The sequence below is a fragment of the Colius striatus genome, chromosome 7 (assembly GCF_028858725.1).
Source record: "Colius striatus isolate bColStr4 chromosome 7, bColStr4.1.hap1, whole genome shotgun sequence".
NCBI lineage: Eukaryota > Metazoa > Chordata > Aves > Coliiformes > Coliidae > Colius > Colius striatus.
Window position 1 is genome coordinate 28,557,577 of NC_084765.1, and position 142,524 is coordinate 28,700,100.

At 40.1% G+C, this 142,524-nt stretch overlaps 6 protein-coding genes across 8 annotated transcripts; 4 read left to right on the plus strand and 2 right to left on the minus strand.

The window, feature by feature from the left end:
- Positions 1-15,788: 15,788 nt before the first annotated feature.
- IREB2 (iron responsive element binding protein 2) lies at positions 15,789-39,000 on the plus strand. 2 transcript variants are annotated; one of them, XM_062000673.1, is made up of 22 exons: positions 15,789-15,987; positions 17,375-17,464; positions 20,652-20,817; positions 21,946-22,083; positions 24,049-24,270; positions 25,722-25,791; positions 26,904-27,087; positions 27,610-27,749; positions 28,504-28,675; positions 29,958-30,058; positions 30,522-30,638; positions 31,794-31,953; positions 32,855-32,990; positions 33,701-33,785; positions 34,364-34,520; positions 34,793-34,917; positions 35,193-35,297; positions 35,551-35,693; positions 36,802-36,949; positions 37,034-37,156; positions 37,781-37,966; positions 38,595-39,000. In XM_062000673.1, the coding sequence occupies exons 1-22, from the start codon at positions 15,969-15,971 to the stop codon at positions 38,706-38,708; spliced, it is 2,901 nt and encodes a 966-aa protein (XP_061856657.1). In that variant the 5' UTR covers positions 15,789-15,968; the 3' UTR covers positions 38,709-39,000. The 2 variants fall into 2 exon arrangements, with proteins under 2 accessions (XP_061856657.1, XP_010204570.1); XM_010206268.2 differs by lacking the exon at positions 15,789-15,987 and adding an exon at positions 16,363-16,560.
- A 4,459-nt stretch (positions 39,001-43,459) lies between these two features.
- Positions 43,460-49,147, plus strand: HYKK (hydroxylysine kinase). Its single transcript, XM_061999765.1, has 5 exons — positions 43,460-43,696; positions 44,207-44,559; positions 45,340-45,482; positions 47,763-47,946; positions 48,619-49,147. Exons 2-5 carry the CDS (start codon positions 44,214-44,216, stop codon positions 49,104-49,106), a joined length of 1,161 nt encoding a protein of 386 aa, XP_061855749.1. The 5' UTR covers positions 43,460-43,696; positions 44,207-44,213; the 3' UTR covers positions 49,107-49,147.
- Positions 49,148-49,230: 83 nt separating this feature from the next.
- Positions 49,231-54,674, plus strand: PSMA4 (proteasome 20S subunit alpha 4). 2 transcript variants are annotated; one of them, XM_061999766.1, is made up of 9 exons: positions 49,231-49,410; positions 49,614-49,654; positions 49,900-49,942; positions 50,600-50,762; positions 52,120-52,197; positions 52,420-52,508; positions 53,377-53,507; positions 53,718-53,841; positions 54,279-54,674. In XM_061999766.1, the coding sequence occupies exons 2-9, from the start codon at positions 49,652-49,654 to the stop codon at positions 54,431-54,433; spliced, it is 786 nt and encodes a 261-aa protein (XP_061855750.1). In that variant the 5' UTR covers positions 49,231-49,410; positions 49,614-49,651; the 3' UTR covers positions 54,434-54,674. The 2 variants fall into 2 exon arrangements, with proteins under 2 accessions (XP_061855750.1, XP_061855751.1); XM_061999767.1 differs by lacking the exon at positions 49,231-49,410 and adding an exon at positions 49,415-49,495.
- A 6,027-nt stretch (positions 54,675-60,701) lies between these two features.
- Positions 60,702-76,126, plus strand: CHRNA5 (cholinergic receptor nicotinic alpha 5 subunit). Its single transcript, XM_061999328.1, has 6 exons — positions 60,702-60,834; positions 69,535-69,686; positions 70,533-70,577; positions 71,808-71,917; positions 72,890-73,721; positions 75,691-76,126. Exons 1-6 carry the CDS (start codon positions 60,717-60,719, stop codon positions 75,850-75,852), a joined length of 1,419 nt encoding a protein of 472 aa, XP_061855312.1. The 5' UTR covers positions 60,702-60,716; the 3' UTR covers positions 75,853-76,126.
- A 2,142-nt stretch (positions 76,127-78,268) lies between these two features.
- Positions 78,269-87,074, minus strand: CHRNA3 (cholinergic receptor nicotinic alpha 3 subunit). The gene is made up of 6 exons (XM_062000416.1): positions 86,867-87,074; positions 84,773-84,912; positions 84,651-84,695; positions 83,334-83,443; positions 81,157-82,168; positions 78,269-79,398 (listed from the first exon to the last, which is right to left on the minus strand). Exons 1-6 carry the CDS (start codon positions 87,072-87,074, stop codon positions 79,270-79,272), a joined length of 1,644 nt encoding a protein of 547 aa, XP_061856400.1. The 3' UTR covers positions 78,269-79,269.
- A 5,398-nt stretch (positions 87,075-92,472) lies between these two features.
- CHRNB4 (cholinergic receptor nicotinic beta 4 subunit) lies at positions 92,473-104,092 on the minus strand. Its single transcript, XM_010199520.2, has 6 exons — positions 103,978-104,092; positions 99,226-99,371; positions 98,003-98,047; positions 97,788-97,897; positions 94,708-95,677; positions 92,473-92,613 (listed from the first exon to the last, which is right to left on the minus strand). Exons 1-6 carry the CDS (start codon positions 104,030-104,032, stop codon positions 92,473-92,475), a joined length of 1,467 nt encoding a protein of 488 aa, XP_010197822.1. The 5' UTR covers positions 104,033-104,092.
- Between the last annotated feature and the right edge of the window lie 38,432 nt (positions 104,093-142,524).

A 142,524-nucleotide genomic window follows, 5' to 3' on the forward strand; every position in this document is an offset into this window, starting at 1 on the left:
CCTTTAGCAGGCTGAAAGACAGACAGCTAGTCTGCCTTCAAACCATGCCTCTGAAACACTTCTATGTGCTTCTATGCCATTCATTCCAATTGTGTTCCACACACACGCAAAAATGCCAGGACCTTTCTACCCCAAACAAAAAGACCAAGGGATGTATCACTTTTTGAAATGCACAGAATTCTTAGCGTCTGGGGTTGGGCTGAGACAGGCAGTGTCACTGAATTATACAGCAGTTTTGATGACCAAGGACTTAGTCTGCCCTCCATAAGTAAAACAAAAAGTCTGCTCTTCTTTTGTGTTTGGCTTCTATTCTGCCCTGTGACACAAATCCACAAGATGGGAGCTTATCTTAGCAACTCTGGAGAAAGATTAGTAATTTAAAACAATCTTGATGGAAAGCAATGTTATCAATGTTACTCAGAGAGGCCTTTTGAGCATTAATCTATTGTCCATGACAATGCTGAGATTCTGGTGCTATTAAGAGGTTGCTGATTGCTGAAGCATTTTCTTTCCTTTTCTTTTGCTGCAGTAAGAAGATAAATGTTCCATATGTGAAAGTTTATGTAAAATTGACACTATGCCATAATGATGCATTGTGGGTCTGAAACATCTAAATAATGATATTAATTTGCATATGATCCTCCATAGGATGTGCCAGGACATCATCAATGACTGCAGTGAGAAGTCTGTCTCTGAAGTAAGCACCTAATAACTCTGCAGGAGTTTTTAACACTGAGCTTATGCAGTATGTGGCAATGCTGGAGACTGAGAACATATTGCAGTTATTACAGAGCTTGAAGTCCAAGTTCTTTTAAGACACATCACTACCAATGTGCTTTAATCAAAAGTATTTTACTGAAGTAAATTGGAATCATCTGGACCTGACTGGCATCATGTTCTCTCAAGTGTGATTTATTTCCTAGTTCCTTTAATGAACCTGGTATCAATACTTTGTGATGAACACAAAGAACAATCAGTAAGGATCTGTGATGCTTTCCATTAGCACAGGTTATACAGAAACATTGTGGTTGTTGCTTTGTTGCAGCAACAAAGAATCATCAAACCAGGCCACGGGACAGCTATGGGAATGGTCAGAATGTTGTAAAAGGACCATTTTCAGGGACTTCCTTGCTATTGTTTAAGTAGCAGGAGAATGAATTAATTAACGGATTTATCGCCAACATTTCATCCTGCAGGAAAAAATATGTAAGAAGATACTCCAGGACATGGAGTGGGGGACATCTTGCAATGTTTCTCCTAACCCCATAGCCAGGGTCTGATGCAGTATGGACACAAAATCACATTTTCAGGAAAGGGAAGGTAAAGGCAAGAAAGGTGCAGTGTGTGAAATAACCACCATGTCAGAGTGCCAGTTTTCACACAGCACTGGAAGTCATAGCTAAAGATGAACACAGTGCTCTCTTACCTTTCTTTCAGTTTATTAGAAATTGACCATTTTAGTTCAAAAGTTATTAATTTCCATCTGACTTAAAGATAGACAAATGGCATGACTGAAAGACTTCAATCATGGGAAACCAGGTTAAAATACAATGAGAGATATACAGCTGACACAGTTTAGTGACAGAAGGGAATACTGTAAGTTCCTGCAGGAAGAGTGAACGGTACTATGACATGGACTGTTGCATTATTTTCCCAAAGCTTTTTCATTTTACTGTGTTGGTTGACACCATGGCACACAAGATTTTCCATACAAAATTCAAACAGCTTTTTGCCCTCTCACCACGTATAGTATTGTGTGCGTTATGACTGCGTGTGTCAGTGGGGAACACTGCATTGTACAGAAAAGTTAAATAAATCTCAAGTATAATACTTGGAACCATTGAAAGGATTCACAATAAAGCTCTGAATCTGTTCCAAGGTAGGGAGGATGAGAGAGGAAATTTGTAACTTTTTCTGCCATTTTTTTTTTCTTCTTGAGTTTGGCTGAGAGACAGAATTTAATACTCTGCCATAATTAAAAGCCTGGGAAGAGCATCTTTGTATGCTTTTGAACTTACACTCATTTGAACAAATTGCTGTACAGCTCCCTAAACTGTTTGACACTCGCCCTTGTTGTGGCAAATTGTGGTTACATCTACTTTTGACTGTGATGTCTGGTGAAAGACTAAGTTGTTCTCTACTAAGTCTAAACAATTGTATGCGCTAAATGCTTGCAGTAAGTGCAGTGGCCTGTTAAATTAACCTTGAATTTATTCAGGATATGTTAATTTTATGAATACTTTTGAATAAGTAATTATCATTTTGCCTGAAGCCTGGCATTTGGATGCTGCAATAATTAGGGTGCCCATTAGCTAGATTTTATCATCTAATAACACAAAGGAAATGCAGAATGGAATTGATGGGTGAGGCCAAAAAGTTTGTATCTTGAAGAAGATACTGGGATAATAATTTAAAAGACACATCTCTATGAGCAAGACAGGGATTAAATAGTTTGTGGAGCTGATTGACCAGTGACAGGGTTACAGAGGTCCTCTACCAGACAGCAGCTGTCACGGCAGGGTGAGTGGAGGCAGAGGCAGGCGGTGGCCCATGGAGGTGGTTGGGGGCCGACACCGTGTTGAGTACAGCATAAGGATATGATGGCAGCCCACTAACATGCATCTAGTAAAGAGAACATAAGCTGGTCATAAATAGATGAGATCAGCCCCAAGGAAATGATTAGAAGCTACAAACATCCTGGTGTTCACTGTCTGGGAATGGCATGAATCTCCCTCTCAGTTACCCAGTCCCGGAAGGTGTACATTCGCTCTGTTATACTGCAATCTGAGCAGCAATTTTGAGCTCATTCCTATGAAGCTGCATTATTGCCTTGCAAGGATATTGCTACCATAGCTACATATGTAAAATAAACTCTTGTCTCTCTAGTTTGGGCTTATGTTACCAGTAGAGTCCATTGAGTCTCTGCACTGTCAGAGTTTAGTTTAGTATTGCTGCACAGAAGATGAAAGGAACTAGCTGGCTTTGGAGGGCTATCCATGGAAATAAAGTGTGAAAAGACCTATGCTTTACACAAATACGAGACATATGCAGCACCAGAGTAGAGAATGGTATACACAGAGCCAGTGCCAATCAGCTGACCAAACTAACTTGCTTTTGGTCAAGGAAGCAGCTCTTGTTCCTACTCTGCCCCTGCTTGGCCAGAGTTAGTGTACTGGTTTTGGCTGGGATAGAGTTAATGTTCTTCACAGTGGCCAGTGTGGGTCTGTGGTTTGGATTTGTGCTGGAAACAGTGTTGGTAACACAGGGATGTTTTAGTTAACATAGAGCAGTGCTTACACAGAATCAATGCCTTTCCTACTCCTCACTCCACCAGCAAGTGGGCTGGGGGTGCACAGAAGGCTGGAAGGGAACACAGGTAGGACAGCTGACCCAAATTGACCCAAGGGATATCCCAGACCATGGGACATCATGCTCAGCATATAAAGCTGGGGGAGAAGGAAGTGGAGCTGTTCATAGTTACGGCTTGTGTCTTCCCAAGTCACTGTTCTGGGTGATGGAGCTGCTGTCCTGGGACGGCTGAGCACCTGCCTGCTCAGGGGAAGTGGAGAATGAATCCCTTCGTTTGCTTTACCTGTGCACATGGCTTTTGCTTTCCCTGTTCAACTCTCCTTATCTCAACCCATGAGTTTTCTCACTTTTACTCTTCCAATTCACTCTCCCATCCCAGTGGGGGAGAGAGCACAAGCAGCTGTGTAGAGGGAGATTAGTTGCAAGGCAGGGCTAAACCACAACAGTCAGGATGTGCCTTTCTGGGTGAGTCTAGGAATAAGGCAGAGGAATGTAGGAAATGACAGGAAAGTGAATGGGCAGAGATTTCAGCTATGCTTTACTAAAGTGTAAGATGTTTGTGTGGGACACACAGATGCAAGACTGTCTCTATATTTAGCTGTCTTACATAGCTCCTTCTCTCCACCTAGTCAAGGCCTCGGTCCTACCATCATATTGAATACTGCTTATTTGAAAGCAATACAGTTACTTGCTCAAAGGCTGCTTAGCATGTGTTGTGCATACACACACACACTCTGCCCTGGAAGATCTTGATGCTAGGCTGTTGAGGGAAACTACTGGTGTGGGCATAAGGAATTTCTTTTAAGGTTCATTTATAAAGTGCCAACTGCACTTCTGACTACAAAAATAGCAACAGTGACTTTTATATATATGACTTTAAGGGCATAATTTGTCTTATGTTGGTATAACAATTACTGTCTTTTCATGCTTAGTGTTGCAAGAATAGCCAGAAGCTATTCAGTCTGCATGAAGCCTGCACCAGAGATGTTGTATTCTCTGTAATATGTGGTAAAATTCTCTATTGTTTCTGGAAATCTTTGTAGTTTGAATGCATTATTCTGCTGTCTCATCATCTAATGCATGATAAACTGGATATTTTTTACTATTGTTTTATAAAGCTATGAAAATGAAATAGCCTTTTATTTTATTTGGGCAACAAAGTGATTTATGAAAAGACAGATCCACTTCCCTGCTGGGAAGTTCATGTGTGCTTTAAGTCCCAGAGCTGACTGCAGGCTGAGACAGTGCTTTTCCTGTAGTTATTCACCATGTATATTATTGGAGTGCACAGGAAAACCAATCCCCTCTACTGTCCCAGACTCTACTGTGCTAGGTGCTGTATAAAGATAGTTTGAGGACCTCCCAAGCTTCAGTTTCAATAGTCCTGGGAACAGAAAGACACACTTTTCCTCCCCACAGGGTTCAGATGGTCCACATGCAGAGACTGGCATCTCTTGCATTTTAGTGGTGAGCTGGGAGGACAGAAGGAGGATTATAGCAGCACAGAAAATACATCATTCACATAGCCTTGCTTTAGTGCCCTCCCTCTTAGCTCTCTCCACACCAAGGCCTTCATCCAGATCCACACCGTTTTCACTTCACTGGGTTCTTGGCTCAATCTGTGCCGGGGAAACACTGGTCCATCTGTTGTGGGAATGTGTGTCTCAGGACAGCCCTCACTTGCATGAAACTAAGCTGTGCTCAGCTTTAATCTGGAGTTACAGCTGAGCGCATCCAGCTTGGTTTGGGCAGCCATGATTGCTGGCTGAGACCACTTGGCTTCATCTGGTGAAGGGTAAATGACTGAATGGATGAAAACAGGACTTTCTGATTGCCAAGGCACTTGAATCAATAGGGAACGCTGCATGGTACTACATGTGGTCTCCATGGACCCCATATAAAAGATGAAGGCAGCTGTGACCTTGCTTCACCACCCTTGCCTCAATCAATAGCTACCAGCTTTTAAAGTCCCAAAAGGTGTGATTAGGCCTCTGCTGCATGAAGTTAGCATTTCCTACCATACAGCCCATTGTCCTGACTGAAAAGACCTAAAAGCCCTTATTCTGTGAGGGTTAATGACCAGATGTCCCTGGAAGGAGACTCATCAGCCCTGGCCCTCTGTGCCAGGAATTACTGCAGCTGACTTCATTCCCCTTTGCATCTGTGTCTTCAGTGGGCAGCATGGAGCACTCTACTTGAGTAAATGAGTGTATACATGAAGGAATAATCCCAGTGATGTCCTGGGAGGGGACTTAAAAGAGAGTTGTGTTATTCATTACTGTTGTGTGGAGGATGCTCTTAGTCTACAAGAGGAAGAATCAGAAGGATGCAAACTCAAATCCTTCCATACTTGGGAGTCTGATAGTCTGTATTTCAAGTCTATATATCCAGCACTTTGGAGGCACCTCTCTTATGGAGTAAGTGCTTGCATAAATGTGATAGTGCCAGCAAAGTTTAAATCAGACTGTCTCCTTGTGATAGCAAGGCTTTAATAATGCAAAAACAGGACAGTTACATTGTCTGTGTGAAAAAAAGTAAGGACACATGTATGGTTTGCAAGAGCAGATGCTTCAGCAGCTTTAACAGGAAGTACAGTTTGAAGAAATAAATGAATAAATCAAAAGTTGCCTCATACAGAATATATGCAAGCTGCACATTTAGTTGTACTAACGTTGATACATCATTCTCAAAGGGCCATTTCAGTGTCACCATTTTAATGCAGAAATCCAACAGTACATACATCAACTTAAATGGGTTCTTTGAGCAGCTGGCGTGCTTTCTTGCATTTTTCTTGCACTCTGTCTCATTATTGATCCCAGTGCTCAAGAGGCTGTGAGGATATCTCACTCTAAGGAAAACCCTTTACTGGTATCTTGCTCTCCACATGGTTTATTATTGACTGTATGTTACTCCCCTCAGGCAGCACAATTGAATAGGGGATTTGGTTAGCACAGTATAACCAAGATATGTGGTAATTACTGGGCTGTCATTATCAGTCTTATGACATGTTTTTGCAGTTGTTAATGAAAGCCTTTCTCTTCCTTTGTATGTTAAAATTTGGGAAAAACTTTGATCAGCATTTATAAATCTCTGGCCCCTGTAGCCAGCAGCAGCTTTACATTTAGAGCAAGAAAAGCCCTGTAAGTCTTTGTTCCATAGGTTTTGCTCTGCAGGTGAGTCTATGTGTAAGGAGAGTCATTAAGGATTTGCTCATCAAGGACAAAGGCAGAAATAAACTTCCACATGCACAGAGTATGGAGCACAGGCTAATCCAGTCATGATTCAGTTTGACTGTGACTGGAAGATTAGTTTCCTCTGAAATGCCATCAGAAAGCATTTGCTCACAATCTAGGTCACAGCAACAAAGGCTATGGGAGGGACTGGCTGAAGGCAAAAGGAGTGAAGCTGAAATTACCTATGTTTGACAGCTGTCTATGTCTAAGCCAGATGTTTGCAGTGGTAAATACTCTGTGAGAACAGAGGTCTGTACTCATGTAGACCCTGTAGTGGGAAGAAACTGAATTGCACATTTATTTAAGGCTCACAATGACCTCGTAACTGTCTTATCTGTGCTGTTGCTAAAAGTCTTTGCTTCTCTTCAGGCTAAAAGTGTGCTGAGCACTCATTTTTACAGCTAGTTCATGCCATGCTTTTCTCTACTGCTTCACTTCCTCCCTCCTGAATAAAATAATTGTTCCTTGAGCTCAGCACCGTGAACCAAACATCGCTACAAATTAAGATGACCAAGAGATGATGAGTAACAGAAAATCCAGCTAGTCCCATTCAGCATAAACAACTATTTTGAGGTGTGCTGCTCAGGCAGTGATTAGTTTGCCAGCTGTAGGCAGAGCTACAGAGGAAATTAAAAAGATGGAGTATACTGAAAACTGCAGAGGGAAAGAAACATCATCAGGGTACACCAATTCATAACACGGCAGGGACAGAGTGGTGTTTAGACTAAAATCTGATGGATTTTAAGATTCTTGCCTCTTTGAGAGTTTGCTCATCTGTGAGATGTTTTCTGTACTGTCATGCCAGCAGCAGAGTGGAAGCTTTTTTTCCTTAACAGGCAGAAGGACAAAGGAAAGCCCTGCATAAAAACAAGGAAAATATTGCATTTTCAAGGTCCTTCAGGATGCATCTGTAGATAATGATGACAAATGATTCCTTCAAAATACCAATAAAGATAATAATGGAAACAAGCTACGCCTAGAATTCACCTCAGCTTTAGATTCTAATGGCAACAAAGATAATAGCATAATGGAGTCTATTAATGCAGTAAGAGACAGAAACAGACAAAAGGATGAAGAGTTACTTAAAATCTCAATGTGATTTGTACAAAAGAGACTGAGGCAGGAAATCATCACTGAGTCAGGAAAACAAGAAGAATACACACTGAAGAACAGAAGTACATTATGGCCTCACTACCTCTACTTGCAGGTAGTATGAGTAGCATCTCCAGTGCCCCCTCCAAAATGAGATATCTCAGCAAATGCCATTAGGTGGAAAATAGAATGTTTTTAGACATACAGTTCTTTTTGTCAAGAAACATCAAATACTCAGTCCTCAAACTGCTCCTGTCAGCAATGGAACATTAGCCAAGAATATTCAGTAGGTTTACAGTAGGAATTCTACTTGAAAAAGCAGCCACTTAGAGAAAACATCCCAATAATTTTGGCACTTAACAGTATTACAAGAGACATGGCAGAGCTAGTTCCAAGTTCTTCATCCTGTTTTAGATGATGCTGTGACCTACAGAAGATACCTGCTTACGGTAAGAGATTTTTGCGCCCTGGAGATTTTCTTACATCCCTGGAAATAATAAAAAGATCTGAGAGAAAGAAATCTACACTATATGCACTTCTAAACAGGATACTAGTCACCTTATCATTTCACACCTAATGCCATCTGCTAATGCAGCAAGGCTGGAGTGTCCTTTTGTGTCACTTCCTCTGATTTTAAAGAAAATTTCGGACATACTAAAGAAATAGAAAAAGCATATTTTGAGCTGAAAGTTCTGGAGAGGAAATTGAGAATATTCAAGGATGAGACGAAACAGATGAGGAAGTAGAAAGCCTGGTTCATTTCTGTCAAACTCATCACAGGATGGTAACACAGGTTCTGCCTGAAGCCCTCGTGAACCCTGAGCAACAAGGTAGGCCTGTTCTACGTGCACCAAAATATGAAGTTGTCGCTAAGCTCTGCTGAGAACAAGGAGATCATACTTGTATCATGGGAATCTGCGACCTCCCTAAGGGAGACTGACTACTAACTTCACTAGGATGGTTCAGAAATGATCTTGTAGCCTTTAAAGGCCTCTCCTCTACTGATTTATCTTCTCATATGCTTTTGAGAACCTATCTTGTGCTTGCCCATGAAACCTCAGCCTCCTCTTTTTTAAACTTGCCCTGGTAGCTCTCTTAGACTTTCACACATCTGTAAAAATCCTCAGAGCCACAATATTTTCCCTCCTTGGGAAACCTGCCAGTGTCAAGGAGTCTCTGACACGTGGGACAGTGGTGTGGTAGCAGAAGGGCTGTGTCACTGCTCCTGATGGTCACTCTCAGAAGCGAAAGCTATTGCAGCAGAAGCAGTCTCTGTTACACATGCATGGTCCATATTACAGTGGAGCCTTTGATTGGAGACAGCAGTATATTACTTCTAAATAGAAAAATACCGCTACTAAGAGAACAAAGACTTTCAACTGAGATTAACATTTTATTGCCTGGGCCGTGGGTATCAAAGGGCTTTATGGCTCTTCTGGAGGCACTTCAGTCCAGTTGGATTAAAATCAGCACAGCTGTTCCCCAACTGGTTTTAAAATGCTTCCAGCAAATGCCACTTCCTGCTGTTGCTGTCCTTTTGGAAGCTGCACCATCCATCTTGGCCTAGCTTAGAGACTTGCTCCTCCACTTCCTTCTCCTCTTCTGCTGTGTTTGTTTCAGACTGTGCAATCTCCATCCCTGTGTCCTCCCAAAAACAACCTTCAGCACAAAATTGATGCGTAGATGATGGGATGGTAGCCAGTACACAAATGAAATTGCACTCACCAACAAGTGAGGCTGTGAGTATGGCAGATGCCGGGTTCCCCTCTCTCTGCTCTCCCTTCTACACTAGGCTTGGGCACAAGGAATGTATAGCTTAAGCTCTTACGTGGTTCTTAAGTGTAGCTCTTAAGTGGTTCCTCCTGCAGTGATGAGACAAGATGAGCCCTGCTGGAGCCAGCCAACTCCTTAGCTGCCTTGGGGCTACTCAGCAGAGGCAGCAGGACAGGTATTTCCTTGCACAGGCCATATGGAGGTGAAACTTTCAGATGGTGAGGACTGCACAACCCACAACAACAAGTAATCGTTTCTGCTTCTGTGACTGATGTGGTGCGGAAAGCTTTGGTAGCAATGCAGGGCTGAAGAGGGGCTGGGAGACTCAGGCCTCTAACTGCCCTTAGAAGTAAGCAGTAGAGTGTGTACATTTGAAAGAGAATAGTTGAGAGTGGCTGTGCTGAAGAAGCCAAAACAGCAAGACTGGAGCAGCTCCTCTTCTGATAAAGAGGTGCAGAGGAGTGATCCTGGTGGGAAGCTGAACAACAGAGTGGCAGAAACAGGGTTCAGAGTTTGTCTAAGCTCCTTTGATTTCTCTCTAATGCACTGCATCAAATAAGACACTTGCTGTGCTCTAGCCTATATTTCACTCCATCCATAGGATGCAGACGCCATCTGCAGGAGCCATTAGAACCAGTCTCCTGAAAGCTACAACAGCTGTAAAGCGATTTGGTGCTGGCAGTCAAAGAGGCATCAGAAAGGAGACTGCCTGTGTCCCTGCCTGAAGCTCACCTCACCGCACTTCCCCCCCGAGAAGGCAGCACTACCTTTTTCTTTGTGGAGAGAGTTCCAATGGTGGGTGGTAGCAAAACTACTTCTCAGCCAGAGTCCAGGGGCAGAGGAGATTGGTTGACTCAGGCACCTCTCCTACCTTAGGCTGTAGATTGAAGGTCTCTCCCTAGGTAGGTGGGGGCTTCCTACCTCCAGGAAAAGTGTGCTTGACAGTATTTAGACAGAAAGACTGAGTTGTCTGCTCCCACAGGTGACTTCTCTAATATGCCTCCTGGGTTCTCTTAAATACACAGGTCTATGGAAACCTTGCTAGTTCTGACTTGATGACCTTTTTCTAGGGCAGCTGATATGGTGTTCTTATCTCAGACTTCTGATAAAGCTAAGAAGGATGCATATCATTTTGAATGGTCATTAGCATCATGAGTTGGGTTTTATCTTGATAAAAGCCTCATTTTGTGTAATATATTAAAAAGTCCTGAGCATTTCTCTCTGTCCTTTGTCACAGCATAGGTAAGGAAATACCAAGACTGAGCTGAAAACAGAACCTGCTGTGAGCCAGGTCTCAACTCACCAGAAAGCAAAACATAGAAAGTGGCTTGTCCTGCCATGGAGGTTTCTATGGATGACTGACTATTGTCAGGTGTGGATAAGCTGTCATCATATTGGAAGCACTTAATAGCAATGAGCAGTTCCAAAGAGCTTTACTGCCATCCGTATTTCCCTTGCACACTAGGGAACTGCAGTGTCCGATGCTGAAGGGTGTAACTTTATGACCATTCTTGCCAATTGTTTGACTAAATCTCCCATTTTTCTTTCTTGTGGGTGTATGGAATGTATTCCCTGCTGCCATCCCTCTCTGAAGGGACAGAGCTCTGGGCTCTCTGCAGCTGGGATGTGTCCAACAGTGCTGCCCAGCACTCAGCCCTCCTCGCTTTCTTCCCTCCAGATATGAGAAATGCACATGGTAGTACTTGCCAAATTTTCTCCTGCAGTGAGTAAGGAGAGCATGCAATTTGGCTCTCCAGAGCATGTATGAACAGACGGCAGGTAAGCTCTACCTTCCTGAGAGGAAAAACACTTGCTCCCAGAGATTTAGGGCTGAAAGCTCAGCCTTTTGGGGGGCTTGCAAAAAAATCCCAAGGTAAGAAAGCTGAACTGTGCCTCTCCCCTCAGTTTCCAGCAGTGTTTAGGAAAGAAGGCAACAGATGCCATCCATTTAAAGCAAGTATGTCAGTAACAACCACGGCCTGAACCAAAACAGATGTCATCTCTATGGCTGTTAAGCCTGACATTTCACAGACTGCCCTAAGTGCTGCACAGTGGAGCTTGAGGTTCCCCAGTCGCTTGCTGTACTTCCTGAAATGAAGACCTCATGCTCACAACTCAGCATCCAGTTAATCTGCCATCAGCACAAAATAGCCCTTCTTCTTCCTAACATCTCTGGGAAGAGACTTTGCATACACTTTGACTATGCTGAGTAAATAGAAAACACAATTTTTCAAGTTCCCTAATGATACAGGAGGACTAACAGCACTACACCATGAAAATAAGTGCCTGTTTTCAGAGTAGTAAAAGTTTGCCCTCTTATTCTTTTGTGATGTGATCTATTTGGAAGCATGTTTACTCGAATGAATTTCTCTTTTGGTATTGCCAAACCCTTCACAGCAAGGTTGTTCTCGCAGATGCTATTGGGGCAGGATCCTGTACACTAGCACTTCTCTGACAAGTAAAAATAATTTGCAACTTAAAAGTAAAATGTACTGAGCCCTAGAAATAAGTTTTGAAAAGCAGCTTATCTGATACTTGAGCCTGTCTTTATAAGAAACCTGAACTTTAGAATAGTTCATGTGCTATCTCTAGATATTTACAAGACAAGATTATCATCTGATTTACTGAGAGCCTGATGAATGCTTGGGATGAACTTTTGGAGGGGTTTTAGAGTTCTGTACCGTCTAAATGGCAGATCTCATAAGAGACTGAAAGAAATTTCTTGACCTCCCGAATGCCAGCATTTTAGAGGAAAAATTATCACAGCAATTCAAATCATTATCAGTGAATCAAGTAATAAACATCAGTTTGAGGTAATTAATATCCCAGAGGAAGAGAAATCTAGGGAGTGTTATTTCTCAGTGGAGCCCTAGCATAGGTAGGGAACTTGACTCTCAGTGTCTTTTGTGTCACTGGCTCACGCAGCACAAACTTGCTGCTGTACAGCTAGCGTTAGGAATAAGTGCTTTCTCCTCTGGCAGTTACTACTCTACTTATTTTGATATTAAGGATTTTACATAGTGATTGCAAGCAATATACAACCAAGACAGAAGCTTAAATTCAAATTCTTGAAGATTACATGGTGGTACTGGGGATACCTTATTAAAAAATAAATTATAAAAGCAAAGATTGTATCTCAAAACATGTGGAATCAAAACTAAATAGTCAGGTTCATCATGAACTATCCAACCTGCCATGCTATTAGGTTACAGCTCACCTATTTCCTGTGGCTTTGCTGCTGTGGCCCAAGACATAGGGGAATGCAACTACTTCATTTTGTTTTTACAAATTATCCAACATGAATTTTAGTTTGTTACTGAAAATATGCCAATGTCAAAATGTCTCTGTGATCTTTTCAATTAGCAGCTCCAACTAGCTCCAACTTTGGCACAGTCTATGCATAGATTACTATGTGTCTTACCCACCTTTGCAGATTTGCTTCTAGATCTTTGACTCTATTGATTGGATTGACCTAAATTTCTTAAGTAAATATTCTACAGAGCATTCCTAAGTTTTCATGCTTAATCTCCTAAATTCACTCATGAAGGGAAAAACAATCCCCTTCAGTTGCTGTGTTATTTTTTTCATCTGTAGCTTAGTATGAAGATTAAGTTTTATTCTTCTCCTCTAAAGATCTCTCACCACCTTAGGACAACTGTGTAACATGTACTGCATTCAGGTTCTAAATACAACAATCACATGCAAGTCTGTGTGTAGCCAGAATTAGAAGAGATTTTATTCAAAGGCCTGTATTTCAAACTGTTGGATCTTCTATCTTTACAAAAAAGAAGAAGGGAAGATAAAGGAAAGGCACAATTGAAAGTGTCTTGCATTACACTGGTTTATCTCATTCTGTCTTGGTATGATCTCGCTTTCATATTATACTGCTGTGGAACACAGACCCAAGGGCATTATTTAGCTCAGCTTTTTCCACAACAAAACTGCTTTCTCTCTTTGAAGGCTGAAATAGGGTGAGCAACAACATTGAAATTCTCTCTATGTACTGACTGCCTCTTGCAGAAGCAGCATGAAGTAATTCCTCTATTCACATTCTTATCTTCACTAGGACACTTCCATTTAGCCTGTTTCTGCCAGCTTTAATTACAAATCCACAATACTCATCTCCATTTTTCTTCTGGATAAGCCCTGCCTTGAATTGTACTTATTTCAGGATGTTGGATCTCAGCTAGGAAATGAAAAAACCATTCTGGAAACTACAAAAATATGTCTTCCTAGATGGCTACATGACACCTTAAAGGACTCCATGATTCTGAAAGAATCACACATAAAAATACTAGTATGCAGAGGGGTAGCTCTGCTGCAAAGGAAGTTTTGTGTATAGAGTAAAAAACAAATACAAAATGGCCAAACATGTTAAAACCAAATATATATGGGATTTGCTTTCCAGAAATCTGCCTGTTACAGAAGAAGGGTGCAAAATCCAAAACACTTGGTGCTAAAGGTTCAGCATGTGAACAAGAAATAGTCCACACTCATGTGCCCGACCCATCAAAGTCAGCCTTCACACAACAGTAGAAGATGCCCAGAAATCATTTTGTCACTAACACCCTGTGCACTCAGCCTTGTGCAACTAGAGGTTTCTTTCACAAAGGAAAACAGTTGTGTCAGGGATGGTGCAGAACGCCCCTGGAGATCTGAATTTGTTAAGAGACAACCTGCCATCATTTGTCTGCCAACAAATCATCTCCTTGTCCCTGCACCTCCCAGCACAGACCCCAGAAACTCCTGCCAAAGTCCTCTGGGAGCAAACGCCTGGCCAGCAGGTGCAAGGCTGCACACGTGCAGGGGAGCAGAGGGCAAAACTGCCCTTTGCACCAAGACACCAGGCTGCAGCCCTCTCTCAGCTTGCAATGAAAAATGACTGCACTGATCCAACAAAGGTAAAAGCTATAAACAAGATGCCATAAATAAATAATCTGTTCAAAGAAACAGAGCTTTTGACATCCTGAACATGCTTCACGTGACTGAAATTGGGAGCTCCTCTAGACATATCTTGGCCACATCCTCCACCACTTGCCTTCCTACCAATCTAGTTCCCTCCAGCTGCAGTCTCTCAAAGGTATGCCAGACATCACTGCCATCTATAACAAGTAAAAAGATGGCAAAATGAAGATTGCTCATGCAGTTTTGAATGTAACTTTTATAATCAGTGTGTCAAGTCATTTTGTCACAGTTCAGGAAGGCAATGGCAGGTCAAAACAGATGCAGGCAAGAGGGAACATGAGAGGCTGAATCACAGACATGATTTTGGTAATCTTGACTGCCTGAACCTGGTGATGACTTCTGGCTGTATTAGAATCTCAATGCTAGACCTTATCTATTTTTTATAACCTGGAGAAACTAGTATTGCTTGACCCAGTCACCACTATGACTGTGACCTCATGTACTGCCAGTGTTGCACTGAAGATCACAAAAATAAAAATTCATCACCCAGCTATGAAAAAACAGCATAATTTGAAAAGTATGGGGGGAAAAAAAGATCTGGATTCCAAAGAAATTTAGCACCAGAGAGTGAGACCAGAGCAATGTTACACCCAGCTGCATGGCAGAACACCAACAACATAGCTTCCCACACTTCCCAGTGTAGGCTGCGCTAACATTAATGCTCTGCTGATCAGGGGTTTTAGTGTCCTGTCCTAGCAGAGGTTTGCTTGCATTTATTCCCTTCAAATCCATCCTGCCATCTTATCAGTGGAAGGCAAGAGTGCTGTGTAATGGGAGCTTTCAAGCAATGGCCCCATGTACCTGCAGGGCGCTCCAGTAAACGCAACCAAAGGAAGCCCTTATCATTAATTTAACCTCAGCCTGGCGATGGCTTGCAAAAACAACCGGCCCCACGTTACGCTGCTGGACTTCAATCCACTGCAAGCCTCTGGAAGAACCCTTCTGCCTGGGCCGCGGCGTGCTCCGGCCAGGCGGCCGCTTGCTGTTGGCGGGAGGGAACGCCTTGAGCAGCGACGGAAAAGAGTAGGCCCACGGCAGGCCCGGCGTGGGGGAAACCCCTCGGCATCGTGGCCCAGGGCGATCCCAGGGGCTGCAGCCGGACGCGCCGCGCCGCAGGCACCAGCCTCTGCTCAGCCAGGCGGCCGTGGCCCGCAAGCACCGGAAGGCCCCGGCAGCAGCCGCCTCCTCAGGGCCCGTCAGACTGTAACGGGACGGAATGAGCCGAGCCGGGCCGAGCCCCGCCCCACATGGCGCCGCACGTCCCCGGGACAACAGCCAAGAGGCGGGGCCCGCGGTACCGCCTTCGCCTCGGCTCCGCCAGGAGCGGGCGGCTCGCCTCACTTCACTGCTTCCGCCCTCTTTGCAAAGCCTCGCGAGATTTCTCCTTTGCTCCGCTGCGCCACGGCTGTCTCGCGAGCGGCAAGAGGCCCGCGTGAAGTGCTCCCAGCTCTCGCGAGATCGCGTGTAATGCCTATGGATGCGGGGCGCAGTCTCGGATGCGGGGTGCAGCCTCGCGAGAGCTGGGCCCGCCCCGCCCGCCCAGGTCCCCCCGGGCCCTCGCTCCCCTCCCCGCAGAGCTAATTATGGTCACCAGCGATGGACCCTATCAGGCCAGGTCAGTGGGAGCGGGCTCGTCGCCTCCCGCGGGGCTGCCGCCGGGCTCGGGGGCGCCGCCGTCTGACTCGGGGAGACCCCAGCGGCCCGGGCTATATCATCGCTGTGTCCGCCCCGGCTGGCGGCGGAGCGGGCCCAGCCCGGCCCGAGGGCGGCTGCCGGCGGCGTGAGGCAGCGCGACACAACTCTCGTCTCCAGCTCCGCTCTTCCCATTCTCCTGGCGCCTTGCGCGACCGCCCCCGTCCCCGTGGGGAGCGCTGCCCCGGGCCCTCGGCAGGCGGGAGCGGGCAGCCCCCGGCGACTCCGGGGCACCCGCCGCCCCCCGCCTGGGCCCGTTACCGCCCCCGACTGCCCCCCGCCCGCGCGGGAGGTGCTTTGTTCTCGGTGGCGGTGGGAACGGCTTCGGTGACTGCCCGCTCGCCGGCGGCTACAAGCCTATCCCGCCGGGCCTCCCGTTATTCCTGACGACCATTTTTATTTCTCTGTCGCCGTCTTGTGCCGCGCATGTCGAGCCTACAAAGGTGTCTGGCTATAGGGCTGAGGCCTAAACGGTACCCGGCTGAATTTGGGAGAGGTCAGGTTGATTGTCTGAATGTTGAAGTGACGCAGATCTTGTTAGCTGTCGAAGATGTAGCGTTTGCTCTGCAATGGAAGTGTAACTGTAGTGTAATTAAGATCAAAGCAAACAGCAGACAAAGGTTAAGTGTTCTGCTGCAGATCCAACGGTGCTATTTGTAGTCACACGAGCAGTTCAGTGATGTCAGAACTAACACATTTTTACCCACTGTTTCTAATCTAGGTTATATTTCACTAAACTTTTAATATATGAAGTTCCCTAGGCCTGAGGGAGTATATCATTGGCACTGTCCCTTTTATTTGCTAACAATTAAAATGTTCTTTTTGTGACCCACTACATTTTCTTTAAAGAAGCTATTCTCTCTACCTGATAGCTGCTTACAAGGTTTATTTTTGTTTCTTGTTTGCTTATTGTTAGCCTGGCACTTAATGCTTTATGTTTTCTACTGTATTAAAGCCCATATTTGTTATATGAGTTGGCAAAGAGTATTTGTCCTGTATTGTAGATGATAAACTGAGACAATGGATGTCAAACATATTCAGGCTTGTGATTATGCTGATAACTTGCATGACCTGTGTATACCTAGTATTACAGATACTTAAAAAAATCATCTTAGTTACACAGGTACATCATTAAGTGTCTCAATCCATTTAGAAACTTTTCCATGTTATGATTTATTTACAGTAATAGGGGAACATTATTTTTGCTGAAATTAGAAATAAAAAGCTGTTCTTATGAGTCCTCTATCAGTGCTTAAGCTTGCCATTCTTTTATGGCTGTAACTTTTTGTGTTGGGTTTTTTCCCCCTTAGGAAGCCCGTACCAGCCCGTAATTGAAACATTAGGAAACTATCCACAGAAGAGGTTCTACAATGTCGCAAAGCTTGGAGGCACCAAGTATGGTAATGATATTTTTCACTTGTTTGTAATCAGGATGGTACCAACAGTAAACACACACTGCATACTGCTGTAAAAGGTTAGGAGATGCAGTCCTGAATACGTGAGTTCTTAGTAGATGTATTTGAAAGCTTACAGTTTTTCGCTCTTTTATTGTTTTATGAAGTAGTTAGGAGGGTAATACTTCATGTAGCTTTCTTCAGTAAGGGAGAAATTATAGATGTTCCTGGAATTTTCAGCAATGCTCCACATCAGAATCATTTAGTGGAAAAAAAGAAGTGAGAGAGAACTCCTTCGTAGTACTTAAAAAGAAAATATATTTTTTAATGTAGTTTTGTACTGCTTGATGGTCTATTTTCACCTTACCTTCAGGTAGTGGGTAACTGTTTACTGGAATATAGCTTCTACTGCAGTTGATGCAAAAAGAAGAGGTTTTGTGGTGTTCATACAATTGCTTAATCTCAGTGTGTCGTTATATGTAACATAACATTAAGTGCTGTGTACTAAAAAGGCTTACGTGGGGTCTCTGTGTCTAGATGCCTTTCAAGAAATAACTAGTGTGTTCACATGTGTTAGGGGAAGGAAAAACATGTAGATGGAGAGAGCTGTAAACCAAGGTCAGCAGGAATAGCCTTTATTAGATAATCAAAACATACTTTAGTTATTCTGTCCCTTTCATGTTAAAAGTCCTAAAATACTTACCTGAGGCACATATTAAAGATATTTGAAATTAGGGGTTTTTTTAGTTTTTTGAGGTCTGAATTACTCTCTCGTATTCACAGAATTTGCAATGTGTTAACTAAGAAAATATCAGTGGGTATTTCCCTTTAAACCCATATTTGACAGCAGTAATTCCTTCTGTCTTGTTTGAAGGGAAGTGGGGGGAGCTAGTGTACAATAGCTGCCAACAGCTCTGTGCAACAGCTCTGTGCTCTTGCAAACTTCTACTACTTGTAATAATGAAGTTAATCTTTCAGATAAGCACATAAGAAGGAGGAAGAATGCTTCTGTTTGTGGTTTTATCCAGGAAGAAGCAGGAGTTTGGTAGTTAACAAAACCAGTCAGTACTACGTTGTTTTTCTGAAAAGCCTTTCTAACAGGAGTGGAAATCTAAGATGTGCCATAAAGCTTGAAGCAGCAGCAGATACTCTTGAAGATATTCAGAGGAGGAGTCTAAATAGACTAGATTGAGTCTTGGCCTTCCAACAGCAACATTTGTGGAGAAGTTGGAACCCACAGGTTGCCTACATATTAGGAAGATACTAAAATGTAGGCACGGTGTGGGACAGCACTGGTAGTAAATTCAGCATCTGGAATTGGTCATTGCATTCGCTGCTAGAACATTAATTTGGGATTTTACCTATTTTTCCTCTGCCTTGGAACTTCTGATTGTAATCTGGCAATAAGCTCATTTAAATTAATCAAGTTACTAATGTAATTGTTAATTGATTTATTTGCCAGTTTTCTAGGGAGGATCTGATTTTTCTGGTGTTTTATGTAGTATTCCATTACAGAGTAGAAAGAGCTCAGAATTATTTAGGCAAAGGGGGCATCTGGAAATCTAGTCCAGCATTTTGCTGGGACTAGAGCTAACTTGGAGAGCCTTTCTCACCTGAGCCCTGCAGACCTGTGAGGATGGAGATTCTACCACCTCACTTGATCCTGTGCTTAGCTGCCCTCCCTATGAACTTACTTCTCCCTTGTATCCAGTCACAATCTCCCCTACACCTGTGACTTTTTGTCCTTGCACTGTATGCTTCTGAGAAGTCAGGCCTCACCTCCTTTATAGTTCCTATTAGGTTCTGGAAAACCACAGTTAGCTCACTTAGCATTCTCTCTTCGTGGTGAGCAAAGCCAGGTCTCCCACTGCTCCTGAGTGTCAAGTGCTGCAGTCCCATAAGCATCTTAGAAGGCCCTTTGCTGGATGTGACATTATTTCTTGACATCATGCTGTATTCTGGGAGGCCCAAAAGTAAACACCATATCGCAGATGTGTGACTGCTAGTGCCTAATGGAGAGAAATGGCTACTACTCCATGGCTGATGGCTGCTAAACAGCCCAGTGGACAGTTAGATGTGTCACTGCAAGGATATACTGCCTATTATTTGTAATCCAAGAAAAAGCAGAACAATTTCCTTCTGGTAATTTGTCTTTTAAATAAACTGAGTGGTGGCATTACAAATGATTAGATATGGTTTTGATAACGTTCTTAGATTGAATGACTCTTCTAGTTAGACAACAATGGATAATATCTGAGAATGACACAATGAGAACAGAGTCAGCACATCCTGTATTAATTTGTGGACAAACCTCTAGATCAGGTTGAGACCACCAAATCTAACTTCATTTTAACCACCTTCTCCAACTAATTTTTTCTATATTTCTCAGTGTTCTCATAAAGACATTGCCTGCTTGAATGGTGCTGAAAATAATGGGTTTTGGGGAAAAATGTGAAATAATCATGATTTTTTTTGTTTGTGTGTTTGCAGTGAATAGTGCCATCTGCTTCTTTTTTCTTCTTCCACTTTTTTCATTCTCACTTCCAGTTCGCTAAATGTCTTTTTTTGTCCCAGAAAGCTGCTTCTAGTCAATACCTTAATCCAGATCAGTAACAAATCAAATTGTTGTTTAGTGAAATGTCGGTTTTTTTATATTTTATGAAATGTGTCTAATTTATGGCACGTGGCAGTATAGTTTCTGGTCATCATATAATTGTTTATTTTTTAAAAAAGGAAAATATTCTGGCATTGTATGCTTTTGGCTTGATTTCTCAAGCAATGAAATGGTGAAATTTACAGATTAAAAAAAAATTCTAATTGCTGTTGCTTTTCCCCCCTTAGATCAGTAATCCCAGCTGCAGATTTTTTGCATCTCTCTCCTGGCAGCATAGCATACCTTGCTAAATGTCACTGTCTTAACACAGTGCAGCCAAGGCATTGGCATCTTCCATTTGAATCCCATATGACAACTCATCTTCTGCAATGTGTATGGCATGCAGCTCACTGTTCCCTATGGTGTCATGAAGATCAGACCCAAGGGCAGCTGGAAAAGCAGGTTCCTGTAGCTGTCATCATTCCAATCCCTAGCAAACTGGGGTTCTTTAGAAATGTAATTAAAAAAAAAAAGTAAATTGGAGGTGTTGCACTAATTAAGTCAGTTGCTAATTAAGTCAGATGCTTTGTTTTACCCTAGATATTCTGCCTTATTCCATACGAGTGTTTTTTGAGTCCAGCGTCCGTAACTGTGATGGCTTATTAGTGAAGGAAACAGATGCTATGAACATCTTAGACTGGAAAACCAAACAGAATAATGTTGAAGTGCCCTTCTGTCCTGCCAGAGTTGTTCTTCAAGACTTTACGTAAGTGTGTGTGTATGCCAAAAATGCTGAAATAGTCTGTGTAAGCTACCAAGCTGTATGTACAGTTCTTTGGCTTCAAAAGAAGTAACACTGAGCCTTTTGATACTTCATTATCTCTTTTTCTCAATAGAAACTTGTGCACTGATTCTGCTGCCCAATAGACTGTTCACAATAATTACATGTGAGGTGTGGATAGGGGTTATTCCATAGGGTACTCTGGTTTTAGTGCAAGGTTCAAGCTCTTGACCTCTAAGGAACACTCTACAGGAGATGAGCCAAAACACAAATGGAAGTTGTGATATTTTGACTGTAGCCAGATTGCTGACAGTTGATTGAAACATACAGAATTCTTGCTTGAAATAAGTGAAGATTACTTACTGCTTACTTACAGATGAATCCGTGAATAATACATGCCTTTAAAAAGAAGCCTCTTAGGTTATTAACTTTCTTAGTGATTTGAGTATGGCATCACTATAAGAGCAGCCCTTCAGCAATTTGTAAATGTTCAATTTTAGCTGGTTTTGCTGACTCATTCACTTTTTATTTATAAAGCCAAAAAAAAGACAATTGTGATATTAATAAAAAAGAGATAACTTTTGCTTAGCAAGCCAAGAAGACTTATATAGTACTGTGTTGTATAAAGATTGCCCTCTGTTTTGTACATCAGGTACACTTATCTATGTAACAGCCACAAGAATATCTTTGTGAAATGCTATGAGCTTCAGAAATGGCTGTCTCTGTCTGAAGAGATGCTAAGATGTCAAAATGTCTGCACGAGTGTTGTTTGCATAGCAAGGTTCTATCAAAAGGGTAGTAAGAATCTACAGGTTAGTGTTGTGGTTAAGTACCATTCAGAAGCATAGAATGAGAGAAGAGAAATGTAATTTTCTTTGATATGTTCTGATGTTCTTGCTTGGTATGTTATCTTCAAGCAGACTGTTGCTTCTTGTCAGTGAGTACCAGCTCTGTTAACTTTTAAAAATGCTTCAAGTTCTTTAAAATTTAGAGTGAAGTAGGGGTTTATTATCTGAACTGGAACTTAAGTAAATCTAGACTTAAAATAAAAAAGAAGCTTGTATGTTTCAGTGTCATCCCATGTGACTATGGTATCTTGTTTCTTTCTGTTAGTGGAATTCCAGCAATGGTGGATTTTGCTGCCATGAGGGAAGCTGTGAGAAATGCTGGAGGAGATCCTGCGAAAGTCAATCCTGCCTGTCCAACTGATCTCACTGTTGACCATTCTCTGCAGATTGATTTCAGCAAATGGTAACATACCTCTTTCTCTTTTTTATGAACTGTAGATTTGTGTCTGATTCTGAATGATGCATTTACTCTAGTCTTAGAATCATCCTTCGAATCGTTTATCATGAATGGATCCCTGAAACTACATCTGATAGTCTCTGAAGGAGAGCTGGATAAAATAACACTATTGAAGAAGAGAGAACAGTTGCGATGAGTGATGGATTTGGGTGACAACCCAAATTCTAGGCAAGAGTTTGCTGAAATAACTGGATCTGTTACAATTTCCAGAAAATGAGCATGAGGCAGACAGAGTTTATAATTTTGCTTTGCCCTGTTTGTATTGTTAAACAACGTTTTTTTAAAATGTGACTGCCTTGTCACAGCTCGAGAGAAATGGCTTGCAATCCTACTGGACACACTCAGATACTGCCTGTCATTTTGGCCCATATCTTATTACGAGTTTTTTTTGTTATGGGCTTGGATTTTACAGCAGATTAAAAAAGGCTGTATGTATTTGCAGGAGAGAAGTGTACTTGTAGGAGTCTGGAAAACTGAGAGTATGGTTTTCCTTTTCTGACAGGCAGTTATGTGATAAAAGCCTGGGGCTGCCTTTTGGTAGAAACCTATTAGTGCAGAAGAGGGAAAACTCAGGTTTTATTCAGTGTTTGCTGAAGTAAACAGTAAATAATGCAGATCCCCTTCACCTTCTCCACTGCCCCTCCATCATGGAGCCTTTCAAATTCATAGAGAATTGTATGAGTTGCTCAAGTTCTTTGGGAATTCTAAAAGTTACGGGGGAAAAAGCCTGCAGTCAAATGAGCATGGGTGTGTGAATCATCTCTGCAGACTGTGTCAATACACAGAGGATCTAAGTTTGGTTAGCATTAGAAGAATGAAGAGCAAGAAGCATCAAATTGTTTGTGGTGTTGCATATGTGTCTCAGTTCTGTGATCTGTCTGTTCTTGTGTCTGGAGGGACAGTTGATTGGACTGCAATTAGACTAGCCTAAAATTATCAGAAAGACCCGAGTGTTGGCAAGAGGTTTCAGCACGCTGCTTGGTAGTGATAAATCCAGCTTCTGGAGTTTCACTTTTGGAAGGCTTACAGGATCTTAGCAGCTGCTAAGCTATGATAAAAACCCTTTGCTACAGGGCAGTTTGTGCTGCTTTTGTATAGCTGCTGTCTCCTGCTGATCAGAGGCTCCTGGCCTAAGTTGAGTTTTAGACAAGGTATCCTCTGAGGTCATGCAATATATCACTGTTCAATAACTAGATATCTTTCTGTGTTACTAAAGCAGAAGAAAGTAGTAGCTTTAATTGAGAAGCTGTTATGTGGTACATAATGAGAGGTAACAAGTAGTTCATTTTGCTGTCATGCAAAGGCTAAATATTGGACAAATAGAGGCAGTGTGCTATACAGACTTTATTTTAAAAAAAAACTATTGAACTTTTCAGTCTTCTTACTGACTGGAACAGTGTGTAAAGTTTATCTGAGCCTTTGAGAATGTGTACAAAAAGCTTAGTTAAATGATCAAGTTGTATTTGTTTCCTTGAGAAAGTTTTGTTTGTAGTCATGCCTCTGTGGATTCAACATGTACAGCACCGTCTTAAAAACAGAAATGTGTTCATCAAGTCTCCACCACTTGTGTGAGGCTTTGCCTACACCTTTGAAGTTTAAAACCTTGAGTTTAACTTTTGCAACATGGTTTATAAAGATTTCTGGTCTGTTGTGAAAAAAAAGCCTTAAGTTTTTCATCTGCTTTTAATCTTTCCAACAATCCAGTTCTGTTTACTGTATTCCTACCCTAAATTGCTTAGCTAATGTTATCCCCTGGCAGCTTCCTATGCCAGAGGGATATTGTAAAAGAACTATATTTTTCAGATAACATTTTATAAACTGTTGAAGGGATTGCAAAAAAAACACCCAAACCAACAAACTCCAGGTGCAAACTTGTTAATGTGTGAATTATCCGTCTGCTTAACATTGCAGTGCAATACAGAACGCTCCCAACCCAGGCGGTGGCGACACACAGAAGGCAGCAGCGAAGCTTTCCCCGCTGAGGGCAGCGCCTCGGAAGCCGCCGTGCAGGGGGCAGATGGGCTGCAAGGGGCCCTGTGGTGCTGCGGATCCGGGACGCAACTCAGGACAATTTTCTGCGCAGATTGAGAACATGCCTATCCTCTGTCCTTTCCACCTGCAGCCTGTGCCTGAGTATGAAAGCTTCCTTTTTTAATGAGTTCTGCCTTACTATGTTATCAAGCACTGCCTGGGACAGTTCCTAGAGATGTGGAAATTTTTTTAAAAACATCTTTCTGGGTACTTCTTCACATGTGCTACAGACAGATTTGAGCATCTAGAAGGTCTAATGTAGCAGACACAACTGTGTGACTCATGGCTGTGACTTTTAAATTAAATTTTGAGTCTGCCCTTGTTTGTTTACAGGGACAAAAAAGCATAGAAGTGATCCTCTATTACAAAGGAAACCCCTGTAAATAAATCGGTGAAGCATCGATTTAGTTGTGAATGTATATTTTCTCATTTCAGTGAGAACTGTTCAGAAGCTTCTTGTATCTTAAAGAAGAACTAAGCTATACATCATCCCCCAGCTTGTACAGAATCTCACAATCCATCCATCAAGTTGACATTTGACAAATATCCTCTTTGTATGTTGGCCCAGGGCAACTTCATGCACTTGCCTTTTCTAGATTTTTCAATATTATTATTAACAGATTATTGTGTTCCATTCCATCTATGCCAATAACGAGTAATCATCCTCGTCTTTCAGCTGCCACTTCTTTTGTCTCGTTGACTGTTGAGAACCCAATCTTCCTGTGCCAGACAGGTGTAGAGTTTAACAGCTCACCAAATCTGTATCCCACAGGGATAAATGCTGATTGTGTTGGTAATTCTGTAGATATGCAAAGATTCCTGCTTAGTGCAGGTGTGGGAATGCAGAATTAGTGATTTTAGTGGTATTTATTAAGCTGCAGTGTGAATGATGACTATACCTCAGGGCTTTGCAAAGCAGTATAGCCACTGACCTTCTGCCACCAGAGAGAAGCGAAGGGTTGTGATGTAAAATACATTGCTAGAAAATTGAGGACTGACTTCATTCCTGGTACAAAATAAGTGTGTTCCCCTGTGTTAAGAAAAGGTGGTACAGTTTATAAGATTGTACTGATGAGTATTTGTGGAGAAAAATTGTGGCTTGGAGGCAAAAAATACAGAAATTAAGGGTAGTTAACGGTTGCCCAGATATTCTGCTCAGGTGCTAAAGGGCTAGTAGTGAACATGGAGAGTGTTTTTATGTGAACTACTGACCATCTTTGTTATTGTACTGAATTTTGGGGTGTACAACCTGTAAGACTACTGATTATTTTTTTTTAAAAGCTGCTGTATATTGTAGTACACGCATAGAATAGATCTCTTAAAGAACTTCATCTCAAAAATATTCATTTTTAGGCAAACTATGCCTATAATAAATGTTCGCAAGCACAGTACCGATGAAATCCATCATTTTTCACTCTTTACAGAAAGCTTGCTGCAAGCAAGGAATTATCTTTGTTCTAATATCTTCATATTGTGCTATAGGCTTAAATTAACTAGTTTTTCTGTAATTTAAAATAGTTTGTGACAGTGGTTGTAAACTTGATATATTCCAGGCCTGAGACAGTATTGAGAAATCAAGAGATGGAATTTGGCAGAAATAAAGAGAGACTTCAGTTTTTCAAGGTATGTCTGTGTACCTGTGGGCTTTGTGTTGTGTTTTGGTTGTTTTAAGAGTTTGCTCTGTTTATCACTGTTCAAGTTTAGTTGATAAATTGAATGTAATCATTTGAAAATGTCAGACTCAAATCTGAATTTAATACGGGAATGGAAAATTAGCTGATAACATGGTTTGTGACTTCCAGATCTAGGTGTCACTTAAAGAGGAGGTTATTTTTTTTGTAATTCTGACTAGAAGTTTATGCTGCATGACTGTCTTGTCAGATTGAAGGTAGTGGGCAAAGTAGGTATTGGCAAAGCAGTGCCTCAGGTCACAGTGAGTTTCTGAATAAAAGGTTGATTTGTCTGTACTTCTGTTAGAAATGTTCCTGAAGCTGCAAGTGTTCAACAGAGGCTGATGTTGAGACACACCTGTTCTCCAATGAGACAGCAGTGCTAGTAAACTTGGGTTTAAGTCTCGTGTGTTGAACATCAGTTTCCTTGTTGCTAGCCAGGGATCAGCAACTTTGGTGTTTGATCCTCATCCACTAACTTAATGTGGTTTAGGAATCCAATGCAATGATGTAAAGATCTTTTCATATAGGTAGGCTGGGAAGTTTCTTTCTGAAAGCTGCAAATTAGCTTTTACATTATTAAAGAGTGAAACTGCCAAGCTGAATCTTGTTACAGGTTTCCCTGTCACCCTTTTTCAGTCTAGCATCCTGAGTTTGCATGTAGGAAGATACTTTTCTAAATTGCACCTTCAGTCTCACCCAGGAGAGCAAAACCTAAACGAAACTCTGCTAGAAATAGAAGTGCTTAGATTCTGTTGTCTAAGTACTAGTCTTAGCTGTGCTTGAAATCAGTTGTGTGAACTGAAGGTGAGATATGTGCAGCCCTGTTTTAGAAAGGTAGGTATAAATTACTGATTCAGCCATCAACAGGAATTGAATTAATGCTTTAGTTGATGATTAAGAAGGTATAGAATCCAAGGGGATCACGTAGCTCTGTGACAAATGAGCACTTCTGTAAACAGCACGGACTGTTTTACTGCATATTAGTTTTGTCATTTGTGTTCTAAGTATTGGATATACCTTTGAAAAAATGCAACTGCTTTCTCCTTTTACAAAAAATTACAGTGGAGTTCAAAGGTTTTCAAGACTGTTTCCATAATTCCACCTGAGACTGGAATGGCACACCAGGTGAACTTGGAATATTTGTCAAGAGTCGTTTTTGAAGTTAAAGATTTCCTATATCCAGATAGCGTGGTTGGCACAGATTCTCATACAACCATGGTAAATGGCTTGGGGATCTTGGGCTGGGGTAAGTATGCGAAGAATTACTTGATAGCACTTTGAGAGGCACACTAGAGCATTACTGATAAATACTTCCTTCCCAGTAGATCTTTCTGTCTCAAGCATAGCTAACTCTGTCTTAAATTATTCTTCAGAAATGTTTTTTTCTCTAAAAGTAATCTCAGACTAACATTTCTTTATATTGAGAAACTGCTTTTGGTGATTTAAAGAGAAAACAGCCAAAACCCAATTGATGTTCAAATAAGTGATCTTTGTACGTGCAGTATAAAAATTTCATGAAGGTTTCTTTTCTCTTGGAAAGTTAATTTTAGAGGTAAAGTATTTCCTGGTGAATTGTGAAGTCTAACTTCAGTAATAGTCTTAGTTGATGATTTTTTATTTTCATGTACAATACTTAAAAAATAACTTCTGCATTTCTTGCTAAAGCCTTTAGACTTAATAGGGAAGGGTTAGTTAGATTTTAGTATGTCCACATATTTAGTGTTGGTTACTTAAACTGATGAAAAGCAACTTCATATTCTCCTTGCAGGTGTTGGGGGAATTGAGACGGAAGCTGTGATGCTGGGAATGCCGCTTACTCTCACTCTGCCTGAGGTGGTTGGGTGTGAACTGACAGGCACAGCCAGCCTACTTGCTACATCCATAGATATCGTTCTCGGCATTACTAAGGTACCAATGGTGTTTGAGAGCTCAGTAAAGTGCAGGGAGTGTTCTTTAGTAGTCCCTTAATCATGACAGTGCAGAGAGATACAAACGGTGTCTAAACACTTTTATTTAATAGTCCTCCAAAGCAGTGGCTTTTTTCTTTCCCCTCTACAGTGGTTTATTTCCAGGCCCTCTTTCACTGAAGAAAAATCTTTTTAAAAAAAAGTTTGGGCACAGAGGAAAGAAGCCCTGGCTTCCATTTTTCTCATACTGACACCATATAGGCTTCTTCTTGGCTTAGCAACTTTTTCTGGATAGTCGTTTTGTTCTAAAACACTCCTGCAAGACAGAAGGCCTATCTCTGGTAGTAAGCTGGTAGCACTCAAAATCTTTTCTGAAGATGGAGTTTTGCCAGAGTAGCACAAACTGTCACTGCTGTAGCAGGTGGAGAGCTATCATTGAAGCACTGAAGAGCTGTGGTGGCTTTGAAAATATGTTTTTCTTTCTGGCACGCTGCCTTAAGAAGCGTGTATCTGTTCTCAACTAGGAAATCTGAAGAACTTGGTTGCAGACAGAGGTCTGTATTGTTATGTCAACTTCCAGTGCAGATTTTTAGAACCCAGTATGTTAAATGAGGTTTGGGACATTTTTACAATTGTGGACCTTAAGGTTTCAGCTTTTTGTTTTAAATATTCACAAATTGGCTAATGGTCACAACAGACATTGTTTACATTGTGCTTCTCTGCATAACAAATGTTGTTGATGTTCTTTTAAACAGCAACTCAGGCAAGCTGATGTCACTGGAAAACTTGTTGAGTTTTTTGGGACCGGAGTTGCCCAGCTGTCTGTAGCAGACCGAACCACAATAGCAAATATGTGTCCTGAATATGGTGCTATTCTGAGCTTTTTCCCTGTTGATAATGTGACACTGAAGCACTTAAAGCATACAGGTAATGATGAAATTAAAATCATGGAGGTTTACATGTATGGAAATGTGGTGTTTGCTTAAAACTTAAAACAGTTCTTAAATAGTGTTTTTTCTGCGGAGTTCTGATGTGTATTTAGTGTATAAAATGCAGCTGTGCAGTGACATGGGGCATACTTAGCTCGAATTTCAGCCTTTATAGAATCTCATACACCTGAGTAATACCTACCACAGAAATCATACTGTACCTATTTACTGTTCACTAGCTTTGTGGGATGCTTACGAGGTGTCATTTGGGTCTGAGCTATTTAGCTGCTTTATTGGCACAGATGTCTTCCTGTGACCTTTTTTGTCTCCATGTGTCCTGGATATTTAAGTGAGGCTGTAGTTTCTGTATGTACCACACTGGCATGTGGATAGCTGACTTGCCCTTGAGATTCATATCCAGTCTGGTTCATATGTCTAGTACCAAATTTATTAACATATTGTTCTTCAACATCCAGAGTCCTTATTTTTGGAAGCAAATGTAAATTTAAGAGAAAAGTAATAAGAAATTTATCATTTAGATTTTGATAAGGGTGTAGAATGTGAGTTCTCGATATGAAACAAATCCCTTAACCACCTATGGATTCCCTAAAGCATCAAAATGTAAAATGTTTACTAGAAATAAGTGAAACTGTGAAGCAAATCACAACACACTTCTGATTTTTTTTCAGAATATTTTCTTTCCTTTCAAAAGCATTAGTGCACTGACATTTCAAGCTACGCTAGAAGCATGTCAGTGCCTTACCAAGCTTCTGAAAGCAGAGAAGTCCACAGGGTAACAGATATCAAAAAAAGATAATTCATATTAATAAGTCTTTCTGAAATGGAAGTCTGTCACTTTTAAATAGAAGTTAAGCATTTTTAATTTATAGCAAATTTGTTTTATCTAGTCAGTGCAGAGCAAATGAAACATTTTCTAACAGTAGCCAGTAATACTGGCATTTATCAACTAAGCACTTGATCTGTATGAAACAAGTAAAGCTTTATGAAGTTCAGGGACAAACTTCTAAATTTGAGATACAGCTACTAGAGTTGGAGCAGCTTATTTTGTTCTTTGATATAAGAAGAGAAGTGAAGCTTATTTTTTTTAAGTATTTTGTGTATCGTTCGTGAATGGCTCCTGGAGGTTGCGATACTGAAGTGATGCACTTTGAGGAAAAGTACTTTGCATTATGACATTCTTAAAACAGTCTGAATTTGAGATGTATGTTTGATTTATTTTTTTAACATGACTTTTCTCATCTTTGAAAAACTTTCCAAAGGTTTTGACAAGGCCAAGCTTGAGGTCATGGAAGCATATCTTAAAGCTGTGAAGTTATTTAGAAATGATGAGAGTTCTTCCACAGAACCTGAGTATTCGCAGGTACATTTGAAATAACTATGTTTGGTTCTCGTGACAGTTACTGCTGACTTAAAATTACAGTGGGAACTTAAATTGTTCATTGCTGTAATAGAAGTTGCATTTATTAACTTAAAATTGTGAGAAGCAAAGTGTATTTGCAAAATGTAAAGGGCATGGGAGAAATAAGGGAAGTACACTAATGTTCTTGTCAGCTACTAGATACTGAATTCTTGTCTCTCTTGAGGGATTAGGTAAATCTAATGGATGCTAGAAAAGTTAGGGATAATGTTAAAACAGTTTGAATAAGATGAAGCCCCATTTACGGTGAGAGGTCTGGAAGATGGAAGCCTGGAGTTTTAATGTCTCAGAACATAAAAATTTTAAAGAAGAAAGGTCCTGGGGGTCTCAGGAGTATATTGAATGTAATGTTGGTCTGGGATTGATCAATCTGTTAATTGATTTTCTCTCTCCTTTTCTTTTTTAGATAGTGCAAATTAATCTAAGTTCTATAGTTCCGTGTGTCAGTGGCCCCAAGAGGTCTCAAGATAGAGTGGCTGTTAATAACATGAAAAGTGACTTCCAAGCCTGCTTAAATGAAAAGGTTTGTACAATTGATATGCTCTTCAAAAGGTACTTACTATCATCTATGTGAATAAATTTTGTTACTTACTCTTTGCGTACCTGCTGAGCCCTCCTTATTACTATGTATAAACAGCTTATCCAATTATATTCCTTTCTTGCTTGACAAATGTCCTGAGGATGGTAGCTGGTAAATCCTGTTTGTCAGGAAAATGAACTTCCAAAGGTCTTTAATGTCACGATTTAGATGGGTAAGGAGTTCAAAAAAAAAAAAAGCACAAGCTTGGGAAACTTTTTCTCACTTTTAGTTTTTTAAACGGCTGAATCTTACTTAATTTCTAAACCAGAATTGGCATAAGAAAATTCATGATATCTGAACAGAGATACAAAAGACTTCCAAGATTTGGTTATTATCAGTGTTTTGGTTTCTTAACTTCACAAATGATTTTTGATTGCAGCTTAACTTGGCTACATAGAGGAAGTGTGTTTGTTTTTTTTCTCTGAAGGTGATGTGTTTGGTTAGGAATATGCCAAAGTATCTAAGAATGCAGATAATAAAGGAATGCATCTTTACTTTTAGTTACCATTATAGCTGCTGACTGGCAGCAGTATTGAAACGTGTGCTCTCTGTGAAATTCCTTTTGTAGGTTTTAGCATTTCTGGCTTGTGTTGAGTTGTATAATATGAGTGATCAATTGTCCTGGAGAAAGAAATCCACTGTTTGTGGACCACAGAGTGGTCGAGGTTGAACTGAACCTTTGCAGGATGACTGAGTGCTGAAGAGTTGGAGGGTGTGAAATGTGAACTATCGTAGTCTGATTTTAGTTATCACCCTCTTCCATTTAAAATCTTGGATATCCTTCTAATTCAGGAACAAGTCTTGTGTAAAATTAGACATGCACTGCTAATGGAAGGGACTGTGATTTCAGGTATGGCAGGAAGTGAGTGTGAGATTACCCATGCTTGGGCTGGCATTGGTTCGCAGTTGTTGCCAAGTTAAAGCAATTACGAAAAAGGAAGAGACCATTATAAACATGGAGAGAGGCATGAACTGATTAATTAATTGAGAGTTCCTAGTGGGGAGTGAATATTATTTTCATCTGAGAATGCACCTGGTCTTGCTGTAATGCTATTTTCTGTATCGTAATACCTGCTAATACATTGTTTTGTCATCTAGTCTGGCGTTAAAGGGTTTCAGATTGCAGTTGAGAAACAGAATGACATTGTACCTGTTCAGTATGAAGGAAATGAATACAAGCTCTCTCATGGCTGCATTGTCATTGCTGCAGTAATCAGCTGTACAAATAACTGTAATCCATCCGTCATGCTTGCTGCAGGTATGTTGTGACTAGTGACAACTAACTTGATCTTAGTGCTGCTCCCATGCCTTTATTTTTACTGTAATTTACTTTCACTACTGTAGGTTCTTTCATGATTTAATCTAAAGGTATGAAACTGTAAACTTTTAGGCTTAAACTGGTTGCATGTTTTGGAAGTTATATAATTAAAGTTGTTTTTCAAGAATACAATCTTAAAATTTGTGTCATGAAGCAATATTCATTATGGTAATTACAAAACATTGATGTTTGGTAGTATTTCAGCAGGTAACCACTTTTAGGGAGCTTTTCAGGTGGATGTCTTAGCAACACAATTGATACTGGAGGTGGGCTGTAGCTTAGACTATCCTGGAGGATGGTAGCTTGAACTATAGTTAGTTACAGAGAGAAGATCCATATTGCTGAACAGTTGTTCTGTGCTGTAGTCACTAGCTAAGTAGTGTATGCCCTACCTTCACAAGCTGCATACAGTTTTGCCAGAAAATCCTTAGTTTTGCCACTAATCTTCTGTCAGACCTTGCTTTCTTTTGAGGTCCTCTGGGGCCAAAGCGAGCTTTGCTTTGAGACTGTGATCTGTGTCAGAAGAATAAACAAATTTGCACTGTCAACTAGCACATGGAAAATAGATTTTTCTTACAGAGAAAATGAGCATCTATATTACAGAAATGGGAACAAAAACCTGAATGGTATTGTTATGAATTAGGAAACTATTCAGGCAAGTAGTTGTTTTAATAGTTTAGAATGGGAAGTCTACTCATCCTCTGGGATTTTTTTATGCTTAATGTAACTAAGGTAGCATCATATGGATGTTCTTTTAAAGGAAAAACAAAACATAAACTGTCCTTTTTTTCCTTTTTATTTTTGTCTGTTGGTTTTTGTTTTGTTTTGGGTTTTTTTTCAGGACTCTTGGCCAAAAAAGCTGTTGAAGCTGGCCTAGTAGTTAAGCCCTACATAAGAACAAGTTTATCACCAGGCAGTGGAATGGTTACACATTACCTCAGTTCAAGTGGAGTATTACCATACCTCAATAAGCTTGGGTAAGTTGTGGCTCCTACTTCATATATGTACTGTAAAACAGTACATTGGGGGTTTTATACAGGTTGATAAATATGGTGGTTGTTCATTTTGAGTTGGCTGATTCTTAACTCACTACATGGTAATTTTAAATAATTGCTGACTGAAAGTTGGTTTAGTTCATTTTATTCCCACCTTAGAATCTACTGTGTGTACATCTCTACCTCATTTGAGCTCTGCTTTTTCAGTAGCAAGCAATGTAGTTGTATTTACAAGACAGGATGCACTCATTTATATATTTTAAAAGTGGAAGCTGAATGTACATTTACAAGGGCAACTTGTATTAGTATTTCTTAACATTGCTGCTATCATGGGTTGTTCAGCGTGTTTTTGGTTGCTTTGTAGCAATAACCATTAGATTGTTTTCATAATTCTGTAGCAGTGCCCAGCTGTGCCCTGGAGGAATGTTACTGCCTTTGCTTTGCTGTTACTTAGGAAACTAACTACATCTTGAGAAATTTTGACTTACCTTGATCAGCTACAATACTGTTAGCTTGTATCGCCCTGCTTACATCAGCAAGATGCAGCATCTGCTGATCAGTTCCTAAAAACTCTTAATTGTCAAAGGGAAAAAAAAAAACTTTCTTGGTGATTGTTAATAAAAGAAAAAGCAGTTTTGCCAAACAAATTGCTTGTGATCATTTAAAATGTTGATTGGGTTTCTGCCATGTAGGTTTGAGGTTGTCGGTTACGGGTGTTCAACCTGTGTTGGGAACACTGCCCCGCTGCCAGAAGCCATCCGGAATGCTATAAAACAGGTAAAGCTCTAAGGCTTGTTTAATACAGAAATACAGTTCTCACCTAGTTACATGATCAAGAAATACAGTCATCTGTGTGAAATACACTTCACTGGTGGTTTGGGCTTTGCATGTTTTTGCATGTTGGGTCAGAGGGAGACCATGGTAAATCATTGCTTTGTTGTAGCATAAGATATAGGTTATGAGATAAATAGATAAATCTAATCTCATGGAGGGTGCAATGTGTAGATTTTGTATCATAGATGAAGAGGAGGGTTTTAAATAGCTGTATGTTTGAGAGGTTTTAACTCTGCACAGAGAGCTGCAGCATTTTTCTCCTGTGAAGCAGAAGAAAAAGAAATAAAAGGCAGGAGAGGAGTTCATTGGTATCTTCTCCAGTCACTTCAGAGGGTCAAGAGTAAAAAGGAGGAGAAGGATAAAGGGTAGTGGGAGAGCAAAATGCCTTTTAAGTTGAAATCTTAGGAAAAAAAAATTGAAATGGAGTGCTAAAAGCACATCTAACTTGGTGAACAAAAGTAGCGCATGTTGTTCAAGTATCACAAAGTCCTAGAGAAAATTCATATGGGTCTGCTTTTCAGGGTGATATAATTGCCTGTGGAATATTGTCTGGAACAAAGAACTTTGAAGGACGCCTCTGTGACTGTGTCAGAGCCAACTACCTTGCCTCTCCACCACTAGTAGTTGCTTATGCTATTGCAGGCACTGTTAGAATAGACTTTGAAACTGAGCCTTTGGGTAAGTATTTCCTTATGTCTTCTATTTCTGCATCTAATGCATCTGTAGGGTATGTTTCTTCTGTAGGTCTTCACTTGCATTTCATCCCACAAAACCAGTATATTTGAAGAAAAAAGCAGGGTTGTGTTTAGTGTTGCTCATAGCTAAAGCAAAGTATCCACTTAACTGATGAAATCTGCATATCTGGTACTATCTCTGAAGAGCTGCATATAAATACAAAGTCCCTGTTGTTTATTCTTCACAAATACTATTCTGTTGGAAATCTTACATAGGCACTGGCTTTAATGGCAAAAGTGTTTACTTACGAGATATTTGGCCCACCCGAAGAGAACTTCATGAAGTGGAGGAAGAGTGTGTGATATCATCCATGTTTAAGGAACTGAAAGAAAAAATGGAGGTAAGAATGGTCTCTTCTTTTACACAACTCAAAGATTACCTTTTGTTGTAGCTTTATGATAACTTCCAGTTGAAAATGATTGGTTTATCAGTTATTTCCATTACTGTAAAAGAGGACTTAACTGAGATCAATACTTGTATTAAAGAGTGATTTTTAAGTAATATCCAATGGGCAAGAAATAAAAAAAAAAGTCACCAGTAAGTCTTTGGTTTCAGAATGTAAAAAGATCTTAAACCAATTTCTCTGATTTTTTTGGTTAATTTTCTGTTTTGTAGAAAGGAAACAAACGATGGAATTCACTGGAAGCACCTCTGTCAACTTTATTTCCCTGGGATTTAAAGTCTACTTATATCAGATGTCCTTCCTTTTTCGATAAACTTGTGAGTACACTGCATCTATCCACCAGATTATATGCATTGCACTTAACTAAAGGAATAGCTATTTAAGTAAGGCTTCAGTGCTGAAGTAACAAACATGGTTATCCGTAGCATTTCTCTCCTTCAAATACTGTTTATATCTCAGGCATGAGTGGAGCCTGTACATCCATATGCCTTCATGTATTGCAGATAGGTTTTATGTGTCATAAGTGTTTCTTATTTATTGTTACTGTTCTCCCTGCCCCTTCTTTTCTAGGCCAAAGAACCAGCTCCCGTACAAGCAATTGAAAATGCCCATGTCTTGCTCTATCTGGGAGATTCTGTAACTACAGATCACATATCCCCTGCTGGAAGCATTGCGAGGAGTAGTGCTGCTGCTAAGTATCTGACCAACAGAGGGTAAGGACTTGGCATCTGAAACAGCTCTGGTTACATCAGAGGCTATTTCACGTGCCAAAAAATTGATCAGCACTGTTGCTTTCCCTCATAAATGCTTGTCTGCATAGAGTGGAGATTATACATGGATCAGTAGAATAATAGCTGTTCCCTTGTAAGTCATCACCTGCCCTACAATCCCAGTAGTCAGCTTTCTTGCAGTCTCTGTTTAAGGTCACAACAAACAGCTGAGACATACTCTTCAAGAACTCATAGCTGTTGAAACAGAAACATCTATGGCCAAATGCATGCCAGAGCAGAATTCATCTACTAATGTACAAATCAGGTGACTGACATCTGGCTGGGGTGAGGTTAGTTGCTGCCTCAGACAGAATCACAGAATGGATCAGAAGCTCTAGAAATAGATATAGTTAAAAAAAACCAAATCCCATTTTTATAAACAACATGGTGGTGTCGCTTACCTGTGTGCCAGTGAGCACCCTGAAGCAGCAGTGGATGCCTTCTGCCTCTGCTGAAGTGTCATGAGAAGACATGAAGCACAGTGGGGTGCTGAGCTAGTCAGTGTCACACTTCTGCTGAGTGTTTTAGAAATCCTATTGTGTTGCATTGCAAAGATGTAGTATCATTACTACAGTATGAGTGAAGCCTGTAGGTGTGAGCTTTTCTTTCCAACTGTTGCATTCAGTCTGAATGAGGAGTATTACAAGAAAGAATTAATGGGTTAATCCCAGGATAGCCATTTAATTTATGGGTGAAGCTCTCATTTACGTACAACGCTTGTTAGTAAAAATGCTGGTAGAGGTAAGAGGATTAGTAAACAGGCTTGTTTCCTAGAAAAATCTCCCCATAATTCTCCTGTAAGTACTGTCTGCTTGTAACGCTTCATTTTGAAGTCATAGGAAATGGATTTAAAATGGCAGCTTTCCTCCTGAATAATCTAGTAATGGTTTACACATTTTGTTCGTGATTTGTAATAATTGTTGGATTAGTAGTTCTTTACATGTTGCACTGAAAACTTAGAGATGCTGCAATTATTATAAAAATCATAGTATTTTCAACCAGATAATCTTTCAAATAAGTGATTCTCTTTTAAACTCTTGTTTTATTCTAGACTTACACCTCGTGAATTCAACTCTTACGGAGCTCGAAGAGGTAATGATGCCGTGATGACAAGAGGTACCTTTGCAAATATCAAGCTTCTGAATAAATTCATAGGAAAACCAGCTCCTAAAACAATTCACTTCCCATCAGGACAAACGGTAAAAATGGATGTGTTTGCATGGCTATTAAGATGGTGGTGTGGATTTAGAACTTGCTTCAACTATTTCACTGTTATTCCACAGCTGGATGTGTTTGAAGCAGCGGAGTTGTACCAAAAAGAAGGCATCCCTGTGATTATTCTAGCAGGAAAGAAGTATGGACTGGGTAGCTCGAGAGACTGGGCTGCAAAAGGGCCTTTTTTACTGGTACTGCTGATTTATTTGGGTTTTGGGGGTGGTTTTGGTGTTCTTCTGGAAATAGCTAAAACCACGTTGTTTCATTTGGGCATGAATGTGTTTAGAAACTGTCCACAGCCTTGCCCGATTTTGCTTTCAAAGACTTGTCAGTTATTTCTTTGCTAGAATCTTCAGAGAAGAGAATCACTAGTCAGGATAAATCTGAATTTCCTAATGGTGTAACTTACCATCTTGGACTCCAGACTGTGTGCTAAGTTAGACATTTATCTAGTGCTGCCCTCTCTTTAGTCTCTGTAGGCTATTAAGAATCTAGCTGTTGGAGACTAGTTTCCAATAAAATTCAGAACATATTCTGTGTTGGCCATTCATTCATGGGCAGTCATGGAGGCAACTACCTTCAGTCTGGGATTTTCTGCCTGCTAACTACAGCATGGTCGCTGTGTTACAAAACCCATTTTATACTTCTGTAAAGCTAAAAGCTGTTACTTGTCTACTTAAAGGACTCATGCAAAGCTATTCTTTACTCTTCAGTTTGAATTGCAAGATTCGGGACACAGTATGTATTTTGAAGCTTGCTTTGGCAGTTCACTCTGGCTACTGTACTGAAATGCAAAATCACTTGTATTTTTGCAGGGTGTTAAAGCTGTCCTGGCTGAAAGCTTTGAGAAAGCCCACAGAAGTCAGTTGATTGGAATTGGCATAGCTCCACTTCAGTTTCTACCTGGGGAAAATCCAAGTACTTTGAATCTCACTGGCAAAGAGCAGTTTTCTATATTGTTCCCTCAAGAGCTGTCACCCAGAATGACTTTGGATATTAAGGTATCTTTGCAATTTTTCAAAACTTCTGTTTGAACGTGCTGGTGCTTGAACACACAGAAAGAAAAGCTAGTCCCCAGTATCGAAAGCAGGGCAAACTGAAACTTGGTTCTTTTTGAAAGTAAGCTTACAGTCTTGCCTGAAGTTGATCATGGCTTTTGAAATTTCCCAAAATACATTTACCCACATTCTTTCTACACCTTTTTATGCAACCTGAATTTCTCAATTGCTCTTTTGGGCACTCCTTCCTCACAGGCACTCTGTTGGGGCAGAACTGAGTTATGTCTCAGATGTTCTCCTGGAGACAAGGATGTGGCTGTTTCAGAGAGGCTTCATTTCCATTCTGTGCGGAGGAACCATATGCCCATAATAATGTGTGTTGTGCCACCATAAGACAGCGGCTTTTGCTGTCAGTAGGGGTGTGGCAGGCTCCCAGCTGGGTCTCAGCAGTGCTGTAAAGCAAAACCTGCCAGCAGTTCCCATCAATGTCTTGGATCTGCAGTGGCAGATGGGTGGGTTGAATTTGCTTGTGCTCAACAAAACTTGGTGGTAGAATGTTAGCTGAGAATAAGCAAGGGGAAGTGAAAGCAAAACTCCTAATTGATTCCTCTTTTTTGCTTTTGTTTTGAAGACAAGCACTGGAAAAGTGTTCAGCACAATTGCCTTGTTTGAAAACGATGTGGAGATAGCTTTGTACAAATATGGTGGAAGTCTAAACTTTGTGGCTCGAAGATTCTTACAGTAGCTACTGACTCTGTGGGTACTGTGCATAACTGATAATTCTGAAAATGCCTTGTGAACCCAGGAATCTGTACTGTGGAACTGCAAACAGTCCTAGTGTGCTCAAAGTTACTTCGTCCATGGATGTAAAAGATTGTGATTCATTGTAACTGCAACGAGATCCTTCCTGATTTTAATAATATTCTAATGGTGCTATTAAACATTGCTAAAATCAACGTGTATGTGGCAGAGAGCTGTAAGTATGGACGGGGTGTTTTATCAGACCATTTTGTAAATAAAATATACAAAATCTGAAACTGATTGTGCTGAAGATTATTATGTAAGATTTTCTGCAGTTGTTTCCACCCAGTTTTGCACCTGTAAATCCCTGTGCTGCTGTTTGTTGGTTTAAGGGTAGCAGATGGTATGAAATGTTAAAGGCCAAATGGAACTTTTAAATTTTTTTGCCATCCAGAACTTAAAGCAGATAAACAGTTTTTATTTTCTTGCTCTTTAGATTATGGGCTAAGCAAAAGCAGTCCACGTGAGGCCCATGGTACTCTATCACAGGTCGTGACTTACCTTTATTATGGGACTGTATTCCATCTGGATCCAGATATAAAACTGCTCACACTGTTACATGTGTGTTTAGAAGTATGGGAAACATCTCTGGATTTTAAAAAATAGCTTGCTTTTATTTTGTACATGAAGGTTGTGTCACACCTGGGCTTTCTGGCAGGCTGCAGTGTTCTTCTGTTGCAGTTTGTCCTGTTTGCTTCAGAGGATGCTGTTTGTCCTTTAGAACATCAGTTTTTACTGTACTGTCTGTGGTATCATTAGACCAAGTACCTCCCCTTAGTATTGCAACCTTTAAAAATCTGTATTAGGACTGTTTAAATTCCTGGACCTACATCTAGTCAGCGATCCTCACTGACAAATGTTAACCAGCTGAGTCAGCCAGGCTGCCTTGTCATGCTTCCTAACGTGCTGTGGGGCGGCAGCTCTTCCCAACAAGTGTCCAGTGCCGCTGCTGAAGGGCCTCAACTGCCAAACAAATGTGGCTCTCACGCCATTGCAATGTCTCTCAATTTACTGCGTGGCACATACTGGGTAAAAACTGTTCTGTATTTCATGTTGACAGAAGATGCAGAGTCTCTACAGAAGTGCTTGCTTTACCACTTAACTAAGCATTAATGGTTTTCAGCTGTGCGAGTGAGACTTCAGCTTCCAGATGCTATATCTGTGCTTTATCTCAAAGCTTCAGAACACCCCTTATGGTTTATGTAGAGGTTAATCCCTTTTGAAGAGCAAAACTGGAATAACTTGCCTATAAATTGTCAGGATTTTGCTTTAAGGTTTTTTTGCTCTTGATAAACATTGTATTAACTATCAACATTTTCAAGAGGATTGTATTAGCTTTAGTACATGTGCTTTCAATTTATATCCAGGCACTAAGTTAATTGGCTTGCAAATGGAGAGGCACTGTTGAAATCTTTAAACAGCACGTTTCTAACGAGGGAAAAAAACCCTCAGATGAAAAATAATGCAAAACCTGACATATCATTACAACATACTCATCTTTTGACAGTTCAAACACCACATTTATTTTATTCCACTGGCATAACTTTGATACACCTTTGTCCAATAAAATTAAAAAGTTCCCTAAGTTTGAAATTCTGTATAATCTGGTTTTATGTTTCACTAGTTTTGCTGTGATCTTCTTTTACACTAGATTCTGGTGCCTCCGACCACTGATAGGGGTGATGAATCAGTGCGTTTCTGAATACTCTGTTCAACTGAATGCTAAATGAGTTTCTAATCTATTATACACTCTTGCTGCTTTTATTCAGTTACTGAGCAGGTCTTATTTATTGTACAACAGTGTCTAATACTATTTTTTTTCCCAGCTTAAAGGTGTATTCTTAATTTAGTTCAAGAAAATGCATGTTTCTTAGGGGCGAGTGCATAGGAACTTAGTGCTGGTGCATAATGATGCCTTGTGCAGATGATAATTATAACCCCAACTACACGCCCGTTTAAAACTCTTGTAACTGCTGCTGCTTGACTGGAAGGCAGTCTCTCTCCCTCTAGTGCATTTGCCTGCTAGTGGCTTCAGAACCAAGCCATGGAAGACAAACCAGTATTGTCAAGGGAAGTGACTTACCTGCAAGTTGTCACCAGTCAAGCTAGTCCCCTCTTTCAAGACAGATGGGGGAGTTTGTTACCATAGCAAGTGCTTTAATTCTGCTGCACTCTTATATCTAAAATCAATGTAAGACAAGGTGTGAGCATGCTTTGCTGCAGTTGCTGTTCACCTTCAGGGTCCTACTGTTGTTGCAGCGGGTCCAGCCCTAACTGCCACAGGCACCGGTGCCTGTGTGAGCCGCGTGGGCTGACTGCTGCCCGGCCGCTCTCGGGCAACAACCCCGCTCGCCCGGCAGTATGCTGCTCGTCAAGATGACATTTTCTTGATGACCCATGGTACTGTGCCTGTCGCCTTCCTGCAGCAGAGGCCACTGTAAAGTGTCCCGTTCAGCAGCGCAGAGGCAAAGGGAGGACGTTTAACTTCGGGCACCTTGCTAGGACGCTAGGAACTGTAGATGGGCGAGAGCGACCTCTGCTTTCTGGCAGGGGCAAAACGCAGTCTGCTCAGAGGATTGCTGTGGTCACACACAAAACCCGTCATTCCGTTAGATTTCTTCATAGTATCTTAAAAGCATAGGACGAAATGTACCTTTTTGAAGAGTGACTGAGTGTGTTAGATGTACTTAACTTAGACTCCTCTCCATTTTGGTTTGGGGGAAGGATCTGTTTCAATTTTTCTAAATGTTTTCTCTCCTTGAGCCCCTCTTCCCTCCCTCCCAAACAACAAAGCTTTGGGATAGTGTTGATGTTTATACATTTTACACCTAAGTATAAGGACAAGAAACTATATATATTAATCATATTTAAGCAACTGCAAATCTATGTCTGCTGTTTAAAGCCAACATAACAGTGTTAGTTTTAAGTTCAGTATTGTATAGATATATCTTAAGGTCAACTGATGACAGTTGTGCATAAAATGTTACCAATGCTGTAAATTATTTTTAATAAAGAAAATTGTATCACATTTCTTGTATGTTGCCATCTATTTTGACTATAATATGGAATACCCTTCAAATGGTACTGTAAGGTGTGTGAAAGGTTGGGATGAAGAAGGAAAAGGGTATCATTAGGAAAGCTTTTTTCCCTTAGGAGTGCCTCACATGGAGGCTTCCAAAGCACATGTGGGTGAGATAGAAAGAAGGTTTCTGTGTCAGCTCCAGATGCTCATTTACTTTTGGAATAGCTTTTTTTTTTTTCCTTCAGGAAAATGTCTAGTTTATAGTCCTGATCAAATGTTGTATTAAAGCAAACTTTGACAAAGGCTACAATTAGGGCACAGAGAACTCATGGTTACAAGTGATTTGGGGGTGTCTGACCCACCTCACCTCTGCAGACTTGCTTTCTCAAGAGGTGTCATACTTGGATCCAATGCAGAGATGCTGAATTATCCAAGTCTTACCTTTCTTACCATTATCTGTAAGAGAGGCCAAAGCACAACCTTAGTCCTGTGCATTTGCTTCCCACCAGAACACTGGGCAGGCAGGAGAAGTGTGGAAGGCTACATGTTTTAAGTCTTGGCACTACTATCTGGATCTGAAGGCAAGACTAATGAGGTACAGGTCTGCAAAATGCCTTGCAGTTTTGGTCCCAGAGCGTGAGTATATTCTGATTTTTCTGTAACCTGACACTTATTTTAAAAGTCAGGAGCACAGCAAGAATGTTCCTGTTTTATCAGTTTTGTTCCAGTGAGCTAAACCTTCAGTCAGTCTCAGAAATTGGGAGAGGGAACCCTAAATGTTTTCCAGATCTCCTTTATTCTTCAAAAACTTGCTTGTGTGATTTCTGGGGTGCTGGGAGGGAGGAGGGTGAAGTGTCTGTAAAAGCACTAGTTATCAACCACTTTGTTTAGTAATGTATTCTGAAACTGGGAGGGAAGGGGGAGATCCAAGGAACTTATGTTTGGTTTTTGGTGAAATTATTTCCCGTTTCTAAATTCCCTGTTGGATTAAGATAATCATTTCCATATAATGTCCTCATTATTACAAGTAACACTGAAAAATTTGGAATGAGAATTCTTAGTAACTGTTCCTAGGTCTTTTTTTCTTCAGGTTCCTAATTCCATCAGGGTGGGACCTCAGGTATTTCAGATTTATTTGTTATTAGTAATTTCAGAAGAGTTAAATACATTGGTCTGGAAAGTTATCGGGGGAGGGGCTGAGGTTTGTGGTTCTTTTCATTCCTTAAGATGCACAAGTGTTCAGTCTGAACTCGGGTATGGTGTAAAGGACATAACGAGAAAGGCACCTGCAGTTTGTTACAGGTCAGAACGGTTGAGTTTTTGGTCTCCTGTGCTGATAAAGGATTTAAACAAAGTAATCAAACGTGAATCTGTTCTCCCAATAGCAGTGGGAGCACTGTTTTTTCCCTTTTGTAAGGTGGTTTCCCTTTCTGACAGGAAGTTGTACGTTTCCTTCCATCTCCCGCGGCTTCCTTCCACCACCTTACGGCGATGCCCGCCGGGGCGCGGAGGCTGCCCGTCACCGCCCGCCGGGGCGCGCCCGGCCCGGCTGCCGGCAGGAGGAGGCCCGGGCCCCGCACCATCGAGGACTCCTGCCCGGCGCGGCGCGGCGGGGCCGGGGCCGGCCTGCGGGACGGGGGCGGCCGCCAAAGGAGGCGCCGGCAGCGAGGCGCCCGCCGCCCCCCGGCCCCGGGGACTGCAGCGCGTCCGGCGCGCTGGGCCGGGGCCGCTAAGAGGAGATTACGCTACGGAAGACGCTGGCGAGCGGGTGGGCTGGCGGGGCCGCCGATCGAGAGGCCCTGTCCTGCAGCTCCGCGGCAGGACAAAGGTTGAGGCAGGTTCCGCAGCGTCCAAGGGTCGCGGCTTTGAGCGGAGCGGAGGCCGAGGCCGTGCGCCGAGACCGGGAGCGGGTGAGTGTCCGAGGGAGCGGCTGTGGGTTACTTTGCGTTTCTTACCGCGGGAATTGTGCAGGCCGTGCCCGGGCAGGAAGATCATCACATCTGCTTTAGCATTAAGATCTACCTATATGTTTATTTTAGAGCTGTGAACGTAGAACTTCATAGACAGGGATTCAGTAGCTCTTTTCATCAGGAAATCATTCCTGGCTAGTAACTTATGAAGTTAAGCTGCTACTGGAAATTAGCTAATAAAATCACTCCCAGTTAATAAGCTTTACATGTCTGGTTGTTTGAAAAAGATTGAGTGCCTCTGTCTGGAAGTCTTTCTTTTGAGGGCTGCAGACTCAGTAGTTGACAAGTAATTACAAACTCAGAAACCCAGAGCGGCTTAGTGGGTCTTCTCTGCTTGTTTAATAAACTTAGGAAACTTCTCTCCAGTTTCTAAAGGCATTTTGTTGCAGTAAGTACTGCTCCCGATGTCAGAACAAAGGTAAGATCATTCAGCTTCTCTTTTTCTCCTAGAGACACGATGTTTTCTGGAAATGACTGTCGGTCCCGAACATCCACCAAACCAGCACTTTGTGAAACAGAAGCGGCTGAATTGGTTGACAGGGTGTTTGGATTAAAGGTGTCTTGGATCAGGCCACTCCCCAGCTATGATGATCAGAATTTCCATGTGTGTGTCTCAGGGAACAAAGGTGCGACCAAAGGTGCTGACGAGTATGTCCTCAAAATAACCAATGCAGAAGACAGCCAGGAGCCTGAGCTCATTGAAGCACAAACCCAGGCCATGATGTTTCTCAGAACTGAAGGTTTTCCTTCTGCTACTCCTTATCTCACAAAACATGGGAACATAATGTCTCTGGAGCCAGAAGGTGAGCGGTCACAAGTGCTTTTGCTGCCCTACAGTCATCCTGAACTTGGCCATATCTTGCTATACGGCATGCCATATATATGCTAAAGTAAGACTTGAAGCTCATCTTAAATACTAGGGGACATGTATCAGGTGACCTGTATGTCAAGCCAAAATAGTCTAAACTTAGATTACCAGAAGTAAAGCAAGTTAAAGAAAGTAATAATTAACTATGAAAACACTTGGGAAAATAACTCGGGTGTGATGGATTGGAGAAAACCTTGAAAGTTGTTTTTTACCCAGCCTGTCCATGCATGAGAAAAGGGAGAAAAAAGCTTCATTGACTAAATGATGCTACAAATTACTTGCCTACAGTGCTGTAAAATATAGTTCTAGGCTATCTGTGATGCCAGAACAAATTGCTTTGACAGCATTTGGAAGAAAAACTGCGCTGACATTTTGCTTTTACTTTCACTGCAACTTCCATACCAAAGCTGGGATTCCTGAGACGTCCTGTTCTGCTGCAAAACTGTGCCAGTGGCTGGCTGTCGGTGCTGGAGGAACCTGCTGTTTGCAGGGTCAAGTCCAAGCACAAAGACTAGAAGCCCAGCATAGGTTGTGAGTGTGTTACGGTTTGTACATCACTGTATAATGTTCTGGCAAATCAGATCTTTGAACAAAATCTCTTTTATCAGCTGGATCTGATGGCTTCTGCACTATGATAAACCCGTTGTGCCTCTTGCGTTAACAAATACTCAGTAGCAGATATCAAAGTGACTGACTGCATCTCTGTGCTTGTTAGCTCCTGGTCCTGGGCACAAGCAGTACATGGTGAGGCTGCTGACGTACCTGCCAGGTACCCCTGTGGCGAAAGTCACTGCGAACGCGCAGCTTTTCTATGAGATTGGTAGGCTGGCGGCCAGCATGGATAAAGCTCTCTCAGAGGTGAGTTGTTGTTGCTCCCTCACAAACTTCTTTCTCCATTAATTTCCCCTCTGTGTTTCTTCTTGTGCTGTGCTGTCTCCTCACCTAATCTGCAAAATTCAAGTCTGTTAAGTCAGATGTCAGTTTACCTCATCTTTCAGCTGCCAGCCTCCAAGCTGCCTGCTACTAAAGCATTTCCCCAAGAACATGACCACTTGGTGCTTACGGTGTGGTATTGGCGATTGTTTCGCAAAGCACTGCTGTACCATGAACAGGGAGACAGGTTTCTTTTTACTTACTTAAAACTCACCTGTTTGGTGATTCAAACTGGAAAGCAAGGAGAATGAACCCAAAAGTGCTCAAATTAGAAGCATGGAAAGCTTGTTTGAAAGCATTTCTGTGTAGTGCATGTTAGGCACAGCTGGCTGATGTATTTTGAATTTGTTTTGGCTTGCTCTTTCTCCTCCTTGTTAGAACTCTAACCATTTAACATTGGTAGCTAATGGTTTCTTCTCCACAGTGTCAACTGTGCCAATGAACAGAGGTTTGTGACACTTCTCTCATTTGCACTGCTTCCAATCAAATAAGTAAGTTCTTTCTTTACTCTGTAATTATACAGGATAATAAAGCTGATAAATCAGCCAGTAATTAAGTTTAATACGTAAAAGATCTCTTGCGTTATTTATTGACTTTCATTGACCTTTCCTTCTCATGTTCTGGCTACTGGCTTCAGATAATTATGAAGCATGAATTGCCAGCTTTACTAACCACATTCTTAATTACAAGAGCATTTTCCACTTAAGAAAAGGATTTCGTGTTGCCTTCTAGCAATGATTAAAACAATTTATATAGACCATCTAGTCTCAAAATATGCCTGTGACTTCTCCTGCCAAGCAGGAAACAGTTGATAAGAACGCAAATTTTTATGGCCAAGGCCCTGTTTGCCCTTAGCATATGGATTATCATCTACCAAGATGTCATTTAAAAGAAGGAAAATGGCAATTGTTACTGTCAAAACTTCAAAATCCTGTTGACACTAAAACAATACCAAAGCATTAAGTTTTCTGATGACAGATCAGAAGATACAGCCTGTCTTTTCTACCCACTTAATTTAATTGGTCACCTCGGTAGGAAAGCAATGTGCTATGCTTTGTTTTGTGCACAAAATACTATTCCAGCACTTTCTCTGGGGGCATCTCCTTTGCCTGGATGTGTCTCACAGCCCCTGCATGGAAATAGGTTAAGGTCATGGCTATGAATCGACTGCTTATACCTATGGCTCATGATCCTTCACACACCTGGTAACTCATGTCTAGCATGCTGGAATATCTGACTCATGTGGGGAAGATGGCCAGATGGCATTCTGCCTACCAATCTGGTGCTTTGCAAAGCATTAGAGATCCTGTATTGTCGTTTTTGGTTTAGGTTTGATCTTGTTCGTTACTTTTTCATACACAGTTTGGTTTTAGTATCATTTAGCTATCTTTAAGAACCTTAATTACAAGCACAACTTTCTCTTGAAGAAGGAGGAAGCCAGCTACTCTTGTGGAAAGATTTTTCCTCATGCACTTGTAGAATCTGGCCCACAAACCACCTTAGTGGGCATTAGAGGATTCAAGGAGAAGCATGGTATGCAGTGGGAGAGATGCAGTCCCTCCCCAAATATCACTTTCCTAACCACTGTTTTTGCTAGAAAGAGACAAGTGAAGGACTTCATTTGTTCAAAATGTAGAGGCTACCTGGACGTACAAAGGCAAACTTTCTGAGATTAAAGCTCTGTCCAGTATCTCCATAAAGTACTTCTGTCCTGAGGGTTTTTCCTGTACCAGCTGATCCCAAGGCTCGTCCCCAGGAGCTGCCACCTCCAGTTGCACTGAGTGTGTCTGCTCCCAGCACACTGGCAGGGGTTGTGCCTCTTCTGCTCAAACGGCTTCAGTAGCACCAGCTGTGCACTGCAGGCTGTGCAGTGAGGGACTCTGCCCTTGGCAAGGCCTCAGACTCGCTACGTAAAGGCACATTACAGAAAGTCAGTATCAATTTAAAGTTGTTTAAGTGATGAATGACCTCAGATAATCTTTGTACCTAAAAAATGGGGAAAAAAACCCATTTGGGTTATAAGTAGACATTAAGCTGCTTGCCTAAATCATTCTTCAGTTTATTCTTTTACTTGTTGATACAAAGCAATAATCAAAGTCATGCTGCTTTTCAGGGAGTCTCATTAGGAACCTATTAATAGGGGCTTTGAATGGTAAAACCAGGATTTTTACTTATGGCCTATTTTATTTTTTGCTTTTTCCAAAGAAATTCCATCATCCATCAGTAAAAAGTCTGCATCGAGGTCAGTTCATTTGGAACCTGGCAAATGTTCCCCTTCTAGATCAGTACCTTTCTGCTTTGGGCCAGAACAAATATCGTCAAGTTGTGGAACAAGTTATTGAGCAGTTTAAAGGGAAAGTAATACCCAAGCTAAGCAGTTTTCGACCCTGTGAGTATTTTATTCTCATTGTAGTTATGTTGTACTGAGACACTAAAATTTCTTACAAGAGTTTGGGTCTGTGAAGAAGGCAAAACCAAAACCAACTCCTTTATCCCTAGCTAGACACGTGCAAATATTGTGCTGAGTTAACACAGCGAGCAAGAACATGCTGCCAAGAGTTGGGTTCAATGCTTAATCTTTCTGATGAGTTTGCTTCCAGTTAGGGTGGTGATTGCCATGCTGTTATATCAGTTTAATGAGAGTACTTGGAGTACACAACTTCCTTCCACAGAGGCCCAAATAACTACTGATTTTTTCAAATTTGGCTCACATTGATGTTGATGATAATTTGACAGTTTGGTAATGTGAAAACTGCTGTTCTTTGTTTGGAAAACATGCAGCATCTGATAGGTAGCACCAGACCACAATAAGATCTCATAATGCTCCCTTTTTCAATTGCTGTCTTGTCACCTGTTAGTGGAATGAATGGAGGGAGGTTCCTAGGAAGAAGTAAAGCCATGGAAGACAACACTTGATGTTTAGGGAGACTGGTATGGTGTTGTAGCTGTGTGATAGCTGAGCCTCTCTTTCTTTTCAAAGCTATTTCACTGAGAAATGTGAAAAAAACACCTTAGATTCTGCTGTTTTATTAAATACCGTTTCTATTTCTCTTCTGTTTAGGTGTCAATCATGGGGATCTTAATGACCACAACATCCTCGTAGACTCGAGTTCTGCTTCCCAGGAGAATCCTCAGTACCGAGTATCTGGCATCCTGGATTTCAGTGACATGAGTTACGGATATTATGTATTTGAAGTTGCCATAGCGATCATGTACATGATGATTGAAAGCCCAGACCCTCTGAGTGTGGGAGGGCATGTTCTGGCAGGCTTTGAAAGCGTCGTGCCCCTCACAGCGGAGGAGAGGGATGCCCTCTTTCTCTTGGTGAGCGGAAGGTTCTCTCAGTCCCTTGTAGTAGCAGCCCACACGGCTCAGCTGTACCCAGAGAACAGGGAATACCTCATGATCACAGCCAAAACCGGCTGGAAACACTTAATGACAATGTTTGAGGTGGGCCAAGAAGCAGTGGAGAAGACGTGGTTTGAGACTGCCCGAACATACACGAACCACGCACCTGCCCGGCAGGTGGATGGCTGCTGTGGTACTTGATGGGTGAGCCCTGGCTCCTGTAATAAAGGCGGCTGTGCCTGTGCTGCAGCGTCCTCTGCGGTGTGTCCGTGTGTGCCTCAGCGCTGGGGCTGGGCTCTGCCGTCACCGGTGCGGCGCGGAGACCCGCCGGGCGGGAAGTGGAAGGCCTGGCGTCCCGGCGCGGGCCGGCGCTCGGAGCGCGCAGGCGCGGCGGCCATTTCCGGCGGAGCGGCGGGGGTCTGGCAGCAGCTGTAGCGCCCGCAGCTTCTGCGGCCGACAGGACTCGTTCGCCCTCCCAGGCCCACCGGTTCCGCTGCGGCCCGCTGTGAGTGAGGGCGGGCGGGCGGGCAGCCAAAGGAGGGGAGCAAGGCGCGGCGCGGGAGGCGGCGGGGCCTTCGCGTGCGGCCGCGGTGAGGATGACTCTGCAGGGCGGCCGCGGCGGGCGGCTGCAGCGGCCCCGGGGCTCGGGCCGGGGCCGTGTGCGCGGCCACCACGGCGGTTAACGCGCCTTGCGGTGTTTCTTTGCAGGCCCGCTTCGCTCCTGCTCGCAGCGCGTCCCCGGCACCATGGTGAGTGGCAGCCGCGGGCCGGGCCCGGCGTTGTCCGTGGGCCCGGCGTTGTCCGTGGGCCCGGCGTTGTCCGTGGGCCCGGCGTTGTCCGTGGGCCCGGCGTTGTCCGTGGGCAGTGCTACTTTGGTACCACAGGGAGGTCACTGGGCAATCGAAGGAGTTTAATGTGGCTCAGAGCATCTCTAGTTTTAGAATGTTGCTTTCTGACCAATGGATGATATTTAATGAGCTTTTGCTTTTTACAGTCTCGAAGATATGACTCCAGAACTACCATATTTTCTCCAGAAGGTATTTTTTAATTTACACTTTCAAGTAAACTCAGACTGTTCTGTCCAGTTTCTCAAAACAAAATACCAAATGACTTGTGCAAAAGTTGTTTATACCATTTTGTTATTCAAGCAGTAGTGAGGCTGTGCCATGAGGCTGGGTCCTGTTAGTGAGTAAAACTACCTGCCATATTTTTTAAATAACTTCAGCAACTCTTCATCATTCATCTTTCGTTTGAGCATGGATGGATTTTGTTCCTGTTCCCCCTCCACCTCTCCACTCCCCCAGAGAATGCAGAAAATCCTGCTGTTTTTCCTGTTTCTAAATGGGATGGATTTGAAAAGTCTAGTATTAATTATTTGACTATTGCAAATCCACTTTGTCTCATTCTACTGCAGCCGAGTTTTGTGGGTTTCTCTTTTTTTTGCACAGGAAGGGGTTGTTTTTCCACAGTGTCGATGCACTGTATAACTTTATCAGACTTGTGGATTTTTCTGTTTCTGACTGCCTCCTCCTTTTCAACCAATTAATTTACTATCAACTGGTAACACACTGAAGAAGTAAGACTCAGGTTGTACAATAAGCATCTGTCAAATTCTTCCAAATTTAAGTCACCTTGTGTACCTGGTCTTGTTCAGCATTAATTTTTTGGTGTTATTAATTCCAATCCTTTCCTAGGTCGTTTGTACCAGGTTGAGTATGCCATGGAAGCAATTGGACATGCAGGTACTTGCTTGGGAATTCTGGCAAATGATGGTGTTTTGCTAGCAGCTGAGAGACGCAACATTCACAAGCTTCTTGATGAAGTATTTTTCTCGGAGAAAATATACAAGCTTAATGAGTAAGTTGAAATGATGAACAGATGTCCAGTGATCTTATCAGTGTCAAAATACTGCTGTTTGGTCAGATGTTTTTAGCAATGAAGTGGTTTTATTTGAGGTGTTAGTATTATTTTTGTTCAGTGTTTTAGATAGGTCTGACTGTTTGAACGTTGTTTGCTTCAGTAGTTCCCCCTTCTAAAGTACAATCATCACTTTGCTTTTTAATCTCTAGGAGAGTTTTCTAGGTGGAATAACCTGTTTGTTGGTCCTTCCCTGTACATGGTAATGTTATTGAAGCAGCTAAGAAAAGCAGGAATTCTCAGTGCTAGAAAATACCATTTGCTGGGCAGAATAAATGCACACAAAAATCACCATGCTGTTTCAGATTTCAGCTCAGCACCCTCTTGTAAGTCTTTGTTTTAGTCTGTGGTAGAAAGATAACAAGATAATTAGGCAAAATGTGCCTTGGGTTTTTTTGCCATAATTATAGCAGAGATGATACATCTCGCTATTATGACTTCCTTTTTAACCGTCTGGAAGTTAAATTTGTGATATCAGAGCGAAGCATGTTATGAATTATGCTCTCTTGCCTGTGAGGGAAGTGGCACTTCATCCTTGCCAGACGGTGCACATGAAACACAAATAGCTTTTCATCCTGGCAGCCTCCCGTTCTGTGTTATTTTGAAAGCAGCTAGAACTGTAGGAAGCACTGACTTACCAAAGGAGGCATTGTAACAGTGCAGTAGAGCAGTCACCTAGGTCAGTCCTTCCGTCTCCTGAAAAAAGAATTCTTAAGTTCACTTGGAAAAGAGAATTTAAATTATTTTCCATGAATCTTTTCTGTGTAGTAAAAGTTTTTTAGCAGTTTTTGATTGGACAAAAGAGGTCTTAACAGCTAATGAAACAGTCAGGGATGTGATGCATTTATTTCTCATATGATCAGATTTTGACCAGTGAGTTTCAGTTAGACAAAAGCAATGTGTCTCAGGCAGCAGCTTCTGTTTCAGGCCTGTCACATCTCTATAGCTCCTTCAGTATTCTGGTTGTGCTGTGTCAGGTGGCCTCTAGACAGGCACTTGCCTGTAGCAAAGGGCTCTTGTAAAGACACTTGAGACTTAATCATCTTTGGCATAATCCTTTTCCTAGAATTATACGTGTAACTAATGTTCTAACCCACCTACTCTTTGGTGGCCAAGGTCTTGAAATGGTTACTTGTGTTTGGTGTACCGTGCCTAGAAGCAGGAGTCGATGAACCTGTTTATATGGCAGTTGTGGAGTTTAGATTAGAAAAGCTGTTGCTGTTCTTGAACTGCTGTGTGAGGATGTGACTGTTGGAGATAAATAGGAATTGGGTTAATTCATATGCTTTTATTGCAGGGATATGGCATGCAGTGTTGCAGGAATAACTTCAGATGCCAATGTTCTAACAAATGAACTGAGACTGATTGCACAGAGGTAAGTTTGCTGATAGTTCACATGGTTTCACTTGCCTGCACCATCAGATTCAGTTTTGTGTATGTACTAAATCAAAACAAACTTGTGTTTAGTAGAGCAGAAGTAGACTGAAATAAAATCTAGCTAGAGCAGAGAGACTGTAACTTGGGAACAGTTGTGGTACAGGACACTGTCAGCAAAACAAGTTTTATAAACTGTGGGCTTTTTTTTCTTTCTTCTTAGGTATTTGTTACAATATCAAGAGCCCATTCCTTGTGAACAACTGGTAACAGCCCTGTGTGATATCAAGCAGGCTTATACACAGTTCGGAGGTAATGAAGTGTTGTTGAACCATTGTGCTTTTAAATGCCTACAGAATTATTCTGATACATAAGTTGAAGCATCTGAGTCTCTGCTCAGTTCTTCCAAATTCTTCCGTAACAAGTTAGCCTGAGGAAAAACAATAGCTGTGTTTAAGAGGGGAGTCGGTAGCCGTGGGTACTGTTTTGCTGCTGAAGTTGCTACTTCTTAGTGATTCAGAAATGAGTGGCTGAGATTCTGGAACACTGCACAGAATGCTTTGTTTGCTCTTGGATTTAGTGAATGCCTTCAAAAGACCCACAGAGAATCCATTAATACCCAACCTTTCCACATTTTGGGTGCATTCTGCATAATGGCACAATGAATCACAAACAAGACTGTATGTAGGGGTGTCAGTATGGTAGCACTTCAAAAAATACTATTGCTGTCATGCCAAGCAATGTGGTAGAAAATGACCGTGTCAGTGGTGTCCCATAGTATTTGAGCTGATGATTCTGGTATTTTGCATATATGTTGTGTGAAGGAATGACTTTTTTAAGTACTGGGCTTTTGACATTTAAGTTACATGCTTTAATAGCTAAGCTACATAATTAAAATATTAAGCTTTTATTTTAAGTCCTGTGCTGATAAATTATAATTTGTGGAGATAGACATGAGCTGCTCTTAGGGTTAGAAGCAATAAACTGCTGCTGCCCACTTCACCACGTGACTTGGAAAGAAATGCTGGCATGCTTATCTCAAGAGACAGAAGTGCTGAACAGTCTGTTAAGTCCTAGTTGAGAGGAATAGATTTAAAAAAACAAATCAAAGAAAAGAATTGTCAGTAATGACCAATCTTGTCACTAAATTTAGATTGCTAATAGCCTTCTTTTTCAACAGGAAAACGTCCTTTTGGTGTTTCATTGCTCTATATTGGCTGGGATAAGCATTATGGATTTCAGCTGTATCAAAGTGATCCTAGTGGAAATTATGGAGGGTGGAAAGCTACATGCATTGGGAATAACAGTGCTGTAAGTTCTGGGTCTTTTCTCTCAAAGTCAAGCAAAAAATAAAGTTAATTGCACTGTACTAACTAAATGGATTTGTTGATTATTAGTGCAGAGCAGAAACAGGTAACTATAGGAACACTGCTGTTCCTCGTGTATTGATATTATCTGTTAAAAAGCAATTGTTTGGTTGATTGCCCAAAGATATCATTTTAATTTCTGTGAAATTTATAGGCAGCTGTGTCAATGCTAAAACAAGACTACAAAGAAGGAGAAATGACCTTAAAGACAGCGCTTGCATTAGCCATTAAGGTCCTAAACAAAACCATGGATGTTAGCAAGCTGTCTGCAGAGAAAGGTAAGCAGTTTGCTAATGCAGGATCGTGCCCTTTGCTTAAAGAAAGAAAATGTAATGACTGTGTGCTAGATGTGATGTGTTGGGATTTTAGTTGTCATGTGACAACGTTTGTAGAAGATGCAGCAACTCTGAGCTTTGCAAGAGGCATACAGACAGCTGACGGTGATATCAGCCCCTCGGTCAGCCCCAGGGGCCTGATTCCCCCTTAGGACACATTGGTGTGGTGGTGGAAGCGGCTGCAGGTCTGTTGGGGACCCTGGAGAGGTGATTGTGGACGCAACTGCAGAAGAGGGCTACTGCTGTCTGGCTTGCCAGTCAGTCATCTTTGTGGAGGCAGGACAAGAGCCTTCTGCTTCTTTGTCAGCTATATGATTCTATGATCTTACCCTTCTGATGACTGCTGTGTCTGAAAGACTTGTCTGTTCCATATGTTTCAGTTGAAATTGCAACACTGACAAGAGAGAACGGAAAGACAGTGATAAGGGTTCTGAAGCAAAAGGAGGTGGAACAGTTGATAAAACAACATGAGGAGGAGGAAGCGAAAGCTGAACGTGAAAAGAAGGAAAAAGAACAAAAAGAGAAGGATAAATAGAACATGAAACCAAGTGTTCTGTAGATAATACAGGATCTGCTTCAGTGAAAGATAATCTGGATTTCTGTTTTGTAGGAGCCTACAACTATGCCATGGACAACACAGAATTACTTTTGATGAACCAGGTCCTTCATCATTGTTCAGATAATTACTGCTACTTTGGCCAATAATTGCTTTAATTCTTGAACACTGTTTCTTTCACCTTCTGTTTTTTATGATGGAATAAAATTTAAGAACAACAGTGATGAGTGTCTTTATTTCCTTAGTAGTGTGTGGACATGCACAATTTTGAGGCGTTTAATTGCTTTAACGCTTTAAAACAAGGTATATATGCGAGTTGGTAAAGAATAAATATGATGTTAGAATTGTTAGAATTTTGTGTAGGTGTGGGATTTCCATTTAAATTAGTGAAAAGGGCTCTTAAGTTTGAAAAATCACTTCACAAATTTGGAATTAAAGTGTGCAAAGTAGCAAATGTGTTCAGTTAATCACAGCCTTTCATGAGTGCATGTGTTTTCTAAGAAATTAATCATATAACAATAGCTGTGTTCACACAAACTAGGAAGTTTAACATTTTCATGTGGCCTTTCATGTGTAAAAGGTCTATCTTGTCAAAATACAAGTAAGTAAATAAAACAATTTTACAATATTTTACATTTTACCCTGAAAGGAAATTGGATGTTTTATACTTAGTTCAGTGTTGCTGGTACTTTGGCAGAGAATTTGGTTCCCTTCTCTGACGGACAACAGTCTAAAAAATGAAGCTGGTACCCCCTTGAAGTCATAATATTGGTGTATGAATTAAAAAGGACATTAATTTTTGTTCAGATTTCCCCTATACTGAATGCAAAATAATATGATTTTCAGATAAACAAAAATCTAGTTCTGAAAAAGAAAACCTGGAGTTAAGAGAGGAAATAAAAACTGGTTACTGAAAATTATTTTGCATCTTGAGTTAGCAACAGTAAGCTGAAAAGCTCTCAAGTGACGTGCTTGAAGGAGAGGCCTTACCTGCTGCATTTCAAACCATGACACTGTCACTCCAGGCCCCTTGTGCTGACCCTGGATTGTGTCTATCTCAACAAAACCTTTGAGTTCTGTTCCCCACCCCCCAAAAGGCTATCTGGTGTTTACAGGATTTAATATGACCATTTAAAGAAACTGTGAATCCGGGCACTGTTTACTGGTTTTCATCTATCCCAGATATTTTTTGACACGTAAAGTGTACTTTTGTCAACATGGCCAGAAATTGCCCTTAATTTTCAATAAAACCCATTTTTGAGCTTGTTGCTGTTTACTGTTGAGAACGGAGGGAATCTGATGTGAGGTGCAGCTTGTGTGGATGGACTGCACGTGCTTTGGCAGCCTCTGCCTAGCGAGCAGTGGGGGGTGGCCTGGGTTCTGTGCAGGCTGTAGGACCTGCTTATTAATCTTCTAAGTTTCAGTGCAGTCCACTTGCTTTAGACTTTTCTACTGAACTTGGTACTTTGTTAGTACTCAAATTTTATAGCTCATAAAAGTTAGACTGAGTTTTGTTTGCACTTCTTGCAACAATAGATCTTCCAAGTAATAACAGAGAAATTATATGTCATGTAACAAGTCCTGAAGAGCTACAGACAACATGCAATGGGTAAGATCTCCATTATAAAGGGCTGTACAAATACTTCAGGCTCCTTTTTATGTAAAAATTCAGTGCTCGATCTCTTTTTTTTGATACTCCAAATGCATCTTTTTATCAGCATCTTTTGCAGATTTCTAGATCACTGATGATGGTTTTAGAAGTGCTTGGAATATGCCCTAAAAGAAGTAATGCCAAAATGGCGTTTTTTTTCTAACTTATCAAAGATCACTTGAAACAAAATGTAAATGATTTCAGCAATACTTTCTGTCTTCTAGGAAACCACTAAACCATCTAAGTCTGACTTCATCAATGTATATATATCATACTTGGCAACTTGTTCAGAGTACATTACTGCAGGATGTAGATTTATTAAAACACTTTTTTCTTAAATGCTTCTGTTTCTAACAAAGGGGATAACAAGTATATTTGGATCTTTGTGTACAGAATTATCAATATCATTTCTTTGCCAAACTGCATAATTTGCTGGTAAAGGAAAACTTTTTAATATACTGCAATAATCAAAAGTTGGAATGATTTTTAAGTCACTTTCTGACTGTACTCCATTAGGTGTTGAAGCATTGTGATAAGTTGTGTAGCTACACTACATTTTAAAAATCTATTTATTTAAAGATTTTGTTTACCAGAAGTAAAAGAATTGTCAAATAACCTATCAGCATAATCTTTGGACAAGAGTTACCAATGTCATTTAAAAAAAAGCCATCTCCACTGAGTGCCTTTAATAGCTGATTGTGAGCTGAGCCTCATATGGCCTTGGAAGAGACACTCATATCCAAGATGTACAGTAAACATCTGCTAAACTGCATTTAATTTCTGATTCTTTTCTGCATCTGAACCTAGGATAGTAAGCAGATGCTGGAGACCTTCTGTTCACTAGAATCTTCCCAGGACATGCTTAGACTAATGCATGTTCCTTAGCTATTTTCCCTATCACTTAGGCAGCGTCTTACTGCAGAGGCCAGTTGTGTTGATTCTGGCTTGTGTGGTTAAAAAAGAAGTTAAAAAAATCACCACTATCTGTGCCTTCTCTGGGAGTAGTTTGGGGATAAGTTGTAAGATCAGGAAAAGTATTTTGGCAATACATTTGAGTTGTCTTTGCTAATTAAAACGATCTTCCTGTTCTTCGTGGGTTTTTTGGTGTATATAGTCCTTATGTAGAGTTGGCAGTAAGTATTTAAAATATTTAGCTATTGCTGTGGATTAAATGTTATTTTTACCACCAGAACTTCATGTGGTCCTGTGGAAGGTGACAGATTTTTCAAATTAGGTAAAAGTATCAAAACAGTTTGCATAATAGAATGTTAGTAAACTTCAAGACTGGAGAGTTTATATCTCACTTGAGTGTGTGACAGAACTTGTTAGGGCAAGTATTCACAAATAGATTATCCTAATAAATTGTAATGTGTTTTGTTATTCTAAGTATTTTAAGAGATAATGAAACTACTGCTTCTCCAGTAATACTTGTGTCACCTCTTGCATCTGTCAGTGTTTAAAACAACAAAAAAGAGAGTTAGCTTGTTTTCTAGATGAGTATATTCTGTGCAAATAAAGTCATACTGACTTCTACGATGACTTGTTACATGACTTCCTGTGTTGGGTACTGGAAGAGAGAAGATGCCTTCTGGTGTGCTTCCCTCTGTAGTCATGCAAACATTTTTATTTATAGAAACACCTAAATGAGAATGATAAAGGACTTTTTATGTTAAATTTGACTGCCACTTTTGTTTGACTACAGATTCTCAAGGTAATTAATGAAATCTTTCTGTTCATAATTTTAAAATAAAGGACAATACTTCTCTGTGTTCAAATTAACTGTTTTGGAGGCCACAGAACTCTTTAGTGATACATAGATGCCTTGTATACACTTTGCTAAGTCTGGAAGCTAATGACCTTAGGTGTTTCACACGAGAGGAATGATGTTGCTTCAGACTAGGTGAGATTCTAGGACTTAAGTCTTTCACTTTCTTTAAAGAGCATTTTCCATTACAGATTTTCTGTAGTAAAAGTTTTCCCTGTCTTTTGGGTTTTAATTGCAATTGTTTCTCTTACAATATCAAAAGCTGCTAAAATAACTCAATCTGAGAGTGCCCTTGACTGATTATATAACTCTTGGCTTTATTTGGAAAAAATTAATCTTCACTAAAAAACTTGCAGAATATTTCTGATTTTACAAAGAGAACTGAGCCACTTGCTATTTTTATCTGTCATTAAATTGGCATTTGGCTCTGCAGTTAAAATACTCTTCAGTGCACAGCAAAAGCTGCCATCAGCCAATTTACTGGAGATTCTCAGAACATGTATTAGTGGAGACCTTCAGATGTCAACTCTGCAAAGGACCCTTTGAAAGACAGCAGACAGTGCTCCTGGAATTGTTCAGGCTTTTACTTAATTATAAATATTAACACATATGCTGCTGTTAATACTAACGTTTTGCTCCAAGTTCAAAGAAGTAGGAAAAAAATGGCTTATTTATAGCTACTGTTTTCCAAAACAGAAATAATACAACACAGTTAATGAGTGCCAGATGAAGCTACATTAAATATTTAGCAACTGTTGGGCATGTAACCTAGACAGTTTAATCCTTTTATATCTTACAGCACCTGTTTTGCCTAGCTAGGACCCAGCTGCAAACAAATGCATAGTTATGTAATAAAACCAGTTTGCTGTATCCTGCACATTTGAGTGGCAGTTATGTTTAAGACTGTTAATGAGACATTATGGCTCTAAAAGGCATTTACTGCAATGCACGTATGCTGCTGACAAACACAGATTTTACATGATAACTTTGTGTTAGGAACACCAGGTGGAGTGCAGTGGTGGACCAGCTGTCATCAAAACCTACAGATTTGCAATTTCACTAGAAACATTGTCCAGAAATTATTGCAGCACTCAGAAAACATCAGAATGGCAGTGTACCACAACAGAAAAAAAAATAAGAGTTCATACTTTGGACTAAAACATATTTTTATTTACTCTAAAGGTGGACCACTGCATACACACTGAGCATTTCAAAATAAGAGTCACACTGCATCCTTTAACACGAATCTCTCTTGATTGTGGAGGACATGCAGTATACAAACGGATCCTCGATATATAAAATGTTTACTGCAGAGCACTCAAATCAATACGTGTTATTAGAACTGTGCTGGAAGAAACTACTGTGTAAGCAGCCTTGTTTTGAATGGCTTGTACAGACTGTGTTGTATCTTAGACATGCACAACCTAAATATGGCTGCAGGATAGGATAATACAGAAAAACACCAGTTCAAAAAGGGATTGAAATGCCTAAGTACTGTGTGTTCTGGTCATCCAAAAGATTAATGATTTACATAGAGAGGCACTATTTTTTTTAAATGATCACTTGATATAAAAGAATTTTGCTAATTGACAATGTTCCTAATGAAATTACTACTTTGGGTAACGCTTATTTTAGGAAGGTTGCTACAACTGAGTTGAATAAGGTCTTTTCTTTTTTTTCCTTGAAAAATCTGGTATCTAGCACTTTTCACATAGCAGCTGATTAATGATGGTGCAAAGCCATTTAGCCCTCCTTTCCAAATCTTTTCCCTCTAATAATTTTGAACAATATCTTAAATGTAAAAAAAAAAAAAAGTGTTAACGTCAGCTGCTTCTGTTTTCCATGGCAATGTGTGCACTGCATTTCCATTAGAATAATTTGGGAAAAATCACCAATTATGCTTTGTGGTTGGTGCGTTTAACAGTGTCTTTTGTAACGGCTTTTAATTTATCTGGTACAGAAAAAAGGTGGGGTTTTTTGGCATATAGTATTCATTTTATATATATCTATATATCTATAATATACATAAAGATAGAAATATTTTTTAGCTTGCATCAGTTTATCTATTTTTTATTAAAACTTCCAAAACTTTGTGACTTACAAACTTTAAAAAAACTCTACTGAGTGTTGCTATGTTAACTATGGAAGTTAAAAATTAATTTACTATTTTCCTTTTTCCTAAACATCACTAAACACCCCCCCCAAAACACTGTTAAAAGAAACGGGTGTTGGCCCAGGCGGATTTCGCATCGTTAGTTAACGGTTATATCACATTTACGTTGTTTACATTGCCATTACTGAGAGAGAAGCGGAGGCCCTGCTCACCACCTCCCCACTCAGCTCCTGCGCTTCGGAAGGAGCTTTTGAACTGTGGAAGGGAGGGGATGGCGGCCTGCTCGATGGCCTCGCTGCAGCTTTTTCTGCCAGGTACCTGCTAGTTCGCGCCTTCCCCTAGCACCTGCCTCCCTCTCAGGGAACTCCTCCTCACAGCCCGACAGGGAGGCCACGGCTGTCACCTGCTCCAGCAGGGCCGCCGAGGCACGCAGCAGGCGGCCAGCCCTAAGACTGGCCAGCCGGCCGAACGCATCTCCCCACGAACCGCAAGGCATGGAGTCAGTATCTGTGGGTCCCCGCCGGAACTCGGCAGCGAGCCGGGACGCGCTGGGCCGAGGCCCGCGCCGCGCTCCTCTCGCTCCTCTCGCTCCTCTCCCTCCTCTCCCGCCCCTCGCGCCCCCTCATGGCTTCCTGGCGGGGCGTGGCCAACGCCGCTCCGTGGCAGCGGCGCACCGGCACGGCGTCCCGTCCTCGCCGCGGAGCTCCCGGGCAGAGGGGACTGTACCCCGGCCATGGCCGAGGTCGGAGCCTGGTTATGCTGTGGCCGCCCCCTGCTCCTCTTCACCTGCTTCTTCGCGCCCTTCCTCGCCCAGCCCCGAGTCGGCCCCGCCGCCCGCGCCCCTTACGCGGGTAAGGCGCCTCTGGGTGGCCCCGAGGGCGGCAGGCGCTTCGGCCAGGAGGTGGGAGGGTGTCGGAGGAGGACGAGCCCGGGGAGTTACGAGCCTTCTTGAACCCCGGGTTTCGTGTAACCCTGCCGTTGCGTCAGGATAGCTTGCTACCGGGGACAGGGAGGAGGTCGTACCGGAGCCCGGGGGTCTGCAGGGTCGCCCTTGCCTCCTCGGTTCCGGTTCTCCTGCGGGCGGCTGGGAGTGGCGGGGGCGCGGGCAGGAGAGCGCGTTTCGTGTGGGAAAATGAGGCGAGTTTCTGCGTGTAGGGTGAATAGCTGCCGGAGGTGCGGCGGCCACGCATCACGCTTCGTTTTTCACGCCATCAGCTTTTGCGAACAGGAGGTTAAAGTAAGGCTGATGTCAAGGTAAAGGGGCGTTCTGGCGGTCGCTGAGGAGTGCTGAGGTAGGAATAGCAGGACTTCTTGCCAGTTTTTAAAAAAACGAACGGAACTCACGGAGACTGTGGTACAACGGGCTTGCCAGAGCTGCCCGTTTCACAGAAGAGGGGAAAAATGCCTTTCCCAAGCTATAGCTTTTCAGGTGTGCTTCAGTCTTTGAGTACTACACATTTCAGTTTTTCAGCTTTTTGAAGGACTGTCACACTTTGAAGATTTGAAATGTCACAGCTTTAAATTTTTGCTCTGTTAACTTACTGAGACAAGGTACAAATGTAAGTTTGTGGAGTGTGCTCTTTGCAATTGCAGCTGGTAAAGAGATAAAATTAGAGAATATGTTTTAATAATTGGAACATCATCATCCATGGAGCTGGGTAACTGAGTTGGTTTTTGTTTGGTCATACGTTATTTCTTTGGCTTCAAAAGAGTCAGTCTCATAATTCAATCAGGATGAACTTTCAGAGTAGAGGGATGTAAATTAACATGTGAAGCTAAAGTATTTATAAAATCACACAAAGATTAGAAGAGCAAAATCAACACTCAAATAATTATTTAGAAAGTTATTTTAAAACATTGCTTTGATATGAGTTATGGTATATTGCTAAGAGTTTTGCAAAATCTCTTGAATAACCACAGTATTTACAAGCAGAAAGGAGAGCAATGAAAAATGAAATTGACCCTTTTTAATGTTAGTTCAAAAATTATGACAGTTTTAAGTATGGTTTAAGGAAAGTAAATTGCAGTGATGTCATGGACTGTTGTTGCTACATATCATTTAAAAGATGATTTGTGGTCTCAGTTTTGGAAAATGAGTTTTTTTCACCATCACAGAAGACATCACTGTTGGAAGTTCTTATGGTGCATTATATGTTATATATGACTGTGTGGAGTTACCTGCAGATAGGTTAAGCCAAATTTTGCCTTTTTGCACAAGCTAACAGTCTTGACTTCATTGAGAACTGATCACAGGTGGTGAAGGTCAAGTTTTCTTTTAGCAATTTGTTTGCTCAAAAATAAAATTAAATTTGCTATTAAGAAGATGAAAAACATTATAGTTCCCTAATATTAAAATGCAGAGCAAGTGCAAATAATTTTAACTGTATGTACACGATACTTGGATTTAGGTTATTATTTTAGAGATATTGCTTTGCATGTGGTACAGCTGTCATTTTATTGAGTAGATGTGATTTATAGATGTGATTTTGTTTTTAAGATACTTTAAGAGTGCTTGTAAATTTATTTAGTGTTTCCTGTAGTCAGTAGTCTAGAAGTAAACTCACCCTTTGTCTTGGATAACTCATGATTTGACCAGGCAAAACACATCCTGATGTTAAGTACAATAAAATTCTAAGTTTTGTTCCTTACTCTGAATCTTAATGGGTGAGACTCAAATGAACAAATTGCCTTGAGATTGACAACCGCCTGTAGCATTACTCTGCCATCCTTCCAGGTCCTGCCAGACCTGTGATAGTGCTTCCTTGGGAGTTCATCTAGACAACTGTTTTCCATTCAGTTTAACAGATCGGATCCTTCTTGCTACCCACCAGGAAGATGCAAACCTTCCTGTTAATGTCCACAAGATGTCATTTTATTTTGCTACTGATTGGCAAGAGATTGACTTGCTGGGTAAGAAAGAAGACAGAAATCCTGCCAGGCATGTTTTAATACACAATGATAGAAACACAAGGCTGTCACTGATGTACTCTCAACTTTTGAAATCTCAAGACAACCTCTGAACAAAACAAAGCAAAACAAGTTTGAAAAAAACCTCCACCAACAAAAAATAGTCAAGAATAGCCACATTTTCCATGCTTGTAGGTACAGTGATGGGCTTTGGCTTTATTTTTAAACAAAGGAGAAAAAAAAAATACTTCTAGGAAGTATTGAATGTAGTAACTGGCTTTTCCGACTTTTGTTCAGTAAATTGAATAGAGTTAGTAATTTTGCTTTGACTTAAGTTCTAGGAGAGATGATACTGATGTTTTTAAATGCTTCCTGTTAACTAAATGCTTGACTGTTAGTGATTGGATTCTTGTCAATTGCTAAATCATAGAACGAAAAGTAAGCAAAAGAATTGAAGACCATACAGAAAATGAGTCACGATCCTTTTAAAGGGGGGGGGGGGGGGAATCTAGAGAAATAAAACTTCCACTTTATACTTGTATATCTTTTCTACTCAATGAAGTATTAGTAGGAGAGTCTTTTCCTTTAAAGAGACAGAGGGCTTTGTAGTTAATGTTGAACATGATTTTGTTCTTGTTTGTATGCTGCAATATAAATATGACTTGCAGTTGGAATTGTCATCAACTGCTGAAATAATGTGATGTGGCCAGATTTGTTTGGGGGAAAATTGTAAACTTAAAGAAGGAAAAGCACTGATACTCATTGTAGAATAAGTTGGTTTGTAGGAAAGAGGGAAAACTTTTTTTTCATCTCAAAATGATCACAGAACAATTTTTAGACTAAGGTTTAAACAGCTACCATTGTGCTTATAGATTTAGTTACAAGTTATATAAAATCTATTACTTTAAAAAAAGAGCACAGTATCATCTTAAATGTGCTAGTGCACTGAAGACAGGTGTACTGTATTTATTCATTCACCTTCCTTGTTTGTGGGCACACTATTAGTTGAATTTTAGCTTGTAGTAGATTTGTGGGTAACAGTCTATATGTTATGGTAACACACCGTTAAAGAATCTAATGTTAACTTCAAAAATATTTTGCCATGTTTATTTTCCTTAGTAATGTTCTTTTCCATTTTAGTGTTATATAATAATAAACCTGCGTTAGTAATATATATTACTTCTATATCTTAATATTAGGCCTCTAAAAAGTGTCCCTTTCCCTTGCTATAATGACTTCTTTTGAAAATGCACCAAGTAGTGATCCAGAGAAAACCTGAGATCATTAACACTCAGTTATATCAATTAGAAAATGCTTTGAACTACACTATTGAAAGTCTAAGGACCAGTGTTACACCTGCAATCCCAATATGGTTCTTAGGCGCTTAGGAAGTGAAGAGGAATCGAGAGAGTTCAAAGAAAGTTTATTCTTTGGAGAAGAACAGACTGTGATGTTCTCCCATTTAAAAACAATCCATCAAACATTCATGAAAAGCTATGAGGTATATCTGTAACACTAAATATTTCACTGATCTTTTTAAAAGAATACTGGTACTAAATCATACTAAGATGCTAAGACATTTAATCCCATAATGGTACAATAAGAAGCAATGCAAAAAGACCAGTTTTATAAAAGAATAAAACTTTTGTAATTTATCTTAAGCATTTAGAAATGCTTTAGCATTAGCAGCACTAGTAAAATTTGTATTTGAGAATGTTAACAAAATGAATAGACATGTTATGTTATGGTATCCATTCACCTGAGGTACATGTAATGCTTTGTTTTGTTTTCTAAATAGCTCTTCCAAAGTGCTTTTATTAAAGAAGCTTGTTAAATTTCTTGAGAGGAAATGGTAGAATGAAATTTTTAAATACAATTGCATCTGAGGTCAAGTATTTAATTAAAATTTCTATGTACCATTTTGTCAAGTGTGCTCCAAAGTGGCTTTTTGTTTGTTTTAATCATTAATCTAATTTATATATAAATGTTTTGTCTCCTTTTTGCAGAATTCAAATTTTGGCCATCCAATGTTTTCTCATGTGATTTAGGGGTATTTTGCAGAACATGGGATTACTCTGGGAGAGGGAGCAGAGGAGAGTTTCAGATAGGAACTATAAAATAAACATTGTCTCTTGAGATTTATCACTGAAGAATATAGAGAGCTACCTTTGATTTAAACTGCAGAAGTTACCTGATCTCAACAAAAATAAAACCACACAAATACAGACGTGCTTAGAATTGCCTGCCAAAGGCTACAAATCTGAGGGGTTTTTTAATACAGTGAACTAGTAGCAAGGGTGAGTGCTTCCATAATCTCTTGCCATCTGATTTAGTATGAGATTTGTACTCTAGGTTGTTTGTTTGCTAATCTTGCTGGTCATAGGTTTTAACCTTTTCCTGCTTTTCTCTAACCAGCCTAGCCAATCTGCTGCCTTAAGCCACTAACTGTATTTTACTTCTTTTCCTGTCTTCTCGATCTTTTTTTCACTTGCTACCAATTCTTCATATTTTTTAATTGGTGCTGATACCAATAAGTAACTAAGAGTTACACCCTTTATTATAATCTTAAAAACATGCACGCACATGGCAAAGAGAAATAGACACATGCAGTCTGTTTAACAAGTGATCTGAGTGGTCTTATTAAGAAGGAAAAAGTAAGGGTGGTTTTTTGTTACTTTGTTTTGGTTTTTTTTTTTTCCTGATCTTGCTATATTGTTACCATCCTCAGCCTCCTCAGGGAGCTCTCATTTATATAAGATGCCTTTGATATACCAGTATGCTGCACTTCTTCATATTTATGGTTTATTTTGTTTATTAACAAAGCGTGGCTATTTATGTGATAGTTATTTTGTTTTCTCTATAGTTAGTATATACAGTCATCTTAATAAATCAGTGAGTATGCTGTAGGTCTGAGTGTCAAATGTTTGAAAAAATCTGTAAGTATATGGAAGTGGTAAAGGGACATGTCTTCATTTAGCATAGCAGAGAACATGATGTGTTTTAAGAGAAGCCTAATCTGCAAACAGCATGTGCCCTGAAGACACTTTATCGCTATATAGGAGGTCATCTTACAGGAACACAGAGATGGTGAAAGTGCAAGTTTGCCTCTGCATTGCTTCAAGGTCAATTAATGGAGAGAGAAAATACACAGCTACATAGTCACTCTCAAATTGTACAAAATTTCAGTTGAGTTGCAACTATGAAAGGGAAATGTAATTAATTCTAATACAACATTCAAGTCTTTAGGAAATATTAGGCTGAAATACACACAAAACCATTAATAATTCAGGAAATAGGGATATAGGAATAGAGAAATTAAGTTATGTCTTCAGGAAGCATTCTTTTGGATGTCTGTAAAAAGCAAGCCTTGACAAATCTGTGTGTATTTACAAATAAGAATCATTCTTTGGCTAATGAGGATACAGTGAACCTACGTTGCTGGATTCTTTTTGGCAGTAATTCTTGTGTGCTTTCAGCTATCCACCTGAGGGATGCTCAGTGATACAACGCAAGTTGCCCATCAATTTTTTGCTGTTACACAACCCATATCACAACAATCTTGAAAGGGAGGGATGTTAAATTGTAGAGCATGTACAAATAATACACCCTGAAGAACAGAAAATTTGAAAATGAATGATTGGACTGTAATCAGATTTGTATTTTGAAACAGAAGAATGAACTGTCTTTAAACCCAAATACTGGTTTTGCCTGCAACAAGACCCATTCAGCAGCATGTTAATGTATGGTAAGATTTAGAGGGAAAAAGGACTCCAGCTGCTCCCACTTTGCTGACCCTCTTCCTGAGGAGCAGCTCTGCAGAGAGAGACCTGTGAGTCCTGATAGATAATAAACTAAACATGAGCCAGCAATGTGCCCTCATGACCAAGAAGGCCAATGGCATCCTGGGATGCATCTAGAAGAGTGTCCCTCTACTCTGCCCTGGTGAGGCCTCATTTGGAGTCCTGTGTCCAGTTCTGGGCTCCTCAGCTTAAGAGGGACAGAGAACTGCTGGAGATGGTCCAGTGCAGGGCCACCAAGATGATCAGGGGACTGGAACATCTTTGATAGGAGAAAAGGCTGCGGGAACTGGGTCTGTTTAGAAAAGAGGAGACTGAGGAGAGATCTTATTAACATTTACAAATATCTAAAGGGTGGTATCAGGAGGGTGGAACATCCCTTTTTTCTATAGTAGGTAGCAACAGGACAAGGGGTAATGGGATGAAGCTGGAACACATAAAGTTCCACTTAAATCTAAGAAAAAACTATTTCACTGTGAGGATGATGACGCAGTGGCACAGGCTGCCCAGAGGGGTTGTGGAGTCTCCTTCCTTGGATGTCTTCAAGACCCACCTGGACATGTTCCTATGTGACCTGATCTAGGTGAACCTGTTTCTGCAGGGGGTTTGGACTAGATGATCTCTAAAAGTCCCTTCCAACCCTACCATTCTATGATTCTACTATAAAATTTCACAGAAAATCAATTTAGTATTCATAATAATAGTTGTACTGAATTGCTCCAAACCTGCAGGGCAGAGGGTAGGGAATTCTCTTGTGGTTGGGCTCTGCAGTGCTTAGAGTAGTGTTTGCCCAAAGGATCTATAACTGTAGAGTTTTACAGCACAGGAGAAAGCCACTGTTGTCCTGGAAGCACTCTGATGAATGACAGGGAACTTAAAAGCTTCAGTTGCCCGAATTAGCTGTTTGGGTTAAGGTGGCTACAGTCACATAGAACTAGCTTAGTTAGCCAGGTCTCTGCAACAAATGCAATCCACGTTGATCAAATTCTGTAGTAGATTTTACAAATTGTGTTGAAATTAAAACTGCTACCCTATGCAGGACAGATACTGCCTGACATAATTGATAGTTTAGTAAACCCAGGCAATTATAAAATTTTAGTCCTTTCCAGTGTCTAATAATTTCTGATTTACCCAATGTGGTTGGTTATGAACTTCAAATAGGAATTGGTTATATTGCCATTGACTGATGCTTTTGTTTCCTTTGTCTTCCTTTATGAGAAAGGGTGAATAACATCAGTGTTTTTTCTGCCTATATTCACCACTTTATCTACTTCTGTTGCGTTCACTTAATTCACCTCCTCTCCAAATAAAATAATGTTAATCTTATAATCTCTCCTTGTATGGATGACTCTCTGGTTTTAATCTGTTTATGACATTCTCTGATGCTTTTCTGTTTCTGATATATTTTTAGATGGATGTTGTTGGTGAGCACATAATTTCTAGAGAGGTCATGCCATACATTTGATGGCTGTGGTATAATATTTTAAATCTGCATTTAAAAAGAGGTGGTTGTGAACACCTTTAGTTTACTCTGTCCCTTAAACTGACTATAATAATTGTTAGGTCTTTTTTTTCAGCAGTAATTTCATCAGTTTAAATTTCATCACTGAGTAGTAAAAAATTTTGTCTAGAGCATATGTTCATGATTTCTGATGTTTGCTCTGACTTTTGCCTGGGAACTGGACACCATTTTGGAGCCATTCCGTTCAAGATCATGTGTGTAACTTGTGTTGCTTCTTGAGGCAGTGGTCACTTTCAGGCCTTTCACATTCCCTTTGAAAGCTGTTCAAAATTGAGTTATTGACTAGACACTGATCTTGCCTTTTTTTCTTCCCATCTCTCCATATCTTCTTCAAATTTGTCCTTCTTTTTTTGTTTAGGATATAATTTTTTTGGATGGGTTCTCATAATGGAGAAACCTAGAACTTTGCCCTTTTTTGGGTGGCAGGTTTCTCCCAATACACTTCAGTGAGAACACGTTGCTAAAAACCCTTTTTTTTCTGTGGATCCAAAAATAAGTGCTTTAGCACTTCTTAAGATACCTCTTTTAAAGTCCAAGCTGCTCTCTGCCTGCAGTTTCTACATCTACAGTACTTTATATTCCAAAGTTTTGCCATGTATTCCATTCTCTTGTGAGATAAAAGATGACATTTAGTTTCCACATTTTGCAAGCTATACAAAGATTTTTTGGCTGATTCAGGTCATCAGTCAGTCTCCAGGCATTGAAATGACTTCTTAAGAACTATGAAAAAGAAGCAACTGAATGTATACCATTACTTAACTAGAAAGGTACCTTCCAGTCAATACAACATTAAAATAGGTAGAGAATCAACAGGTTAATAGATGTGCATGTCTTTACGATGGAAAACGGTGCAGATAACAAGTGCTTTACAAGTACTGCAAACTTTATATATCATAGATGTGACCAAACACTAGAAGAAGTAACATACAAAACATGGAGACTGATGTTTCAGACTGGATCACAATTTATGCAATACACTTGAGGGTGGATGTAGGTTTTTAAAGAGTACCATCTTGTTCTAGAAGGACAGAACTTCAGTCCCTCATGCAGATAAATAATATAAGTGCATTTTACCTTCGTTGTTAATAAAATGATCTTGATGTTCTTCGATCATTGATTTTAAAGCGTGTTAGTGGTATAGAGATGCTAACAAAGCTAGGTATTTCTCTAAATTTCTCCTTCCAAGACCTTGGCCATGCTTCCAGAGAAAAGACAATAAGATGAGAAATTTAACTGCATAAATGTAGCTGTACCTCTTTGAACACAGAAACGCAGATTACACTGTTCACTTACATCAATGTTAATAAATGACTCTTTTAATATAGGTGTATCTGGACCTTCTTTTATTGCTAAAAGTGAAGATCGTTTGTTTAAACATTTATTTGAAGACTATCAAAGATGGGTTCGTCCAGTGGAACGCTTGAATGACACAATAAAAATCAAGTTTGGCCTTGCAATCTCTCAGCTTGTAGATGTGGTATGTATAGTAAACAAGTTTGTTTATTTTTTTCCGCTCTAATTCTTTAAATTCTGATACATAATGTCATATTAAATAATTGTGCATATTTTAGCTTAAACACAAGAGATTAAACCTCTGAATTATTATCTGCATAACAAAAAACTGTGTTGCAGAATTGTGCAGAAAGAAGTGGTTGCAAAGAAGCTGAGAGGACAAATGGCTCTTATCTTTAGTGGCATTTTCAGCAAACAAAAGAAGTCAGTGGAATTCTTAAGCCTAGGGAATTATGGTTTTAATTTATTTATTAAATGGGAAAAACATGTGTTTTTTAACTTTATTGATCTAACTTCTGTAAAATTCAGGAACACTTGCAAATATTCCTTAAGCAGTGAAAGAACCCTGTAAGCCTTCTAATATGTGACTTCCATGATAGTTATCTCTTGGCAACACCTGTGATGTAAAAGAGGAACCAAATTTTTTTTCCCCCCTGATATTTACTCACTTCAGAATATTCTTTTCAAATTGAATTCACTGTTTATAGCTGTAAGAGGAATTTTTCTTCCATGTATTGGTTGTCCCTCTAGGTTTCCATTGAGAAACAGTAAGACTACATGAAATACTGTCAAATTAAAAAATGGAAAGGAGGAGATACAGGAAAGAAAAATTTTCACTTTTATCAGTTCAATAAACAAAGGTCATAATTGTATGTTTACAGAGTTCTCATATAAACATGCTTATCTGCGACAAATACTTTTGGAAATGTTTGGTATTTTAAATTACAGACCTTTATGAAATAAAGCAGCAAATTACTATGAATGTACCCTGCAGATTTTTTTTTTCATAAAATCTGCTTTATTTTTATAGGATGAGAAGAATCAATTGATGACAACAAATGTCTGGTTGAAACAGGTATGTATCAAAATATCGATGAAAACTTCTGAAGCATCATAACATCAAAAGTTGGAAGAAACTTTTCTTATTAATTGTATATTAAGAAAACCCTTAGTTGTTGCATGGGTTTTTTTGTTTGTTTTACATAGTATCTTTAAAATATGTCCCATGAAGTGCTTTAAAGGATCATTTGTTGTAAAACTCTATAACTCTTACACTTAAATACAGTTTGTGTACTCTTCTGTAAGATCTTGTGAGATGTTTGAGATTGTTGGATAAACATCACTGAAGAATTTCAGTTGTATGTGCTTGTTATAAAGAGCTACTTTTTTGTCTTAAGAATATTTGTTTATGGATGGGAAAAAGTCTCAAGCTTTATAATAATTAGAGTCTAGTGCTAAATTTAATAGCCACTGTTAACTTGAGAAATACTGCTCACAAGTCATTCTTGATTTAATTTAGAAGAATGTTTTCTGACCCTGATTATACTTAATAGCTTACAAAATTCTTTTTGTTTGGGCTACTTCCTTTGTGTTTCTTTTTTTTCCTGTTGCTTCCCATCCCCTTCTTTTCCAGTAACTGTAATTTCAGGCCAAGTTTTTCTTGTTAGGAAAACTTTAAGACTACTCAGTAAGGATGAGATAGCAGTGTGTCGATAATGCCTTCTGTCCTCTTAATAGTTTTTGCAGAAATTATTGCGGTTGAACCAGCTCAAATGAAATAAGAACTGATCTGAATAAGCATTTAAAATTCTATGTGATGGTGAATTCCTAGAAACTTGGGGTTTGCCTCTTAAGATTTTAATTGAAGTATAAAATTACCAAAGTACTGCTATGTTTTTAGTGTTTTTTTCATTGTTGCTGGTAGAAATAGGAATGATTGTCTTGAGAGAGTTGCAGCATGATTTTTTTCTTGTGAAAATGCTTAAATTGCTTCTGATGGGCTTTCAAAGTTATTGATATTCAAAACATGCTTTTTAAATTATCTGTACATTATAATACCTCTTACATATACATGCTCTGAAAAAGAATTTTAATATCATAAGTTCCATACAGAAATATTGTCAAGTGGCTATTACAAAACAAATATTGGAGGAGATAAAAAGATGTCTATTCAGCAAAGTAATTCTTGTATGCAAATTTTACAAGCCAGTTTGGTTTAAAAAAAAAAACCCTACATTCTGTTTTCATCCAGTCTTGCCCTGCTTAAATCAACTTTACAAATAATAATTGTTTTACATATCCACAGGAATGGATAGATGTAAAATTAAGGTGGAATCCTGAAGACTATGCTGGAATAACATCTATTCGTGTCCCATCAGATTCTATTTGGATTCCAGACATTGTGCTCTATGACAAGTAAGATTTTATTTCACATAAAATACATTTACTTTCTAACTTGACTGTCCAAGCTGCTTCTAGGAAGCTCATTGGGTAGATTTGCATGTGCATTTAGTAGAGGCATGATGCATGGAAGAATTTGCCTATGAGTGGAACTGGATTTTGTTGCCATGTTAAATGCTTAAATGTTTTGCTTTGCCTCTCTATGGAATTCCTAGTCTCCTTGAAAAGTTTATTTTCACTTCTTTGTGTAACCTTACTTTAATTAGAAAACTGTCTTGTGCAGTGCTGGGTATAAACTAATAGTGTACAGTGATGGGAGGAGAGCAATTAGCTCATTCTGTTTTAAGTCATATTGAGCATTGATTTAAAATGAGGTACACTCAACTGTAAGGGTGTTTTTGTAAGTTTGCTTTGGGTTTATTTTTTTTAGAATTAATTATGTCAGAAGCAGTAACTTTTGATTTTAAACTTTCTGCTCAACTTGGGTGCAGAAACTGTACTTTTACCTTTCCTGACTTGTTGAGTTGAGTAAAAAGACTGTTTCAGTGACCGTAAATTCAAGTTTGGAGGTGACACACAAAAATTATTTGCCTGTTTTGTGACTGTTCAATGATGATGATTTGGCCAAATTGGAAAGTATTTATGCAGTATTGCCAGTAGAAACACCAGAGTTTGGTGATGCTGTGAAAGATCAGGATTTTTACAGTTCTTCGTAGGTCACAGGAACTGCACAATGTTGCACAGATCATTTGATGACTTGAAAATATTCTTTACTCATCCAAATCTGTTTACCTGGTGAGATTCAGATTTTAAAAAACAAAATCAAACCCAAGTTTATGATGAACACAGTACAAAATTTTGACTATAATGGGGAAAAGGCAGAAACAGCTGAAATGACAATAACAAACCATGTTTTCATATTTAAAAAGACACACCCACACCCCACAAACATCCATTGTAATTCCATGCATATATTGCTACTTTCAGCGCAGATGGACGGTTTGAGGGAACATCTACGAAAACTGTAGTGAAATATGATGGCACCATTGCGTGGACTCCACCAGCAAACTACAAAAGTTCTTGTACTATTGATGTAACCTTCTTTCCCTTTGACCTCCAAAATTGCTCTATGAAATTTGGTTCCTGGACTTATGATGGCTCACAAGTTGATCTAATTCTTGAAGATTCTGATGTTGACAAAAGAGACTTTTTTGATAATGGAGAATGGGAAATAGTGACTGCAACGGGGAGTAAAGGAAATAGGACTGATGGCTGCTGCTGGTATCCTTTTGTTACATACTCGTTTATAATTAGACGCTTGCCACTTTTTTACACGTTGTTTCTCATTATTCCATGTATTGGGCTTTCATTTCTAACTGTCCTTGTCTTTTATCTTCCTTCAAATGAAGGTGAAAAAATTTCACTTTGCACTTCAGTACTGGTATCTTTGACTGTTTTTCTTCTTGTTATAGAAGAAATTATTCCATCATCTTCTAAAGTTATCCCACTTATAGGAGAGTACTTGGTGTTTACTATGATATTTGTGACCTTGTCCATTGTGATAACTGTCTTTGCTATCAATATTCATCATCGCTCTTCGTCTACACACAATACTATGGCACCTTGGGTTCGCAAGATATTTCTTCACAAACTTCCCAAGCTGCTGTGCATGAGAAGTCATGTAGACAGATACTTTGCTCAGAAGGAGGAAACAGGAAATACGAATGGATCCGAATCATCTAGGAACACTTTGGAAGCAGCTCTAGATTCTATCCGATACATTACAAGACATGTTATGAAGGAGAATGAAGTTCGTGAGGTGGGTATGTTGGTCATATTACACTGATTTTATAAAATTGGAAATTAGAAAACTGAGTAATAGTTTACTATGCAGTTGCATATTAAATATATGCTATGAGATTTGCAGTTTTTGTAATTCACTAGAAAGAAGCGTAAGTATGGTACGATGCTGAGATTTCTTGTAGAATTCTTTAAAGTCTTTTGCTTTGTTCAAGAAGTAAGTTCATGTTGTTAATGAACATATTGTTAAAGAGACTCTATCGTAACTGTCCCTCCAGTGCTGGTGGATGTTATTTTCATGATGAGAGAAATAGATATTTTTCATTTTAATGTTGTACTTGAAGGACCTCTGAAAGATTTATTTGCTTTACATTTTCAGAATAAATACTGCTAAACCTTATTTTGCAGCTTTGAACTCCAAATAAAAGCAATTTTTACTGTTCTAACTTATATCAGGTTAAATATAAGCTGCAGTCATATATTGGTTGTTTTGTGCTGAGATCAAACATGGACTAAATGACATCTGAAGTGTTCTCTTCTAGCCTTACTATTATTTGTCTCTAAGTTATATATCAAAAGATGTTAAGGGCTTTTTTTCAGTCTGTACATTTGCACTCTGAACTATTCTTGATATTTGCAGCGTTTGGATAAGAGCTTTCTTTATGTGCCTTTTTGAACTAGCACTATTCTTACATCAGAGACTTAAATGCTATTTTTCAGGCTAGTGTAGAAATATAGAAGTTTTATGATACTGCAGTCTGTTTCTGATGGCAAAGTTTGGGACTCTTTCAATTTTTACAGAAATGACTGTCTTCAAAAGTTACTGGTTGCTGAGAGTGTGTTCTCATGTGCTAACCTAGGAGTAAGCTAATGCCTCTAATGTTGCTTTTCAGGACTCAGTTCTGACATTATTGCAAGGGATGCAGCTTAAATTTTCAATAAATATATCCACTGTACTCTTGAAACAGCATATAATACCCCTGCATTACATGAACAACACAAATTGGATAGTTTGCTGTTAAATACATAATTTCCTGTAAATTGAGGGTTGATTTTCTTTTTCCTACTGAACTTAATCTATTTGACTGTGAGTAACAAAAGAAGTGATTTGACTTTTGTTTTTCAGGTTGTGATTGTGACTGTAAGCCTCAGCTGACTGGCGATTCACTTGTATTTTATTACTCAACCTCCAGAGAATGCAAGCTTTAGTTGTGAAGGTTCCTAATAAAAACTACATGGCTTGTGTTATTGTAGCCTTACCCCTTAGCACGCAGTAGCTCGGGAAATGTGGATAGCTCGGGTTCGAATCCGAGACAGGTTTGACAGGTTTTAATTAGCTTTTACATTTGTATCTGCTATACTTGCAGAACTGTACATAGATACAAATAATCCTATCAAAAAGGAAAATAGTCTTGGAATTACTGAGTGTTCTCCCTTAATGCATAATTGTGTGCCGTGGCAACTTCACAACTTTCAGATCTGATGTGTTGCACAACAGCTGCCGCCACTGTTAATTTTTTTTGGTGTTTAGTTTTGAGCGGTTATGTTTTTTGTGGGATTCTTGGTTGATTTGGATGGGGGTGCAGGGGATTGTTGTTCTTTGGTTTTGTACAAGTTTTGCTTTTAGCTCCTGCCCAGGAATTCCACTATGATGAGGCTGTGGTATGAATCCTAAATCCTGTAGTACGTTTAAGAAATTGCATACCAATTTAATTTCTCTGTAGTTGAGAATGCTCAATGCTTGCCTGGGTCAGTTTCTGCCATTAAAAATCTAGTGTTGGTTTACATAGTTTATCAGTCTTCATAGAGGTAAGTTTATTCCTGTTCTATCTCCTAGAGTAATTATAAGACGTTATTAAGGGAGGTTACCAAATAGACCTGATTGGAAAAAAGTGTAATGAAAAGTGATTGAGAATTGCAGGCTTTGGAATTGTATTTTTGCTTGTCTTCATGCATACTGATTAACTCTTATGCTTTTTGTTTTTTAGGTTGTTGAAGATTGGAAATTTATTGCTCAAGTGCTTGATCGAATGTTCTTATGGACTTTTCTTCTGGTTTCAATAATTGGATCGCTTTTGTTATTTATTCCTGTTATTCATAAGTGGGCAAGTATAATAGTACCTTCGCATATAGGCAGTTCAAATGCATAAAAGGTTTTTGTATCTGCCTCCTGCTAACATGGCTCTAGAGAGTTTTGGCAGTAGCACTGTTTCCAAGCACGTTCTTCATAGGCATGTTTCTAATAGAGTAAAAAGAAATCCAAAACCAGAAAAATATGTTTATATTAAAATATGGCATCCCTAGGACACATAGAAGTCAATTTGCTTATTGCCGATCTACTAAGTTACCTGTAAATCAAGTCAGAATTAAAACACTTGCATGTATGATGAGTCAGAAAATCAGACAATGACACCTACTGCAAAATAGGATTTAAATTTTTTTAGTGATGATCACTGTAGTCCCAATTATTAAATTTGCTACATAAATTGATATATTGAGTATTAAATATTTGCAGATATTTACATGGTAGAATTACTTATTTCAATTTACTATGGTATCCAAAGGAGAACTTTTATCAGCTCTCTTGAATGTATGGTAAAAGTGTCAAGCTTCTACAGAGTAAATTTAAAATAAAAAAAACCCTCCACTAGGTAAACTTCCCATATATTCAACATTTAATTAAAAATAGTGTTGTGGCTATGCTTTGCCTTTATACATTTTCAGTGGAATTTCATGCTGAATTTAAAACCTTGTTAATTCTATCATACTATCATGAACATATAATGCAGTAAGGCTTAAAATGCCTATGGGTTACATGTATATCAATATCTCTGTATCAGCTCTGAAATGGAAGGCAAAGACATATAAATGAATTCCTAAGTTTCCCAGTATTCTAATGGACCGGAACATTCAGATTTCTTTATTTGTGATAAAGAATTCGGTATGGAATATTGGCTGCAAGCATGTTAATAATTTCCTGCCTTTGTTCATTTCTCAGAATTAGTTTTTAAGCACGGGTAGAAGGAATTTGGGGAAAGTCTTTTTGAAGGAAATGGGTTGAATACTGTTATGCTGTGTAACCAAATACAGATGATTAAATTTTCATACATCTATTAACTAGACTTTAAAAGCTACCTTTAATAGGTTCTCTCACCTATAGAGCCATCGGTAGCTCTAAGCAGTGAGGACTTGGCAGGTTTCCATAGTTTCTTTTTTCGTGAGAGTGTTGAAAACTAACTTGCAACTTCCCAATTATTCCATTAAAACATATTCTTTAAATGCAGATTTTAAATTCTTTGCATTTGTTCCAATGCCACTTCTCTTAAAAGCTGTACTCCTGGAAGAAACTCCAAAATAGATGGGGGTTTTCCTATACCAAAGTTTTGTCAGTGTACTTAGTAATATAGTTGCATCCTGCAGGGCTAACACCGTACTGACAATGTAGAGCAAATCTTGGGAAGCTTTTGTTTGCCTCAATTACTGCATTAGTAATAACATGTTTAGGTGAGAAGTTTAGTGCAAATGGTAATATCTTTGATAATCTCAGTTTTTATAGTGATTCTGAATTTGGAAAACAGATATGTATCCATCCTCTGGTATCTCCTTTAGAATTGTTTGGCACTGTACTTATTATAGTACTGTTGGCTTATATCATAACATTTAAGTAAATAATTATTTTAAATTATTTTCACCTTATAAGACATTCTTGGTTTTGTGTAGCCTTTTAAGACTCACAGGCAGGGAAAAGAGGCCAGGCAAGCTCTTTGGCTTTTGTTTGTTTGGGTTTGGGGTTTTTTGGGTTTTTTTTTGTTTGGTTGGGTTTTTTTTAAATACATTTAATTCACACTTCCTTTTCAGTTCCACAATCACATCTGGCATTGGATATCCATATTTCTTCTATTCCCCTCCTAATCTCTGCAAATTCACCTTTAATTATCTGGTTTAGTCCATTAATATAATGATTTTAGCTTTCTCAGTATTACCAGGATTAAACAATTCATCAGTGACTTTGTGAGGAAGTTTTACAAGTACTTCAGGTACCTTATTTCCTCTTCAAATGCCAAATTTAATTTTATAGTCCTCCTTGGGTTTGAATTACCAAAGTTTACTCTTATGTGGACAGAAAGCAAAGTAAGTAAAACTGTAGATTATATATACATATATATATAAAAAACACCTTTTTTTTTTAAACTCCCCCCCCTCTCTCTTTCCTCTTGTTAAACGATGTCTGTAGACTGCCCATTTATAAGTGATTGCCAGCATATTGGCCAATGGAATCCCAGTCTTCATACTAACAACTCACAATTTTTGTGCATGCATGAATTTCTTTTAATCACTTCTATAATCTGATCATGATAAATACAGATAAGAGCTAACACTAGAACCCTTGGGGTCTTCATTTTATCAGGTGTGTATGAAAAAATAATTTTTATAGACTCAGAAGCATGAACCTTTATTTATGTAACTTGTTTCTGAATATGTTGAACTGTAGCCTAATGCTACCTTATATAGGTTTTTGTCAGTCAAAATAAATGAAAAAGCACAATTTTCGACAGCTTGGTTCTCTTTATTTTCATAAATGTTACATCACTTAATACACTGTATTTTCAAAAATTTTCCAGTTTGGTACAGGAAAACAGTTTATCTTTTTACAGGAAAAAAAGGTCATTGCAGTATTTCATTGCATTCTTTAAACATGCTCTTCAATTATCTGCAGTTACTGATTTTAAAAAAAGTAAGCCTATGAAGCAATTTTAGCATACTTTACAGGACTATTTTGTATCTAGCTACCTCCTCATGTCATAAAACATTTCACTACAACAGGATGCTTCTGTATCTGAACTATCCTGTCAAAGTATTTTGATCCTTTGTGTAACCTGCAGACTGTTTCTTAATGTGTTTTACTTGTACACAGTTTTAAACATTATTAGGTTTGAACAGCTTGTTCTTTTCTGACAGTCTTCTCATCCAATGAAATATGGGGATACACAGACTTTACATTACGGCTACTTTATTACCATCATATGTTATTTACTTGTTTTCTTTTTGTAATACATTTGCCCATAGTCCATTCCTCCCACTGTTTGATACAGTTTATACACCAGGTGGCAATGTCTGCATTCCAGCAACGTGGTATGTGTGCTTCCTAAACCATTTTAGGGCATTCACTGAACTTAGCATGAACTTACTCCCAGAAGATCCTGTCACAGTCTGAAGACTTGGCACCAGACCCGGTGAAACAAAACTATTAGCCCATAGTATTCAACTTGACTTTATAAATATTTATGCAATTTTCAGTTTCTTTATCAACCCTTTCTTCAACCATTTCTATAAAGTATAATGTACAACCTGCATCTTCTCCTGTTACTGCAAAAGGTAGCTGTCAAGCATAACTCACAGTACTTTGAGATCAGCTGTTTTTCACATTTTTAACAAAACATTGATCAGACAAAGTTGAGGCCAAGAGAGATCCTTATTCTACTGCACATAGAAGAGAGCAGGTGCTGAGATGGGGGGGCAGAGTTGCTTGGCAGAAGTTTTATTTGACGCAATGTACTTTTTAGTCTTTACATTTCATCTCCAGCCATCAAAGGCTGTAAAAACAATCCTGCTGTTCCTAGAATACATACCAAGATGAAAACCCATAGAAAAATGCGATCAATTACCATGGCAACGTATTTCCAGTCATCCTGAATCTGAAAAATAAATTGAATAGGAAGTAAGCATGATGATTAGATGAATAACTTGCATTAGCAATTAGTACTGTTTCACAGAAGCAGCACAGTTTTTTTTCTGTGTGTAGCTGTCTTTCACGTATGCACAATTTACATATCTGTTTTCATGGACAAGTGAATTAATCTTGAAGAGGCTTTATTTGAATATATTTTTGGCAAAGACAAAAGCTACTATTTCTTCAATACAAGAAGTTGTTTGCAAAAACACTGGACCGAAAGATGCTGCTTCTCTTCTGTATGCCAAAAATGGAAGTGAAAAGCTTTACTTTCTAAGGCGATCAGGCTTGTCCAGACAACTTTACTGAAACAGCCTGCACCTACTGCCCTTTTAGGCAGGATCTAAAAAGAGGAAGGTTAATTGATATATAATTATTTGGAATGTTTCTTACGTAGTGCTGAAATTTGATTGTTCTCATCTCCTTTCCTACCATGGAGAGAAGGAACCAGGTTTCCAAAAATCAGGGGTTTTTTCTTTCTTTTTTTTTTTTTTTACAGAGGGCATTATCACAAGAGTGACACTGAAGTATTCTATATGTTTATATATTAATAGTAACTACATCAAGTAGTCTTGAAATTCCACTTTAAATGTTTTACTTCATTTTTCTTTAGGGGGACTAATAAATAGATACAGTTATGAAATTTTGTGCTTTTTAGCCTAGAACTTATTTGCTAAGTCAGACAAAAAATCCAGAGCAACTCCATATTTTACATACCAACTAATTCTGAGTAAAATTCTGATTTCAGCACAAACAACTTCATTCTAACTTTTAGTGCCATACTGCAGAGGATTTAAATTCAGTGATGATTGTGGGACTGTGGCTGCTGCTTTTAGTATGTTTGAGAAACATAATTTTTTTTAAAAAAAAATTACTGCAGTATGATGTGGTTTTATGAAAGATGGTAATCCCTTTCTTGGAGCAGTTGTCGTCTCCTTTAGCTACTTTAGTTATGTTTTTCTGTACTTTACTCTGTAGCAGCCAAACAAGCAATGCCATAGAATCATAGAATGGTAGGCGTTGGAAGGGACCTTTAGAGATCATCTAGTCCAACCCCTCTGCCAAAGCAGGTCCACCAGGTTGAACAAGAACATGTCCAGGCGGGTCTTGAAGACCTCCAAGGAAGGAGACTCCACAACCCCTCTGGGCAGCCTGTGCCAGGGCTCCCTCACCTGAACAGTGAAAGAGTTTTTTCTTATATTTAAGTGGAACTTTGTGCTCCAGCTTCATCCCATTACCCCTTGTCCGATTACTATCTACTATGGAAAAAATGCCATCACTGTGAAGGACATTCATTCTTATGTTCTTTGCTATCAATAGTAAGCTGAGTGAGGGAGAATGTAGCTTTCTGTAAGTTACATTCTGTAGGAGTCGGCAAATTCTACTTGTAATCTTATAACTTGGAAAATTCTCACTTGTAATCCTGTAGGATGGATATTCCACTATGTCTCCCTAGCAGCAGTGACCTTAAGACACTTCACTTAGTATGTGTGTTGTCGATGAGAAGAATGTCATGCAATAGAGCTGCTCCTCCAAATTATTAACATTCAAAATTGCATATACTTGTGATAGAGCTTGGGTAATTGTATAAAATAATGGTCTCTGTTGTCCTTTTCATTTTATTTTTTGGTGGTTGTTGGAGTTTTTTGAGCTCGCTTTTTTACAAAACACACTAATGGCAAATGGTATCTGCAGTATAAGTAATAGCAAAATATGTTCTTACCTCTTTTGCTTCGTTCTGCATTTTCATATTTTCTGCAATATATTTAACACTGTCAATAGCATCTCTCATTTCTGGTGACAGAACTGAAAACGAAAACAGAGGATCTACAGACTCAGAGCTTGAACTTCTTGTGAGGTTGCCACTGAAATCTGAGAATTTCATCCGTTGGTACTGGCAACAGCTGCATGCCATATCTTGACATACAAAGCCATCTTTGCAGCATTTGGTTTCAGAACTGTTGAAGCAATTTAGGTTTGAAAACTCAGAAGTGAAAAATGGTTTTGGCTTCTGATTATTCTCTTCATCACTGGCAGGCCTTGTCATAAACATGATCTTGGGAAGTAAGTTCAAGAAGATGGTTCTTACCCACACTGGCATCGTGTGTGTCTTGGGTGTTCTGTAGTGCACGTTAAGGACAAATACCGTAATGACAATAGATAGAGTGACAAATATCATGGTGAAAAGGAGGTATTCCCCAATAAGTGGAATTACCAGGGAAGTAGAAGGTATGGTTTCTGTAATTACAAGAAGGAACACTGTTAAAGATAGAAGGACTGATATGCAGAGTGTTACCTTCTCACCACAGTCTGAAGGCAAATAAAAAACTAATACAGTCAGAAAAGAAATCAACAAACATGGAATAATCATATTGATGGTGTAAAATAAAGGCAAACGCCTAATGTAAAGAGAGTATGTGATGTCTGTATAGATCTCTTCACAGCAGTTGTATTTGATGTCATGTTTATACCCAGGAGCTTTAATAATGGCCCATTCTCCACTCTCCCAGTAGTCTTTCAGGTTCATTGTAGAGCCAATTAAAACTAAGTCAATTTCAGCTTTATCGTAAGACCAGGAACCGAACTTCATGGTGCAGTTCTGGTAGTCAAATGGGAAGTAGGTTACATCTATTTTACATGAGCTTTTAAATATAGCTGGAGGTATCCAGGTCACATCACCCGTGTGTTTTAGCAGAGCCTTTGTCTTGTCATCAACCTGGAAATACCCAACTGCACTGTAAAGCAAATAAAAATGATAAAAATTAGAATGTGACTACTCCAGGTGGTTTATACATTTAGATCATATGTGTTAACTCATTAATCTGTTTTGGGAAAGTCAGCAATTACATGTTGACATAGAGCATGTGCAGGACTGAGTTAGTGGCCATCGTAAATTGGCATAGTTAAACTGAAACAAACAGCTGTATAAATTTACCGTGGAGGATTTGAAAGGAAATATTCTCCTTTTTAGTAACGTGGCTCAGTGCAGTCACTGTTCAAAACAGCAGTCCAACTAAATGATCATTGTAGGTCATTTCCAACTCAACTATTCTATCCTACACCAAGCAAATCCGAACCTAAGGGCTGGTAAGGCTTGGAATACTGGTATTTCCACCTCTTCTGTGCAGGACAGTGCAGGTAGTAACTATGGAAAGAGGGCTTAGTGTCGAGGTGCATCTTTGCATAGGGATTATATTTCCTGAGTTTTTTAACAAGTCTCACATTGCCATCCTGATTCCAAGGATCATATAACATCTGTGTGATAATTTCAGTTGTTTATGTGAAAAAGTAAAACTAAAAAAGTAATTTAAAAGTTTCAGGGCCACAGAAAAGGGGTGTTATTGCTCTTGTCCCACAGAGCTGCAATAGCAAAGTATGTTTCACAGAGAACCATGTCCCTACATAGTAGAGGGATCCATTTAGTTACGGTTTGGCTCCTTGCAGTCTCAAAAACATACCCAAAGTTTACCTTTGACTTCCCTATGTCAATGCTACTGTTGTGTCTATTTTTTTGTTTGACTGCTAAAAAGCTAAAATTTCCAGGTTTGTCCAGTTAAAAGTTAGACTCACAGATGAAGTTTCCAGTCTAAGGGAATTTCTTGCCACCTCCCTTGCAGACACTGATAATAGTACGAGTGGAGGCTTGTGAAGGAGAAAAGCAAAGTTTGCTTTGACTTGCACACCTGCAGCTTCAGGGTAGGAGCTGGCAGGGTGGGTAATGCTGCTGGTGATGGCCTGGAGGTGAGTACAGCAACAGGGAGATGTGGGGCTTGGGTCTGTTGAGAAGCAAGCTTTTTATGTTAAGTTGGTGAACTTGCTGCTGATTTGAAAAAAAAACCCCAACCTAGTAGCATCACCTCTCTTCTTCCCAAATTAAGAAGATAAATATGCAAGTCTTACTTGTTGTATAAAACAATATCTGGTCTCCAGATATGGCCAGATGGTACTCGAATGAATTCAGCACCTCCATAGTCTGCTGGGTTCCACTGAAGCTTGTAATCATTCCAGATCTAATTATGGAATAAATGAATCTGTATTAGGTTTGTGAAGAAATTAGACTCAAACCAAGAGCTGTTGTATCACTTTTAGAGTAATTTTATTTTGAAGACTACAATAATTGTTTCTTTAAGAAACACTCTAGGTCTAGTGTTTATTCATATGGAGATTGTGGGTGAGCCTTTTGGTCTTGATATGACTTAGGTGTGTGTGACTTCATGTCCCAGGAATGTCTGCTCAGTAGTTGAAACAAGCTGAAAGAGGGAATAAGAGGCTCTTTTGCCAGAGAGTGTAGGACTTGGGTCTCAAAAAGCCACTTATGAGGGGAGATAGGTTAGAAAGAGCTGCAGGATGTCAACACTCAGTTCACTAACAGTCTTTTTCATTAGGGCTCATTAAACACCAATTTAACAAAGCTGAATATTAAGCTAAAGCTGGGAATTAAGTTTGTTAGTAAGCTGACTGAAACTCTGAGTAATTGCATTTTTAAGCCATAATGACACTTTTAAGTGAAATCACTGCTTTTGGTTTGCTCTCACTTTCTGAGAACTAAACAGCACCAACTGATGTTGTGCAGGATCGGTCTGCCGCGGTGCTTCCTCTATCAGCGTCTGCCGAGGCAGCGTTTTTGGGAGACTTTAGAGCAAAATTTTAGTATATATAGTATCGTATCAAGTGTAGGAGGGTTAGGGCTACCGCTGATAACTCGCAGACGGAGTGAAGCACCTGCACTCCGAGCCAGGCTCGTGTGTAAATGCTGCAGGACCAAGTCGGTGACGAGGGTCGGTAGCGATAACGGCGTTGTTTGTGGCCGGTCGTTTGAGGAGGGGACGGGCCATGCAGAGCAGCGCCGGCAGCCGCCGCTTCGCTCTCCTCCGGCCGGCGGGGCCCGAGCGCGGGCGGGGCCGCGGCGCGGAGCTCGGCGCGGGGCGGCCGCGGGGGGGCAGCAGCGCGCCAGGGCGCGGAGGCGGGAGGCGGCTGCGGGCCGGGGCGCGTCGCCTGCGCCCGCGGTGCCGCCCAGGCTGCGCCTTTGTCCCGAGGAGAGAGACGCTGAGCCTGATGCTACCGGCAGCTCGCAGACGAATCGCTGGGCCAACCGCCCGTCCCACCCCTGGCGGGACCCGTGAGGGCCCGGGTCCCCCCGCGCGGAGTGGGCAGCACCTCCCGCGCTGGGGCGGTAGTGGGCTGGTGCCCTCGGGGCTGTACGTGAGCTCTACTTACGTGCTTCAGCCACAAGTTGGTTTCCATTATCTGGTTGACTTCATCCTGAAAAAGAGAGGCGTGTTGGGATGGGCACCGGCTCTCCCATTGCCCATGGGTGCCGTGGTGGGGCGAGTACTCACCACCTTTACCAGCTGGGACATGGACACCTCGAAGTGGACGATGACAGGGTCCGAGGCGTTCTTCACGGGACGGACAAATTGGTTGTAGCCCTTGAAGAGGGCCGCGTAGAGCCGATGCTCAACCTCAGAGCTGTGGCAACCTGCGGAGAGCACGGCAGGGTGAGCGGCCACGGGGACAGGCGCGGCCTCCGGGGTGGCGGCACCCTGCGTGAGGAGGCTGGGCTGGAGTGTGCAGCAACGTCCTGCTGCGTGTTAACTGCGTAACATCTGTGTGAGGCGTGGGGAAAGGCCAAGCCTTGTGTAAGGGCGTAGTAGTGTGTCAGGTCTGGCATTTGCTTAGGCTGGGAGAAGAGGAGCAATGGCAGGTAATGCTATGACAGAGCTTTACTCACATCTCTGCAAATGGGTTAAAAAATAGTTTCAAGGAGTTACTGAAAAACTGAAAGTGCAAAAGCACTTTCCTCTCACAGGTCTAGTTCCCTAAACCTGCTGAAGCTCTAGGGATGTGAAGTAATGGAAAGCAGCAGTGTAACCTGTTAGAATCAGGCCACTTGGAAACTGCAGTAAGAGGATTCCCAAGAAGTGGGAACTCAGCTGTCTATCCCGAGTCACAGTTGCATGATAATAGTGAAGTTAATGGCCTGTTTGTTAAAGTGTGGGAAAAAAAAGAATCAACCATTATATTTGAAGACTTTTAGCACATTCAGAGAAATGTGCTAGTTACCCATTTATTATTCTAAGTAACTTTTATTTATAATATATTCCTGTTGTCCATTTTGCCACTGATAGCTGCTCTTCATGGTGTCCTGTGGCCAACAGAAAAGCTGCAAACTGAAATTCTTAACAAGGACTTTCAGCTGTTTTGCAATGTGATGTGAGAGCCTGTGTTTCACACTACCTTTTTACTCTCAGAGCTAGCTAGGCAATAACCATCCTGACAGATGGACACATTTAAAAAATAGTGGCCTTTTATTTTTAGGGAACTCTCTTCTGCATGAGACATCCTCAAGCACTCAAACTGAAAACCAAAAAAAAGGCCTGTTTTGTCATTTATGGGTGACACTATATGAATTTGGCAGTCACAGGACTGGAGTCTGTTGAACATACTGTATATTTCTTTTGAAACACAAACATGATATTTACAAGGACATCTTATTTTTTTGCCAGACAGTTGTTTTTCAGTAGAGAAAGAGATAGGAGGCAGAAGTGTCTGCAGGTGACTGATCTGTTGTGTTTCCCAAAGCCAGTGTTGCTTTCCAATCTTTTCAAGACTTCCCCCATCCCTAAGACAAGATGGTCCCCCTCATGTGAAACTGTATTCAGCTAAAAGCACTTAATTATTTTTTTTTTCCTTTTTTTTTTCCTTCCCTCTCCCCTTCTCTTGTTCACTTGGAGGGCAATTTTATTTTCAGACTAGTGAAATAATTCAAGCCAACTTGCTAACTAAATAAATGAACACGCTTCTTTCACACTTTTTAACTTCTAGCCTTGCCCTTGTTATTTATTGATATAACTCTCTGATCGAGATTCCTGGAATGAATATTCCCAAATCTTTTAGGTAAATAATTTTAAAGCTCAGTCGTAACAGTTCTCTCATAATCAATCCCAAGTTGCCAGCCTTTTTACATGTTACTGGCATTCTAATTAAATCTAGCATCCACTGTATCTAGAGAAGTTCATGATTTTTTTTTAATGTAAATGTTTTGGTGTTGTCCGTATCTGCAGAGAGAAGGTGCACTGTTTGCAGCACATATTTAAAGCTTTTCAATATTGTTACTTTCTTGTGGTCCTCTCTACAAGATGTAAACCCACACCTTTACATGTAAGGTGCTTTCTTAATGTTAAAAAGGCTTTGTGTGTCCTGTTTGGCATCTTGAATCAAGACAACTACTTTACAAGGCGAAATTAAAAAAAACCTAACCCAACAACAAACTATTTATCAAAAAGAGCTGCACTAGGATTCTGTACATTTATCCATTAGTTTGGAATGAGCTTCAGCACTTCTTAGAGATAATTTGCAGCAAAGCCATCTCCCATTCACCTTTTCAACCTCCCCTTCACCAACAAAAAATAAACAAATTACGGATCACTCACCTTGACAGAGAAAGCAAACAGCAGCAGTTAAAAGGAGAGCGTGCATGCTCTCCATGGTGTTATGAATTACTGCCTGTCGACAGAGACTGCTTAAGATGAGCTTAGCTGCCAGGATCGTGTGAGCATAGGAAGTAGGGAGCGCTCCGCGCCGCCGATGCGTGAAGCGCCTGGAAGCAGCAGACGGCAATTCTGCGCAGTGAGCTCCCATTAGGTTTGCTGTGCTGCTCCCTTTCTAGCTACCCAGGCTGTCGGAGCATTGGAAACAGCAAATCAATTGCAAGAAAAACAGATGTTATTGCAGGCAGAGAGCAGTCTTGGGGCAAGGATAATAGGCAAGAGTCCTTAAACTGGTGCATAAACAAACCTGGTAATCTGACAATGCTAAAGATTTTTCCAGTCTGCTGCTATACAGGATCCCTCTATCAGAAGCTCATACCAGTCTACCAGGAGACATTTAATTAATAAAAATCTTACAATTGAATTGTTCTGAAGTGGATATTGATATTAGGGATGCATGATTTAGCAGTGAACTGAGATCATGGGACCTGAATTTCCAATTATGCTGTTAATGCTGAGGATTTTTTTTTCTGCCTCTGTCTCATCTTGCAAGAGTGTGTGCTAGGTGCTTGACTGTATAAAAAGGACCTGCTAATCCCAGGAGTAATTAAAAACATGTACAGCTGTTGACAGGATCGAAGCCCAGAGTGATATACATAGCTGAAATCTGTTAAAGATCGGGGGTTTTGAGTTGGAGATCAAACTGGACCCAGCTCTTGGGAATATCTATTTTTGGACTGTTCCTGTTTTCATGGATTAGAAATGTGAAATTTGCAAAGGGGAATAAGAGCATAGGATTCTAACTTGGTTCCACAAAACCTTATTGTACAGGAGGAAGGAGATGGACTAGAATGGGGAGTTGGTTTTGAAGTTCAATTGTGAAACCATGATTTGCAAAGTGGACGATTCCCCAGGTGCCATCAGCTTCCTTGTTAACGTATATGTCCCTTTTTGCTCCCCCTGCCTTGAACAACCAGGTGATACAAGGCTCGTGCATACCATCTTTATTGCTCACATCTGGACAGTCTGTGCAAAGGGAGGAGAGAGAAAAATGTGGTATTCCACCCTCATTTTTGGAAATGAAGAGAGGGCATCTCCGTGGCACAGGAGGCTGCACCCAGTTGGAGTTTTACTCCCTGACATTTAGGAAGAATAAAGGATGACCCCGTTTGGCACCATGTTAAGAGGCAGCATTGAAAGAAGGAGCACCAGACAACGTTCAGCTCAGCTGCTCTTGGCACAGAGCTTGTTTATCCTGTTTGCCCTGTCTCTTGGAGCATCACTCACTCCATCCCCAGACACATGCTCTTATGATAATTTCTGTAATTCTATTATCTTGGAGGAAATAGGCTTTACCGTCCATTTGATTTTATTTCCTTTTTTTCCAGACAACTCAGCTGCTTGGTCTTTTAGCTTAACCCTTTGTTTTGCCTTTCCAGAGCATTGAGACTAGATTTTTTTCCATTTCTGCCTTCTTGGCTTCTGTGTATAAGCACCATTATAACTGAAATTTCTGTTTGTTTCTTTTCAGTCCCAATTAGAAATGAGCTAAAGCTTCAAAGGTCAGATCAGATGTTCCCCAAAAGTCAGTGGTTAAAACTGAATAATTTGGAAACATTTGATCTGCAGAGGCAGCAAAGAAACATTGCATAAAGAGATAAAGGTGTAATTTGTCTAGTTATTGACACTTTCAGTGTTGTTTGTGTGTACAGATTTTTTTTTAATACCATCACATACTGGAGCTCCTGGTGAAATCAGTGCAGGTTTGCAATAGGATTATTTTTATGGCTAGGGAGAATGATGCGGTAAGAACATGTCATCATGACTGCATTGCAGAACTGCACAGGAGAATAATTGGTATGTATAGGGGGAAAATTATCTACTTAAGAAGGTTTGCAGTAACAAAGTCTGTAGTCTTGTGCTTTTTAATTAATGTGCCACTTTTAGAGGTGTTTTGCTTTGTTAAGATCGAATCTTAACTCATTTAATGAGGAAAAGAGTATTTCCCTCCCTTTGTCTAGAGTATTGATCATTCCCCTATTAAAAGCCAATGCTACTGGACTTTCTAGTTTGCTGTGGTTATATGAGTACAGAAATGGTCCCAAAGACAAATGGTACATGTTTGTGGTGGTGGTGGTGACTCTTCCACGTTTTGTGATGGAAGTCAGGATGGTAAGGGAACCAACAGAGGCTTTTCCTCACTATTAGGGAAGCAAAGACTGCTTGCATACTGCCATTAAAAAACAGTTTTAGGGAAAAATACATTTAGAATGACCACTTTTCTTCTTTATTTTTAAATGAGAAACATTACTGTAAAAACCCCAAAACGTGGAAATGTAGAAATTTCTTCTGTTTGATGAACTGGGATGTTACCATATTCATACTAGCCTGCAAGATGACATTTTTACTGTTTCCTTTTCCCCAGAAGTCTTTTATTTTTGAAATTTTACCAAAAAATCCAGCCAGAAAATCCTACAATTCTTCGACAAGTAAAACTGGGAACAGTTCTATGTATCACGTAGGTGGAGCTGCTGAGGGTTAGGGTAAAAAATAGCATTTCCATTTTGAAAGCACAGTTTTAGGAGGTCAGTTTTTTAAAAAAATTTGGGACTTTGGATGAAATTTTCCATTCTGAAGTTTGCTATTGATTGAAATACTTCTGGAAACTTAAAAAAAAATACAGTGGGGTTTTCCAAGAGCAAAACTAGGGAAGAATATATTGCTTCACTTATAATTAAAAAAGGAATGAGGTAGCCACAGTGTATGGACTGCAGCAGAGCCCACCATTTCCTGGATGAAGAGCTCCAGTTCTGCAGGGATCTCCCTGGGGCCAGGGATGTGCCTTTTAAAAGCTTTTTCTGGGTTTGTAAAGTTCAAGGCTTCCCTCTGCCTATGCTGTGTTAGCTGTTAGCTGACCTGCCAAATCCTTTCTGAAACTTTTGTCTATGCTGAGGATAATTCAGCTGAAGGCTGCAGTTATGAAACCAGGCATTATCAGTCATTACTGCTTATAAAGATAAGGCCAACTGTGAGATGGGAGTTCTGGAGGCCTCATTTCAGTTGCATTCAGGCAGTGAGGGGAAGGATAATAATAATAATACTAATAAGATAGCAAGGAGAGAAGTATAGATTGGTAGGAGGGTGAGAGCCAGACAGAGACAAAATGCTGTTTGTGCTGGGTGAAAAGAGTAGAGAGAGGAGTCTCTACTCTTCACAGGTGCAGTGTTCAATTGGATGGACTGTGGGATCTGGATCTAAGTTCCTGCATCCTTGGTTGCTTGGCTGGGAGAGCCCCTCTCCCTCTGTCCTACAGGAGTGTGTAGTAAGTAGCTCACAGGAGTGTTTAAATCTGTACTGCTTCTTTCAGATTCACTGTTCAAGGTTGTTATGGGATTTAAAAGTGTTTCACCTTTACACTGTGTAGTGCTGGCAGCTGCTCTGGCTTCCCTCTGGCTTCTCTGTAAGCAGAAAAAGGCACTTAGCAGCTGGGGCAGTGTGTGCACATGTACTTGTGATGTCCATTTCCAGGGCAGCTTCCAGCAAATAACCTAGCATAGAGCATCTTCCTGCAGGAGTGAAGGCACTCCTGTGCTCCTGGGGTCTGTCAGTGCCCCATCTCACTTCAGAGTGATTGTTTCAGTTGCCTGCAGAGAAATAGCTCTGCTCTGCTCTGTAGATTTGTTAAGTAGAGCCAGAGAAAGTAATTTTGACCCATTTAAACTTTACACTACCCAACAGTTACTGTGGGAAATGTCCAGAAGTGTTAGTCTTTAGGGGGATAACCAGAGCGTTGCCATCCTCTGGGAGAGGAGAATGTGGCAGCTTCAATGCTCACAGGGCACACCTGCATTAACATGGCTATCCTACAATCACCCTTCACTTTCTTGCTTGTCTTTAGTGATGGCCACAGTTACAGTGCACAGAGGAAGGGGAATGGGAGGGAAGATAACAGTGTTCCAACCATTCCTTGTTCTAGCATGCCACCCAAGGGAGATGCTGCTGCTGCTCACGTAGCCTCACTCACCTTACTTCTGGCAATTTTTCACTGTATTTTTTTCTAGGCTGTTGTGCACCAGACTATGCTGCAGTGCTCAGGCCCCTGGGAGAACCCTTCTAGTGTTCAGGGGTGCATGTGTGGGGTGTGTGGTGTGCAACAGCAGTGCTAGGGAGTGCAGTGTACAGGCAAGGAGGGGGTGAACACGGGAATCGGCAGAAGTCACAGAGTTTCTCTGAACAACTGGAAGGTGGTGGTGGAGCTGTTTTGGCATGTCTAAATCTATGAAGTTATCTGTAGCTGCCTAGGAGCAGTGATCTAGGTAGAGATGTAGCTCAGTTTTAATGAGAGCAAATAGAGAAGGAACCGTCTTAGTTTGTGGCTAGGTGAAGAATACAGCATTAGGTGTTAGCTAATCCTCCCCTGGGACAGGCAAGCTTCAAATTCCCTTCAAAAGTAGTAGTAAATTTTAACAGTTTGTTCATCAGTCATTAGTTGTACCTATCAATGGTGGTAAAATTGTTATGTCTTCTGACCACAGCACTAGGTAAAGCTGAGATTGGTTTAGCTTGAAAAATTCCAGGAGCCCACTCCTCTTTTTGCAGGGTACAAGCTGCCTTGAACAATGTGTGATGAGATTGTCCTGTGGGAATCTATGGCCTTCATCTGTCCTTTGCCAAAGACTTAAGACTGTACCTGTGTTATATGCTTTCCTAGCTAAATTGTTGAGGATTATACTTAAATCACATTAAAATCTCCCTAGCAAAACATGGAGATCTGTTTCTCCTCAGGTGTCTTCTCATTCTATCTGCCTTTCACAGATGTCTTCTCTATATGTTTTCCTGTGGTCTTTGCCTTAGATTCAGGAAAATGTAAATGAACCCCAGTTACATGAGCTGTCAAAGTTACAGGAACATTTCAGGACTAAATCTGCATAAAGGAAAATGTTACATTTTATTTGTATTTCATCATTGAACGGAACACATACATGTTTGTTTATCATATATTAATTTGGCTTCTGGTGATCAATCAGCTGTCAGAAATGGTAAAGTGAGAAACCTATTAGTGGTTACCTCAGAAACATGGCTCTGATTCTCAGTTTTGTTTTAAGTGTCATACTTAAACAGCTAAACAGTGATTCCACCTGTAAAGCTCATCATAAATCAGACACAAATAGTTTTGGTGTTTTGGAAGGAAATGTCGTAGCAATACCTTCTTTGTAACAGGTAAATTGCAGTATTCTAAGGAAAGAAAATGTCCTTTCTGAGGCTGTGTATGTAAAATACTTGTTTAATAATAATCCTGTGAGCCAGGATGGGCCATTGTACAGTAGGTGCTTTTCTCTGTACTTTTCAGGCTTCAAATAATTGAAAAAAGAAACAAGGTTTCACCAGAAGTACTGAACTCATTAAAAACATATGATAATTTTCTGTATGTTTGGGGTTTTTTCCCTATCACAATAAATCAAGTTCTAAACCTGATGTAAGAACAACTCAGTTAACATCTCTGGATTTAACAAAGGGGAACTGAGGGCAGAATGAGACCATCATGACAATTAAGGGTTCATGGTAGCAGTGTGGTTTTGAAAAAGTGGCTGCAGAAATAATCCAACGGTCCCCAGAACACAAACAAGGACGAATATCCAGAGAAACAGCCTGTCCACTACCATAGCAACATACTTCCAATCTTCAATGACCTGGAAGAAAAAGCCAATTAAAGATATTAGCAATTTGTTGTATTCTTTTGACCATTTTCTTGCTAATGCTGAGGTCTTATTTAAAAAAAATAAAAGCATACAACACTCAAAGTTCAGGGAATAAAGTGACTTTAGATTTGAGAAAGGATTTTTTTCCTACAGCTGTTCTGGATAGTGGAGAAAAATACCATAAATATATATTAGCTGTCCTGGATGCATCGGGTACTGAGCATGACCACCTCATGGAAGCCAGTCTGGAAGGACATACAGTATAATGTAATTAAAGTGGGGGTTTTTTTCTTTAGTTTTAGTTTGCAGATGCTATAAATTTCAGTGGACAAAAATAGATGGTGTTTACTGACGTTAAACAATGTTAGCTTCAGAGTTCTTTTCTTATCAGCAGTCATCTTAATCAAGGGATTTAATGCATATTAATACTGTTGCTTTTATTAAAATCCCTTTTTGCCTTGCATACGTTATCTGTGAAAGTCACGGCTTTAGATTCTGTTCTCAAACTGAAGTAACCATCAGGCTATTATTGTAAAAGGGGAATATATCAATCTTCATTTGCATCTCAGGAATGAGTATTTTTTCCTGTTTCATTGATTCTAGTTACACATGGGATATCTTCACCTCAGTGACTTTACCATGCTTGTCAATTACCTAATGCCTTCTTTCAGAACATCACATACTTTTCCTTCAGTGCACACTATTAATTTCCACTGCTGCTGATGGGAATTGTGTGCTTCCGAGGTCAGCCTACAGTAAATGTACATGAATGGTTGTTATCAGAGCACGATAATGAAGGATGAAAGCAGAGACTGAAATTATCAGTCTGTAGAAGTGATATATGATATCAGAGGACTCTGTGTGAAAAGCATGCCATTAATTTTTACTGCATAAAATACCCTTGAAAGTTGTTCGTAATATCAAGTGAAAGCTTTGTAGATCCTTCAATGTGCAACACATTCTTGCAAGAATTTCTGAGCAATTAGAAGACTTTTTTTTTCTACTCTATGAATTCTGCTTCTGCTCAGTCTGTTTCAATGTTTACAAGCTCATGTCTAATGTTACTAGCTGATTTTTATTTATATTGACAGTAATTTCAGCTAATAGAAAACATGAACTACTCAGCAACATGCTCCTCAAGAGACTTCTGCAAGATGAGAAACCAGACTTTATTTAATCTGCTTGTCTGAGGGACGAAAAGCACAACAGTCATATAGAACCTACAGTCTGACTGGCATCTGGGTCAGAGAGAGGGCACTGGAAGGTATGAGGATGACTTTTCCTAACCATGAGTGCTTGTCTAAACAAAATTCTGAATAATCTGGGTTTTCCCAAGTATTATTCACAGTGTATTTCTCTCACTTTTAGTGTGCTAACTAGTAGTATATGAGTAGGGCAAGTGAATAGAGCAGATGCAGCACTGCTTAACTGTGTGCTGGATAAAGTACTTCTCATAGACATTAACAAGTCTGATTTTAACTCAAATGAAAGAAGTGTCAGCTCTGCTGACATTAGGATTTCGATCCTACCCGTTGTGCTTGCCACATATAGACAGATATCTTAACCTGGAGAGAATGTTTGCAAAGGCATTTTACCAGTTTTACTAAATCCTCCTTCTGTGCCTGGTTAGGTATATAATGCTTGAGCTGCATACAGATTATTTTTGGTTAACGTGGCCTGGCCATGGGTTGAGTCACAGTCTTACTGAGTAAAATGGGGAAAAATATTATTTTTCTGATCTGGAACTCAGTATTATTTTTTTCCTCTGCCAAGCACTACCTGAATGTGACAACACAGCTTTTTCAAGGGTGTTTCATGACTCACTGGGCAATAAACAGTCTCTCTTTGTAGAAATGGCCATGTTACTTTCCAGGGCAGTATCAGCATTTGCAATTTAGTAAAAGATATGCATTAAGTTCTTTTAATGGCAAAAAATATTTCCTTTTATAAGTTATAGTTAGAATATCTCTAAAAACTTCAGAATAGCTAGGGAGTTCAACTATGCCTTCTAAAGAACAGTGTGTTGCAGAGGAGGACATGAAATGAAGTTTAGAAAGACCGGGATGATTTCTCATTTTAACTTACGCTCTGGTCGTTGTCATCACTTTTCATGTGCTCTGCTATAAAACTGACTCCATCAATTGCTTCTTGGACTTCAGGAGAAAATTTTGTGCATGTTCTTAACCTAAAATCTCGATGACTGCTGATGTCAAGAGTCTCTGTGATTTTCATATCATATTTTTTGGCAGAGGTTGTATTCAAAAAATAAGTAGAGTTCTTGTAGAAGTCAGCTGGTTCCGTACAAAGATTCTCTGCCCTTGCCTTTTTGTAGCTGCACGGCTTTTGCCGTGGAGAATTATTTTCTGGACGCTTCATGAACAGATAGGCTGGAAGTCTTTCAAGGAAAACCAGCTTTACCCAAGGGGGCATAGTGTGAGTACTTGGAGATCTGTGGTGGACGTTGAGTACACAGACACTGGTAACTATTGAGAAGGTCACCAGTACCATTGTAAACATGAGATACTTCCCAATCAGTGGAACATCTAGAGATGTTGGAGGGACAATTTTGGAGATCAGCAGCAAGAACACAGTCAAGGCAAGCAACACAGATATGCATAAGGTCATTTTTTCACCACAGTCTGAAGGCAAGTAGAACACTAGGATGGCTAAGGATGTAATTAGCACACAGGGAATGATAAGATTGATGGTATAAAAAAGAGGTTTCCTTTTAATAATGAAGTCATATGTCACATCAACATAACTGGGATCCAAAGGATTTACAGTCCTTCTTCCTGGGAGTGCTACAATGTCCCACTCTCCACTTGGCGTGAAGTCATCCATGCTTGCCATGGAAGTTTTAAGCACTATATCAATTTCTGTATGATCATATGTCCAAGACCGGAACTTTAGTGTGCAGTTTTGTTGGTCAAAGGGGAAATGCCTCACTTCAATCTTGCATGCACTCTTATAAATGGCTGGTGGCAACCAGCGAATGCTTCCGTTATTCTTTACAATTGCATTTGTGTAGAGTGAAACTTCGTATGTGCCGTCCGCACTAACGAAAAAAGAGAAAGGAAAAAGAGAAGGTAATAAAATGTTAAGAGGAAGAACAGAGTTCAAAACAGAAGAGTTCTGACATTCTTGGTGTTGTGAGCCTCAGTTGTTTCCAGACTCAAAGTTTAGTAATACTTTGATTTTGAAATCTATGTTGTAGGGTGCTAGAACTGGATAGAGAGGTTAACGTATGCATTTCTACCAATTGGAGATTTGATATTTGTTCCAATACTCACAAAAAATATTTTAAAATAATTATTATTGAATAATAAATACGCATCCCTGTTTCATCCAAAGAACTCAAAGTACTTTGTAAATGTTTGTTTAAGTAATTAAGGTTTACTACATCTCTGAAGGCTCAGTAAAAATTTGATCATGCAATATGAAAATGGAGGTGCCTTTGAACTGGAACACGGCCACTGCTAAGAACACAGCAGCATTCCTAAATGACTTGGACAAGGAAATAAGGGCGAGTAGTGTTAGTTAGAAATGCAGGGAAAGTGCAGGCAGAGAAAATGTGATTATATGGTTTATAATTTATTGCACCACTGCAGTTAATGTTGCTTATTACAAAACCAGAACAAACAAGCCACAGTGCTCTTAGGGCCCACAAACAAGCTTGGCTTTGTATCTCCTCCAGCTGCCAAACTTCCACCAGGAGAGTCTTCTGTGTCGTGATGGGCCTGTTAATTCAGGGAGAAGAATGTTATCACTCAGTCATAAATATCTCCTTCTGTCCAATGTTTCTGGGCAAACAACGCTGTTCAACATATGAAGCATCCTGAGGTAGAAATGTGGTCAATTGCTGAAAAATATTATTGAAATTTAGTCTTTCTGAGTGTCATCACTGCATCTTCTCATGCGTGTTGTGCAACACTTCTCAAACTCAGGCCCTCGGGCTACCAAAGAAACGTGTAACAGTAGGAAGAAATAGTATGTTGTCTGGAAAAATATAAGGCCAAACTCACTCCAAGTGTAAAGGAATAAAGTTGAGCTGACTATGGTTAAGTAGCACCTTTTTATTTGAGTGGAAATGTACTTCTTCAGAGTGAATTAAACGTCTCATGGATCACTTGTTGGCAAGACATTATGACAGAGCTGTTTCCGGTGCAAAGGTGATTTGTTTTTTTCCCTAAGCTGGGAAGTGCTACAAGTATCCAAGGCTTGGAACAGGCAGAGCTGTTCTCCAGATGAACCAGCTATGACACACTGCTCAGAATCATAAAATCATAGAATGGTAGGGTTGGAAGGGACCTTTAGAGATCATCCAGTCCAACTGCCCTGCAGAAGCAGGTTCACCTAGATCAGGTTCTTGAAGACCTCCAAGGAAGGAGCCTCCACAACCCCTCTGGGCAGCCTGTGCCAGGAGTCCCTCACAGTAAAATAGTTTTTTCTTATATTTAAGTGGAACTTTTTGTGTTCCACTTCTTGTGCTTCAGGAGCAGAAAGTTACAGAGAGTTGTCCTTAATCTAAAATTTTATTTGGAAGCTTTATACTAATTCAAACATGTTCCTGTATGTTTAAGAAGCCTTTTAAAACTATTTCGTTCCATTCTTACAGTCCAGTAAATTATATCATCTGGAGAGTAAGGAATGAAGATGCAGAAAGCAGGAGCACAATTTACCAGAACAAGATTTGACCAGGCAGAGTACATCCTAATCCACTATCTGAATTATTTTTTGACTAATACAATAGTTTTAAGTATTTCCCAAATCTGATTTCCGATAGTAGGATTCCAGGGACTTAACTCAGTTATATATAAACTTCCTAGATTTCCCATCTGTATACATTCATAAGTCACCATGTGTTCATGAGTTCACGAATTCATCATTTTTAAAAGTATCATGAAAGCATATTATAAGTTTTGATTTTTTTCCTTCCTAAAAACTGGGTATCATTCACTGCAAGACTTTACTAGAGATTTAAAAACAAAACAAAGCAAAATAAAATTATCTTTGGGGCCACTACCCCAGTCAGACATCCTTGATACTGGCTAAAATTTACAAAAAACAGATTTAGAATTTTATCAGACCTACTTCATTGGTTCTGATGCTTGTTTCTTGATAAATAATTACAATTTGTCTGTATAAACTACGGTAGTTTTACTTACTTATTGTAAAGCACAATGTCTGGCAACCAGATGTGTTTTGAAGGTATTCTCAGCTTATTTATTCCATCATAGTCAGAGGGCTTCCAAGCCAAGCGATAATCAATCCACTCCTAAGAGAAGAATTGTACAGTTGTGATGGGACTATCCAGATCAGCACTAACAAAACAAACGCTGTGACGGAGTGAAAGCAGTCATGTTTGTGTGGGTTTGGTTACCTGGTTCAGCCAGACGTTTGTGGTCATGATCTGCTCCCGTTCATTCTGCAGGGAAAAAGAGAGCAAAAACTTGTCCTCTAAAACGTTTCACTTTACTGCCATAATAATTGAGGATATTTCCAACTGTGCAGCATAATTCTGTCTAGCATATTTCAATACAGATATTTCTCTGCTGTTAAAATGGTCAGTCTTGTATACATACTGATGAAAAATAATAACTCCACAGTGTAGGGCTCCAAGTGGCATTTAAGAAGGACAGTTGTGACTGGAGTGAGTGGGACAGTTTAGGAACCATTACCAATACCCTGCTGAGCCGATTTTTTTCTTTCCCCCTATGTGGATTTGATTTGAAACAGAAGGCTTAGAAGGCCTTTTGAAAGGCCTAGAAGGCCTAGACCAGGAAGGCCTAGATTGACTTGTGTGAGGGTTATGTAAGGTTTTGCCATGTAAGCTCATGCAAATTCTGGCAGGGAGACTGTATCCTCTTTTTCATGAAAGGAGAGAGCAAAAGTGAAAGCTCTGTTTCAAGAAATTATTCCCACTTAAATGCTGGATCTTGTTCCCACTGCAGTTAATGCTAAACTTCTCTTGGCATTGAGATATGTATTTGTACATTGAAAGGACTGAAACACATGCTACCCTTGTGAATGAAAATGTCTTTCAGACCCATTGAAGTAGTTTTTACTGAATATGAGGAGTTGCTTACATGAGGATTGTTTTAACCTATTGTTAACCTAATGTTAACCTATTCCATCTGAAATGAACACATGTTCTTCTTTACATTTCACTCTGCTGATATGCCTGATATGCTGTGAGATTTTGAGATGGCTTTGTAGCTTTTCAGACCATTCAGCCACATTTATTTGATGCTAGCAGCAGAAAGTGTTTTAGCATTGTGTACTCAGCCCAGAGTAGATCCTGACCTGGTGGAACTTACAGTAGCTGTGCTGAAATCAGTGGAAGGATTTAGGGTTTTTTTATCAGCATATTTCTATTGGATGGAGATCTGGATGCTGTCCTTTGTTGCTTATGTATGGATTAATGTCCCAGTTGTAGATGCTTTCTGAAGTGTAAAACCAGTAAATTGCATGCATGGGCCCTGCCAACTAAGTGTTATGACGTAAACTAGAGAATAACAGGGACATAGTAATGCCGACATTATTTTACTTAGAGTGCTGTGCAGATAATAATGATTTAAAAGGCATAACCTAATTTGAACTTACCACACTGATGAGCTGTGCCAGGGAAACATGAAGTTCTATAGATACCAACTGGGATGAGTTGACAGCTGGTCGAATTAACTTATTATACCTGTCAGGACTCAGTAGGTAGTTCATTAGCTTTTCTTCAGCATCTGCTGCGGTGCTTCCTGTAAGAGACATCACGTAACAGGATTATAGAACAAAGTCCAAGTGACACGATGCAGGGATCACAGGATTTCTGTGCATCAGATTATCTTCGTGAAATAATGAGAGCTTTTGATTTTTCTAAAGAGTATAGGCTTGTGTGAACAGAAGGCTATGTTACTTGCACCAATATCTGTTCTGCTGAAGCTGAGTGTTTTTCATAGAGCACTGATCAAAGCAGACTAATCGGAAGACCTTGTGCTTTTTTCACAGTACAATGTGAAGCTCAAATTGATAAATACTTTTGGGAGTACATTCAGAAATAGAAACTGGGAGCAAAATGCCCTCTTAATAGCAGAAGAATAATGTTTGAACAATACAAATACAGGGAGTCTGGCTGTGAATTCTGTCTTTAGTGTCATAGGAGACAGTTGCAGGCACATGTACAAGTCCGAAAGACTCTGATCTGTGTAGAGAAAACTAGGAGATGAAGTCAAGGGATTTTTTTTTGTGATTGGAAGCTCTTTGTTAGCTAGTGATGAATGTTTCTGTTTCAGAACAGGTTTATTTCAAAAACCTGAGGCAGTACATAAGCCTTATTTTAAGTGGAAACAAAACCTGATTCATGGACTAGCACAAATACTGTGAATCTTCGATGGCAAAGCTGGAGTTCAGTGGCTAAAATATAGTATCTGCAGGATACTATCTAATAAGCCTGAACATTCTCCATGACGCAGAACAGCTTAGGGCACCACCCCAGAAGTAACCATGGGCACAACTCCAGAAGTAACTGCATCTCTTCTCATGTTCTTGTATGTGGTTTTTTAAGCCATTCTAGTGGACTTTTCAAATGACTATTGACCACGTACTAATACTAATGACTAAAGCCCTGGTAACATCCTAACAACTGGATTGACCCACAGAGATTCTGCTATATATTGAGTAATTCTGTTTTGAATTATACAGTTGACAGTGATGGACACAAAGGTTAATGAACACAGATTCTAATCTAATTGGTAGAGTGTTTCTTCCATAGGAAAGGCCAGCTAACTCACCATTAGATATTGCAGAATTGAGGATGGTGTCCCTATAGCATACTTGTTTAATTATTCACCAGAGCAGTTCCACACTGTAAAAACCACTGGCCATGCAAGTATTTTAAATTTGTGGTACATTAATTTGTTTTGGTTTTGTGTGTTGTAGCATATCTATGAGATCCAGAGAAAGGTAGACATAAGAAAACTAGGATCACGTAGGCAGCCAAAGTTTGCGTGCGTGTCCAGAAGGTGCTCAGTTTGCGTGTGGAAAGGGCAGTAAGTTGCTTGGGGGAATAAGTTTTTCTTGAAACTTGGTACTTCTGAATTCCACTCAGATTAAAAAAATACTATAAGAAGTTCTTGTTTCTGATCTGGTAAGAAAGTGGAGTGACAGAAAAGGAAACATGATCAAACAGATTTTTTGTGTCTAAAATTATCTTTGACTCAAACACCTGGAAAAGGTTGAGATAAACATCAGGCTTGTTTTAAATATTTTAAGACCAGCATATACTATGGCATTGGTAGCGCAAATTTTATCATATACACTTACTCGTAATATTGTTCTTCCGAATGTGCTTCTCAAATACTTCCCAAGCCATTTGGGAAAAGAAATTTGGATTAATGCCTCTTTGTTTGTCAGATGAATTGGGGTTTTTTTTAATAATACTTGCTTTTTACCTCCCTGGAAGTCATTGTAAAAGTTCTAGTACCAAATGATATTTTAATATTACTTTTATTCTCAGTGTAAGCCTGCCTAATCAAAGGCTCATCAAGCTAAAGCTATACTGATCCTTTCTAAGCTCCAAATTCTGTTTTTCTTTGTGTATTGCAATCAAGATAGCTAAATTTGATGCTGTGAAGAAAATGAGGCCACACTCTAAGAATGAGTTGTTCTGTCTTTATAAGGACAGTTGAGAAGCCTCATGGTAGCTAAAGAAAGAATCTTGGTTAAAGTTTTTTTTTGCTTTGATTTTTGTTTTTAGTTTAGTTCCTGCTGTTGCATATATGTGACATATGCAGATGACTATAATGAAAATATAAATAGTCCCTTGATTGTTCTCTTACAGTGGTCACTGAAAGGTGCTAGCAGGACACTGAATTCTTGTTTGAGTTGTTAAATATGTTTTCACTGTGTTACCACCTTTTTCTGTAAATATTCTAGTATATGGAGTATTTGCTAAACAGTAAGATGTAGAAACTGCAGAATATTTGCAGAAAGCTATTTCTGAATTTATAATAATCCTATTCTCTGAAACTTGGTTTTAGCAATCGTGGTCATCTGATCTGCAAATCAACGTATACTGAGGGGTCTGCATGTCTGATGAGAACAGCTCAGCTTCCAAAGTACTGAGTCTGTCAATGAAGTTTATACAGATGAATCATGGCTTTATGACTTTTTTTTAAAAATTATATGCTAAACAATAAATCTTAAGAGAACTTATTATCCATTCTTAGGGAAAAAGTTTATGTAATGAATAATTTTTTGTTAAAATTGCCATCCTATCCCAACCTTTAAATAACTTAATCGTCACAAATACCACTAGATGTCAGCAGTGCACTGCCCTAAATGTTGCTAAATCCGGTCTCTAAATACAGTGTAAAAATGAGTGATTCTTGTATAATTTTTGTAATCTATTTTCCATTACCAATCAACATATTAAACAGTTGGCACGTAATGAGAACAAAATTACGAGGCATATAAGTTCATCTCTATATGCATTTCAGAATGTCAGTAGCCATGCACTTGAAACTCTTTTTCCTCTCAGAGTCGGAAGACATGGAAGTGAACTTTCCCTTGCAAACTGTTTTTTTTCCAAATAGTAGTCACCAGAAATGCTGCAGAAAGTAGACTGATGCTTTTAGACAAATGATTTTAATAAGAGTGATGAACCAATCCTAATTTGAACTATTGAACTATTTTTTTGAGCTGAAAACAGTAATAGAGAAAACACATTGTGGTGGATCCTGATCTACGGAAATTGTTTCAGCTTCACTGAACATGCAACACATCTATTCCATGAAAAGGAGAACAAATTGCTACATAACTTGCAGTACACATTCTGCAGTAAGTTTGTTTTCTCTGTGGGAACATGACCATTCCATTAAAAAATATTGCTTCAGAATATTTCCACATTCAAAGCAGAAGAAACAAAACCACAGACTTAACTCCCCTGTCTAAACTTTCCCTTTTACATGGTTTAACTTAAATATATAAGATGAAATAACTAGTTGCCCTCTGTTATGTTATTTTCAGTGTAATGATCAATATATCGGCGTGATCTCCACAAAAGGGCATAAAGATCAATATTGACAAACACAGGCAAGTGTTATCACTATCTAAAATGCAAAATTTAATATGAAGCATGTTTCCTCCATTTCACTGACTTCAATTATTTTAACAAATGTTGAAATAGTGTTTGTTTAGAAATAGTATATTATAGCATGTTTTCATGTTTGCTCTTTCCTCTTTTATAAATAACTTATGTGAACAATGGTGACATACAAAATTCCCGTCTTCAATTATTAAAAAGCAAGTGAGAAGAAGCAATAAGACAATCCCATTACCTCCCCTGAAATTACTTGTGATGCTGTTACTTCTCAGTTTACTCTTGAGTAAAAAGATTTATAAAACCTCTTAGAACAACGCAGGGTAGTATGGAACACTTATTTTTCCAGAGGAAATAATGATGAGTTTACTGTATTTTAAAGACTATTTTAATTTCTACGCTGCAATTAATGCAAATAAACCCAAAATACTAATGAGTTTAAAAGTGTGTAATCTAAGAATCTAAGGCAGGCCCTCACTCTTCATTTGTTAAAAAGCAGATATTTTCTAAAGTTGCTTTACAGTGATTGAAGAAACAACACAACTGTGGGATGAATAGATAATTATGGAAAAGATGTGATTTTTGTTTTGGTTCAATTTCAGACTGTTTCAGTCTGAACACTTCAGTGGAGGCTCTCTCTCTGGAAAGACGCTCCCATGGTAAATGCTCTATTTCACACTGCCATTGGGCTGTGCATGTTGATTAAAAGATGTGCAAGAAATCCTGCTGGACTAAAGAAAATGTTCTTAATGTAAATTTGTGGGTTTTTTTTAAGCATATGTGTACATATTTATACTTAGTTTAAACTATTTACATACTAATCAAGCAATTAGGAAGTATGAACTCTGCAAAACATAAGAACTTGAGCCAGTAATCGTAGAGGGGTGAGATCTGCCTTATTTATGGTTCATGTTATGGCTCATTTTTAATTTTTTCACTCTCAGCACAATACCTGCTTTTCCCATCACAGATGGTTCTGAGAGCATCTAAAGGGATATTATTTAGTGATTATCACTGTCGTCTTCTACTGCTCTGTTTTTTTCTGTCCAACTTACTATCTGTCCACATCCATCGTAGTGGATTTGCTGATACTGAACAAGCCAGAAATGACACTAAAATAATCAATTTCATGCATCCTCTTAAAGTCTGCAGCTTACCGAGGCGATAGTTACAAATTGTCTGAGAGCTTATATCACAGTCCTACCTCCCAGCCCCGAAAGCTATTGTGGTTCTGCAAACTGTATCTGAAAGAAAAGATCACTTACCGTTAAAATAAAAGGAGCCCACTACAAAGAGAAAAAGAGTGTACATATTCCTCATGGCAATAACAAGAAGAGGTGGATTACTGTTCTTCAATTAAGACAGCTGGCAGTAGTCTGTGTTGTCGGGGATGCATAAGGAGGAGATGTAAAAGCAAACCTGAATCTTGGAGGTATTAAATGACTGGAAAGAGACAGACAGTAGGACCTGGCAGAAGCATTCTGCAAAGTGGAGTTTTTGTGAGCATAGTGGTCCCTCCCCCTTTGCAGCTGTTTAAAGAGCTTTGTGAAGAGGAAAAGCACGTAAGAAGAGGCAACATAATGTGATAATATTGAATAAGAGGAAATGAAAGAGCAAGCTAAGGAACACAATCTACAAAATACAACTGCTTAATTCTTGCTACTAGATAATGTTTAGAAGCCTTTCTGGTTAATAAATGTGGTGGGTGGGAATAGCTGTGTGGGAAGAGCTGGTTCTAACTTTGTCCTGTAAGACCTGTTAGTGAAAGACGTGTCAATAAATTGTAGCCCTAGCAGAGGGTAGTTTTCTATGTCAAGGGAAAAAGTTGATTACCTACTGCCAACCCTTTTCCACTCAAAGGCCCACATATGTGATCTTGCTAAACAAGAACACCAAAAGATTTTTTGAGAGCAGCAGGAGGATAGAGAATTTGTGGTCATTAGCATTTGACAGGATTTTTTAAGGAAAGAAGAAATACCAGTAGCTATAAAGACACCCCAGAGGAGCATTAGAGAAATTCTACAGAAGGGATCTTTTACAGCTAGAGGATTCAACAGAATATAGAGTACCATGTGTTTTGGGACTTGTCATGGGAAGATTTGTGTAGAAGAAATGAGAAAGGTCTTCCCTACCCTTTGCAAGCATTGTAGGACAGGCTGAAATCCCTGGATGGGGCGGGGGGGGAAAGGTGCTAATCTTCTCAATACTTTTTTCTCTCCATATTGAGGCTCTTCTGAGCTTCAGCTGGCCTCAAGATGCACTTCTGCTCTTGTCTCATCTCCCAACATTGTAAGACCATTTGCTAGGATGAAGGCATTTGTGATACACCAGTGTAACATAGCAGACTTCTGCATCTGGTGCAGGAGTTACCTGACTGGAATTATTTGGAGAAGGTCACTTGCTGCTGTTTTTAGACAAGCTGTCGGTGTAGTGTTGAACAACTCATTGTCTTCTCCATAGTTGTTTTAGCCACTTTCTTTTTTCAGTCAGTAGGCAGGTACATTACAGCTTCATTGCCTTTAAAGGATCTACCATCAGAGACAACCCAATGCGTAAAGTGACTACTAAAATTTTTTGTAGTTGTGCTTTCTACAATCTGTTTAACTCCTAAACATTCTATCTATTATTTTTGGCTTAATTCTTTGGAGTACGACAATGGATCGAGTGAGACAAATGGAAATACACTCACTGCATGGACCTCTACTTGGATAAAGCAAGCTGTTACGAGTTAGCTTTGATGAAGTGCCTTGTGCTCTTACTCTGAAAACTAGAGGTATGTTACCTATACCATATACTCCTTTGAGGATTCCCAGTCATTCTTTGAAGAACTCACATCCTTCTGTCATTAGAAAGATGACTTGTATATTCTCACTTTTCCTCATCTGCAATGTCAAATTATTTCCCTTAATACACCTTTCATATAACACCCTTAGTTATACTTTGTCACATTTTAAAGAGTTGTTAACTTTAAAAACTGTAAAACTTTGACCTCTTATAACTACTGCACTTTTATATAAATATATGTGACCACTTTGTTTAGAGGTGCAGTTATTGCATCTTAATGCTACAGAAACATCTTAGATTAAAAAAAGTTCTATGAGTTTTGTAAGAATTGATGGTTGATGATCTCTAGGTATTCAAAAATGTTGTGCAACACACTGTTGCCTTGTTGTTAGCCATACTGACATAAACACGCTGGTTTTATTACTTATCTTAATGATTAGGTCCAGCCTGGTATCAATGATCCTCTGTAATAGCTCCTGCTTGTTTTTTTAATTTCTTTTTTTTTGTGCTTTCATCACTTCCTTTTCCCTCTTACTTGTTATCTGTTAGCTGGAATTGATTTATATTGGAGTAGTTTAGCCTGGAGAAGTCTTCAGAGAGACTTTGGTGCATCCTTTCAGTATTTAAAAGGGGATTATTAGAAAAGTGGACACAAACTTTTTAATAGAGCCGATAGCAATAGGACAAGAGATAATAGTTTAAAACTAAAAGTGAGTAGATTTAAACTAGATAAAAGGAAGCCATTTTTTTACGCTGAGGATGGTGAAAGAATGGAACAGGTTGTCCAGAGAGGTTGTAGATGTCCTGTCTCTGGAAACATTCTAAGTCAAATTGGAAGGGGCTCTGAGCAACTTGATCTTGTTGAAGATATCCCTGCTTATTGCAGGGGGGTTGGACTAGATGGGTTTTAAAGGTCTCTTCCAACCCAAACCATTTATGATTCTAAATGAGAGTTCAAGTACTTACCTCAAAATACTATGGGAACTGAAGATGAGGAGAATGGTTTCAGTTAAACAAACAGGACGGTCATCATTGGGGCATCTGCTTGGATGAAAAATTCCAGTGCAATCTTAGTGTGAATAAACTGACTGAAAATATAACACTATTTCTCTGCTTCTCTCCAGCTATTCATTACCAGTATGTAGAAATGTTGCCTTCCCACACAAAATTATCCTCTTGTAAATGTCACAAACCCTAAGAGGTGCGTCCCAAGCAGAGTGGTTATACTGAGCCCTTTGCTTGCTTCTCACTACAGTGTGTTTGGCTTGTACCTTGTCAGAGGCTTGTAGGATCAGAGACCTTGCTAAACTCTTGAGGCTGCTGGACAATGTTGTCGTTCATAATGGAAGGGGAGCTGTGCCTTCAGTTACTGAGGGTATGTTTGAGCAAAGTACCAGTCTGCTGGGGAAGAAAAACTGCATCTTTTTGTCTGTTTTTACTTTCTAGTATCTGAAAGAAACAAAAGTTTTCTCACGAAAGACTCAGGTCAGACTCTGCAGTGAAGCACTTTTATTGAGCGTTCTTGCAAGAGGGGGTGTCCTAGCTGGTAGGCACACCTGATAGATACAGCATTCGGCTTTTCATTCCCTATCCCAGCCGCAAGGTCCCTCCCTTGTTTCCCCATTGATTAGGTACTCCAAGGTTTACAGCTTCTCCTCAGGGGATGTCTGGTTCTTTGTCATGATCTTATCTTGTCACTCACCTCCACCATCTTATCTTGTCAAAAAATTAAAATTCAAAACTCACGTAGCATCTAATTAATAATACAAAGAAACAGTTATGGAAGAAATCCTTTGTCTTAATTCCCTTGGCTCCATCCTGCAAAAACAACATTAACATTTCCCATAGTATCTGACCTATTTCTCCTCAAAGGCAAATCTTCCATCTGCCAACCCAGCCTCTGTGCCTTTCCATTGATTTCGGGAGTAACAGATGTATGGACCCTGAAGTCACTGTGCTTGTACCATCTATGCTGCTTGATGCTTCAGAGTTGAGTAGCTGTTCAAGATATAACAAAACAGATGGGCATTGCTTGACCAAAGCAAGAGGCCATCACAGAGCCAAAGGGTCACAGATCATTCACTGGTTGCACTGTTTTTCCTGATGAAGTAAGGGTGGACAGGGAGAATTATCACATCTGGTTTTCTCTCTCTGGCCATATCCCTTCCTTTGCCATTCATTCACTTGTGTTCATTCGTTGTGACAGATCACCAAGGGTCTTGCTTGGTCACTTGTGCAATGCAATTGTTTTCCCCACAGTGATGCTGCAGGATTCCATTTGTTCATTAAGATGAGATCCTGAAATGAAAAATCTTTTTAGTAGACATCAGCATATGTGATATTCTGGATTTGCATGTTAGTGCACTGTACAAACGTGGGAATAGCATGGCAGAGAGCCCTCCACTGTACTGGTTGAGGGTTTGTTCCTAGTACTGTAATGCTTTGCATGCCTTAGAGTGTTAGAGCTCTGAGGTGCATGACGAATGCAAGGTGTCCAAGCACCCAGGAAAACTGGCAGTCCCCTTTTGTGGATTTATCATGTTGATTTCAAGCTGCCACTTGCATTAGGAAAGAACTGATCAGAAATACTGGAGCTTTCAAAGTGGAAGCAACCTGTGCTCCTTGATGAGACAGGTACAGGTATAGGGAGATCCTTGCAAAATAAATGCTGCCAAGTGGTAAGCTACAATTAGTTTCCAGTCACTATATCACTGAAATGAAGTTCAGGGCTGAGTTCATGACTAAACTGAATTGATACTGGATCTAATACTCACAAACAAGCAGGATCCGGTTGAAGCGGTGAAGGTTGAGGGTTTTGCTTCAATGGCCACGAGATGGTGGAGTTCAGGATCTTGTGCGGTAGGTACAGAATACCAAGCAGGATCACAATCCTGGACTTTGGTAGGGCCAACTTTGACCTTTTCAAGCAATTGCTAGGGGACATCCTGTGGGAAAGAGTACTAGAAGGTAAAGGTAGTTTAGCCCAAGATAGTTGGTTTATATTCAAGGATTACTTTTTCCAAGCTCAGGATCAGAGCATCCCATTGGGTAGGAAATCAAGCAAGAGAGCCAGGAGACTAGCATGGTTAAATAGGGAACTGTTGGGCAAACTCTAATGGAAGAAGAGAGTCTACAGGGCCACCAAGATGATCAGGGGACTGGAACATCTTTCATACGAGGAAAGGCTGCGGGAACTGGGTCTGTTTAGTCTAGAAAAAAGGAGATTGAGGGGAGATCTTATTAACATTTACAGATACTGAATGGTGGGTGTCAGGAGGCTGGGACATCCCTTTCTTCTATCTATCTAGCAACAGGACAAGAGGTAATGGGATGATGCTGGAACACAAAAAGTTCCATTTAAATGTAAGAAAAAACTAGTTCACTGTTCAAGTGAGGGAGCCCTGGCACAGGCTGCCCAGGAAGGATGTGGAGTCTCCTTCCTTGGAGGTCTTCAAGACCCTCCTGGACATGTTCCTGTGCAACCTGATCTAGATTGACCTGCTTCTGCAGGGGGTTTGGACTGGATGATCTCTAAAGGTCCCTTCCAACCCCTACCATTCTATGATTCTATGAAGGAAGGGATGGCCACTTGGGAGGAATATAAGGCTGTTGTCAGAGGATGTAGGGAGGCAACTAGGAAACCTAAAGCCTCATTGGAGTTGTACCTTGCAAGGGAGGTGAAGGACAACAAGAAGGGCTTCTTCAGATATGTTGCAGATAAAACTAACACTAGAGGCAATGTAGGCCCACTGTTGAATGAGATGAGTACCTTAATAACAGAGGATATGGAGAATACCTTCTTTGCCTCTGTCTATACTGCTGGAGACTGTTCTCAGGAGCCCCAGACTCCAGAGGAAGTCAGGTTAAAGGAGGAGTTTTGTTTAGTTGATGAGGACTAGGTTAAGGATCAGTTGAGCAATCTGGATGTACATAAATCCATGGGCCCCAATGGGATGCACCCATGGGTGCTGAGGGAGCTGGCAGAAGTCACTACTAGACCACACTTCATCTTCTTCAGTAAGTCATGAAAAACAGGAGAGGTGCCTGAAGACTGGAGGGGAGAAAATGTCACTCCAGTCTTCAATAAGCGTAAGAAGGAGGAGCCCAATAACTACAGACGGGTCAGCCTCACCTCCATCCCTGGAAAGGCGATAAAACAACTTATCCTGGGTGCTGTCTCCAGGAATTTAAAGGACAAGAGAGTCGTTAGGAGCAGTCAACATGGCTTTACCAAAGGGAAGTCATGTGTGACCAACCTGATAGCCTTTTATGAAGATGTAACCAGGTGGACAGATGGTGGTAGTGCAGTGGATGTGGTTTATCTCGATTTCAGTAAAGTATTTGACACTGTCTCCCACAGCATTCTTGCAGCAAAGCTGAGAAAGTGTGGGCTGGATGATCAGGTAGTGAGGTGGACTGTTAACTGGCTGAAGGGAAGAAGGCCGAGAGTGGTGATAAATAAGGCAGAGTCTAGCTGGAGGCCTTTATCTAGTGAAGTCCCCCAGAGGTCAGTGCTGGGGTCAGTACTGTTCAATATGTTCATTAATGACCTTGCTGAGGGAACAGAGGCCACTGTCAACAAGGTTGCTGATGATACTAAACTGGAGGAAGTGGCTGACACACCAGAAGACTGCTAGCATTCAATGAGACCTGGACAGGTAGGGAGAAATCTAATGAATTTCAGCAAGAGCAAGAGTAGAGCCTTGCATCTGGGAAAGAATAATCCCATGTACCAGTACAGGTTGGGGAATGAACTGTTAGAGAGTAGTGTAGGGGAAAGGGACCTGGGGGTCTTGGTCAGCAGCAGGATGAGCATGAGCCAGTAATGTGCCCTTGTGGCCAAGAAGGCCAATGGCCTCCTGGGGTGTATTAGAAGGGCTGTGAGCAGTAGGTCGAGAGAGGTTCTCCTCTCTCTCTACTCTGCCCATGTGAGACCGCATCTGGAATATTGTGTCCAGTTCTGGGCCCCTCAGTTCAAGAAGGACAAGGAGCTGCTGGAAAGAGTTCATTGCAGGGCCACAAAGGTGATGGAGTGGAGCATCCCCCTTACAATGAAAGGCTGAGGGAGCTGGGGCTCTTTTAGAGGAGATTGAGAGATGATCTCATTAATGTTTACAAATACATAAAGGGTATGTGTCAGGAGGATGGAGCTAGGCTCTTTTCAATGATGTCCTATGGTAGGACAAGGGACAATGGGTACAAGCTGGAACATATGATGTGTTCCAGAAACATAAGGCAAAACGTCTTCCCTGTGAGGGTGACAGAGCACTGGAAGAGGCTGCCCACATAGGTTGTTGAGTCTCCTTCTCTGGAGACATTCAAAACCCACCTGGACAAGTTCCTGTGTGACCTACTCTAGGAGGTACTGCTATGGCAGGGGAATTGGACTAGATGATCTTTCAAGGTCCCTTCCAACCCTTAAGATTCTGTGGTAATGGACCTGAGATCAGCTGGCTAAATACTGGCCTTACAGAACACATCATACTGACTGTTGCACTAGCAGAACACCTGTTGATTTTTGGTTGAAAATTGCTACAGAAAATGTCAACTAATAGCAAATTTTGTTTTTCTAGGACTACATCTGAGTAAACTTCAATGACATCTGCCAAGGTCCTGGTTCATATCATCAGCAGCAAGGCACACTTTGCTCTCTGATGGGTTGGAAATTGGAACTTCTTACAAGTGGCTTCTGCAAATATCCAACATGTCCCTCGCAGGTAAAATCATAGTTTTCCCTACTAGATACTGTCTAAATGAGTTGTTAGAACAGCTGCACTGGAGCTAACATTCTGCATTCCTGGATTTTTTTTCCTTACAAATGTGCTTTCCATCAGAGATGTGTGACATTTCACCCATTCTGATGCTAATGCCTTTGGTTAAAGTTGTACTGCTGCAGCTTGCTATAGTATGCCCTTATTTAAAGTCTACAAGGCAAAATAAAACTGTGGCTCTGTAATTCCAATAACTGTCAGCTGAATGAGCCTAGCTAGATCCTTAAACAAAACAGCTGTTGGTAAAAATAGTGGGAATGGCAGGATATATGGAATATTTGATCTGTTGTAATCTATAGCTTTGGAATTCAGCAAACTTTGTTTGGATTAGTAGATGCTTTATTCTGGAGAACTAGCTTTCATCTAGAGACTTACTCTACAGTGATAGACCATGTCTATATGGATAATTATGTCATAAAGTCCATTTCCTACAGCACCTCTGTAATTACATTGCCAAATGGGTTCTAAGCAATAGGAACAGGTATTTGTAATGAGCTGTCTTCAGGCAAGGTATCCTACCACTACACTTTTGCGAATGACAGTGGAAAACAGCTGTGGATGCTCCCAAATGATCGTGAGTAACACTCCTTTAAGGTTTCCAACAATGACAGTATATGTGAGTGCCTGATATGTCATCACATTAGAATCTGCTCCAAAGCCACAAAATGTTCCAGAGAATTGCCACTAATAGCACTGTGACAATGTTAAGAACACAAACGATGCATACAAATGACTCTGTAGCAATGGATGCAATTCCAGCTTTCGTTGTTGAAATACGAATGATTATGGATCAATGAAAAGCCATTTTTCTGTTCTGGAATATGTCTGATAACAGACAAAATCACTTGTGGGAAAACAATGCTTTCCTTTTCTGGTTAATTTTTAAAAGTTACATGAAGCTTAAACTTTGTGAGCTAGCAGGTGAGTTACACTTGTAGTGTATTTAAGGCCTCTAAACCTCACTGATTGCCATCAACATCTTTAACATCCAAAGTGCACAAGTGTAACAGCTCCAGAGAGTTCTCCAAAGCACAGGAGAAACAGCAGCTGGTGGCTATGCTATTTTACCACTGATACTTTTATTTTTATCAAGATCTTTTGCATCCTCTCACATCCTTTGAGATTTGTTACTTACAGGGCAACCAGTTGACTGCCCAACTGGCAAACAATCATATATTCTTTGAAAACATTGTAAGTGAAGCTGAAGCCATTCTTGCAATGCCTGGTATTTTGTATGAAATGAATAAAAAAGACTAAGTTTGTTCAGTTTTAAGAACAGATCTTCAACCGTATCACTGTGTTGCTAAATACAGTGTAAGCATTTTTGCGTGCTCTTACTTTTTGGAGTAAGAACTCTAAATGTAAATTCCAGGAGTAGGAAGCTCTGTTTTTATGTTTATCTACCTTGCTACATTATTCTGACTAACAAACTGTGCTTCTTTGCCTGTGAAATGACTGCTCTTGTTGCCTAGTTTCTGATATTGGTATAATGGCAGAGTGTGGTACATCCCTTGGTAAAGGTCCAGTTATAAGGTTTTAGTATTTACAGTATGGGTTTTTTTTAGATTCAGCAGTATTGCTCCTTTTAATCCTAATCACTTTATTCTGCTTTATCAAACTGAACGTAAGAGTCATTTAGTAAGGATTTATTTCCAGCTTTTTTCAGTATTTATGCCTTTCTGCTCAAACATCTGGAATATCCTGTAGCAAAATCCTCCAGCAAACAACTGTTTACTCTAGGTGCCAAAAATTATAAAGCATATAACATTTCTGTGAAATGAAACATAAGTACCCCAGGAGTAAAGAGTAAGCATCCCATGCTAAGACAAATACACATTAAACTCTGCAGGCTGAAATTTTAATATTGTTTATTACTACTGTGTTTTCTGCAGTAATTGGTAAGCTATTGAGAAAAGCTCTGCTGTCTGCTATAAGTAGATGCTATGAGTAAAACACACATGGTACTTTCAAGTTGTGTGTGGAATTTAATGTTGCAGGTCCAGACCTGCAGGTCTTGCCCAGACTGTAATGTGGTGTGAGGTTTATGTATGAAGCTGGCAAATTTCATACTGGATGGAGTTGTATTAGAAAGACCACTGTGTTTTTGGCAGCAAAATGATTTTTCTTCTCAGGATGTGTCTATACACTGCAGATGCTTATAGCAATAGATAAGTTGGAGGTGAATACGTGATCATCTGGAGGACCCAGCAGTGCTGTGGCTTTGCTTTATTTCTAACCATCACTCTTCTTCACTGAGATAGATCTGCAAACTGGTCCCTCCTTTCTTGTTTTCATTGTGTTTGGCCAATGCCAGGATAGGAATGGCTGTTTTGTACACTGAGGCTTTGAGGATGGGGAATTGGCATGTGTGAATTATTCTTCTGTTATTGAGATCACGTGTGTGCCAGAAAAAAAACCAAACCCACAACTGTTTGTATCAGAGTCCAAAGATTTCTCTCTCCTACTCATGATGGAGAGAATCAGAATGTCTATATCTGCATACCCCTTCAAATGGAGGAGTAGGAGAAGAGTGAATGACAATTGTACTATTCAAGAGTGACCTTTTTGTTTGGAACTGATGCATTTCAAAATGAGAAAATTTGAAAAGTGCAGGAAAAAGGCTGAGTGCCAAAAGACATGGACTTTATTCTCAGATCTACCATGAGTCTCCAGGGCTACATTTAGATAAGTACCATTCCTTTTTAGTGTTCCAGTTTCCCCAGGTGTAAAGCAAAGATAAGGATTTGCAAAGAATTAGCTTATGTTCCTAAAGGGCTTGGATGGCAAGGAATGAAAAAGAATAATGAAAACACAAGGAAGCTCTATATTACTGTGTCTTTCACACTTACTCTTCTACTAGCAAGGAAGCTTTTGCTCATTCTTTAACAAGCAAATGGAATGGCTACTGTGTTTATCATTAAGCTAACTTGACAACACTGTTTAGTCAAGGCTAATAATCATTAGCATCCTTTTAACTTTGTAATCTCCTTTTTGGTTTTTTCCTTCTGCTCAAAGACAAAGATCCAGATGTGGCTAGAGTGATGAACTCATCTTGAGCAATAAACTGCATCATCACTACCTCAAAGTGATGATCATTAAAACATTAAAATCACATTAAAGATTGGCAGAAATCTATTAAGGAATTGGGGACTGGCTGGACTTCCAACTTCTAGTTTTCAAGCTTCTGCAGTTTTAAAGTACCCAGACTTTCAGTGCTGCACAGGAGGTTGCCAGTGAGATTCCTTTTTATTTTAAATGCTTTGAATGGATGTAATAGAAAATAAAATCCAGTTTCAGATTTAACAAACTTTTGCTGGAGGTTAACTTTGTTATGGCTGTTGTCCCTGTTTGTAGTCAGCTTTAGCCCAGCAAAAAGGCCAGTCCTGTGGCTCTCCCATAATATCTTCCTGTGTGGAGTTCTTTGGGTGAGGAAGATAGCAGTGCCAGGGCTGAAGTGGAAGTCTAAGCAGTAACTTTTTCTCATGCCCATGTCAAGGTATGAGGTATGATTAAGTGACAGCAGGGAGTGCTGCCAGTCACCATGATGTTGAACACAGAACTGGCAACAAGAGCACCAAACTTAGGAAGGCTGTGGATCTGCTACCAGCTAAACCTAGACGTCATATACCTCCTTTGCATTTGAGTTTGAGAGGACATCACATGCTCTCCATATGAGTAGGTGGGGGGCATTTCACTAAGAAAGCCTTCCAGAGTTTTGATCACCAGCCTCTGGCAGGTTGTGTGTGAAAGCAGTGAAATGCTTCTCTTAATTCTTTAAGATGCCTGATCACGACTCAGCCTTGCTAATAAAAATGGTGGAATATGAACAAAGAAACAGTAGATGGCAACCAAGAGCTTAAGTTCTAGTGCAATAATAAAATGATAATGAAGGAGAATGATGCAGTAATAATGAAGTAATTTCCTGTTCTTAGATTTGAAAATGAAGTATATCAATTAACAAAAAAAAAATCATAGAATCATAAGCCTGACAACCTGTTTGGATATATTTTTTTACTGATTATATCACTTGATCTAGTGAAAGGTGCTACTCTTTTCTGCAGATCTTGCCTCATATAGAGCTTGTGAAACTTTCTCAAATATGTAACCACTAGCATTTCCAAGAAAGGCTAGAAGAACACTGTAGATGACATGTTCATTTTTTTTGCAAGATGAAAATAGATCTTTCTAGTTTGCTAGATAGTAACCTATTATCTCAGTATTACACATCAGTATATGTTTAATGGGCAAATATAAACATTTAAAGACAGACATTCTATTGTGGTTTTGGGGTTTTATTTGTAATTTAGAGTAAGAATCCAAACCTGAATTTTGATTTTTAAGTATGTGAAACTTTTGAAGTTCTATCAGTGTCCCATATTAAGGGGTTTTGTTTTGGTTTACCCAGCATGCCACAGCAAAATTTGTTATTTCCAAGTCAAAGGAAGCAGTTCCTTCTGTCTCTTCAGATTTGGTTTCTGTAAACTTCTTTAACGCCTCTGGTTCTATCATCTGCATTATGTGGAAAGCAGTAATTTGTGCTGACATCATCTAACTGCCCTGAAGAAAAAATATGTTGCATATCAGCAAGGAAAAGGAGAAATTTATCTATAATTTAGGACAATAATGGGGTTTAATTCACAAAGTCTCATAGCATCTTGCATACTGACAGAGTCAACTATCATTAGCAATGTCTTGGGATCCTGTTGTGTGGACATAACCAGTTATGACTGAAAGGAAATCGTTATGACGGCCTCAGTTTTGTAACCACTTCTGGGGCTGATTATCCTTTGTGGCAGTTGTGCTTATGAGAACTCAGGAGTTGTTTGTTTTTCCAAGCAAGAAAACCCAGGCAGATTATTCACATTTTGGGGGGAGAGGGGGTGGTTGTAGTGAGGTGTTGATGCTGAATGGTGGGCAAGGTCCTTCCTCTCCAGCAGCAAGTCACTGTGACAGCCTAGATGGATCTGAGAGACTTTAGTGGTTATTTGTAGTTCCTTAACCTGCCAGGCCTGTGCTGATGGCCCTGACTTCAGGGTAACACTTTACCCCAGCCAACTGCTGCAATGGCCATGGGACACCCACTTTCCATTTTCAGGCCAAAGTAGTGTGCAGACAGAGCCCACTGGGGAAGCTCTATCCAGCCGTGTATTGGGCCTTAACTTTACCTTCCATGCCCATATTATTGTATCTGCATGTTTTCCCAGTGGATAGTTACCATGGTGCTTTGTGCCTGTGCTGCTGCACAGGTGCTCTGTGTATCCAGAGAAGGATGCTAGAGCTGCGTTTCAGTGTGAGTCAGCCTAATGTGACCTCAAGAAAACACACAAAGTTTAGGCTGCTTGTTCTGAATTTCCAGACTGAAAACGTAGGATGCTGCCTCCTTGGTGTAGTGCCAAGAGCTCTGTCCTACAGCTATCCTCTCCTCATCTGTTAGTCACTGCTAGAGGAGTACCAGGAAGGCAGCTTTTTACACTAATTTTGCAGTATTCCTCCACTTCAGGGTAATTTTTCATGTTGCAGATGGTGAGATTTGGGATTTGGGGTGGGACATGCGCTTTTAATTTTTTTTCCCTGTGTATCTGTTCCTCTTCACCACCACCAGTGCCTTGTGCAGACTAAGTAACAGCATGCTTTGATTAGGCTTTGTAGGCCTGAAAAACAGAACTGTTTATGCCCAGGATGATTCTTTCAGGTGTCTTGTTGTGAGGCCCCTGCCTCCAACTTTCATTATCCAGTTATGATGACTCCTTGTTTTACACTAGTACAGCCCATTTGGGTCACAGGTAACAATGCACTCTGTTAGGCACTTAAAGTACCACTAGTCATGTATCAGGAAACACAGTAAAAAGAGATGAAATTTAGTCCAAATATATAGAAAAAAGAGTGATAAGAAGATGAGGATTAGAACATAGTTCTCAGTTGTCAAAAATTTGGTCACATATCTGTGCTTCTTCCTTAGAGAATGGGATGGATTTACACAAAATCCAAATTTTCCCAGTGTTTGAGAGATGTGCTTCTTTGACTTGTTCCTCCATCCTAGCAGGAGGCTGTGTCTAGTTTCAGGATAGCCTTCCAATAAATAGATTACAAGTTGACTACTCACTGCATGCTCTTTGTGGTAAGGTTCCGGACATTAATGTGAGCAGATAGGAAATTCTGTGTTCTTGGCTCCTGTATGTGTTAATATGAGCACAGGAAGATTCACTTATTAAGAATTTAAGAATTATGTACTTGTGTGACAGTTGACATGCAGACTCTAAAACCAGAACACATAATCTTGTGTACTCTATACAACAGAACTTAGGATTCCTACATCTCACAACCTGAGGTTCATCTAGAAAATATTTTTTAAGCTTCCACTGTTTTTAACTTCTTAAGAATTCAGATGGTGAAGGATAACCTTATCCTTACATAACAAGGTTCTGATGGTTAATTGAATTGTTGAAAAAGTGTACCTTTTTTTTCAGGTTTCAGCCACAGTGTATCACGTCCTTCCTCCATTCACAGTTTCCCCTGCTAGATAAGTTTTAGACTCAGCTTTCTTTTGGAAAAGCAAAATAGATTAGGTTTTTTGGTGTCTTTTAAATAAAGCAGGTTCTTTTTCCACACCATAAATTGTTCCTGAAGCTCTTTGTGTAATTTGTCAAGGCATTCGCAAGTCTTTCTTCCACAATGTTAAGTGGCAGTCTCCAACATGGTCAATGGATTACTTCCATCTGAATTTTATTTGGTCTTTGCTTGTTTGTCAAAGAATCACCTTGGTTCTTTCAGTTACTGACTCATAGTGCAGCCTTTATGTCCTGGGATGTTGTCTTCAGCTAGCATAGATGTGGTATAACTCACCATGTAATGTGACATTTAAGGTGATATGTTGTCTCTAAGAAACTGTGTTTGTGTTTGAAGACGTGATGTATCTGATTCAGTAGCTGATGCATTTGATTCAGTGAGTAATATATCTGACTCCCTGGGTCATTTATCTGCTTGGTAAGTAGTGCATATAAGGTAATTAACAAAGTATCTGGCTTAACACATGATCTGGGTTTTCTTTACCCTGAATAATTGTGCAGATGTGTGAGATTCAGCTCTAGCTGACCATAAAATCTCCATCAAGTTGCTTTTGTGACACATCTATCCCAGTGCATGGTCAAAACCAGTAATTTCCCTGTTGTCACATAAAATACAGCAGCAGTCCCTCTGAATGTGAATATGAGCTAAATATAAACACACAATACATTTTCCTGTCAGTGAATTTTTAGAATTCAACTGGAACCTTGCAATTCCTGTATGTAATTGTGAGTTTCCAGAGATAACTGTGTCTTGGATAGCCAAACATCTATTTTCAGTTCTACCCAGTTCAATTTACACTTCCATCTGCTCCTTATTTGTGGCAGCCTGAAGCATGCCAGCATGCAAGTGAACAAAAGCAATCCCATTTTGACTAAGCTAGAACCATGTCTATGCTTTTCTTGGTACAGTCTCATTTGAGGCAGCTGAAGTAATTGATTTAGTGGGAACTGGCACAAAACCAGACAGATTAGGCCTGATTAAAGCTGAACTAATTCCTTCAGGATTTTTTCTGGCTGAATTTTTTAAATAATTTGTCATCATTCCAAACAAAATGCTTTGATTTTGTATAAGTTGTAAACATTGCAATCACAGAACTGGAAATATTCTGAGGTGTAACACTTCTAGTCTCTGATTGCCACTGCTTTGCTTTCCCAGAACTTTTAAAAGATTCATATTCCTCTCTTTCTAATTCCTCTACTTTAAATGGCCACTTTCTGATCCTGGGGGCAGGAAATCTGCCTAGCTGTATGCATGTGCCGTCATTTGAAATTAAGAGCTAGGTTGGGTATTCCTGCCTGCCCCTACCTTGTGCCCTACAGACCTGCCCTGACTTGTTATGATTAACATGACCTTTTTTTTAAGTTTCAGTTACTTCTAAGTGCAATTAATTTTTGAAACAACTGTCAGTGAGAGGTCATTTTTCACCTCAAGACAGTTGCTGAATGTGAGCACCTGAGATAAATGTGAATCCTTTGTCATTAGAGCTGTGATGTTTGTCCAAAGGACCACATACAACCCTCCAGCTCTTCTGGAGTTCCTTTAATCCTTTTGCTTTTAGGAGATGATGTGCTTGGGCTGCTGTCTTTGAAACACAGAGCTAAAGCAGACTTTAGATTGTGAGATGAAAGGGGTTGGAAATCAAGATGTTGGAAAACAGTTTCTCTGGAGGTCAGTTATGCTGGCTGAGAAAGAGGAAGAAACTTCCTAAAGAGCTTGTAATGCCTGATTTCTTTATAAAAGCTAGAGGTGTTAGGAAAAATGGCTTCAACACAAATGTTTTAAAAATAAAATAGAGCAGAAGGCAGCTTAATATGAATTTTCTCAGCCAATTTTACATACAGGAGTTTTAAGCATCCCCTAAAGAATACTTTTATGTCAGTGAAGATGCAAATACCATAGAAAATTATGGTGCTGCACTGTTGATTTAGTGGTAGCTATTTTCTTTTCTTTTTATGGTATTGGAGAGGGGAGAAAACAAGTCTCTCTTAATTAGCAATTAGGTACAGTGAGTTTCAGCTCATTGACTGATGGATATGATGTGCAAGCAGTAGCTTTTGCGTTCCAATTTACATGATGGGAAGGGAGATGCTGCTCTGCACAGCTGCATCCCATGATGGTAAATCCTCATTCCACAGGCCTGGCAATGGAGGTATAAAGCTCTCAAAGCCAAGGTTGTAAGGCTCCACTTGGTAGCGTAATAATACTGAGGGATATAAAGCAGATGAAAATGTGTGCTGGTAGATTGGGGATACTTTTGTTTGTTTGTTATGACCACCATCAATGGATTTTTTTCCCCTATTGAAGCTGGATTTTGAGAATTGTAGAAAATTCTTTTTTTTTCTCAGTGGAAAAAGCAAACCTGTCTTTAATTGACTCAGATACCTTTTACAAAACCTCCCATTTTGCTGAAGAGGTCATGCTTTATCAGAAAAGTGGCTGCTGTTTGTTAGTCAGTGTAAATAATATGTGTGGTACCCAGTCAGTCCTTTCTGAATTTGCCTATTCCAGTGACCTTCTGAGGTGAACTTCCTTCTGCTTTGGGTTAAGGTAGGTGAAAAATATGAGGAAAAAAACGACTTAGAGTTTTAAAATAAGGGGAGATTTCATATTTCTATTTAAATGTAATAATGTGTTAAGTTCAACAGTTTTGTAGACTACGGAGCAGGGTACAAGTGAGATGATTACTACAGAGGATCAGGAGAAAGGAGGCATGAGACTAATGCTGGTTATTTAAAGCTGGCTTTCAATTTTTTAACTTGTTTTTCCTACTTTAATTGAATATTTTGTAGTTTGGAGAGAGAAAACTTAAGTATGATGTTTGTTAAAGGTTCTTCATTACCCTTCAATTTAGGATGTGAGAGTGGCAAATAAAGAGACCAAAGGCCTTTCATAATGTCTCTAGCAAAGTCAAGGAAAGCTAGTCTTGATGGAGCATGTTATTCTAAGATTCAAAAACTTTTCTTTCAGATGACTCCCTTGGGTTTTGCTTATTACAAGAAAAAGCTCTTTTTCTGATATGAAAAATTCATAATTCATCACCAAACTCTCTTGTGTTTGCCTGAGACTACTTGTTCTTTCTGGATTTGGGCTACCAACACTGGGATCAGGGAGGCTATAGACAGTAAGTGGCACAAAAGTGTAAATATCTGTGGATTATAAAGATACAAATATCAGTGTTGGTAATTAAACTGGATTTTCAAGCCAAGAGAATTTCTCTCTATTCTCAAAGCAGACTTTAGGCCTTTGTCAGCTGCAGCTTAAGAGGAGAGAGGGAAGGAGAAGCTGTTCATTAGTGCACAGATGATAGAATCATAAAATGGCAGGGGTTGAAAGGGGCCTTTAGAAATCATCTAGTCCAACCCCTCTGCCAAAGCAGGTCCACCAGGTTGAACAAGAACATGTCCAGGCAGGTCCTGAAGATCTCCAAGGAAGGAGACTCTACACCCTCCCTGGGCAGCCTGTGCCAGGGCTCTCTCACCTGGGCAGTGAAATAGTTTTCCCTTTTGTTTAAATGGAACTTTTTGTGTTTCAGCTTCATCCCATTACCCCTTGTCCTGTTGCTAGATACAATAGAAAAAAGGGATGCCCCAAAATCCTGACACCTACCTTTATATACTTATAAATATTAATGAGATCTCCCCTCAGTCTCCTCTTCTGTAGACCAAACAGCCCCAGTTCCTGCAGCCTTTCCTCATAAGGAAGATGTTCCAGTCCCCTGATCATCTTTGTGGCCCTGCGCTGGACTCTCTCCACAAGTTCTCTGTCCCTCTTGAGCTGGGGAGCCCAGAACTGGACACAGTATTCCAGATGAGGCCTCACTTGGTAAAAACAGAGAGGGAGGAGAACCTCTCTCAACCTGCTGGCCACGTTCTTCTTGATGCACCCCAGGATGCCATTGGTCTCCTTGGCCCCGTCTCTCTCTGCAGAGCTGCACTCCAGCAGGTCAGTCCCCAGCCTGTACTGGTGTATAGGGTTGTTTCTTCCCAGATGCAGGACTCTGCACTTGTGTCTGGTTTAGGCCCATCAGGGAACAAAAGACCACAATTGGCCTCAAGTACCAAAGACCTGAGGATTGCCAAAGGGCAGGGAGAGCTTAATTGCTGCTTAAGGTCCAGGACAAAACAGACCAGGCTACTGGGCTTGGGGAAGAAAACAGAAAATCATTTAATGCAATACCAACTAAAGCATAACCATAAAACCCCAAAACATAACCATAACAAAACAACACAGAGTGGTACAATGATGAAGAGTCCGACCAGCCCTTTAAGACCACCTTCTCCCCACTCCTCCCCTCTTCCCGAGCTCAGAGCCCTGATCCTGATGTTTTTACCTCCTCCTCCCATGAACGGCCCAAGGGTCAGGGAGGGGGGGTTTCAGTCAGTCTATTCCTGATAGCTTCTGCCATTTGTCTCTCCTCAGGGCAGGTGGGCTCTGCACCCATCCTCCCTGCACGTCTGTGGGGTATGACGGATGTGCATTTATCCCAAAGGCTGCAGCTCCTCTGTGCCTCTCGTGTGGGGCTGCTCTGGGGCCCGCAGGCTCTCCAGCACGGCCTGCGCCATGGCCCCCTCCTCACACAGTCCCTCGCCCGTCCGGGTGCCTCACACGGAGCTGCTGGTGGCTCTCAGTCCTGCCATGGCCCTGCATGGGTTGCAGGGGTACAGCTGCATTCTCACCACGGCTTGCAGAGGGGTCTCTGGTCTGGTGCTCCTCCTTCCTTCCTCCTGCTCTGACTGTGGGGTCTCTGTGGTCGCCTCCATCTTGTATCACTCTTACACCTCCTACCAGCACTTCAAATTCCTGTCCCTAAATAGTGATGCCAGAGGCGCCAGATTGGCCCAGCCGGGCCGGAGGTGGGTCTGAACCCAGGAGCGGGGGGACAGTCCAAAAACTCTTTACCAGGTCTTCACTGCAACCCCCTCCCCCTGTTACCAAGCAAGAGCTGCTCCTTGCTAAACCGTGACAACTTCTCCTTGTTGAACCTCATGAGGTTCCTCTCTGCCGAACTCTCAAGCCAGCCAAGATCCCACTGAATGGCAGCACAGCCTTCTTGTGAATCAGCCAGTCCTCCCAGTTTGGTGCCATGAGGCAACTTGCTGAGGGTCCACTCTGTCCCCTCATCCAGGTCATTGATGAAGATGTTGAACAAGACTGGCCCCAGAACTGAACCCTGAACCCCCCCTGGCCACAGGCCTCCAACTCGACTCTGTGCCATTGATCACAATCTTCTGGACTCTGTTGTTCAGCCAGCTCTCGATCCACCTCACTGTCCACTCATCCAAGCCACACTGCCTGAGCTTTCTGATGAGGATGTTATGGGAGACAGTGTCAAAAGCCTTGCTGAAGTCAAGGTAGATGACATCTGCTGCTCTCTCCTCATCTAGCCAGCTGGTTATACCCTCATAGAAAGCAAACAGGATTTCCCTTGGTGAATCAATGTTGACTCCCCTGATAACCATCTTTTCCTTCATATGTGACTACATTCAGGATGAGTTGATCCATCCCCTTTCAAGAGATGGAGGTGAGGCTGACCGGCCTGTAGTTTCCCAGGTCCTGCCTTTTTTGAAGACTGGCGTGACATTGGCCTTTCTCCAGTCTTCAGGCATCTCGCCTGTCCTCCGTGTTTGTTCCAAAATGATGGAGAGAGGCTTAGCAACCACATCAGCCAGTTCCTTCAGCACTCTAGGATGCATCCCATGAGGTCCCATTGACTTGGCCAACAAGTCTTTAACCTCTTCCTCATCCACCTGAGGCAAGTCCTCTCTTGTCCAGGCCATCCTACTATCCTTGCTGGACTGGGCTTGCCAATGGGTAGCCTTGGCTGTAAAGACTGAAGCAAAGAAAGCATTCAGAAATGACTTTGGGATACTTGTGTTGCATGGAACTCTCTGCTTATAGAGGAATTATTCCAGACCTTCTGTGACCAAGTGGGTCTCTTGGTGAAACAGTCAACTTCAGAGAAGAGTAGTCATAAGTGAGCACAGAATATTAGCATGTGATGTAGTAGCTTATTTTTATTCCCACCCTCCCCTGTTTCTCTCTGGCTGACTGAAGTCAGTTGCTGTATAGTGAGTGAGGAGAAATGACACATTCTCCAGCTTTCCCAAGTTCTGCCTCTGCCAACTTGTATGCAGGATTCTTCTCACTACCCATCCCACACTTGCAGGGATCTCTTTGCCAGGGACAGCTCCAAAGCTGCAGAAGTAAAATTGATCTGTGCACACACACCATTAGTACGAAATGCTGATTCATGTTAAACCTTGAGCAATGATGTTTATAGTGAAGTTATACTTTCCAAACCATAGCTCGACTGAGAATGTCAGCCCAGCCCGTTTGTCCTGGCACTCGGGTAGTATCAGTATAGGGTAGCAAGGCTGTGAACCTGTAGGGAACTGCAGATCCCACAAGTCTTATTTTTTTTCTGTATGATTTGCCAAGCAATTATGATCATCACATGAAGATTTGTTCTGACTTCAGTACTCTTTTGTAAATTATCTTTAAGATGTTTATTATTACCTTATTATGTGAACTTTGAAATACTTCAATTAAATCACAGTAGTATTTTACTAAGCTGATTTGTATCCAGGTTCTTTTCGGGCAATAAGAAGAGATGGAATTTCAAAGGAAGTGGTACAGAGGATAAAAGACTCACAATTGGAAATGTTATACCCGATACTTTACTCTCTGAAGCAGTTTTCACAAAATATAGTTTTGAGCTAACTAGTAACCACAATGCAAAAATGTAGAAATACCCTAATGTGTTACTAATCTGTATGAATGGTTGCTAAGTGATGGAAACAATGCAGTACTTTCAAATACATATGAAGGGCTGTTTGTGCATGCAGTCTCTATTTCTGCAGTATTGTGTGCTCAGGAAGTTATTAATTGACAAAGGAAACCTCTATATATTGAGAGGTTTTTAACTGTACGAAGAATGAAAGGTGCAAAGAGGCTTGGGTGCCATCCTGATAGTGTTCTCTGCACAGGCAATTGCTCTAGCCACCTGCTTGTTAGCTACTCTGCCACCAGGAGCAGTTTGCAAGGTGGGCAACTAAATGGGATGTACAGAGATTTTGGAGGTTATACTACTTAGCTCTGCAATGCCTACAACTCAGATGTCTAAGGAGGCAGGTTCCACAAAACTGTAGGCAAACAACTTGATAAGGGGTATTAGCACAAAACTGAATACCAGAATGCCTCAGGAGATGTCTGTGTATGTCAGGGAGAAGAGTAGAAGAATCCTTTGTTGCTTTCCTGGTGACTCTTCAAAACATCCGAAAATTTACACAGTACGTAGCCTGAGGTCATGCAATGAATCAAGGCCAGGCTCTCATTCCCCATGGTAGCTGGTGGGGTTTTTTTATACAGAGTAAACCAGACTATTTTATGTGGGGTTAACGCACAGCTACATACAATGTTAAGTTCTGCCATATTCTAAGGAACTTTTGCTGACAAAAAACATCAACAAACCCCAGAAACTCTGGTACTTAGTAATATTCTCTTTAGTGGCTTGGGTCATTCAAGAATTGCTTACAGTTACAAGTAAGTCAGAGCCAGGAACTCCAGAGCCATCTGAAATGCAGTCTAGTTTGCAAGGCTATTTCTAGTACAGATTCCCTGCTGCTTAATATTGGGATTTCTCTCTCCTGCTGGTTGCCTGTCTGCAAAGGTGTTGAGGTGTTGAGAAGCCTTGCCTTTCTGGTGATCACAGCTTCAATAAGCTCTGAAGTTCTAAAGTTATTGGGGACCAAGTGGACAAGAGTGTGAGAAGCCTTGTCAGAAAAAAGGGCTAAGAATTCTAAAACATAAAGTCAGTACTCACAGGAGTTAAGGAGGTGGGCTTCTCCTTGTCGCTGTGACTCTGTTTTACTTGCTTTTTACTCATAGAGTATGTTTTTTAATAGGACAATACTTGTATTGAATCTTATTTGCCCAACCATTCTTGTTTTCCTTTAAATCTCTCAGCATTGGCACAACCCAATGTTTTTGTGAACTAACTATCCACAGGACCAGGATCATATACCTGCATTTAAGTAAACACATATCAGTAGAAATCTCTACCTGTTACAGTGGTGCTGTTACAATTTCCAAACTCTGAGGTGTTTTTGTGGTTGCAGAAGCTGGAATAGTAATGTGAAGTGATACAAAATCTCACAGTCAGGGAAGTAGGGGAAGGCAGCTGTAGCAGTGGTGATTTACACTTCAGGAGGGTTAGCTTTTCTATCCCAAACAAAATGCCTGAGTCAGATGACTGAGTTGATGTTATCTGTTTTTAGGAGTGAGCTGGGGAGCGGAGTGGAACCATGATTACTTTCTCCAATTCTTAGTGAAAAGTAAAAGCTGTTGAGCCAATTGCAGGTCCAGATCTAAAACCAAAGGGTAAGCAGAGTGTAGAAGTTGTTTTTTTTCCCACTTCCTCTGTGTTTCCTCCCTCCTCTTTCCTCTCTGCTCTTCCATCTCCCTCTTCCCTTTTCTCTTCCCAGTCTTATGCCTGCATAGATCCTAAATTTAGTATCCATAGATAACACAGCAAGGACATTGCTGTATTATATTGCTAAATTACTATTATTGTTTATTCTTTGTTAATGTCCTATATGGCAAAGGAAAAAAGGAAAATATTTAGAAATTAAGAATGTAAATCCTCCAGAACTGCCAAATAATTCATGAGCAAGATATGCCTATGAAAACTAAGAGTTTACATTTTATTATGGTTTCCATATCAAGTACATGGTTCCTCTTTTTCATGACAAATTAATGTGAAATATACCTATTTATCTCATGTGCCACTCTGAGCTTCCCTCTCACAGGATATTCAGATGCTTTAGAAGTACTTTCAAAAATTGCTTTAGTGGTTTCTGCTTCAGGCTAGGTTTATGCAAAGGACTTTTGCTTTAGCCCAAAAGGAGCTATTTACAGCATCTGGAATATCAAGACAATGAGGTAAAGACTAAGATGTTTTATTATTTGAAGAGAATAGAAATTTTGACTCCCACACCTACTGAGTTTATTGGAAATTAGGCATTAAAGTCTGCCATCCTTTTTGAATCTGTTCTGTCAGAATGTGAAAATTAACAAATGTAGGCACAGGTATAGAATAAAAAACATCTGAAACCTGAAGTTTACCTTTCAATGATGATATTTTCAGATGCTTCCTCTGATAAAGGCCAATTATTTTGTTGTATGAAACTGAGTCAAACTGACAGGAAAGGGCGAGAATGCATGCTAGTAAATTCAGGATACGCAGTGAGTTACAGTATGCAGACCAGGCAGAGTGCATCTAAGGATGGAAGCTCCTGAGTTTGAACCTTCATGAAGTCAGCACCTTACTCTATAGTAAGCGACACAATAATCAATTTGCCTCTACAGCAATTCAAAGTGAAATTCATTTCTTTTCTCCATCAGACATCATTTCATCAGTGTAGCCTGATAAGACTTGTGAGGACTGCAATATTGACCACTTGTTACAGACACACAAGTGAAGTGACTTGCCCAAAAGTTGCCCAGCAAGTCAGTGATCGAGCTAGGAGTGTTGTATGTGACTCCAGTTAAAATCCTGTCATTCTGTTTGTCTCTCTCACCTCACAGAGGGAGCATACAAGTAAGTTCCCTATATTGTGTATGGTTGGGTTTGTTTCTGCTGTGATGGGGAAAGGAAAGATTTTTGCATTGTACTGCTGGTGTTCCTTTAGAGCTTCCTGCTGCTCCACTGAGGAAAAAAAAAAAACAAACCAAACCCTCCACCTCCCTCCCCTAAATAAAACAACAATAACACCCCAAAACCCCAAACCAGGAATTGAGGGGAAAACACTTGATCACTGCTACTCATAATGTTGCTGGAGAGAGTGATCACTTCTGTCCTCGTGACTTCCAGAGCAGCAGTAGAGATCACATTAAACATCATGACCTCTGAATAATACCGAGATGAAAATATTTTGGCAAATGTTTATTGATTCAGGTTTTGACTCTGCTCCTTTTTCCTGTGCTTGAAAGGCTTGTGTAGCTGGGTACAGCACGGGCTGTGTTCCTACTCTGATCTCTGTCAAAACTTACAGCATTTAGAATCTTAATTTCTAGACTATCTCTTTTGGAGGTAGATCTGCACAAGAAATCTGGGCAAGACCATAATTTTTATTTATCTAGGTCACTTCAAATGGTGGTTTTGTTGCAGATACACAATTATTTTGGTTAACAACTTGTCATCATGGTGTGTGGTCGGGCACTTGTTGGGTTCTTGTTGATCACCTAGTGGTGGTATGGTCAATTAGCTAGGCACCTGCAGGTGGCTCAGGCACGTATTGATTAAGTAAGTATTCATTTGAATCACATAAGGATCAAACTGCAAGAGTTACATACCACACCTGATGGGGACCTGTTACCTTAGTTACAAGACCCTGGTGAATGTATTTGTTAGGTTACCTTAGCTGTTACCTTAACTACAAGACCCTGGTAAATGTATTCGTTAGGTTACCTTGGCTGTTACCTTAGATGTTACTAAAACAAAGGGACTGATATCTTTTTTTTGACCAATCACTGTGATTTTGAAAAGTTTGTGTTTGTTGGGAACCAATCAAGGTGAAGTGCTAAATTGATAGATGGATATTTTATGCATGCTTGTGTTGGCAAATGTGATTTGTTTTAGCTCTATAAAAACCCTGAAAATGATAACTAACAAGCATGTATGGAGGAGCTATCCCCCGTGTTTTTCCCAGTGCTGCATAATAAAGAAGTGCCTGGCTTATCTGCATTCCTGTGTAGATAAGCTTTTCGTGATTGTGGATCCATCAACAGTTTGAAGCCTGCCCTGCTGGCTTTGTCATTGCATACCATCTGTATTTTGGATTCTGATAGAGATGTATAGTAGGATAAATATTTTGGCATGTTTAACAGACAGCAAGGACATTCTTGGGAAGTATAAAAAAATACATGATATTGTTGTGTATATAGGAGGATGAGGTGACCAGGAAAGTAATTTTAGTTGTGCTTAGATAGTTTTTGCCAAGGGCTAGGTAAACATGAGTTATAACTGAAAATAAAACCAAATCATCCTTTCTCTAGAAGCTTGGCTGGATTAATTTCTGTGCTTCTCATGTTCTAACAGGACAAAGTCTGGGCAGCCTTTCTGTGCTTTTACATGATTCAAATACTGCTCCTGTTAGACCCTTCTCTGTTTCTCCTGGCAACTGGCACAGCCTTTAAAAATCCTCACCATGCTATGCTTTGGGCAGAATTATCGTTGATACAATCTCCCTGTGGCAAATGAAAAGATGAGTCTGAATTTTTGGAAATGCATTTTATATCCAACCTGCCAGTATTAATTTATTTGTCTTGCCTTTGTCCATGACCTCGCTCAAAAGTGATTAAGTTAGGAGTATTCTAGGACACTGGATTTGTGCAGCAGATGCCATGGAAGGCACATAGTGCTGGATGGATTGTGTTCTCTGACCAGTGTGTACATTAAATACTAGGCTAAATCCTTTTGGATTAGATAAGTAAGAGGAAAAGAGACTATTTCTAGAGAGTATTTTCTTTCCATGCCCCTGATTTTTCTGTTCTTGGGATTTTATGTTGAACTGGAATCGGCTTGTTTGGCACATTTGATCTTTTCATTCTACTTAAATTAGAGAGATTTAAAGCAGCATCCAAAAAAGTGCTGATTCCTTCAGGATGGCACTCAGCACTGCACTTTGTCACAGCTCTGCTTACTGGCATGATGCCTGCTATTTATAGCTCATCTTGTCTTTCCCAAGTTGCAGCTGGAGAAGCCCAGCAGGCTGGGGTCTGCAGACAGTCCTCACATGAGCTCTGGCACTCCCATTCAGTTATCAGGTGTTCTGTAGTAGCAACAATGTCTTTCACACAAATGCTCAGACATTCCTAAAATCATCCATCTGAAACATTCAGGTCTTACTCCTTTGTGTTAATGATGATAAAAATACTTTTTCTGATCTAAATATTAGAGCATTTGTTACTGCCATATGTAGACTCTTGCATATTTGAATTTTACATCACTCTGAGAATCATCATGGAAGTTAAGATTGTATTTACACTAGAGTTAACTGTGGAGTGAGGGAGTGAGGCCCAGAAAATTCAAGACATTTCTCTCTTTCAAGTATGTTGAGTTTTTGAAAATGTAGTGGCTGGAGTGTATATCCTACCCCTTTTGAGGCTTTTTGTTGAGAATGGAAAAGTCTTGAATTACAGATGAGGAAAGTAGATGCACAGAATAAGAGAGCTGTGAAGCTGGAGGAGGTGGAAATTGGGGCTGGAGAAGTTAGAAATCTGTCTGGGAGGACGGTGCAGAGACACTGTTGTGAAATATCTGTGAGAAGGCAGCAACATGAATGCAGAATCAGAGAACAGACTATATACTGTGAAAGAGAAAGATGAGGCCATGGAGGCAGCTGTGAGGTGACAGGTGGGCCTGAGAATTGAGAGATGAAGCTGAGCTCAAGGGGAAGAAAGATCTCTCTAAGTAAAAGTGGTAGTTAGGATTTCATAGAATCATAGAATGGTAGGGTTGGAAGGGACCTTTAGAGATCATCTAGTCCAACCCCCTACAGAAGCAGGTTCACCTAGATCAGGTCACATAGGAACATGTCCAGATGGGTCTTGAAGACCTCCAAGGAAGGAGACTCCACAACCCCTCTGGGCAGCCTGTGCCAGGGCTCCCTCACCTGTACAGTAAAATAGTTTTTTCTTATGTTTAAGTGGAACTTTTTGTGTTCCAGCTTCATCCCATTACCCCTTGTCCTGCTGCTAGCTACTATAGAAAAGAGGGATGTCCCAACCTCCTGACACCCACCCTTTAGATATCTGTAAATGTTAGTAAGATCTCCCTTCAGACTCCTCTTCTCCAGACTAAACAGCCCCAGTTCCTGCAGCCTTTCCTCATATGAAAGATGTTCTATACCCCTGATCATCTTGGTGGCCCTGCGCTGGACTCTCTCCAGAAGTTCCCTGTCCCTCTTGAGCTGAGGAGCCCAGACCTGGACACAGGATTCCAGATGAGGCCTCACCAGGGCAGAGTAGAGGAGGAGAAGAACCTCCCTTGACCTGCTGGCCACACTCTTCTTGATGCATCCCAGGATGCCATTGGCCTTCTTGACCACGAGGGCACATTGCTGGCTCATGGTTAGTTTATTATCAATCAGCACTCCCAGGTCTCTCTCTGCAGAGCTGCTCTCCGGCAGTTCAATCCCCAGCCTGTACTGGTGCTTGGGGTTGTTCCTTCCCAGATGCAGGACTCTGCACTTGTCCTTGTTGAACCTCATGAGGTTCCTCATGATTTGTGGATGAAATGACTGGAAAAAAACATTGTAGCTGTGCAGAGTGGGATTATCCTGCAGGTGTGTCTTAGAAGCTGCATGTGTGGAAACAGGCTTCAGCTAAGAGTCACCAAGCTGCCTGAGGAGAATGAAAAATAGAGAAGACAAGATCAGCAGTGTGGGACCTGAGACTGTGAAACTGCAATATGGAGCCAAGGAGACAGATACTGGGTGATACTGGGAAAAGGGTGTCATGCACTGAATATAGACAAGACCATAGGTGCTTTGAAAGACAGGGACTGGAGTTTTAAGTAGAAGCTAATCTACATACTTATAGGAAATAGCATTTGTGTCTTGTAAGCACAGTACTCACTGAGTGCATTATCTGTCATTTTTCATAACAAGTGAAACCTTTGTAGAAGTGCCTTGAGATAATTTCAGTTCTTATGTTTCTTCCAGTTTTCTATTATTCCTTCCCTGATTTGCAATTCTAGCTGGGCAAACTCCCAATATGAGTGCCTAAACTGATTGACAAAATATCTGGTAGTCTGACTTAACTGGGATTTTGGTTTTTGGTAGTCTGATTAAACTGGGATTTTGCTTTTCCCTTTAAGAAAAGTCCTGGTCTTTTGCAGCAAAGAGGAAGGACACATCTCAGCCCCAAATGTGCACTGGGATTCCAGGCCAGTTTTACTTTTCAATAAGAAGCTTACAGTAAAATGCAGGGTCTGTCACTGACTAACAGGGAGGAAGGAATATCATGACAAAGTCTCTTGTTACCTTTTTAACACATCAATAAAATACCAGGAGAACTACAACTATTGCTGCAACCCTTTTTTTTAAACGGAAATAATTACTATTAGTGAGCAATAAATGATACAAGCTTGTGAATTTACTTTGTTAGGATGTTTAGCTCTCCTTTCTGTTGCTCCTGCCTTTATAGACAGTTCTGAGATGGTCGGATTTTCTTTTTTTAAGAAACTTCAGTTGAGATCTGCTGTGTATACTATGCATCATCCTGCACTAGCTGCAGGATCAGGAGTGAATATCCTCTCAATCTCAGTTCAACTGAGGCTGAAGGCATTGTAAAAGCAACGTGTTTGCCCCCAGTGAGGATGGGAAGTACACTTTTGCATCATGCTTCACTGCTTGGTCTCAGCTGAGGCACAGTGTCAGCAGACTGTGTCTCTGCTTCGTTTCACAGCTGCAGGGTGAGTGTAAAAACAGTACCTACATGAAGGAGCAGAGAAACATAAAAAGGTAGGGGAATTCTGTCCAAAGACAAGGAGCAAAATCTCCAGAGAACATCATCCACCTCTACCCTTACCCCACATGCTCAAATACACATATATGTGCACATGCACAGACAGGGAGCCTTGATGCACAAATAAAAGGAACAAAAATCAATACGTTGCTGACATTAGGAAGGTAATAGTGGATTGTGCCTTTGGTACTGGGATCAGCTCTCTAGTGTGTAGTGAGCAGAGCCATTTCTAATGCTTTGGAGCACTAAGAAATTATTAATATTTAATTATATGTACCTTTTCCTCTCCACTTTTCCTGAAAGGCAAGCTATTATAGATTGTGCTATGCCAGAGGCTGTTAAGAAAATGGACACACTGTTAGTTGACCTTTTTCTTTATTTTTAAATTCAGTTTGTTTTACTCTTTCCTATCCCAGCATTGTTGGTGCAACTGTTGTGTTGTTCTTGTAAAAGATCTGAGATTGAAGAACTGACATCAGGAAAAATAATTGATATTAGATCATGCCATCTCTCAGACTGCTTGTCAGAGATCCCTCCATCTGAATTGCAATGTTTATTTCCATATAACAAATGCAGAATCAAAGCAGAGTGGTTTTGAAAGTATATTTTCATGGGTTTGGGCTCCTGGCTTGCTCTGATAATGGAATTATTCAAGAAGTCACTTCTGTTTTCAGGATGCTTAGGGCTTGCAGGACATTGAATGAAAAATCAATGAGTAATGGAAATAGTGAAATTTATGTGCTCTACAAATGTGTTCAGGTAGTGGGAAACTGTACACCTTTAAGACAGTGGAAAATGTTCCAAAAACGAAAGCTGTCTGGTCCCTGCAGTGGTGTGATGCAGCCTATTTGTAACCATTGATATAGAACAGTTACTAAAAAATCCTCTGGTGGATGACATACACTTTCTACTTATAATGATATGTATCAGGTTAGCGGATACTCTTTCCTAATGGAGAGTACTGTCTGTATAATATGGCACTTCATAAATACAGAAACAGTTAAAAAAGTGTCTTGTCTCAAACTCTCTCTGAAATGCGCAAATTCCAACAGTCAATTCATAAATGAAAGACCAATAACCAGTACTTAGGAGCACCTTAGTTTTATGTAGTGTGAGATGAAAGAGCACAGAGGTAGTAAAGGAGCTAGAAGAATTTCTCTGCCATCTCTCAAGGCAGAGTACAGTGGAAGCAGGAGAAGAGTTGTTTTGTGGTGGGGAAACTTGCTATGGACTTTTTGCATGTGGAAGCTGGGAACAGTTTTGTCTTGAAGGACAGTGGTTGAAGAATGAATATTTGAAATGTGATCTAAAACCCCCAGAAATCACGATGAAGACTTGTCTTCAGTTATTTCCTCTTGTGTAGGGAGAGTCATTTTTCAGTAGCATTCTTATATAATTGCAGGGGCACCAGGGTGCCCATATTGACCTCTCTGTGTGAGGTGAGGCCCAGGGGCACTACCTTGTCCTCTCCTTGTCTGAATAAGAGTTCTCATAGGGATAATATGAAGGCTTTGCTGCCTCCTCATACCAGCTCAGTTCTGCCACATCCATGCAGTTCCAGTGACTGTATTGTGAGGGGGCAGCAGCTAAAAGGAACACTTGGCAAGCTTAGCTTATTTGTGCTTAGCAAACTGCTTACTCTGCTGCTGTGCTCATGCAGGGAAACTAATTTGCTTAATCCTGAATCAAATTCATTGCTCTTTATACAAGAATTGATTATTCTTCTTGAATCATCACGGTTCTTGGACTTCGGGGTTCCAGACAACTTTTTAAATGATGGACTTGCTGATATTGGACTAGATGTTCTTCTCTAAAGGTCCCTTCCAACCCTTACCATTCTGTGGTATTGAGAAGTCAAGTTAGATTTCCTTATTCATTCTTCTGACACCTCTTTCTGTTATGACAGTCTTGAAAGTATTCTCTCTGAACCAACATTAGTCTCATTTCAGCACATCTTTGTCCTCCAGATATATTTGGCAAACAGAGCATTTGATGTGCTCTCAAGACATGCTATGGCAGAATAGTGGTTGGCAGGGTACAGAGAGGTCAGCAGTGCTGCAGGGAGTTTGGGCAGAGCTGGGTTTGAATTCCATGTGACAGTCAAGTGCCACGGGAAGTGCTGCCTAACATGCATTTTGTGAGAAACAGTGATAACTGCTCAGTAGCTCTGTTGTGAGAGCTCAAATGTGTGCAGGGATTTTAAAAGAAGTATTAATTTTTACCTTTGTTAATCCCAACTGCTCTGAATATGTAGGCAGGAAGAGTTGACTAGTAATAAACACATAGGTAAGAACAGATATGCTTTCAATACCCAATCTCTGATGATGGTTGTTATAGGTAAGATGCTTAGGGAAGAAGAAACAGTAGTACTCAAAATGCAGCTGCATCAGAGATTTATGTAATGAAAAACTCATGACTTCTGTTTAGCTTAATTTTCTATTTAATAAATCCAAACATATCTACCTTTATACTGTATGTGAGTATTGAATTAACAGTTTCATGGACCCATTCATTACTCCCTGTTATGTTCTTTAGGGATAGTATGTAATCTGTTGATAAATATATACGAAGTTGGCATTGTTTTACTCTTGTGTGCATTACTGTGTTCTAAGAATATTGAATTTGAGTGCTTAATCAAGTGTATGAGACCTTTCTGGAACTCCTTGCAGTTATATTTAATTACCTGAAATAACTTTGTATCTTTACCAAGCCAATCAGGCAAGTCTCTTACTCAAGTCCCATAATTGTGTGAGTGCAAGGCAATTTAGCTTTGAAAGAGAAACTTGAAGGCATGTATGTTTTGAGTATAAATACAGATTTTATTCTGTAATGTTAATACAGCTTTGCTAACTGATTTTTCAGATTTCAATGTCTAAATAAAATGACCAAGGCTCAAGTCCAGGATTTTTAAAAATATGATTACAGCTGTGGGTAATGGTAAGGTAACCTTCTGTGTCCAGCATGGAATGTCACATGTATGCACAGGGACAGTCCAATCTACTTAGACTCCCTTTTTCTCTTCCTGTTAGTTACCACAGTTCTTGCATTTAGAGAAGAATTTGTATTTCCTGTGGTGATTAGGAAGCAATACTGAAAGCACATTTATGTTAGTTATTTAAGGGCACAAATTGAAGTGGAGTTTTGCTTTTTACACCCATAACTTTAGATGGCTATGGTTCAATATGCTGAAGTAATCTAAATATTATGTATGATTTTAGCAGTAAGTAGGGAATTGGTAATAGTTGATGTAGTTACTTCTGTAATTATTGGCACTGGTAAAATTGATCAAAAAACAAAAGTAGTACTGGCAGAGCAACCATAAATGAACCTCATAGGGCAAGCTTGATATCTGAAAGTAGGTTTTAATCCTGTATGAATTTTTGAGAACAGAATAGGCTTGATTAAATCAGAAACAAAGTGAAGTCTCCTTTGCATAATGTTGCAATAAAAATAATAAAGTATGGGTACTATAAGGGTAATAAAGCATTAATAATGTCAGTTTCCTTACAGATTATCAGCTCAAAATGGTTTCATTAAGTTCAGGAGCTGTATGAAAAATGTAAATTCTTTGGAGAATGAATTTCTTTGAAGAGATCTAGAGGTTCTTACAGTAGAAAACAATGGTCTTAAAAGAAGTAAGGTTGAATGGCAAGGTACCCCTTGTGGTCTATAGCCAACTGTAGGTGCTCTGGGATGCATGAACTATTTATCATGGGAGCAATCATCCATCAAGCCACTTTTTTCACAGGTAAGTACTCACTCATAACATCATACCCTTTACCCCAGACATTCCAGAGTTTGATATAAAGTGCTTACCCTTGCCCTAAATGAAGCCTACTGAATGTTTAATGGCTCATGTTGACAAAATCCTGCTTTGTTCTTCCCCAGTGGCAGCTACATAGAGGGGTATATGCCTACTTTGGGGCTGCCCGTGGCTGAACTCTCTGAGCAGGGCTGGTTGGTATTTGTATGAGATCATGTTGTGACAGTGAGTTCTTTGAAGCTGAAATATTGCATATAATAGCTCTGGGGTTTCTTTTTGCATTGTAGGAGTGAAGTATTCTTAATGAATTACAAGTATGTGTTTCTTTAATCAGGGATTTGCTCTTTTGTACATGTATTGTATGATCACATGTGCAGCCTTTACAAACGAGCTTCCAAATTCTAGAATATTTGGAAACATCAAAAAACCAGATCTGGCTAAGCTGGTTCCCTCTTTTTATAAATTCATCTGCTGATCCTGGTCCTTCTCTACCTCTGTCTTGGGATTTGGAAAAGTACAAGACTAATGTTGATAGGCATACTTGGTGTACTGGAGCTTTCCTGCTGAAGTCTTTCAACACAGGGCCATTGTGCTTCAGTGCTGAGAAGCCAAAGGGCAGAAAATGTGTCCCGAGCAAAACCAGGAAGAGTTGCTTGGGACCATCAAGTTCTTATTCACTTGATGTGAGAACAAATCCATTTCCTACAACATGAAGTTATTTCTCTAAGTCATTGTCTCGGCTTTGTCCTTTTCAATTACTTCATTTGAATGTCAGTGGCTATTTAATAAGAGTTTTCAATATCTCCTTTCTGGCGCATCCCTGGAGAAAAGGATTTGAAGGAAATAGAGGGAAGATGACTTGGCAGCTTTAATTCACCATTAGTTACCAATTATATTTCTGGATGGTCAATAACGTATGCAGAAATAATGCAGAATGACTTAATTCTCTGCTTCACAATGCTGGCCTTCTTCCTTTTCTGGTTAAAAGCACTTAAAAGCGCTCAAAAGCAGAGAAGAGAGAAAGATAATTGGCTCATTTTATGTTTTTTTGGTTTTTTGGGTTTTTTTTGTTTGGTTTGGTTTTTTACCTTTGAATGTTTTACCTTAAGTAGGACTTGAGTTTGCCTTGCAAGTCTGGTGCAAACTGTAATCATTGCCTATCCAGAAGTCTTTGGACCTGTACAAGACAGGTGTGTTTTTCTCAGACAGATTTGTAGGTGGTGCCTTTAGTAGCTGGGGATGAGGATGACAGTGACCCAAAGAGACCTCATTAGTGTTTATCCTCAGGGACCTCACCTCAACTGTGTACTGATTCTGTATGTGCAAAACTGCAAGCAATTATCTTGCTTGACTGGAGAAAACCATGATTTAGTAGTCAATGTAAGCAAGAACAGGATTAAATTGTTACTGTGACATGACACTGACCACAGTTTGTTCTGGGGGATAAGTCACTATCGATTTCATGTTCAGTAACTGTCAGAACTGACGTGCACTTGGCAGTGCATTTGGTTGCAAGAAAGAAAGCAGTTGTGACCCTTTGCCCTGCTTGTCTGCATGCCAGAGAACTCAATAGGCCACAAATCAGCACCAGATAGGACATAATCTTTAGCCTGGAATGTTGATATGAGTCAAAATTGAATGTAGTTTACCTGAAAAAGCAAGGCTGAAGAAGGCCGTGGTTTGGGATTGGTGTTGTGTGCTAGTCTCTGTGCTGAGTGGCAGTCCTCTTGTGCAGCAGGTAAAAAAAAAATGTATCAAGAAAGGCAGTTGAAGCCGTTGCCAATTGCATGCCATTTTATACCACAGGCCAGAGAGTTTCAATGGGAAAAGAAGAGGTTTTTGCACATAGACCTCCATTGTGCTTCTTAATGGAGAATAAAAATGTGTTTCTTCCTCTTTACAGAAAATAGTTGGGGGGTTTCAGCTGACTGTAATTAAAATGTAATTCACATCATCTATCGTAAAAGTTGTTACATGAGTGCTCACCCTGGTATCCAGAGCTGTGCTTCATAGAGCTGTTGCAGACACAGTTAAAACAGATATCTTACTATTTGTAATTTTGCCTATAAATATGAAAGAACTATCTTACTTGATTATTTTATATATATGACAATGACTCTTAATTTTCCCTTTTCCCAGATGTGAAAATAGGAAGTGACAATGTCAGAAAAGAGCAGACTTCTCTGATTTTTACGTGTGATAAGAAGCAATGACAAATGCAGTAATGTTCCTTTTTACATTAATGGTCTGAATGTTGGCCATTTATCATTTGTCTACTAGCTTTTCATGCAACTATATTAGTCTGTTTCAGTTGCAGTTTATTTGTGTATACCATGAAGAGATGCTGGTCACTTGAGATGTGCAGAACTGAAAACATAAGATAATTTCAGATAATTCAGTCATTTCCCAATCCTGGTAACTTTATCCTTTCACAGCTAAATTATTTTAGCTTTTACTGTTTTCTCTTTACACCATATGTGAGGTTAAAAAGAAAGTCATATATATACTAAAGAAAATAAATAGAAATGAAAAACCATAAAACTTACCAAGTCTAGGAAGATGTGTAGTATATAAACAGTGGTGAATTTTAAGTTTTCCAGGTGTATTTGTAAGACATTGGTTACATGAGAAAAGACTGCTTTTAATTTAGAAATTGCTTATAAGGTGTTTAGTTCAATCCTCACATGACCAGCTGAAGGAAGATTATGCAGCGAGTAATATCCTTTCATGGCTTTTTGAGTGAAGTCTCAAACTGGGAGTCAAAACACCTAATGTAGAACTGACTTAGGTCTGCAGCATGATTTGGGGCACAGTGCCTCAACCTCATCAGTTTTCTTTTCCCTGCTGACCTTGGATATGTCTTGCCTATTTAGGATGCAGATGTCACATTCCCTTTGATGAAGTGCTTGTGCTATGCAGTCATGATCTTTGCTTCTGAAATCATCTTCCATTAAATCTGCCTGGATGAGAGGCCTCTCTGAGACTTCTTCTAATTTAGGAGCCATTTAAGACAAGCAGATACTTTTTTTTTTTTTCCTGTCAATGATTTTAATTGGAGCTGAATTTTCAATGCAATCAGAGAAATATTTGAATTTGCTTTGCACTGTTGTCTCCTCCTTATAGAGCATTAGCATTGCTGGAGTAACTAATCTTCAAACAAATTCCCCAGCCAGGAGCTCCAAACACTCTGGTAGCCCCTGCTGGGAGGATGTTAGTGTCAGGAAGCCTCTGTGCTTTGCAGGTGGTGGTTTTTTTGGTTACGGATTTTTGTTGTGGTTTTTATTTATTTGTTATCATGGGGTTTTGGTTTGGGTTTGGTTTGTTGTTTTCTCCCTGGGGATTTTAGTTACCCAATGAAATCCTGAAGGGATAGTGAAAAAGAGGTTATCAGCCGTGGTGGAAAGGTGTGCTGTACTATGTTTGGTCAGGGGCTGTCAGAGGGAAAGAGGACTTGCTAATGGAGAGTGAAAGGAGAAGCAAAGAGGGAGAATGCACTCTCCATTCTTAAAAGTAGGTCAGTCCTCATTAGGCAGCATTTTCATATGTCATGTAACAGGTCCCAGAGTGTAATATTTTTGTTCTGAATATAATTACCTTGTGTTAGTTCTGTGGACGTGAGAACCTGCATTGGACTGTATTCTTATCCTAGCACTAATGTTTGCCCAGCTCCTGCAAAATGCTGAATGTTCACTCTTCAGTGAAGTTCAATGACTTGCCTTCAATTTACTGTCTCAAGCACTGCAATCCTGATTGGGTTCTGCAACAAGCATGTGCAAATGATCTTTCAAATTGTGTTTTCATGCTTATAGCTCTTGGCTGTTAATCAGCATGCAGAAATGCTCTAACATTAAATAGCTTTAGCAAACTTCACCAGAATTACTTGCTAAAGGCAAATTGCAATATTAAAGCTTCATTTCACTGAGACTACAGGCTTTCAAATGCCCAATCAGGTTTGACATGAACCCTTCAGATCTGAAGTTGCACTTGCTCCTAAGATGCAGACCTGTGATCATTGTGCTAGTGTTGTGCATGTAGGCCCCTTGAGAGTAACCACCTGGAGTGATCCTGAGCAGTAAAATGTCAGTCAGGCTGGGATCCTTGTGCTTTTAAGCTGGTAGCAACACACCTAGCTTCTAATGCACTTCTGTTCGTATGTACTAATTAGCTTTGTGTTTGAGTAGTAGCATCTTGACTTAAATTAGATCCCCATGATTTGCATGTGGATCTCATGTTAAGTGTAGCTGCATTTTTGTGTATTTTCCCTATAATAAGCAGTATGTGTGGCTTGTTTTGTACACACTTCACATGTGAAATGGAATTAAACTTTGCTGCTCCTGCTTCCTGCTACAATCAGCAGAGGTTTCAGAGAGGCAGTGGTGATTTCAAAGTGAGCAGAAAAAGGTGTCATGAAGCAGGTAATATGTCTCCTGCCCCTTATTCCAGCCCCTGGGAGACTCTTGGTGAAGTTCTAGCACACATGGAAGCCAAACCTGGCTCAGAAAGAGGTTTTTAGGAAGAACAGTTGTCTTTGGCTTGCAGGGCATTAACTGACACAGCAATACACTGATAAAGCATAGCCAATGTTTCCACTGTCTCATTCCTCTCAGAGTTTCAGAGTATTTTGCAGACTGCTGTCAGTGAGCTTTGAATCCACATGATGAAGTAGTTCATGGTAATTGTCTCTTCTCTTTGTTTCTTTTTTATTTATTTATTTTTTAAATTAATGATAAAAATGAGGCCTAGATCATGTTCCAGGAGGCTTTTCATCTCATCTCCTGGCCTTTTTGATGACATTTGCTCACTTAATAAAGACAGAGCATGTCTTTAAAATAGCAAATTCCCTCTGATAGGTTCAAATATTTCCTTAATATCAATATACCAATTAAAAAAATCTCACAAACAAAATATATAGGCTTAATAATATTTCCAGTTCCAAATTAGACTGCATCTCTACATGAGCTGCAGACCTGCACAGAAGTGACCACAAATAATTGACTAGTAAATTTATCTGGATTGTCTAATAGCATTAATAATGTCTGTCCACAGTTAACAAGTACTTTCAATATATAGTCATTCAGTAATAGTTTGACAGCATAAATGACAAGGCCATGAATCATGCTAGCTTTTCTGTTCAGGCCTTGGTTGAGGAGTAACTATGTACTAGCTGTGAGTTATTGTTCTGTCATTCATTTTTTGCAGTGTCTTGCTGAAATATTTTATATTGTTACATTTACACACTCAATGTCTCAAAACAGACACCTGAAAATAAGTAATTCATTAAGTAAGAAAACACAGAAGCAGAAAGGAATCTTTTCTTGGTAGCCCAAGGCTGAAAACATTTGGGCACATGACAGAGTCTTTGTTACTGCACTGTTTGTAATTGCAGCAGCACTTAGATGCCCCAGCTATAAATTGGATGCTGAGGTGCTTGTCCTGTACTCAAACATGTGAGAAGTGCTAAGTGTTTCTTGAGCTTTGTCCTTAGAACTGCCTGTCTTTTGCTCACAGAGTTTGTGATGGTGCCTCGGGGCTTACCTTCTGATGGTTTCTGGGTGCAGGAAGGGAGAAGCACAAAAGCCCAGGCAGATCGCTTTTGATGAAGTTCCTGCTATTGTTGTCCTTATATGTGATTTGTCAAGCTCCAGCAAATTTCTTGATTCTATGCCAGAGGGAGGTGAATGTTTCCTGTTCTCTTGAGTTGAAAATCTAAGTGCCACCTTTGTGAGCTCTACAGCCTTTTACCGATGATTAATGCTTACAGCTGTCTTTTGAAGGCACACTAACAACAAATACCATTGCAGAATCTGATCCTTGTTAAACAGCTGGATACTAATGTACTGGAAGACTCTGAGGAGAAGTTAATTTATGGGCATGATTATGTGTCTAGAAAAGAGAGTGCAATTGTGCAGATATATTTATATTGAGCTCATTAATTTTTGTGCTCAGTCAGCAACCCCCCTCTCTTCGGGACTCAGTTCAAAACTGTTGTAATAAATATACATTTTGGATTTATTTCTATCTCTTTTAATGAAAGCATAGTATTCTGAGCCTTAATGTATGAAGCTTCTCATATGAAATTTTAAATGCTAATACTTTAAAATTTTCTGATTTTGTTTTTAAACTTTGTATTATTATGTAGTAACTTCACTACATTTTTTATTGCATGTTTCATTTGAATTCCACTTGAATATACTTTATTTGATCAATAATATAAACCAAGGTGCAGTGTATTATATTAATTATACATGTAGGAAGAACTCGAACAACTCAAGGTTGGGGGGCCTTGCCCTATAACACTGAAGAGTCTGTTCAGCTGTGGCTAAGTTAGAAGCTCTTGATCCAATATTGAGTGTAATCCTTGTTGTGCAGTGACCTCTACAGCTAGAGGGATGATAAAG

What these genes read in the sequence shown, in the direction of transcription:
- IREB2 (XM_010206268.2), top strand. Translation starts at nt 16,491, where the DNA reads ATGTCGAGCCTACAAAGGTGTCTGGCTATAGGGCTGAGGCCTAAACGG. An exon ending in ATCCGTCATGCTTGCTGCAG is followed by an intron (nt 31,954 to 32,854) that starts GTATGTTGTGAC and finishes GTTTTTTTTCAG; the next exon opens with GACTCTTGGCCAAAAAAGCT. An exon ending in AACTGAAAGAAAAAATGGAG is followed by an intron (nt 34,918 to 35,192) that starts GTAAGAATGGTC and finishes TCTGTTTTGTAG; the next exon opens with AAAGGAAACAAACGATGGAA.
- HYKK (XM_061999765.1), top strand. Translation starts at nt 44,214, where the DNA reads ATGTTTTCTGGAAATGACTGTCGGTCCCGAACATCCACCAAACCAGCA. An exon ending in AATGTCTCTGGAGCCAGAAG is followed by an intron (nt 44,560 to 45,339) that starts GTGAGCGGTCAC and finishes TGTGCTTGTTAG; the next exon opens with CTCCTGGTCCTGGGCACAAG. An exon ending in TGGATAAAGCTCTCTCAGAG is followed by an intron (nt 45,483 to 47,762) that starts GTGAGTTGTTGT and finishes CTTTTTCCAAAG; the next exon opens with AAATTCCATCATCCATCAGT.
- PSMA4 (XM_061999766.1), top strand. An exon ending in TACCATATTTTCTCCAGAAG is followed by an intron (nt 49,943 to 50,599) that starts GTATTTTTTAAT and finishes ATCCTTTCCTAG; the next exon opens with GTCGTTTGTACCAGGTTGAG. An exon ending in CAAGCTGTCTGCAGAGAAAG is followed by an intron (nt 53,842 to 54,278) that starts GTAAGCAGTTTG and finishes CATATGTTTCAG; the next exon opens with TTGAAATTGCAACACTGACA.
- CHRNA5 (XM_061999328.1), top strand. Translation starts at nt 60,717, where the DNA reads ATGGCCGAGGTCGGAGCCTGGTTATGCTGTGGCCGCCCCCTGCTCCTC. An exon ending in TCTCTCAGCTTGTAGATGTG is followed by an intron (nt 69,687 to 70,532) that starts GTATGTATAGTA and finishes TTATTTTTATAG; the next exon opens with GATGAGAAGAATCAATTGAT. An exon ending in CAAATGTCTGGTTGAAACAG is followed by an intron (nt 70,578 to 71,807) that starts GTATGTATCAAA and finishes ACATATCCACAG; the next exon opens with GAATGGATAGATGTAAAATT.
- CHRNA3 (XM_062000416.1), bottom strand. Translation starts at nt 87,074, where the DNA reads ATGGGAGCTCACTGCGCAGAATTGCCGTCTGCTGCTTCCAGGCGCTTC. An exon ending in TGTTTGCTTTCTCTGTCAAG is followed by an intron (nt 84,913 to 86,866) that starts GTGAGTGATCCG and finishes TGCTCTCCGCAG; the next exon opens with GTTGCCACAGCTCTGAGGTT. An exon ending in TGCAGAACGAAGCAAAAGAG is followed by an intron (nt 79,399 to 81,156) that starts GTAAGAACATAT and finishes TTTATTTTTCAG; the next exon opens with ATTCAGGATGACTGGAAATA.
- CHRNB4 (XM_010199520.2), bottom strand. Translation starts at nt 104,032, where the DNA reads ATGAGGAATATGTACACTCTTTTTCTCTTTGTAGTGGGCTCCTTTTAT. An exon ending in CAAACGTCTGGCTGAACCAG is followed by an intron (nt 97,898 to 98,002) that starts GTAACCAAACCC and finishes TTCTTCTCTTAG; the next exon opens with GAGTGGATTGATTATCGCTT. An exon ending in GACATTGTGCTTTACAATAA is followed by an intron (nt 95,678 to 97,787) that starts GTAAGTAAAACT and finishes TTTTTTCGTTAG; the next exon opens with TGCGGACGGCACATACGAAG.